The sequence below is a fragment of the Triturus cristatus genome, chromosome 1_1, assembly GCF_964204655.1.
Source record: "Triturus cristatus chromosome 1_1, aTriCri1.1, whole genome shotgun sequence".
NCBI lineage: Eukaryota > Metazoa > Chordata > Amphibia > Caudata > Salamandridae > Triturus > Triturus cristatus.
This window is the reverse complement of record NC_140579.1, coordinates 1,064,095,893-1,064,240,071: the sequence shown is the minus strand read 5'-3', so window position 1 is coordinate 1,064,240,071 and position 144,179 is coordinate 1,064,095,893. Positions and strand designations below refer to the sequence as shown.

Below are 144,179 nucleotides of genomic sequence, written 5' to 3'. Positions count from 1 at the left end.
CGTCTTCAATCTGTGGGGGTGCGACCCCTAGGGGGGCCGTGGAGTGCTGGGAAGGGGGTCACGCATTCCCCAGCCTCACTTTGCCTGGATTCTAAAACATTTGCTTTCGGGTTGGAAAAAAGCCAGCCCTCCTGGAACAGCAAAGTTTGCTTGTTAAATGCTGTATCTGAGTCTCCTGTGCTGTGTAAAGGTTTTGCGCCAGGGTGCCTGATCGTCTAAAAGAAATGCAAATGTGCCCAATTAGTTAATCTGTAAGTGTGAAGGGTGCTTGGGACCCCATGAACCATGAATCACTCATAGCTTTGCGAAGACAAAGAGTTGCTTTTTTGAGTGGTAGAACAAAGAGTTAACAAATGGGCTGTGAAGTGTTTGCTTTTAAAAATAACTGCACTTACACAGCCCTTACTACCACTAAGGAGGTGTTGAAGCGACAGTTATTTAAAATATAAATTGCATTACATAAGCCCTGGTATTCCTAAAATCTACATTTTAGAAGAACCATTTTATTGTAAAACTATTTACACATTTTGTATCAGTCTATATTTCACTGTGTGTAATGCAAGTATAAAATAAAGACTTCCATACTCATAGCACTAAAAATACACTATTCTCCAATGCACCAGCTAAGATTTAATTATGTGTCTCTCTGGTTACACACAGACCTCTGCAGTGCATTAACTAATAGAGGTTTCAAATGTACTACAGTGCTTTTCCCACTGAGTAACGTCTTTTTACATTTATTTTTTATTTACGATGCCCATTATTTTATATGTAGGTACCTGATGGTGAAAGACCTAAAAAACATACAGAATATTTTGGGGCTCATTTATGAGAGGCTTGCGCTGCCAGAGCACCAGTTTTATTGACGCTCTGGAGGCGCAAGCGTCTCAACCATATCTATGAGGCAGCGCAAAGTCACCTTGCATGGCTTTGCATGGGCTCATGGATATGGAGTAAGACAAAGCAGGGCAAGATGCTGCCTTGTCTAATTCTGCATCAAGGAGGTGTTCCCATGCAACACCCATGGATTTTGATGCTGCCCCATACTTACAAAGTCACTTAAACCTGGGGCAGCACCAAAAACATATGCCTCCCCAGTGAAAACATTTCTCCTTGTGTTTTCCTCTTTACATATGTGCTGCATTTTTGCAGCTCACATAGAAAGCGGAAAATATCTCTCTGGATTGTTTATGTGCAGGAAGCTGTCCTTCCTGCACAAAAACAATCCTGCCTATGTTGGTGCTAGGCAGCAATTTGTGCGCCAACGCAAGAGGAAAGGACAGGAGGAATGGATCATATTTCATAAATATGGTGCATTCCTGCCTTTTCATATTGGCGCAGAGCACCGCAGCAAGATTACTTCTGGCACTGCCCAACGCCAATTCCTCATTAATGAGGCCCTTTATTTTTAGCTTGTTAATAATCAAACGGTTGAAAGGGGAATAATGTGGGCTAGTTCACTTCCCCTGATACAATAGGTAAATATCAATGAGAACTAGCTTATTAGTGGAAGCTCGATGTCCATGTCGGGAGGAAAAACCTTTTGTTTTTTATGAAACTTGGGTGTACTTCAACGCCTGACTAAAGCAGAGCTGGTTTTGTGTAGTGAGAGTGCAGTAAAGTGAATGAATGTGAGTTAAAAGCTGTCCAATGGGTCCCGTTTGACTAAAGGATTTTAATAATGGGCCCTTGGCAGTATTTAAAACAACAAGGCGGATATGTGAGGAGTTACAATTATGTCTCCAATATCCTGTAAACAAGAATGAGGTCTACATCTTTCAGCCAGACTGCTGTGTATGCTGGCTTTCATCAGGACCTATGTGTATGGTGAGTTAGTGATGGTCAGTTATGGTTTGTTTGACCAGATATGTGTGGCACGCGCTAAGGTGCGTTTAAATGAGGGAGGATATGTTCCTCTATTTGCTCAAAACCTGTTGGGAAAAGGACAACAAACAGAACAAAAACATAGACATTAAGCAACTGTAGCTTCTCATATTCGCACGCTAGTAATGTGACTAGATGAGCGCTGTGTCCGTAGACTAGGTGGCAAATTAGCGGTAGTGAAATGGATAGTGACGCTTGTGAGAAAGCGGCTGTTATTTAATGCCGATTATTATGCGCTTCAGTGCCTTGATCAATAGTGTCGAGTTATCGGTATGTTCGTGGTTTTAATAACATGAAAAAAGAAAATGATACAATGCTTACAATGAGATTTTCAGAGTGAGCAACATGAATCCCGAACCTGTAGTCACACACTATATGTGTGGCGAGAAAGAGAAACGAAAATCGTTTAAAGGTGGAGTACCCGGTCAGCATGGGGAACTCCGTCCAAAAGCTGGAAACTAGGCCCCAAACACCCCACTTACTTCATCATACCTTTGTTTTTAGCTACACCTCTGACCACGCCCCCACGCTCACTGGCCTTTGGTTGGCTAAACACTGTCTAACATTATTTCCACACTGTAAAAATAATTTTGTGTTGGAATTGGGGGCGTTTATGGTTGTCGATGATGAGGAGTACCAAGTTCTAGAAACTTTTGTCAGGAGGGGGTCCTTACTCCTAAAAAGGTTTGGCAAGGGGGTCTCGGCATCAAAAAGTTTGAAGACCTCTGGCTTAAGGGAACACAAGAAGCCGTAATATGGAGTATGTGATTTATTAGGGCTCTCTTGATGGATGGTAATAGTCAGGATTGCAAATAAAATGTTCCAACTGAAAGGCAACACAAAGGTGAAGGAGATGGCTTCTCTCCGTGATTCCTGGTTCCGGGCTGTCAGGGTCGGGACAGGTCGGGGTTCTCTGGGATTCTCTCGCTCTCTTGGGCACTCTCGATGGGCAGGGGAGGGAAAAGAAAGAACAGGTCGAGTCAATAACTAGGTTTGCGGGTTTATGTCTGGTCAGTCCTACCGTCACCAATTCGTAAGTGTGGGAAGGGTTGTGCAGGATTCGACAACACGAACCACCTTCACCCGAGTGCCCTACCTCCCCATACCTCCCCACCACCCCCACCAGAATGATCCTCGGACGGGTACTCGCCTTAGGCCACGGCCCGCCTCCAGGACCGTGGCATCGGGACCCGGGGCGTTTTCTCCCTCCTGAAGCCCACCGGGTTTGGTTGCTGTATACGATACTCTCTTCTGGCTCCGTCTCCGCTCCTGCTTTCCTCCGCCTCGCTGCTTCTCTCCGTACACTCCGTTCATCTTCCTCCGTACTCGCTCTCTCCTTCCCGACATTCCGTGTCTTTTGAGTCTCTCCCTTCCGCTTTATCCTGAAACTCCTCCCCGCTTGCTTGGGCCAACGCTAGACCGCTGCCTGCTTCTGGTCCGGATTGGGTTGGCTCGGTCTTTCCCCACTTCCGGTCCGCCCCAGTGCTGTCATCCTCACAGATCTCCCTCCCTAAGAATGGACGTTGGGGCCATTCAGTGGAGGGGTTCCTGGACAGGTAGCCTGCACAGACTTGACGGGTGTCTGGGATATGCATGGTCTGGAAGAAAAAAGGTTTCAATGCTAAAAACCACCTGAGGATACGTTGATTTGAGTCTTTGTGCTGCACAAGCCAAGTGAGGGGGGCATGGTCAGTCAGTACAATAAACGGGCGTCCCAACAAATAATATTGAAGTGCTTCAACTACCCATTTAATCGCCAAACACTCTTTCTCTATAGTCGAGTAGTGCACCTCCCGGGGGAACAACTTCCGGCTAATGTAAAGAAGGGGCCTAAGATCACCTATTGAGTCAGGCTGATATAGTACGGCACCCAGTCCAAGACCAGAAGCATCAGTTTGGAGGATGAACTGTCTGCGGAAGTCAGGACAGTGTAGAACGGGCGCTGTACAGATGGCTTTCTTTAGAGCTTGAAAACTGCTTTTGTGTGTGTCAGTCCAGGTGGTTACTCAGGATGGGTAGGTCTTGGTCAAGAGATCGGTCAGGGGGCTGACTAGGGAAGAGAAATTCGGGATGAACCTTCTGTAGTAGCCAATAAACCCAAGGAAGGAACGTATGTCACGTTTCGTTTTGGGAGTAGGGAGTGTTTTGATGGCTTCGACTTTGTTTATCTAAGGTTTAATCAGTCCCCTCTGGATTGTGTACCCGAGATACTGTATGGAATCAGTGACCAACAGTGATTTCTTTGGATTTATTTTGAGACCGGCATCTTGGATGGCTGAAAATACAGCAGTCAGGTGCCTCAAATGGTCCGTCCAGGTTGGGCTGAAGATGACTATGTCGTCTAAGTAGGCGGCGGCATATTTTGTATGGGATCTCAGCAAGCGGTCCATTAACCGCTGAAACATTGCTGGTGCCCCATGGAGGCCGAAAGGGAGCACTCTAAACTGGTAAAGACCCGAGGGGGTTGAAAAGGCAGTCTTTTCTCTATCCCGAGGAGTCAGGGGTATTTGCCAATACCCTTTAGTAAGGTCAAGGTTTGACATGTATTTGACACTTCCTAGTTGTTCGATTAGTTCATCGATTCTAGGCATTGGATATGAATCGAACTTGGTGATGTTGATTACCTGACGGAAGTCAATACAGATACGCAGACTTCCGTCCGATTTTGGCATAATCGCGATCGGGGAGCACCAATTGCTCGTGGACGGTTCTATGATACGTGCCTATAGCATAGCTGTTATTTCTTACTCTACGGCCTCCCTTCTTGCTGCTGGAATTCGGTACGGTTTCTGTTTTATGACGGTCTGATCCAAAGAGATTATATCATGCTGAACCATGGTGCTCAACCCGAGTGTGGAGGAGAAAAGGCAAGGGAACCGTTCCAGCATAGTAAGCAGCTGAGTCTATTGCTCTGGGGACAATATGTCCTCAGTGGGGGCTCTCTCGTTCGTGATTTTCCAAGTGTCGGCTGTGGAGATCTCGAGGGGTCTCTCGGTGCTTGCTAAAAGCGCCGACTGTCTTGTACCAGTAAGCAAAGCGGGTTCTTCCCATTTCTTTAAAAGATTGACCTTACCCCCAGCCCGCAGGGGTTGCACAACGCTATAGGTGACCGGGGTTATTTTCTTCTCAATGACATAGGGGCCTTGCCATTGTGCCAATAACTTATTATCTGTGGAAGGGAGTAAGAGTAGTACCTTCTCTCCTGGGGTGAATTCTCTCAATTGGCTGTTCCGATCGTAATAGCGTTTCTGGATACTTTTGTTTTTTTTCCATGTTCTCATGTACCAACCCCCATATCCTAGTGACTGCCGATTTCAGATCAGCCGCATATTTTGTCAGGGGTTGGCCTTCCTCATCTTCCTCTTCCCACTGCTCTGCCGCCATGTCTAGTAGTGTTCGGGGTTTTCTTCCGAACAACAGTTCAAACGGGGGATAGCCGGTTGATCTTTGCTCATGGGTTCTTATGGCACAGAGGATTAGGGGTAACTTCTGGTCCCAGTCCTTCCCAGTTTCTGAGATGATCTTGCGTAGCATTTGTTTGATAGTCTTATTGTAGCGCTCCGCAAGACCATACGTTTGGGGATGGTAGACAGAAGTCCGAATTTGTTTAATACCTAAGATCTCACAAACCTGTGCCATTAAGCGGGACATAAAAGGGGTCCCTTGGTCGGTGAGTGTTTCAGATGGAAACCCCACCTGGGAGAACAAATTAATCATGGCCCGAGCAATAGCAGGGGTGGTCATTGTTGATAAAGAAAAGGCCTCCGGATACCTGCTTGCATAATCCACAATGACCAGGATATGCTTATGACCCCTGGCTGAGGGAGGGAGTGGGCCTACCAGGTCCACACCGAGTCGTTTGAAGGGGACGTCTATGATAGGTAAGGGAAACAGGGGGGCCCTTCTTATTCCTTCGGGGTTCGTGTATTGACATCTCACAGAGGCCGAAAAGTATTTTGCCACATCCCTATATACCCCTGGCCAGTAGAACCTATTGAGGAGATACTTAAGAGTGTTGTCTTTCCCATAGTGTCCGCCCCCTGTTTGGTTGTGGGCCAGGTTTAAAATGTGCTCACGGAACGAAAGGGGTACAATTAGCTGTGTGTTGGAGTGTTCCCCCCCCCCCCCCTTTACAGACCGGTACAGTAAACCCTTTTTTTCAAAGAAATATGGTCCTACCTGGTCTGGTTCTTGTTCCTGCACCTATTCCCAGGCATGTGTAAGGGTGTTGTCTTCCCTCTGAGCTGAACGGAAGCTAACTGGGGCTGTCTCACCTGGATCTGTAAGGGAGTGAGGAAAAGCATGGTGTGAGGTCTGTGTCTGTATGTATTGCTTCTTTTATTTCCATCTTTCGTTTTTGCTCTTCCTATCCTTTCCTGCTTTTCCTTCCAAGTCACTGTTGCTGAAAGGAGCCTCATGTAACCAAGTCAAGTTCTTCCCTTTAGTCTCGTCCAGATACTGTTCGACTGGGTGGTCGGTGCCAATAATGACCGCCTCAGGCAGGGAAGATATGACCCCCACTTTTCTCAGGTGTGGGTCATTTGATACCTCCAACAGAACCTCAGCTACGGGATACGTTTTAGTATCCCCATGAACGCAGGTAACATGAACTTTTTTGCTGTCTTTTGGTTGTGGTCGGGATACCAGGGCTCTGTCAACTACAGTCATGTGACACCCCGTGTCTAAAAGAGCCTGTTGCTTCTTCCCATTAAAAGAACATCCTTGCTGTACTGATGGGAAGGGAGTTTGTGGTATACCAGCCTTGAACTCTGGGGATCTGTGGAAAGCACATGCTAACTCCACTGCCATTGTAGATGTTAGGTTGGGATGTTGTTTTACCCATGAACGGGTGGTTGTTGGTAGTGTGGCCAGGAATTGTTCCATGAATACCTTTTCTGTGACTTCTTCCATACTAGACACGTGGGGTACCAGCCAACGATTGCCCAGATCCTTGATCCTATAGTAAAGGGCTTGCGGGTTGTCCCCAGCTGTCCATTTTTCCTTCCTAAATTTTTCTCTATAATACTCCTGGTCACACCCCAATCACTCGAGTATGGTTTTCTTCACCTTCTCATAGGCTGTTGTACCGGCGGGGTTGGTGGCCTGGTAGGCTGCTTGGAGTTCTCCGGACAAGAGAGGGGCGATGTATTGGCTCCACCGTTCCTGGGGCCAGGCCACGGTGGTTGCGACGCTTTCGAAATTGGTAAAAAAAGTATTTGGGGTCCTCACCCTCCTGAAACTTTTGGAGAACGGACCCAGGGACATGGGGGTGCACTCTAGCGCTTACTATGGCATCCGTAAGCTGAAGTATTGCAGAGTCCTGAACCTGCTGGTTTGTGGTGAGCAGGGCGGCTTGATCTCTCAAGGCATCTTGCAATGCTTCCCTATCCTTCTGGGCGGTTTGGACCTGCTGTTCGAACACCAATTGTAGGTGTCGTTATCCTTCCGCGAGCTGGTTGATGATACTTTCCACGGGCACGGGTTGTGTCATGGTTCGACACGGCGGTAGGAAATCCCACTTCTGACACCACTTTGTAGGGGATAGGACCGCCGGAAGGGGGTAAGGGAACACAAGCCATAATATGGAGTACTTGATTTATTAGGGCTCTCTTGATGGATGGGATTGTAGTGGAGACGGGGTTCTATGTGCACACATTGCTATGTTAGCATAAGCGCTTTAGATGTAAAACGCCATCTTGCCACTTTTGCTGCTTTTGCACACAACACTGCAGGTAGCTGTAATTACAAGAAAAACTGCTTGCTTTCTTTTTCTTCACATGAGAACGATCTGTTGTTCACATCCCTAGACGTGCACCGCGACCTTAGTCTGAACACTGTGTGCAGAAGCCGTCAAGGTCAAATAACAATGTATACTTTTGAATTCAGGTTGATCGGCCCACGCTCTATAAATAACACGCACGCAGCTGCAAATATCTGAAACTCTGGTGCCTTTAATATTGCATTTGCATGCATGATTCAGACACTTGGAGAAAACCTTTCCAGACACAGAGAGTAGACCTGATCCTGTGATGTGATTCACCTAAGCTGATATTTACGGTATGGGGTTCCCCATTCAAGCCTAGAGACCTTCTATTAGTTTCATAAAACTAGCTTACTAGCGAAGGGAGGGTGGTTGTTTTCCACTATCATTTGTAATACAATTTCTCCCTTCATTTTCTATGGTATTGTAACAATGCTGATGGTTTTGTTTTTAATTATTTGTCTGCTTATGTTGGCCAAAGTACTGCACCTTAGAGTACGTAGTTAAAAATGAACATTTTAAACTTTTCCGTGTCTCTGATTACTCTTGTTGTGGACTGATATGAGAATAATAACGAAAAGGTGTTTCTGATTACCACCATTCCTGAGAGTACTCTAAGTCGCTTGTTCTGGGTTGTCTAATCATTGGTAGCTTCAAGATGATACGGAGAACGAATGAGACACTGATGCTAGTCGGATAGGGGTTCTGGGTACTGAGGTGAGTTTTTTGGTACACCATAATTCACTGAGGTCCTGGTTTCCTGCGCATAGTTATGTGCATGAGCAGAATCCCTGCAATATGGCGCGCCCAACGTGTTTGTTTTATGATTGAGACGCCTTAGTAGTGCTTATATTAGTCCACAATACCCTCACTCTTGTTTCCGGTTGATGAGTGTGATGGTTTAAACCTACCTAAATAGTTAATTTATAGGTTCTCTCAAGCTTGACAATTAAAAAAGGTTTCATTTTAACTTCTACCCTTTTTGTGCTACTGTTTATATAGATTGTTTTTCTTCTCTGTGTCCTTATGGCTGAAGTCGCTATTGCAGCGCATAGTCGCGCACCTCTCCGGCATCATTTGACGCAGTTCGGGGTGCCTGACGATGGGATGTCTATTATCTTTGTCGTGAGTGCCGATGCATCGCATCCCTATGAGCTATTCTACTCTTGGGTTACTTTGCCCGCAGTGAATGCGGATGATGATACTTTTCACACTTACACTCCTACGGCAGTCCCGGCTAATTACACGCCATATAGGACGCAGAAAATTCCAATTTCTGCTTGGCAGCATCGTATTTGGTTCAATGGTGTCCTCCCCCACACGGTTACACCGTTTCATTTGGGTCCCTTGTCCATTCCAGGGGCCACTTGCCAGTCTTGGCCGGGCTTACACCACATCCACGTTATTTGCAAGCCCCAGTGGATGACTTGCGTCAGCTCCATACCGCCTTAATTACGGTACATAGGACTTTAGTGCAATACGTCTCACACAATGTCCAGGTGGGGGCACCTGGGGTTGCGCCGCAACCAGCTGGCCAAGCCGGGATTACTATTAGTCCAGTCATGGTTAATTCAGTAATGGGCAAGCGCCCCCAGAATAAGGACGATATGCCTTATTGGCTTGCTGAGAAATTTGACCAGCTGGAGGCAGTTTTTCCGAATTCTACTCCTGTGGAAAAACACAGGATCTTCACCATTAGTTTGCAGAAAGACTTAGTCCCAGAGGTAGCCGATTGTGATAACTGGGGTAAAGTGTTTGCGGCAGTCTACTCAAAGTGCTTTGGCACCCCGTCTATGGCTGTACTGCCCTCCATGATCAAGCGTGTTTAGGATCAACACGGTCCGGAGGCGGCAGTCGAGTTGGGGATGAGGCTTGTCGGCGTGTTCGATGTAGTGGCCACGCTCATCCTTGCTAACGTCAAGGGAGATGCGGTTAACTTCCAAGTGTCGAATGAGCTGCGCCTCGTCGCCGACGTCAATAAACCAAAGATTATTGCGGAGGCTTATAAGACCATTGGCCGCAATAGTTTAGGGGTTAAGCCTTTTGTTCAAACAATAACTACGCAACCGCAAACTAAGACAGGTACGTCTGCTAAAGACGACCGTCCAGCTTTTCCTAAACAAAATTGTAAAGCTAAAAAACAGGGGAAGCAGCAGCAGAAACGGGGGTCTCTTCCCGCATTGCCAGTTCAAGCGACTACTGCACGCACATATGATTTGCGCGATCGTACTAGGATTAGGTCTCCTGATAGATTTCAGGTTCCAGAACAACGTTATCCTCGTTCTTCACAGGAAACATCGGTCTCACAGTCCGGTGGAGGAGAACGTGGCAAAGGTCGGGGTGCCCAACAAGGACGTGAGCAGCCCCGTCAGGCTGACATTAAAGGCAAGCAGCACCAATTTGTACGACAATGACCCCCGTTTCAAAAGAAGAAAGTTGCTGCACTAACAGCGAGGTACGCCACAGATAGCGAGAACGCAGCTTCGGAACCTGACATGGGCTCTAACGCTGCTAGACAGCGCAGCGGAGGTTACAGTAGTGCAGCAAGCACTTTGTCCATATCTGAAGGTGACAGCAACTGACACATTCATTACTGTAGAAACTGCTGATACTAGAGTGGCTCCCCCTGACAGACTATATGACATAGTATTTTTAATTGAAGGTGACATACAACGTACCATAAAAGGGATTTTTGGGGAAAATCTGACCTCTACATATGACATTCTGTTAGCAGAGGCAGACTGGCCCCCAGCTTTCGTTTTGGCCGCTCCTAGAGGGGAGGAGGTAATCCTCCCATCTTTCGCACACACTGTGCCGAAGGATCCGGCTCAGAACTTTGCAGATGAGTGGGCTCAGGTACTTGCTCCGGCGTTGTACCGTACTAAGGTTGGGTGGGATAAGTTGTCGCCAAGCCATGAGATTCCATTACGGTCTATGCCCCAGCCACAACCCCAATATCCCATGCGCCGCGAAGCTAGATCTCATGTCGCAGAAATCCTTGAACAATTGGAATATCAAGGTGTTATTGAAACATGTATGTCACCCATGAATAATCCTCTATTCACTGTAACCAAACCTGATGGGTCGTACCGCCTAGTTTTGGATTACCGGCATTTGAACTCTCATTGTCGAACGTGCGCGGTACAGAATACTCACAGTTCTGCCCTAGTGGATAGTCTCATGAGAAAAAGGTTTAAGACCACATTTGACATCTCCAATGCCTTTTATAGCCATAATCTGTCCTCTTCTAGTAGTCAATGGACAGCCTTTACTTCTGGCGGCAAGCAAAAACAGTTAAAAAGATTAGCCATGGGCTACAAAAACAGTCCAGGCGTCTTTGCCGCTCATGTTGTCTCTCTGTTAGAGAGCATTGACCCTGATGCATACTCGTATGTTGATGATAGCTAGCTCACAGACGACAAATTATGGCCGCATCTGTGTCGCGTTGACCGCATCATTATCATGTTTGCGGACTTCGGTTACAAATTCAACTTTGCAAAGTCACACATTGCAGAGTACACAGTGTTGTTTTTGGGCTATGAACTCAACAACGAAGGACGAGGTTTAGCACCTCACTTCCTGGAGAAGTGCGCATGTTTGCGTGCACCAACAACACTGAAAAAACTACAATCTTTGCTGGGTTTTTTGAATTTCGGACGTACTTACATTCCCGATTATGCCCAGCGTATCAAGCCACTATATGCCTTGGTACAACCTACTTTTTCCAAATCGAGCTGGCTGCCAGAACATTCGAAAAAGTACCAAAAAAACGAGTAAAGAGGTATCTGGATAGAATCTACCTCCTGTATAACGTTTTATAAACAATGTGATTCTACACTAAATAAAATAAAGACTATTTAGTATTTTTTGTTGTTTTATTTATAGTGATGTGAAAAAAGGCGTGTTTAGTGATCCATGAGATGCCATGGAAAGACACTAAGTGTTTTTAAAATACCCCTCACACACTATGAATCCCATAGTGTCATGCTTCATCATGGGGGTCTTCCCGTCCCTCTACGGGGCGGGGCGTGCTACAACCTGTGAATACAGGGGAGCACTGTTGTTATGAAAGAATAGCCTATGCATGGTGAGGGAGTGAGCGTGGTAGGGTTAGTGAAGATTACAAAAAATAAGTTAAAAATTCCCTGGCTGGTAGAAAAAAACTACTTTATTTATTTCTCCGACTGAGAACGTTAAAAAGGAGATAAGGTGTAGGGGGTGTTTCTTAATGCGATACCCCTACTGGGTCAACATGTTTCGTAAGCAGTCCCCACTGCTTTACTCATCAGGACCGAATGTGATCCCTACTTCACTCAGATTATCAAACTGCTTTTATATGTATGTATGCCTATTATTCAAAAAACCAGACCACAAAAAATGTGTGTTGGTCTGGCTAAAGTTTCCTCTGGGTACATTGATCCCTGTATTCAATAACCAACTTGGTATCTGAAAAGATAAGGAAAGATAATACAGACCACCTTTGGATAGTTTCATTAACACATCACCATACTATGGAATGTTCTGATTGGATTTCGTGATATATTTTTCTAGATATATTTTTCTCTATGGCAGCGTAGGTTTTGTAATACTAAACCCAGTGAACTACTGCCCATTGATTGCGTGGTATAATGGCAGATACCTTTGAATATACAACATTAGACAAGAGACAACAAACACACACTATCATCAAGAGCACTCTGGTTTTGTTGATAAAAGTAATCATGCCTTCATCCGTATTTACAGACATACCGGTATATATGAGATGATTATTGCCCGTTGGTAGTTATAAACAAAGCATCATTACGTGAAATAGTTTTGTACATACACTATTTGGAGTGATACACGGGCTTCATGAGCTTGCACTTGGAGGGAGGGATGCCTCGAATAAACACTGTGGGTAAAGTAGAAAGCACATAGTGTTAGCTTTAAGCGATCACGCCGTTTCTATTCGGTGCGATCGCTAACAATTCAGTGCATGGGGTAAGCGTGTCTGGTTTAGAGACTTGGCATAGTCTTGCTCACATGATTCAGGATTCTTTCCTTTCCTTTATGTACCTCCGTGCTGCTCCGTGGATGGTAATACGAGAGTGAGCACTGAGTATTTAACTCGTTTGAAAACAGGATGCAGCGGGAAAAGGGGCTCCTCTCTGATAGACTAGAGCGTGTAGCTCCTTCAAAATGGCTACCTGTTTCGTGCCAATGTTGTGGGTCTGAAAAACATCACTCCTGATGTAGCGATGACGGTGATGAAACGAAGGAAATGGGTAGGGGGCTTTATGTATCCATATGTTTGAAACCTGAGAAATATTTTCGGTATTACAAAAATATATTTCCCGGTATTTGAAAAAATAAATGGATGATAAATACCCCGGTATTGAGCATGAGATACAGAAGTCTGAAGGCAACGTGTTTCCTTAGCGATGCGGGCGAAACAAAATGCGTAAAAGACGTTAAACAAAAAATGCCGATGACTTGCAGCTTTTTTTATATATATATAAGGCAGAGATGATTGCTGTCCCCGGTGAAAAATTCAAGAATGAAAATGAAAAAAAGCCTTAGATTATTGAGAGATCGTTCTCTCACTGCCAAATATAGGACCGGTGACTTGTCGGTTTCTAATATATTTAAGGGGGAGATGATCGTTGTCCCCCGTGAATTATTCAAAAATGAGATGAATGGAAAAAAGGTCTTGAAAAGAGGTAAAAGGTGGTTTTTACTATTAAAAAATCATATTTTTTTTTAAACATGTGTCTTTTATGAAGCCCCTTTCAAATATTGATCTATTGTTGAGATTATGGATCGTGGCACTTGGCTGTTTGATATGTCCTTCACCGCAGGTTTTTCTGACATTCTGGAGACATACAATCGGTCAGAGGATACATGGTAGTCTCTAAGTGGGAGTAACATAATGTTAAGCATAGAGTGAGAGCATCAAGTAATAGCTGACCCCATGGAATCTCATCGCTTAGGCCTCTGATGTTGGTCTTTAGACAGAACACCCATCTTTGTTCTTTTTCAAAAAGGTATCTTTCATTTGGAACTTGCTCGACCACTGTCAAGGATATCTATTCTGGTGTATGGCCAAGTTCTATGAAGTGTGATGCCATTTTTGTTGTGCTTTTTTTGCATCTGATGTTGCTTTTATGTTCTCCTATACTTGTCTTAACTGATCGTGTTGTCATCCCTATGTATTCCAGTAGGCATGGACAGGTGACAAGGTATACCACATTACTGCTATTACAAGTGGTGAATTTTCTCTGTTCCCATTTGGTGCCATTACGGAAGATGATTTCTTTGCTTTTCTTGGTAAGTGGGCAGACTTTGCATTTCCCACATGGATGATGTCCATGTATGTTGGCCATAGCTGTTGATTGACCTGTGGATTCATTCCTACGAGGTCTCGTGTGGATAATTATGTCACGAATGCTTTTTCCCCTTCTGTGTGAGAAAACTGGTTTAGGGAGATTCAGACCTCCACTATTGAGGATCCGCCAGTGTTTATTAACAATCTTAGTTACTTGGTTAGAGTTGGTGTTGTACGTTGTAATACAAAAGGGCCGTCTCTCATCTGGCTTGGTGTTAGCAGGTTCAAGAAGGCTCTCTCTGCAGTTGTTACATGCCCTTTTGTAAGCCTTTTCTATGACTTGCTTGGGGTATTATCTCTTTTCAAGTTTGGCTTTTAGATCTACTGATTGGATTCTGAAATTGTTGACTTCTGTACAATTTCGTCTTAGATGTAAAAATTGTCCATAGGGGAGGTTATCCCGCAGGTGTTTGGGGTAAAAGCTTTGGTACATTAGGAGGCAGTTCTTGGATGTACTTTTAAAATGTGTTGTGGTCATGAGTCTCCCCTCTTTGGGTGATATATTCAGATCGAGGAAGACCAGTTCTTTATTGGAAATGGTGCTGGTGAAGTTGAGAAATTCATCTTGGTAATTGAGCCAAGTGATGAAACGATTTGCAGTATTTTCATCGCCATCCCAGATGATCAATATATCATCTATATATCGTTTCCAGGTGTTGATGTGACTGTGAAAGGGGTTGTTTGGATGTAGAATTTTCTTTGTCTCCAAGTGATGTACATAGAGTCCAGCTATGCTGGGAGCGAAGGTACTCTCCATGCTTGTCCCGTGTTTTTGGAGATCTAGGGTTTCGTTGAAATCCAATCAGAACATTCCATAGTATGGTGATGTGTTAATGAAACTATCCAAAGGTGGTCTGTAATATCTTTCCTTATCTTTTCAGATACCAAGTCGGTTATTGAATACAGGGATCAATGTACCCGGAGGAAACTTTAGCCAGACCAACACACATTTTTTGTGGTCTGGTTTTTTTAATAATAAGCATACATACATATAAAACCAGTTTGATAATCTGAGTGTAGTAGGTATCACATTCGGTCCTGATGAGTAAAGCAGTGGGGACTGCTTACGAAAATGTTGATCCAGTAGGGGGTATCGCATTAAGAAACACACCCTACACCTTATCCCCTTTTTAACGTTCCCAGTCGGAGAAATAAATAAAGTAGTTTTTTTCTACCAGTCAGGGAATTTTTTATTTATTTTTTGTAATCTTCACTAACCCTACCACGCTCACTCCCTCACCCCACATAGCCTATTCTTTCATAATAACAGTGCTCCCCCGTATTCGCAGGTTGTAGCACGTCCCGCCCCGTAGAGGGACGGGAAGACCCCTATTATGAAGCATGACACTATGGGATTCATAGTGTGTGAGGGGTATTTTAAAAACACTTGGGGCCTCATGTAGGTAAATAAATGTTACCGGTTCTAAAATACCGAGCCGTACCGAATCGGTAAATTAGAATCGGTAAGTTATATGTAGGTAAAAATTCGGTAACAGTTACCGATTCGGTAACATTCGGTAATCACGAATCGGAATTCACCGAATCGGAAAATACCGAGGTGGAAGTTACCGAATCGGAAAATACCGAGGTGGAAGTTACCGAATCGCAAAATACCGAGGTGGTAGTTACCGATTCGGAAAATACCGATTCGGTATGTACGGAGTCGGTAAAGAAAATCACATGACTTGACGAAACAGCTAATCCAGTGCAACGACAGCCCACCCAACCTGGAACTGCCCACACCCAGGCAGGTGTACTCAATTAGCCGAAGTGGCCACACCCAGGCAGGTGGACATAATTAGCCGACCCTGGAGAGGCTTGGAGTGCAGAGGAGAGGCAGGGAGCAGTTGCATGTGCGAGCGGGTAAACGAACAGCATGCCCAGCCAGAGAACACAGAAAGACGGAGGGGAAAGGAGGAGGAAGCTGAAATTTAGCCCCAAGGAACTCCAGGTGCTGGTGGAGGAGGTCGTGAAGCAGCACCAGAAGCTGTTCGGCAGGCAATCCCTGCAAGTGCCTGAGGTGGAAAAGCGCAACATATGGCTGGCCATCCAGGCGCAGGTCAATGCTGTGGGAGTGACCCACAGGGACATTGAGGTCCTCAAAAAGCGCTGGTATGACCTGAGGATTGTAACCAAGAGGAAGATGGGCGACATCCAGAAGGAGGCCAGCCAGACCGGAGGTGGAACCAACAGGGCACCTGCCCTCACCGAACTGGAGGAGCTGGTGGCGGCCACAATCGAGCAAGAGAGCGTCGTGGGTCTTGGGGACGCCGACAGCTCTGCCAGAGCCGCAACACACCAAGGTAAGACGAAAGCACAGCAATGTATCCCCCCCTACCCCATCCCACATCCCCCAAATGTGAAACGAGAATCACACTGCAGTCCACACGTGTCAGTGCAGACAGGCAATGCATTTCGGGAGATGTAGTCAGGGCAACACTAACCATGACGTAAATGTTACAGGGCAACAAGGCATGTCACGCACTCGAGGCACAAGGAGACAGGGGACATGTTGGAATGTGAAATTATTTATTGTGCCGCTTGCAATGCAGCCCTTCGGGGACACTGAGCCAATGTTGTATTTCTGTCCACAGATGTGACATCATGCAGGACAGGGCATGCTGCAGGAGAGACGGCACCACGGCAACATCAAACACCTCCAGCCAGCACAAGTACAGACCGGGGAGCAGGCCCACTGGCAGCCGCACCACCAACACAGCCAGCATCGCCGCACACAGAGCCAGCATCACCTCACCGTGAGCCAGCATCACCACCACCAGAGCCAGCCTCGCCACTCATGTTCGATTCACCGGCCACATCTCCGCTTGCATGCGTGAGACAGAGGAGGCGTCCAGCAGCCAGGCTACGAGCCTTGGACACCTCGTCAGACGACAGCATGGGCCCTGAAGACCGCACCGGGCCCCAGGAAGGGAGCCATGCCACTGTGCCCCACACCTCACAGGCAGCACAGACGGAAACAAGAGGGCGCCGCAGGTCGCGTGTCCAGAGTCCACCAGCACCCACTGACGGCCATGGTGTCTTCTTGGGGCTCGAGGGCCAAATGTTAAAGCAACAGCGCCTGCAATCAAAGGCAGTCATGTCAGTCCAGAGGCACATGCGGGTGATGAAGACAAGCATAGTCAACATGGACACAAACATTGGCGGCATGGCTGCGGGCATTCGGGACATGTCCCAGTCTATCCAGCAGTTGTGCAGCAAATTAGATGCTGACATCGAAGCACGGCGCCGGGAACGCCAGAGAAGGGACACTACCAGCAGGGCACTCAACCGTCTGGCAACTGCCACTTCCCTACTGTGCCGGCGCTCTGTGACGATGCAGGAGGGCCTAACACAGTGCTGCAGCGACCTGTCTCGGGGGATGGTGCAGGTGACAAGTGCACTAGGGGTGCTATTGACGAGTCAGGCGTCGACAACTGCTGCAGGGGATCCTGCGGAGAGCATCGACACCACCAGCAGCATCACACCCCCCGTCCCAGAAACACGCAGGAGCAGCAGGCGGCTTGGGGTTGGCTCTAGTGAGGATGCACAGGCCGTGCAATCCACCACTGCAGCGCGTATGCGCAAACATTGATGTCGCCCTGCCTAGCCACTTCACAATGGGTGACGTAACCCTGGACATACTCCTTATATAGATGATATATTGCCAGATTGGCCTGATCATGTGTTCATGGCGTGGTGCCACATTAAACTACGTCATGACTGCTCACAACTCGCTGTGTCCCCTTACTTACTCAGAAATAGTTGGATGTGATCTCTGCCCGTCTCTCTCTCCCATCGATTGCAGTTGGCACTCTAGCTGCGTTGCCCTCTGGCTGGCCTGACTCATCCTCGTTGTCCTCAAAATATGTTAGTTCCACATCTGTACCTTTTTTCGTGGCAAGGTTGTGCAGCATTGCACAAGTGGCAATGATCTTGCAGCAGGTGATGGGTTTGTACTGGCGTGCGCCTCCGCTCTTGTGCAGGCAGCGGAACCTGCTCTTCAGTAGTCCAAACGTGCGCTCCACCACATTGCGTGTTGTTTTGTGTGCCACGTTGTATCGTCTCTCACTCTGGGTAGCTGGGTGTAGGTAGGGAGTGAGGATGAATGACCGGCATGCATATGCACTGTCGCCTGGATGGGTGAAAGGGAACCATCAGTAACATGCCTCTATACACTATGTTTGCATGTTTCAAGGGGCGTCACTGTTACTTACCTAGCAGGTATCCCTCTCCGAATTCTCCGGCACTCAGTCGTGTGTAAATCCCACTATTCTGGAAGATGTAAGAGTCGTGGGTGCTCCCAGGAAACTTTGCAACAATATCTGTGATGATGTTCCCTGCATCACAGATCACCTGCACGTTGATGGAGTGGGTGGACTTCCTGTTCCTGTAGATGTGCTCTGTATCTGCTGGTGGACAGATTGGGATGTGGGTACCATCAATACAGCCGAGGACATGGGGGAACTGTGCCATGTGATAAAAGTCTGTTTTTGTTTTCTGCAGTGCAGCCTGTGAGTTCGGGAAGCTTATGTAGTGGTGCATTCTCTGCATCATGGCATCCAGGAACTTCCTGAAGAAACGGGACAGGCAACTTTGGGATACCCCACCCACCGCAGCTATCACCACCTGATAACTGCCGGATGCCAACAGATGTAGGCTGCAGAGCACCTGCACATGTGGGGGTATGGCGTGCGCCCTTCTAACTGGCTGGTCCAGGAGTGGGTGTAGGTCCCTGATTAAGTCCATGATGGTTTCGGGGTGTAGCCTGTACCTCTCATGTATCTCTGCATCAGTCAGCTGGAATAGTGTGATGCGCTGTCTGTAGATTTGTTCCTCCCGTCGCCACACCCTCAGTCCTGCTGCCTGTAGACGTAGGCGCCTTGCAATGACGTACATAGCGGCCATGTTGTCCACGCTGTTGAATTTTGGGTTTGTTTTTATCCATTGTTGATGGTTACCACCTGCTTTTAGTCCGTGTTAATTACCGACTCTTAATTACCGATTTTAATGGATTTCTTAATTACCGACTGCTCCTACATGTCATTTTAAATTTTTACCACTTCATATTTACCACTTCATGTTTACCGATTCGTTAATTCTGTATTCGGTAAGTATGAATCGGTATTTTAGAATTCGGTAACTATGAATCGGTATTTACCGCCTCATATTTACCGAAAAGTGGTTTTTGGACTCCTACATCTCACTTGTCTGTATACCGGTCGGTAACGGCATATTTACCGAAAATCGGCCGTTACCGACCGGTATTTCGCTACCTACATGAGGCCCCTTGGTGTCTTTCCATGGCATTTCATGCCTCACTAAACACGCCTTTTTTCACATCACTATAAATAAAACAACAAAAAATACTAAGTAGTCTTTATTTTATTTAGGGTAGAATCACATTGTTTATAAAAAGTTATACAGGAGGTAGATTCTATCCAGATACCTCTTTACTCCTTTTTTTGGTACTTAGTCGGATTATTGACAGCGTGCAGCTGTGGGAGTTTTTTCTGCGACCTAACTACATCTAATCAAGGTGTTTTACCTCTACAAACACCTCCTTTTACGTTCTTTTTTTTCTCTCACTTGAGAAATCAAGCATATACAGTATTAAGTTAGACAAGACAACCCCACACACACACACATACCATGGCGGAGAACACTGATCTGACCTTTACAGATGAAGAAATAGAGAATATCATGTCATCTTTGGGAACTTTTGAAGGACTGAACACAGCTGAACCTTCTGTGAGTAACAATGATTGGGACAAAAAAGAGGAACTTAGACGTCCCCAAATAAAGACTGCCCTACATGGTCTACTCATGTCAGAATACCTCAATGCGAACGCAGCACCACAAGGTCTAATTGTTCGCAACGAACCGTACATTTTACAACATGATATAAGGTTTAAGAAAGACTGGTCACAAATACCATGGCATTGCACAAGAGATTGGATTGTACTTTTAATAAAAACGGCAAGTAGACTGGCACAAGAACTAAAAATAGAAATTCAAACAATAGAGGTACGACTCAGAAGTTACGAATCACCAAGTAGCATGAAAAAACATCTAGAGGAACTTAACAAAACCTTGAATGATTTTGAAGCTACATTGAAACAGAGCAAATACAATAAACTAAAGAAGGATACCAGCAGGTTTAGTCACGAAAAAACATACCTGTACATCAAAGATGACTATAAACCTCATCAACAAGAAACAGATGATGATTCTTCTGACAGGTTCCAACATTTCAGGTTCAAGTTATGGCAAGAGTCCAAGATACCCAGGCTCAAGAAACAAATATAGACGCCCCAACCAACAAGGACCCAGAGGATGGGGGAATTTCCAAGGACCAACCATGTATCCACCACAGTTCTTTGGACCACCTCCTTTCTCACATCCCCAAGGGCCATACCCACCTTGGAGTTATCCTCCTCAAAAATACACCTACTTTGATCAGCCTAATTTTTTAAGACCACGCAAGGAAGAAACAGGGGAAGGAACCGGAGGGGGAACAATGTACACTGGACACCAAGAGAAGAGGAACAAGTGAGAGTATCAACGAGGAGCATGACAAAAGCATCAACAAGCAGGAAATGAACCTGGTAGTGAACCTCACCAATGCACCACTCACAACGGCCCAGATCTCAGTTTTGGAAAAAGGACTAGGCTTTGTGCTGACAGAAAATATGGACAAATTCCTACTATGCAAAGAAATACAGGATTTCATAAGCAGATTGAAATTACAAATCTTCAATGATAAAGAAACAACCAAAACACAAGAAGGTGACACGGGTCTAAAACCTAAATCAAGCTTCACACCATTAGACTCCACTCTCCCCATATAATTACTTACCTTCGAGAAAGCAGTGATGAAGGATTTAGAAAATCTAAACCCCACCACTAACCAAGTATTCTAGAATATAACGAGTGACGAAAGACAAGCAATACGAGAGCTAAGCAACAATCCCAAATTGGTGATAAAACCTGCAGACAAAGGAGGGGCAATTGTTATACAAACAAAGAACCAGTATGACAAAGAATGTAAACGCCTCCTCTAAGATCAAAGAAACTATGGAGTACTAGATCAAGATCCAACGCAAAGGATAAAGATAAAAATAATGAGCATGGTAGAGGAAGCCCTTGCCCATGGATGGATAACGAAAAAAGAGGGAGAATTCCTGATCCAAGATTACCCCAGAACACCTTATCTATATACCAATCCCAAGATACATAAAAACCTACAAAACCCTCCAGGCCGTCCTATCGTATCTGGAATAGGATCTATCTTAGAACCAGTCTCAAAATTTGCAGATGCATACTTGAGACCGATGGTGCAAAAAACGTCAACTTATCTCAAAGACACCAAAGACGTCCTTGTACTACTAGAAGATCTCTCATTTGACCCCCAACACCAACTTCTAATCAGTTGCGATGTCGAGAGCCTATATACTAGTCTCCCCCACACTGAGACTTTAAACATCATTGAAGAAGTCCTCTTTGACACTGAATGAGAATATCAAACCCCCAGAAATGTTATCACGGAATGTTGCAATTTAGCACTAAGAGAGAATTTCTTTGAATACAACGAAACCCTATATCTCCAAAAACACGGGACCAACATGGGGAGCACCTTCGCTCCCAGCATAGCTGGACTCTATGTACATCACTTGGAAACAAAGAAAATTCTACATCCAAACAACCCCTTTCACAGTCACATCAACACCTGGAAACGATATATAGATGATATATTGATCATCTGGGATGGCGATGAAAATACTGCAAATCGTTTCATCACTTGGCTCAATTACCAAGATGAATTTCTCAACTTCACCAGCACCATTTCCAATAAAGAACTGGTCTTCCTCGATCTGAATATATCACCCAAAGAGGGGAGACTCATGACTACAACACATTTTAAAAGTACATCCAAGAACTGCCTCCTAATGTACCAAAGTTTTCACCCCAAACACGTGCGGGATAACCTCCCCTATGGACAATTTTTACATCTAAGACGAAATTGTACAGAAGTCAACAATTTCAGAATCCAATCAGTAGATCTAAAAGCCAAACTTGAAAAGAGACAATACCCCAAGCAAGTCATAGAAAAGGCTTACAAAAGGGCACGTAACAACTGCAGAGAGAGCCTTCTTGAACCTGCTAACCCCAAGCCAGATGAGAGACGGCCCTTTTGTATTACAACATACAACATCAACTCTAACCAAGTAACTAAGATTGTTAATAAACACTGGCGGATCCTCAATAGTGGAGGTCTGAATCTCCCTAAACCAGTTTTCTCACACAGAAGGGGAAAAAGCATTCGCAACATGATTATCCACACGAGATCTCGTAGGAATGAATCCACAGGTCAATCAACAGCTATGGCCAACATACATGGACATCATGTGGGAAATGCAAAGTCTGCCCACTTACCAAGAAAAGCAAAGAAATCATCTTCCTTAATTGCACCAAATGGGAACAGAGAAAATTCACCACTTGTAATAGCAGTAATGTGGTATACCTTGTCACCTGTCCATGTCTACTGGAATACATAGGGATGACAACACGATCAGTGAAGACAAGGATAGGAGAACATAAAAGCAACATCAGATGCAAAAAAAGCACAACAAAAATGGCACTTCATAGAACTTGGCCATACACCAGAAGAGATATCCTGGACAGTGATCGAGCAACTTCCAAATGAAAGATGGTTTTTGAAAAAGAACAAAGATGGGTGTTCCGTCTAAAGACAAACATCACAGGCCTAAACGATGAGATTCCATGGGGTCAGCTATGACTTGATGCTCTCACTCCATGCTTAACATTATGTTACTCCCACTTAGAGACTACCATGTATCCTCTGACCGATTGTATGTCTCCAGAATGTCAGAAAAACCTGCAGTGAAGGACATTTCAAACAGCCACGTGCCACGATCCATAATCTCAACAATAGATCAATATTTGAAAGGGGCTTCATTAAAGACACATGTTTGGAAAAAAAATATGATTTTTTAATAATAAAAACCACCTTTTACCCCTTTTCAAGACCTTTTTTCCATTCATCTAATTTTTTAATAATTCACGGGGGACAACAATCATCTCCCCCTTAAATATATTAAAAACCGACAAGTCACCGGTCCTATATTTGGCAGTGAGAGAACGATCTCTCAATAATCTAAGGCTTTTTTTCATTTTCATTCTTGAATTTTTCACCGGGGACAACTATTATCTCTGCCTTATATATATAAAAAAGCAGCAAGTCATCGGTCCCATATTTGGAAGTCCAACAATCTAAGGCATTTTTTGTTTAACGTCTTTCATGCATTTTGTTTCGCCCGCATCGCTAAAGAAACGCCTTGCCTTCAGACTTCTGTATCTCATGCTCAATACCGGGGGTATTTTTCATACATTTATTTTTTCAAATACCGGGAAATATATTTTTGTAATACCGAAAATATTTCTCAGGTTTCAAACATATGGATACATAACAATGCCCCCTACCCATTTCCTTCGTTTCATCACCGTCATCGCTACATCAGGAAGTGATGTTTTTCAGACCCACAACATTCGCACGAAACAGGTAGCCATTTTGAAGGAGCTACACGCTCTAGTCTATCAGAGAGGAGCCCCTTTTCCCGCTGCATCCTGTTTTCAAACGAGTTAAATACTCAGTGCTCACTCTCGTATTACCATCCACGGAGCAGCACGGAGGTACATAAAGGCAAGGAAAGAATCCTGAATCATGTGAGTAAGACTATGTCAAGTCTCTAAACCAGGCACGCTTACCCCATGCACTGACTTGTTAGCGATCACACCGAATAGACACGGCGTGATCGCTTAAAGCTAACACTATGTGCTTTCCTACTTTACCCACAGTGTTTATTCGAGGCATCCTTCCCTCCAGGTGCAAGCTCATGAAGCCTGTGTATCACTCCAAATAGTGTATGTACAAAACGATTTCACGTAATGATGCTTTGTTTATAACTACCAACGGGCAATACTGATCTCGTATATACCGGTATGTCTGTAAATACGGATGAATGAATGATTACTTCTATCAACAAAACCAGAGTGCTCTTGATGATAGTGTGTGTTTGTTGTTTCTTGTCTAATGTTGTAAATTCAAAGGTATCTGCCATTATACCACGCAATCAATGGGCAGTAGTTCACTGGGTTTAGTATTACAAAACCTACGCTGCCATAGAGAAAAATATATCCAGAAAAATATATCATGAAATCCAAAAAGAACATTCCATAGTATGGTGATGTGTTAATGAAACTATCCAAAGGTGGTCTGTATTATCTTTCCTTATCTTTTCAGATACCAAGTCGGTTATTGAATACAGGGATCAATGTACCCCGAGGAAACTTTAGCCAGACCAACACACATTTTTTGTGGTCTGGTTTTTTGAATAATAGGCATACATACATATAAAACCAGTTTGATAATCTGAGTGTAGTAGGGATCACATTCGGTCCTGATGAGTAAAGCAGTGGGGACTACTTACGAAACATGTTGACCCAGTAGGGGGTATCGCATTAAGAAACACCCCTTGCACCTTATTCCCTTTTTAACGTTCCCAGTCGGAGAAATAAATAAAGTAGTTTTTTTCTACCAGCCAGGGAATTTTTTATTTATTTTTTGTAATCTTCACTAACCCTACCACGTTCACTCCCTCACCACACATAGCCTATTCTTTCATAACAGTGCTCCCCCGTATTCGCAGGTTGTAGCACGCCCGCCCCGTAGAGGGACAGGAAGACCACTATGATGAAGCATGACACTATGGGATTCATAGTGGGTGAGGTGTATTTTAAAAACACTTAGTGTCTTTCCATGGCATCTCATGGATCACTAAACACGCCTTTTTTCACATCACTATAAATAAAACAACAAAAAATACTAAATAGTCTTTATTTTATTTAGGGTAGAATCACATTGCCAGAACATTCAGCTATCCTGCAATCTTTGCAGGCTGATCTTCTTGCTTCGAAATACTTACTGACGCGTGATAACCGCACTAACCTGGTAATAAGAATTGTGCCTGGTGCGGTGGGTTTCACGTACTTGGCGTTCAATGAGGGCGACACAGTCCCCATTGCTGTCCCCATTGCTTACAAATCGCACTTGTACACATCGGCTGAAATGCGCTTTTCCACTGTCTAAAAAGTTTTGACTGCAGTGCAGATGGCGATTCTGAAGGAGAGAGCGCTGTCGCAAGGGAAACGCATGTTGGTTGTTAAACCATATCCTGCCCTAGAGGCAGTGATGAAAGCCAGTGTACCTAATTCTAAAGCTGTGCATCCACGTTGGATACAATGGGACACTTCTTTGACATCGCTGGATGCCACTTACATCTTTGATGCCTCATTGCAGACTCAGGAGTACTTGCAGTATGAATTTGTTCATCCAGCTCCTCTGTCCTTGCGCCCGCTTGAGAATTATCATTGTGTTATCTATACTGACGGTTCGGCACAACCGGCGACGGAATCTAAGCATGCTCATTCAGCAGCCTGCGCAATAGTGGCTGGTACTTTTGTGAATGGTGAATTCAAATCTGATGTCGTGCACACGCAGACATTGGGTGATTGTACCGCCCAGTTGGCAGAGCTACGTGACCTGGTGCTTGCACTGGAGTTTGCTGACCCTCGCGTTACTACTCTTATAGTGAGTGACTCTTTTTACTGTGTTCAGTCTTTCAATGACAATTTGTTCTTTTGGTCTCAAAATGAGTATCGTGATTCCAAAGGTAGCACACTCAAGCATAAAATGCTTTGGGTTCGAGTAGCAGACCTTAAACAACGTTTGCCGCTCGTGAATGTAATTCATACTCTTGGGCACCAGCGAGTTGGTGTCCAAACTATCGGAAACAGCTTAGCTGCCAAAGCAGCGAAAAAAGCAGTGGCAACATACTTAGTAGCAGCAGTTACAAGATCCAAAAGTAAGATTGATGATGACATCTTGGCAGCTATTGCTGTGACAGAGAAGGGTGGTAATTACCCTTGGGGTTTCCCTTCTAAATACTCTTATCGTTTAAGTCCTGATAAAGTTCCCTATGTGTGAGAAGTTGGCCTGGCATATGCTGGTACTAGTTATAGTGGCCACCTTGCACCAGTCAGATTCAACTCTTATGGTAGATAGGTTTAAGACAACCTTTTAAAGAAAGCTATCCTAGTGGTAGCTGTGTAGAACAGCCTTCAGGCTAAGTCTCAGAGGAATGTAAAGCAGCTTGTTTTACCTTATAATCTCTTGAATTACCAAATGAAAGGACACCACACAGGTATATATATTAAATATATATGTATTTATTTCTAGACACACTCTACTAATCTCTTTATGAGATTAGAAGCCAGGAACGCATTCAAATATCAACGTTTCACAATAAGTTAAGCACAAATATGGCTGGGGCCCTAGGGGCGTACCAGACCATATACTAAAAAAGAGGTTTAGGAAAGTCTACTTGCAAGGGGACAAGGCCTAGGGCCTGTAGAATCACTGGGGCTTCACTAATCCACCCAAGGCAGGTAGGTAAAAGACCCACAGGAGACGCGTGCAGTGTGAGAACAAAGCCGCGGGATCCCTATTGATTACAATGGAGCAAGTCGCGGTTGGATTTTTAAAGTTTTAGGGTACTTCGAGGAAGTCTACAAGCAAGCCACTTACAAGGTAAGTAATTCGAGGGCCAACACACACTAGGGCACCGGAGTACACGAGTTACCTCACCCAGGGAAGCCGGGTGCATAGGTGTCTTTTGGTGTCGGGTCGCGTTGCTGTTTTCTATGGAAGCCAAAGAAGATTTGCTGCTTGCGAAGACTGAAGAAGTGTCCGGTGGAATCCAAGGCTGCATTCAAGATGAAGATGACCTGAAAGCAGAAGGGACAGTGTTCACAGTCACTTGCCAGTGACCCGGGGCCAGGAAGATGGATGCCCAAAGAAGTCGGGTGATTTCAGGTGATCAAGGGTATTTTGACTCTTTCACCACGAGGACCAGCGTCGACGACGACCAGGAGCTGGATTCGGAGTGTCCCACGAAGTCTGCAGCTTACTGACATGTCGGCAACCGGATTGGAGCTAACAAGCCTCGGCAACAAGAAGTCTCGTGGAATTCAAGAAAAGTCAGCGGTGCAGACCAGCAAGGTCTGAGGGACTCACCCAGCGAGGGTAAGTCAGGGCAGCCCTGGAGCAACCAGGGGAGCCCTTTGGTTCGATGAAGAAGTCTTCAGGGGACCCACAAGCCGGCCGGCAAGGGATCGCGAAGACGCCTCGTGAGGATTCGCTTCACAGGAGCCCACGGTCACTGGGGACGAGTTAGGCCTCTGATTTTTTAGGGAAATCCTGCTGGAGCCTTGGACCACACGGGGTCCAATGCACAAGTTCATAGAACGTCGTGAAGGGGTTGCACTTTACAATAGTGCACAGTACCGGGGTATTGCTGTTTCTCATCACTCGTGGGGTCCACTCGCCTCAGCTCTGCTGGGGACTCACAATGGCCATCGAGAAGTCAGGAAATCCACTTCCGGGGCTGCAGGGACTTCGGACTCCGGCGGGAGCAGGAAAGTTTGCGACCGTTGATTCAAGTTTTTGGTGCCTGCCAAGCAGGGGAGTCACTCCTTGACTCCAAGGGAGATTCTTCCATTTTCCAAAGGTAGTGGAACGTCGAAGGGCCAGGATTCTTCTTGTAAAGCGTCGTCCAGGGTTATCTAACTTGCAATGGCAAGATGTCCCTATTTTATAGTAAAAGAAAGGGAGAGACTAGCTCTATGACCACTCCTCTAGGAGGGTCAGGGGAGTGGGTGGTTACACCCACTTCCCTTTGCCCAGTTTTGCGCCAGAGCAGGGGCTGGTAGCCCCTGAACCGGTTTGAGCTGGCATATGCACAGAGGAGCCTACTGCTTCCCCAGTGCAGGACTTCAAAGCACTCTAAGAGTGCACCCACCCAGCTCCAATACACTAAATCCTGTCTGGAAGGTGGTGACACCTCCCTGTGACAGGATGCCTATTGTTGGGCCTCCTCCACTCTGAGTTTCAGTCAGCAGCAGGAGGGCAGTCCAGTGTCTTTGCTGGTGGCATCTATTTTGTGATGCCAGGGCTCTTTCAGATTTCTACCGTGTTTCCACAGTGGGTACATGTCGTCCCATCTAGAAGGGTGGGATCATACTCCCACACCAGTTACTGGTGTGGGGGTATGATTCCAAGTTGTTTGACACCAAACACAACATGTTTTGATGCAGTCATTCCAAAGTTAGCATTTACCGAGAGGTTATAATGCACTTAAGATTATATGGTTTAACCGCATCCACAAACAGCCACAGGGAATAGACCTTGCCAGCTGCAGAGGGGCCCTGCTCAGGCAGAGGCACCCCCTCACATTGTAAACCAAGCACCCTGCCCTCAGGATTGATAGGGCCTGCTTTAGGGGTGACTGATAGTTTTATATGTGTGTGTATGGTGAGATATAGGAACCTATACCTCTGTGAGGAGTGCTAACACTACCTCACCCAGGCTGCAGTAGCAGGCCTGAGGTGTCAGATTTAGTCTGCTTCCCAGGGGTGGCATAATACATGCTTCAGCCCCTGGTAGGCCTGTAATGTACCTATGCCCTTGGTACCTAAGGTACCATATACTAGGGGCTCATAAGGCACCACAGTATCCAATCACTAGTGCATCTAATATGCACTCCAAGTCGTTTAGAGAGAACAGAGACTGGGGCCCTGATTAGCAGGGACCCAGCCAGACTATAGCCAGAAACCAGTGTTAACATCAGAATAAAAGTGGGGGCAACATAAGTGTAGATCCTACTCTCCTACACTATGGGTGTGTTTATTTAGATCACTGCGTTCCTTTCTCCTCTGATACTGCGTATAAGTACATCTTAGTTGCAGTGGATTCGTGCACACCTTTTCTTTGGGTCTGGCCACAACGGAGTGCTGATGCTCAAACTGTCATCAGGGATTTCCGTGTCTTTGTGGGAATTTTTGCATGTGGTACCCTTCATTCTGACCAAGGTCCAGCGTTCGCCTCTAAGACATACAAAGATGCCATGAGATCTTTGGGAGTCCAAGTCAAATTTTCGTCTCCATACCGGCCTGAGGGCAATAGTGTTGTGGAGCGAATGAACCGTGACTTAAAGCAATCCCTGACAGCTAGGGTTTTAGGTACTGGCAGGAACTGGTTGGCCCATTTGTATAACGTTCAACGTGCACTTAATAATTTTTCTAGAAGGTCTCTGGGTGGGCGGACCCCATACAAAATGCTCTTTGGCATCAAGATGTTTGTCCCAGACCTTTATGGTCTAGACATGGCGGCGTCGGCCGCACCCTTTGACGTAGATGATCACTCTGCTGTATTACAGAATCTACAAGAGACCAGAGACAGTCTTGCAAAGGAACACTTGCCCTCCACAACTGATGCTGCGCTTCAGATTCCGGTAGTTGGCTGGCTACCTCGAGTTGGTGACCTGGTCTGTGAGAAGGTGGAGAACAAGAAGGAGTTTGGCCCCTCTTATCGTGCTCCAGTACCAGTGCTTGGTGTGCAGGGTACAAAAACAGTCATTTTACCTCCACTTCCTGGCCGCAAGGATAACGGGTACATCTCCATTGACAATGTAAAACTACAATGAGTGGCCGATTCTTCTTAGAATCACTCCAACGGTCTCTTGTCCAGCAATGCTGAGAAATTCTGTTTTGGCTCCGGCAACTACCAACAGGCCTGACATTGCCATCGAGATGCATAAAGTTACTAATCCTTTATTGCCTCCACCGGCTGGTGGACCAGTTGAAGATACTGAGTATACTTATCCCACAGATGTGTCGTTGCCTGGTTTGCATTCAAGTGCAGTTGACCAGTCACGTTTTTCATTTGACACTAACTCTGACTTCCAATGCCCCATTTCTATTTTTGCTGCTTGGTTTAAAAGACATTTTTTAATTCCCCCCCTTGGACTTACATTTGGCTGGTGCTCATAACTATTTTTTTGTTTATGTCCATTGGATTCGTGGTTGTATTTTTCCGTCTAGTAAATGGATACTATCTCACCGAAAGATCTACAATTAGATTAATTGATGGAACTTTGGCTCCCCACTCCTCATCTCACGTCATGAAGTGTGACCAGACTTTTGTGAATATTACTGCCTGGCCTGTGTTAGATGGGATTGTATGGGATGCTGTTAAATTTCAAATTCAGGGTCCCACAGAGGTGATTAATGTCCCCAATGTACTTCGTGTTTCTATGGGGGATGTTGTGAAATAAAATATCCGCTCTGATGATTGGGATGTCCAAGCGGTAGAGGCTCTTTTTTCTGATTTGAAATATTATGCTGCTTTTGATGCTGAAGATTTATATTTAGACACAGCGAACTACGGGGAGTTGTTTTCTTACCAACACTATGGCAATCATTTCCTGTATAAAGCGAATACATTTAGGAATTTTGTCAACTATACACAATGGAAACATTGTCCAGCACCAATTGAAGGCAGCTCTAAAACTCTACTGAGCAAGTTTACATATTTTACTGACTTCAGCGTATCTAAACCTGAAACCTTTTATTTTAAATTGGCTTCTGAGTCAGCTTCCAAAGTTAGACTGACCCACACTAAATTATTGTATTCCAAGTCCTTTATGGATGAATTGGCTATGGGGGCTATGAGCTATGGAAAGATACCATTGATCTTAAATCTGTTTGGGGTTCTAAAGCTTGGCAGGTACAAGGCAACGAGGCACTGCATCGTGCTTGTCTTATCCCAAACCACATGCTGTTTTTTAATTCTACCATTTTGCAAACCACCTGTTTTGGATTGGCTACTTCTAAAAAGATGAATTCCCCTACTATGTCTGATCTAGGCGCTTATCCAAAATGGGATAATCACACGGATCTGTCCCTTGATGCTTTGCAGTCATTTATTACTAATACATCCTTCAACATTTGCAACTTAGATCCTGAAGGATGTTTAATATGGCAGAAAAGTTCAGATTCCTGTCAACATCGTTTTCTGGGTCTGTACCCTAGCTATACGCAGGTTAGGGTGGACCCCCGATTTGAATCTTCCCATTCTGTAACTACCTATTCTGTAGGGAAGTTATGTCAGACCTGGCTGCAACATTCCACCTTGGCATCTGTTAAACTTCATTTATCAAAATTGAATGATAAAGTGGATTTAAATGATTTTGTTAAGGGTCCTGTGGGTGGCAGATCCAAAAGATGGGTGTATGCTGTTTACAACGAAGTTTGGAAATTATCTCAAATTGAAGCTGCTTTCAGACTAAGGGCTATTGATCAAGCCAATTTAGAAAAGGTGCTAGCTGTCATCGATAATAGCATTAACACCCTATCTTACAGAACTTACACATTAGATAATATTGTTTCATCTATTGTGGATATTGTACAGGATGAGATGTCTGTTTTATACCATGGTTAAAAACAATTGCACTCTCTAATGCAGTTTGCATGGACTTTACAAACATTGAAGGCTGTGAAAGTTCCCTGGGACTACATGAACACATAATTTTTATTCCTGCCGTTTAATCTGACTGATAAACAACAGTTCATGTCCATGAAGGATGCAACATACTCATTACTGCATATTGAAAAGTTGGAACCTTTGCCTTTCTCTGTGGCCGAATCTAACTCAGGTGTGTGGCTTATCCACGGTTTAATCACCTTACCATCTCCATTGTTTAATTTCGGTTCATGTATGAAACATTATGCCCTAGGCAGATACGAACCATTGGGTACTGCTTTCCTGCATGAAGTTTGGTCACTCCCATTTACATAAAGGTGCCTGAGAGACAGTAAAGAAGTTGATTTAAAAGGAGAGGAATGTACTTCCACACCTGATCACTCAGTTGTCTGTAAAAACATACAATTGCATGGCGCCTGTAACGTTCAGGCGCCGAATTTAGCTTGCATTCTGAAGGGAAATCCTGTGCTAGCAATTACACCAACTTTTACTTTATTAGCTAACGGTGGTTATTTGCTTTTAAATAATGAGGCATGCTGCGGGATGCTAGTGGGGATTCCGTACATTGTAACTGTCTCACAACGCGTAGTCTGTTGTAAAAATTTCCTTTTCCCGCCCCCGCATGGGAGACTGGATGTATCCATCTGGCCTTCCATCCCAACCTTGAAAGCGGAGTTCAACAAGATGAGCAGAATAAGGGCTCTATTGTCTCAAAAAGAAGTCGCTCTGACTTCCTCCCGTGAAACATTAGTCCTTCACGTGGCAAACACCCGCACCGAGTTGCATGCGCTTTTAAATACTGATCCCCCCCCTTCATTTTGGTGCTCTGATTCATACTATATTCAATACCTTGTCAACCACTGGCTTGGTGCATTTTTTCAAAGTTGTGGGCTCCGGCCTCGTGACCTCCTTCCAAACAATATTTGGTGTGATACCGGCATTTTTTCATTCTATTTTTTCCAGCGTCTTCGGCGGACTACCATTGATTCTCACCCTGACTGCTGGTGTGCTCCTGTTGATTTGCTTGGTTCGCAATGGCTGCACGATCTGTATCACAAGACATCCTGCCCCGGCTGCTTCAAATGCGCAACCGGATGCTTGAATACTATGGAACATTACCACTGGCCACTTTAAGCGTAGCCTATGGATTATCCTTCCGGTTCTCTTACTTTACTTGCGTGCAACCTGTTTTCCATTGCCTAGATTGTCCATTCGAATGGGCTCTGGATTTGTGCCTCTCGAACACGGTGTCTCCTGCCCCGGATTATGATCGACTAATGAGTCCCTTGGTGGCTCATGAGTTGGACTGTTCTGGCATCGGGATTATGGCCTATGGAGCAGCACATGGAGTCCTAGGGAATTGGGATATATATGCTGCAGCATATGACTTCTTGGCGAGAAGTTATCTTGAAGAACACGCAAGTTGTCCTCCGATTGGGCTAGAGGCTCCAGTTATTGAAGAACATGTATGCTCATTTACTTTACTTGACTGGATGGCAGACTCTTTTACTGAACATTATAATGACTTCCTCTTGGAGGCAGTTACTACTTATTGTGCCTACACGTTGATGAATTAACTTGGAAGTTGTCCATCCTCCGCACGTCCAAACCCAGATTTTTAAATTTTTTCTTTTTTTACTCCACATTTGGCTGTGTCACGCCCCTGCGAGATGTTTTCATTTTTTACTTTTTTCCAACAAGTTTTTCGAACTGTCACTACCAATTATATGGATTGGCAATACATGAACTTGGTTCTGTCTCAATCAAACTTGATCAAGGGAGGGTGTAGTGGAGACGGGGTTCTATGTGCACACATTGCTATGTTAGCATAAGCGCTTTAGATGTAAAACGCCATCTTGCCACTTTTGCTGCTTTTACACACAACACTGCAGGTAGCTGTTATTACAAGAAAAACTGCTTGCTTGGTTTTTCTTCACATGAGAACGATCTGTTGTTCACATGCCTAGACTGAACACTGTCTGCAGAAGCCGTCAAGGTCAAATAACAATGTATGCTTTTGAATTCAGGTTGATAGGCCCACGCTCTAGACATAACACGCACGCAGCTGCAAATATCTGAAACTCTGATGCCTTTAATATTGCATTTGCATGCATGATTCGGACACTTGGAGAAAACCTTTCCAGACACAGAGAGCAGATCCTGTGATGTGATTCACCTAAGCTGATATTTACGGTATGGGGTTCCCCATTCAAGCCTAGAGACCTTCTATTAGTTTCATAAAACTAGCTTACAAGCGAAGGGAGGGTGGTTGTTTTCCACTATCATTTGTAATATGATTTCTCCCTTCATTTTCTATGGTATTGTAACAATGCTGATGGTTTTGTTTTTAATCATTTGTCTGCTTATGTTGGCCAAAGTACTGCACCTTAGAGCACGTAGTTAAAAATAAACACTTGTTGTGGACTGATATGAGAATAATAACGAAAAGGTGTTTCTGATTCCCACCATTCCGGAGAGTACTCTAAGTCGCTTGTTCTGGATTGTCTAATCATTGGTAGCTTCGAGATGATACGGAGAACGAATGAGACACTGATGCTAGTCGGATAGGGGTTCTGGGTACTGAGGTGAGTTATTTGGTACACCACAGTTCACTGAGGTCCTGGTTTCCTGCGCATAGTTCTGTGCATGAGCAGAATCCCTGCAACAGGATTAGTCAGGATTGCAAATAAAATGTTCCAACTGAAAGGTAACACAAAGGTGAAGGAGATGGCTTCTCTCCTGGATTCCTGGTTCCGGGCAGTCAGGGTCGGGACAGGTCGGGGTTCTCCGGGATTCTCTTGCTCTCTCGGGCACTCTCGATGGGCAGGGGAGGGAAAAGAAAGAACAGGTCGAGTCAATAACTAGTCTTGCGGGTTTATGTCTGGTCAGTGCTACCGTCACCAATTCTTAAGTGTGGGAAGGGTTGTGCAGGATTCTACAACACGAACCACCTTCACCTGAGTGCCCTACCTCCCCGTACCTCCCCACCACCCCTACCAGAATGATCCTCAGAGGGGTACTCGCCTTAGGCCACGGCTCATCTCCAGGACCGTTGCATCGGGACATGGGGCGTTTTCTCCCTCCTGCAGCCCCCTGGGTTTGGTCGCTGTATACGATACACTCTTCTGGCTCCATCTCCTTTGCTCCTCTCCGCTCCCGCTTTCCTCCGCCTCGCTGCTTCTCTTCGTACACTCCGTCCATCTTCCTCCGTACTCGCTCTCTCCTTCCCAACCTTCCGCGTCTTTTGAGTCTCTCCCTTCCGCTTTGTCCAGAAACTCCTCCCCGCTCGCTAGGGCCAACGCTAGACCGCTGCCTGCTTCCGGTCCGGGTTGGGTCGGCTCAGTCTTTCCCCACTTCCGGTTCGCCCCAGTGCTGTCATCCTCACAGGATGTAGTTTGATCTTTTTTCAACAAAACAAACTGAAGACAAACATTGACTCAAATTGAACATTTATAATGCACACTTCACAAACTAAGGAGCAGATTTACTATTTTTTCAACAACCAGTTTTGCTGTGGTGCTTTGCCCAATGGGGAAAACACAGAGCAGAGCCATGTCTACTAAGATTGGTGTGCTGCTGCTGTTAACCCTGGTGGTGGTGCTCCAACGTGGCTGCTTTGCACTACACACTATTACATTTGGTACTCCACAGTGCAGACGTCTGTGTGTGTGGTCTGGTATTGGATTTGTAACGGAAGTATACCCTTCTGGTACAAATTCCTGTGTCTAGACAAACATCGACGGATCCCACATAAGATATGTTGGCTGTGTACTTTAGCACACATTTAATACAATGTTTTTTTTCCAGAAATTAATACATGTCTTGTTAGCATCTGTTTCAAGGATGCATTTGTTTTTGACGCAAAGCTTAGTCTGGCTAGCTTAGTGGATCAGGCTTTATGTCAAAACCTGATTGTTTACGTTGATCAGCCTAAGCATTATTACCGCAGTAACACCCCCTTGACAAAAAGTGATGCAAAATTCTTTTGGTGCTGAGAAAAGAGCACCTTGTTAATACTAATATGTCATGTTGTGTCACTTTACGATGATGCAAAGCCTTAGTGAATCCGGGCCTAAATGGTGACCAGGAAGAGTGTGCATAGATGCCATGTGCTTATGCTTAACGCTGCATGAATAGCTCTAGTTTTAGGGAGTTCAGGTTTATTTTCAATAGGAGGCCTTGGTGGAAAGTTCAAGTGATTTTCTCAGTGGCAAAGGAGTATGTGATGCATTTGCCTGCAGAACTGACAGCGAGGGTGTCTGGAGCAGTCCTGCAGTTGGCGGGTACATTTGCAGGATTTTAATTGAAAGTAGTAAGTCTAACTCATGATAAATGCCTCAAAGCAGACCAAGTCCCTGTACAAGTTATTTTCTGCATTCTGAATGGGCTTAATCAGCGAGGACAAAGTAGGTTGTATTTACATGCTCATCACTTCTGTCCCAACATAAAAATCACCACACACCCCAATAAGTCCTATGAGGCCTCCGTCTCCATGGCCATGTCTGAACTGGGGTGGCAGAGTGGGCTAAAGAACGGTGATGGAGTAAACCCAGATCAGTTGACTGGGGGTGAGTGCTTGCAATGTTCAACACTCCGTCCATCATTTCCTTTGGTTTTTGCTTTGTTCGCCATAAGTTGGCAGGGTATGCTCAGACGTGAGTCCCTTGCTCACTTTGCCACTGGATTCAAGCATGCCTGGCTGAAGACGGCTGAAATGCCAGAAACCGGTCCTAGGAAGCTTGTTTTTGGTCCAGGGAAGACATGGCTTGGCAGTTCGGGCTGGACTGTTCCCATGAGGCACAGGGTCAGACTGATTTGCATATGGTCATGTCTGAACTGGGGTGGCAGAGTGGGCTAAAGAACGGTGATGGAGTAAACCCAGATCAGTTGACTGGGGGTGAGTGCTTGCAATGTTCAACACTCCGTCCATCATTTCCTTTGGTTTTTGCCCAACATAAAAATCACCACACAACCCAATAAGTCCTATGAGGCCTCCGTCTCCAGCTTCAAATAGCACTGCCAATGCCATGTCCCTTTAAGAAGCCAACCTGCACAGAAGATCTCTTTATTTCTTATGATTTATTCACCTTGATCTTTGACTGAGATGTTCTGCAGCGCCTGATGGATTAAATGTCAGAACTGATGCTTCATCCGCAACAGCTCTGCATGACTGTTTGGCCAGCCAGTGTGCTTTAGGCATTTTGAGGGATATACTTTATATTCACAAGGTTACTGCCTGTAAGCCCTCCTTTTCCACTCCTGTTTTCTTCAACTCTTTGAGAAAACGTTAGGGCTACTTTAAGTACTTTACAATCATATACAACATGGAGCTGAACACAATCGACCCCAAGAAGAAATGATTAACAGTTGTTGCTCCATGGTGCCCCTTGGAGAAAAAAAGAGAAGCGGTGAGCAATCAAAGTTAAAATCCGTCATCAGTGTAGATTTTTATTGTACTTTGACGTGTGAAAGAACGTGTTTTCTTCTCCGTATGGTAGCTCAACAACAGATTTTAATGTACAGACGGGATGTAGAGACAAAGAAAGAAGATGTTGGTCAGTGGTGTCTTCACAGCGATGTCTTTCATTGTATCAGATGGAATAAAAGCCTCCATCTTGCTTCCTGCAGTATCTGCTGTTGGTGGCTGCACTGTGGGGAGAATACAAACTAAGTTTAATAGGCATGTACAAGGTGAGTGCTTGCTATGTTCAACACTCCGTGGGTGAGTGCTTGCAATGTTCAACACTCCGTCCATCATTTCCTTTGGTTTTTGCTTTGTTCGCCATAAGTTGGCAGGGTATGCTCAGACGTGAGTCCCTTGCTCACTTTGCCACTGGATTCAAGCATGCCTGGCTGAAGACGGCTGAAATGCCAGAAACCGGTCCTAGGAAGCTTGTTTTTGGTCCAGGGAAGACATGGCTTGGCAGTTCGGGCTGGACTGTTCCCATGAGGCACAGGGTCAGACTGATTTGCATATGGCCATGTCTGAACTGGGGTGGCAGAGTGGGCTAAAGAACGGTGATGGAGTAAACCCAGATCAGTTGACTGGGGGTGAGTGCTTGCAATGTTCAACACTCCGTCCATCATTTCCTTTGGTTTTTGCTTCGTTCGCCATAAGTTGGCAGGGTATGCTCAGACGTGAGTCCCTTGCTCACTTTGCCACTGGATTCAAGCATGCCTGGCTGAAGACGGCTGAAATGCCAGAAACCGGTCCTAGGAAGCTTGTTTTTGGTCCAGGGAAGACATGGCTTGGCAGTTCGGGCTGGACTGTTCCCATGAGGCACAGGGTCAGACTGATTTGCATATGGTCATGTCTGAACTGGGGTGGCAGAGTGGGCTAAAGAACGGTGATGGAGTAAACCCAGATCAGTTGACTGGGGCTGAGTGCTTGCAATGTTCAACACTCCGTCCATCATTTCCTTTGGTTTTTGCCCAACATAAAAATCACCACACAACCCAATAAGTCCTATGAGGCCTCCGTCTCCAGCTTCAAATAGCACTGCCTATGCCATGTCCCTTTAAGAAGCCAACCTGCACAGAAGATCTCTTTATTTCTTATGATTTATTCACCTTGATCTTTGACTGAGATGTTCTGCAGTGCCTGATGGATTAAATGTCAGAACTGATGCTTCATCCGCAACAGCTCTGCATGACTGTTTGGCCAGCCAGTGTGCTTTAGGCATTTTGAGGGATATACTTTATATTCACAAGGTTACTGCCTGTAAGCCCTCCTTTTCCACTCCTGTTTTCTTCAACTCTTGGAGAAAACGTTGGGGCTACTTTAAGTACTTTACAATCATATACAACATGGAGCTGAACACAATCGACCCCAAGAAGAAATGATTAACAGTTGTTGCTCCATGGTGCCCCTTGGAGAAAAAAAGAGAAGCGGTGAGCAATCAAAGTTAAAATCCATCATCAGTGTAGATTTTTATTGTACTTCGACGTGTGAAAACACGTGTTTACTTCTCCGTATGGTAGCTCAACAACAGATTTTAATGTACAGACGGGATGTAGAGACAAAGAAAGAAGATGTTGGTCAGTGGTGTCTTCACAGCGATGTCTTTCATTGTATCAAATGGAATAAAAGCCTCCATCTTGCTTCCTGCAGTATCTGCTGTTGGTGGCTGCACTGTGGTGGCTCACTGTGGGGAGAATACAAACTAAGTTTAATAGGCATGTACAAGGCACATCAACAGCTTTTATTCAACAGCTATGCTGTATTCGGCAGGAATACTCACACAGTGAAGCAGCATCAACACTAAGGACCAGATCTACAAAGGTTTTGCGATGGGTTTGGTATTTACAAAGCAACAGAAAAATCTCTGTGTTGCTTTGTAAACCAAAAGAAATGCAGCGTATTGTGCTGCCTTGCGTTACTTTGTGTCAGGGAGTTGTTTGATGGGTGGTGCATGGGGGTTTCTATGCATCCACCAATAACTTTTTACGCAAGCCCATACCTACAGACACTTGTAATGATTGATTTGCTCCAATATCCTGCACCTTCCCGATGCTGGGGGGACAGAGGATTTGCTTTATTTCTCCCATTCTAACTGACTTAGGTCATCCAATTACAATATCTGAACAAGTATGAATCTTTGTGATTAGGCCATAAGTATCCTACAGACTGATCGCAAGCTGCTCGTAGTATCTGTTGCAGTAGCTTGCTGCCGCCGATGATTTTAACAGTAGGTGTCTCCCAGCTGCATTTTTGAGCTTTTGCCCTGTGACGCAGAGGAAGGTGACTGGAGAAGCACACTGCCCATTCTGCTCTTAAATAAACAACCCTGTGCTGCTGTCTGGGAAGATGCCTGATCATAAATAATTGTCACAGCACACTGTTTATAAACATTCATGCTGATGAATATTGCCTCTATGAAGGTTTATTTAATTAAACCCATCAAACTTAATTTAAAATATTCTGAGGCTTATTATGCTGTATTAAGGGTGAATTTATCAAAGTTGCACTACACTGACTTTTTTCGTTTATGTTGCTTTCTTCCTTTTATTCTTTCTTCATTTATGCCTTTATATCTTTCTCTCTTCCTATTTATTTATTTATTTATTTATTTTAGTGTTTTATAGAGTGTGAACTTGACCCGGGAGGGTATCAGAGCGCTTTACAAGGTTTACAGGAGTGAACAAAAATGGCTTAGAAATACAGAAGTATACACAATGCTGGACACATAGGGGAATAGAGGGACACGTGTATAGCTACAATTACAGTTAATCAGTATACAACCCCACAGTTTCTTGGTGGAATGAGTAGGTGATCTGAGGCAAAGGCGATAGTCTTAGATTAGTTAGGCACACTGTGGTGGTTGAAGGCAGAGATTAGGTGAGGAATTTACCCATGAGGAAAGTTTTGGCCTCCTTTTTGAAGCGTGCCAGAGAAGGGATTCTTCTGATGGCAGGTGGGAGAGAGTTCTAAATTCTTGGTGCGGCCCCGGAGAAAGCGCGATTGTAGGTTTTTTTTTCCGAAAACAGGCAGGTGGGAGCAAGAGGTCTCTGGCGGACCTGGAGTTCCTGCTTCCTCCAGACATCACTAGTTTCTGTGCAAGATAAGCAGGGGAGTTTGCGTATAGAGCCTAGTGTGTAATGCATGCCAGTTTCAGCTGTATTCTGGCCTTGAGTGGGAGCCAGTTCAAAGCTTTCAGATGTGCAGAGATGTGGTAGATTTTCCTAGTGCCGGTAAGTAGTCTGGCGGCCGCGTTGTTGCAGGCTTTTAAAGGTGCCAGGGAGATCTTGGGTAAACCCGAGAGGGTGGAACAGCCATATTCAAGTCTAGAGATGACTAGTGCTTGGACTGCCATTTTTAGGTCGGGAGTATCGATGAAGGGTTTCAGCTTCCTTAGGTAGCTCAGGTGGAACCTGGCGATTTAGCCATCGAGTTGGTGTGGTCCCACATGTTCAGGTTGCAGTCGAGGATTATTCCCAGAGATATGGCTGAGTCCACGATGGTTGGTGGGCACTTTAAGGCTGTGATGGCCTTGATCCACATTTGAATCTCCGGGTTGACTTTTGTAGGGGAGATTAGGAGAAATTCGGTTTTCTTTGCATTGACTTTGAGTTGGTTAGAGGCGAGCCATTGGACGGTCAGTTTCAGGGTCTCATTCAGGGAGAGGATCTCCTCGAGCAATGAAATTTTAAGGTATATTTGTGTGTCGTCCGCGTACATATGGTAGGAGATGTTAGCGGTGCGAAGTACTTCGGTAAGCGACTCTAAGGAAAGATTAAAGAGGGTGGGGGACAGGGTTGATCCTTGAGGGACTCCAACTGTGATCGGGGTGGGAGCTGATAGGTTGCCGTTAATTAGGAATCTCTGTCATCGGTTGTGGAGGAAGGACCTAAACCATTCTAAAACAGAGCCATCCAAACCCATCCTGAGTTTGAAGAGTTCGAGTAGATTTTCATGGTTGACCGTGTCGAAGGCCGAGGATAGATCTAGGAGGATTAGAAGGCAGGTTTTGCCTTGGTCTAGGGCTTGGAGGGCATCGTCCACGATGTGGAGCATGGTAGTTTCAGTGTTGTGCCCCGGTCTGAATCCAAATTGGAAGTCATCGAGTAGGTGAAAGTTGTTGATGTGTTGACTTGGCCGGCTTTCAGAGAGTCAGGAATCGATCCCTGCTGGAGAGAGGCGTTGATTATTGCAGTCCAGATAGGGACAATGAATTGGGTGGCAGCAGCGAGGCAGTTGGATGGTAGCTGGTCATTAAAGTGTTTATTCGGGTTTAAGGTAGAGAGGATTTTAGAGATAGAGTCTTCGTCATTGTGCTTGAAGTCGGTCCAGAGTGCTTGATTTTTCAGTGAGGCCAGTGGGGGTAGCGCGAAAAGAGTGGGCAAGTCAGAAAGGGGTTGAGAATATGTAGCGGCGCTGAGTTCATTTCCTAGGGCTGTGATTTTATCAGTGAAGAAAGAGGAGAATTCCTCAGATGATATTAGAGACTTAGGAGTTTCTTTCGGTGTTTTAGTCAGTTTATTTGATTGGTGTTTGACCAGTTCAAAGAGCTTGCGGGGTCTATTCTTGGCATTCCCCAGTTCCGATCTGAAGTATTCTTTTTTTGAATTGTGGATGTTCTTGTTCTAGGCGTTTCTCGCCTGGCAGAGAAGTTTTAGATACACAGCAGAAGGGTGCTGTCTCCAAATTCTTTCAGATTGCCGGAAGGATCTCCTCTCCATGTTGAGGGATCCAGTGAACCAGGGGTTTCTGTCTTTGATTTGTGTTCTTTTTAGTTTTAGTGGGGCAAGGTCATCCAGAATGTTCGATATAGTTGCTGAGTAATGATCAATGAGGTCACTGACCGTAGTTATATGCGAGGGGGGGAGGTCAGAGTTACAGCGAGCCTCCAGTTTCCTGTGGTCAAGGTTCTTGTTGTGTCTGATCCAGCGTTTGGGAATCACCGGTTGCGGTGCCTTTGTCTTCTGGGTCCCAGGTAAAAGGAAGGCAATGGCGTGGTGGTCAGACCAGTCACATGGGTCTATGGAGATAAGCTTGACTGATGATTCCTTAGAGATGATCCAGTCCTGGGTGGCCCCTTTTGAGTGAGTTGGCAGTGAGCAAGCTTGAGTCAGGGCTTGATCGGTTAGGAGGTCTTTGATGACGTGAGGATCCTTAGGATCGTTCCAGTGCAGGTTGAAATCACCAAGGAAAATCTCTTTAGCATTGGAGGAAATCTTAGTTGTGATGATTTCCAAGAGGTGATCGGTGAAAGAGTCGTTCAAGCCTGGAGGGTGGTAAAAGATGTGCAAATTGCACAGTTGTATTGAGTTGCTGCAAATGGAGAGGGCGAGGTGTTCGCAGGAGTCAGTGGTGTCCGCCGTGAGTTCTGTGACAAGGAGGTTAGATCGGTAGATGCAGGCGATGCCTCCTCCTTTCCTGCTGGATTGTCTGTCCAGTCTAGCAGTATTGTAGTTGGGAGGGACTAATAGATCCAGGCAAGGAGAAGAGTATTCGTTGAGCCATGATTCAGTTAGTATTGCTAGGTCTAAATTTTTGTTCAGGATGAGATCAGCAATATCGGCGGCGTGCTTAACTGCCGATCGGCAGTTGATTAAGAGACCAGATGGGGGGGTCGGGGGGAGTGTCAGGGGTCTGGGCGGACAGGAGTATAGGCGCAAGGTTGCTTTTAACCACACTTCTGTTACGGTGGGTAGCTGACCTGTTGGGGTTGATGGTGACCGTGCTGATGGTATGTTCGTAACTCGCATCTAGTGGACAAGGGATGACTTGGACAGAGTTGTGGTCTTGGAGGATGGCTAGAATTTCGTTTTCGGGGAGGTCTAGTGAAATTGAGGTGGCAGTGGGAGAGTTGTAAGAGAGGGCGAGAGCTCGGGATTCCTCCTCTGAAAGGTGGCAAGGTTACTTGCGCGGGCGAAGGTATCTCAAGGGTAGCGGTAGTGGGTGCTTGGGAGGCTCTGTGACATGGGGGGGTGGATATCAGCGGGGGCTTGAGGTTAGCAAGGGAGAGTTCGGCAAGGTGAAGGAGGTTCATTAGGTCCAGAATGAAGATATGGATGCTCTGAGTTAGTTTGGCCGCTCTGGAGTGCAGGGTTTCGAGATCAATATAAGGGGGAGGTGCTGGAGGTGCTAGAGGGCAGGGGGGCATCGATTCAGGAGCAGTACAAGCGGCATGCATAGGTGGAAGGGGAGAAGGGTTGGCTCGAGCTGAATTGAGGGTCTTTGGAGGCGTACAAAACTCACGGTTCGTGTGGATGGCTGGTGGGGAGTTGGCCAGAGGTCTAGGAGCGACTATATTTGTGGTGCGGGGGACATGCTATAAAGGTTAGCGTGATCAGTGTTGAGAAACATTAGAGGGCCAGCTCGATCTGAATCAGGGGTCTTTGGGAACGTACCAGTCTCCCAGTCAGTGGGAGGCGCTAGGTGGGAGGAGGTCAAAGGTGTAGGGGAGATTCTGTAGTCCGGGTCAGAAGACACGCTGGGGAGGGTAGGATGAACTGTGTTGGAAGTCCTAGGAGGGGGCGTATGTGGTTGGCTAGGCACGTTAGGCTGGCAGGATGGCGGGTCATTGGTGCGGATGTTAGTTACCCTGTCGGTGTTGTGCACATGGTTTCTGAGGAGGGTGAAAAGGTCTGCAAATTTATTGAGGTTATTGGTTGAGGCTTGGATCAGAACAATGCCGTTTTTGTAGAAGGTGATGGTGAGGTCAGCTCGCAGGGTTGAGGAGGGTGCTATTGTGAGCTTGGTGCCGTATGGAATGTAACTGGTTGAGCGAACATTAAGAAGGTGCGCAAAGGTTTTGCGCCAGGAGGCGGTTCTTCTGGAGTAGAAGATAAGGTCATTAATGCCTATGCCGATGTCCACGCTGTAGCGCAGGTCGGATATCAGCATCTCAGGGTGGCTTTTTAGGGTGGCGTGCTTGAATGATTTAGCAGCGGTTTTGGAGAGTTTGGGGGGGGGGGTAGACCAGAGTATAAGAGTTTTCCCCCGTCACAGTCAGGCCAGGACCTGACATGTTGGTTAGGGTAGGGCACTATATGATTAAAAAGGGACAAATAGGCAGCAGAGGGGATGGGATGGGTACGAAGGCGTGATGGAACTATAGTGACTGAGACTGGTCTCTCCGGAGTGTTACTCATCAATCACCAGGGCGGGGCGGCATCTCGGGCACGATTCTGCGTTTCAAGTGTACAAGTAATGTAGAAGTCTTCACTGAACCCATTATTAAAGAGGGTCTTAAAGTGGGCAACAAAAGTCAGGAATGCCACTCTCCACATACCAGAAAAAGAGAGTTAAGTTGTAAACAATATATTGTAGCACCGCAAATTAAGAGTCAGGCGGATCTTCAATGAGCAACAATTATACTGTGATGCCGCTCTTAACATATCAGGAGTGGCTAAACAAGGTGTAATCAATAAAGTTTTGTAGCACCGCCATCTTAAGGTCAGGCACTGAGGGGTGATCGAGAATGTCTTAACATGTCGCCATTTTGGAGTCATGCATTGATCGGCAATAGATACATAAAGGAGCTGTACGCAGACCTAGATGACAAACACACTCTCCAGGACTGCAATGCTATTCGTTTAAAGACGCTTGCAAGAACACCTAATTTGCGGTATGGTAAAGTACCAGGAGCAGTGAGAAATGCCCCGTATTATTTTTAAAGCGCCGCCATTTTAGGTGCTGGGGAACTTTGACCGACGAGCCTCTAAAAGGTTCAAATTGCTCAGAGACGATAGAAATACCTGGCGCGCCTTGAAACGTGCATAGGCGGAAGGGCCGCACAATCGGCGTTTGTTCTGCCTGCCGTGTGACAAAGGATCCCAGGCGACGCGGCAGAGACAGGCCATCAGGCGGGATCGCAACAGAGGGCGACGTCTGCCAGGAAGACACAGTGTGGGGTCCTGGCATCAAGGGTCATCCACTTACAGCCAGAGACACCAACCCTCCGGGAAAAGCGGGTCCCCACTTGCAAGCCCCCATCGGTCAGTCGAGCACTGGGCAGAGCCGTGAAGAAACGGCGGCAGCGGCATCAGAAGCCTGGCGCCAGGGGCTGCAACGCGCAGGTGAACAGCGCTAGGCAACCCGGGCTCCAGTCAGGGATGAAAGGGCAGCCAAAGGGGCCAGCGTCGGCGGTCGGATGGTGTCGGTGCCCACCGTCGGGCAACAGGTCTCCGAACAGGTCCGCGGGTTGGCAGCACTCGCGGCCTCAGCATGGGGACAGAAAGCCAATGTGCCCGGTCACCGCAGCCCCCCAGCAATCAACAGGGCAAACTGGCGACATTGAGGCAAAAGCACGAGGTGTTGGGGGGGGGGGGGGCAGCAGCTGCAGACGCCGGGGGCTCGCTCCGGAATGACCAAGCTCCACAGCGGCAGACCGATCCAGGAACAAGAGATGCGATGAGCAGCGACGGAGTCAGTGTCGGGAATCGATCCAGGACAACCGCATCGGCCGATCCAGCAGGTAAGATAAATGCCTGATTCTGCTTTCACGGTCAGTTTCTGTAGAAGAGCGCATTAAGGCCTAGGGGCAAGTGGGGGGATGGCCAGTGAGCAGGTTTAAACGGGGATATTAACCAACTTGGAATTCCCAAACCGGGAGCTCCTCGGCGAAGCTCCTACTCCGCGGCCATCTTGCCCAGTCAAGTGACTTTATTTCTTGTCCCCTCCTGTTCTTCCTTTTCTCTCCCCCTCCTTTCTTCCTCTCTTTCTTGCTGTTAATTTCCTTCCCTCCTTCTCTTCAATATTTCCTTTCTTCGCTCTTTTCTTTTCTCACTCTACTTACTTACTCTTTTTGTTGCCTCTCATTTCCTTTATAACTTCTGCCCATTATTCTTTTCTTGCTTTCAAAACATTTTTTCCCCTCTTATGTTCATTCTTTGCTTCCTTTCTCTCGTGCTCCCCTTTTCTTGTGTCTCCATCTCACATTCTTTACTGTGCTTTTTCAGTCCTTCTTTTTTTTTCATCCTTCTGCTTTATTTTTCATTTCCTTTCCATCTTTCCTTCCTTAGTTCCTTTTCTCCTCCAATTTGTTCTTTCTTCCTTTCACTCTATTCTTCATTTATGTTTGTTCCTTCTCTCTTCGATTCCTTTGCCCCTTCTTTCTTTTTCTCCTACATCCTTGCCATTCTTTCTCTCCTTCCTTCCTCTTCATCTTTTCCTTTCCTACTGCCTTCCTCCATTCCTTCCTCCTTGCTCCTTTTTAGGTCTTGCCTAGCGTTGCTGCGCACATGCGCAGCGCGCTCGGCGAGATTTAATGTTTTTGAGGACTTTCAGTAAAGGGCTTTAAGCCCCGCCCCTCTTTTCCATTGGCCGGCGTCACCGTTTATGCTAAACGGTAGCCAGCCATTGGAAAAGAGCTTTGTGTGTTACCTCCCATTGGCTTTGTCTGCCGTCCCACTTGGACGGGCTCGCCTGCTTTCCGTTCAAGTCGCAAAGGATTTCTTATCTTTATGGGGCCATGTGTTTCAAACATATGGCCCCATAAAGACAAGAGATCCGGCTGCAGCGTGGTCCTCTTTCGCTTTTGGGACCATGCTTGTTTTCTCATGCAGCAGCCTACATAGAGAAAATGGCCCGGGTGAGGCGCGCTCCAATGCGCCTCACCACTTGTGATTGGTGGAGCCTGGAGGGAGGCTGCCTTTGCTGGTGACGTGAGCTGCAGGCAGTGAAAACGCAGGACGGCGGGAGCCGGGACCCATCCAGAAGCCGGACTGTACGTTTTTGTAATTTTTTTTTTAATTAAACGAACGCCTCCCCCAATCCCCCATGACGACCCCATTTCCGCCTCCCCACCCACCCGTTATGCCGGCTGCGACTGGCAGCAAGCATTTAACGTGTTGTACCTCTAGCAATGAAAGGGCAAGCCCAGCTTTCAGTGTTGTCGAGAGGCCTCACGCAGTGCGTAGTAGGCAAAAAAAGATGTGTATAGGATGCACCGCACTTACGAGTCATCAGGAGAGGGCGGGGAGAAGACAGGGCACCTCTACATGCAGCTTTTGTTACTGGCGAGATCACAGTGCTTAGATGTGCCGGCAGATAGTACCGGTCAGCCCTACACAATGTCAGGTAGGTCACAACTAGGCCGCAGGCATGACCAGAAGCCAACATGATCCGCCGGGTGCCCCCCGGCGGCCCCAGGTCCGAACCCAGGGGGCCCTGGCCCAACTCCGTGCAGCACACCTCCCGGGTGATCAAGGGTATGCAGCGACACCACACCTTAGGTGCCGGGAGTCTCAGGCAGAGGCTGCCGGCACAGACCCGGTTCGGGTGGTCTTCGTCCAGTGCTCTCTCACTAGGCACCGCGGCATGCCCTGGCCTCATCCACTGGGTACAGGATTGCTCATAAGCTGCTCACATCCAGATGCCACCAAAAAACGAGCGGTGGAGCAGGATTATCGGGCGTATGTTTGCTCCGACCCACAGAGCGAAATCAAAACGCTACTTTCTTGATGCAGTGCGAAGCCACGCCATCAACCGCATGTACATTATTTTACACTTTAGGTGTCATCGCCAAGTCTTTCATTAGTGAAATGATTAATTTCAAAGAGCAACTCCCGTTGTTGTTGCGTTAGCGGTAAAATTATGAATTCTCAAAGTAGAACTAAATTGGAACGCTAAGTTGGCCCCTCGTACAATACCTTGTTTTTATTATAAGAATGCTTAAATACCAGTGCTTACTATCACCTGCAACTGATTATTTACCTACCTCAGTCTAAACTCCGCTGGTTTGCTTTACTGTTCCACAGCATCCTGCACCGTAGTGCACAGGGTAGGAGCTGTGCTCTTCCGATCAGTACCTGGAAAACGGTTGAGGTTTAGATATAGGTAAGCAGGTGTCACAGAATTTTATTGCAAGTGTGTTCTACTTCGGGTGTTGCTTTTTTGGTGGTAGAAATATGGACCTAATGTGCCATGATCTTAAGAATGAATACATGTTAGCATTGTTTTTGTCTCATTCTCCTTCAGGATAGCAATGATTATAACAAACACGAGGTTGTAAGGTGGGATCCTTAGCTACTACCACCAAAGAGGTGTGGCCTAAATAGAGTAGCTATTGGAAGGCCACCAGGTAGGTCCTGATTAAAGCGTGCAGATGTCCGAGTTCAACGGACGGGCTAAAAATGTTGCCCAATCAGGAGTAAGAGTAATAGTGTTAACATCCTTATACACAGTTTTTGCTTTTAATCTTGTGCAACATAGCTTTTTATTTATTACTTCAAGAAGCGTACACACTGGCAATCCATAATCTGACATAATTTTAATGCCATCCGTTCTGGGCTCTAGTTATCCCAGTCAATACCTAACAGCAGGAAACAACAAAAAAGATCTCTAAGAGATCACACAGAGCCTGTGGAGCATCAGGATTGGTACTCACGATAGAGCAACCCTAGAGGAAGCATGTCATATGATATGAAGTATAAAACCAAATTGCAAATTCAGCAAAGACAGTTTCTGTTAATAAGTATTTATACACACCAAAGCACTCACCGTAAGTCTCCAAACGGGGCTAGTAAGAGGCAGCAGTGCATTGCGAGGCCCTGAAGCCAAGAAATAGTTTCAAAATAGCGTCTGTTTGAGGGAGTGTTGCCATTTAAAATCACGGTTTCACTTGCAACAGGAGTCCTGGTTATGAAAGTGGTCAATCAATAAAGGACCAGGTCGCTGGGGCAGTAACTTGTTCTCTGGTACTCCACAAGTTCCAAAACATCCAGGGAATGTTCCTTGGAAATCAGACGACAAGCGTTCAGATAAGAAACGTGCTTCTCCCCACTGATCCTGCTGTTTTTTCTTCTCTGTTCCTACGATCTTACATACATTTCTGCCTCAGTGAAGAAGTTCCAAACAGCATGCATGCTTCTTCTGGTCGGGTCCTAGTTCCTTTCACCCTCAGAGCCAGAGCAGCGTTCCAGTTCATTGGATTCAGAATGAAGCAGGAGCTGCCTCTTCTAAGGCCTACATTGTGCAGATGGGAATTCCTCCAGCATACATCTGGCCGTCTTCAATCTTCTCCTGTACCAGTCTGCGCCATGCCTTTTGAATTGTTGCAGTTGGTTTTATATTGTAAACCCAGCTGCGCTTGGCAAATATTCAAAAGCAAATCAAGTTGGCAATCCTGTGCATTCTCATCCCTTCCATTTTTCAACACTGTGGCAGAATTCCTCCTTCACTTGAGCACTTTTTTTGCAAAAAGTGTCCCAGGCTGTGTGTGCTACAAAAATTAACAAGCATTAAAAATGCAATAGGTCTCGCCTTTCATTAAGTTAAAGCCATTTGCTTTGCTATACAACACCATTAGCAAAGCAAACTGCTTTAACTTAATTAAAGGCGAGACCTATTGCATTTTCAATGCTTGTTATCTTTCTGCGTGTTCTTTCTGTATTTTATCACTTTCTCATTTTCTTTCTTTCTTTCCTTCTTTTTCTAATTTCTTTCTTTCTCTCAATTTCCCTTTTCTTTTATTCTTCCTCTTGTTCTTTTTTTATCCTTCTCTAAATTCTTCCTTTGTACAAGAGGTCTTAACTTCCTAAATTAATCTCTACAATAATTGTTTTGTTTATCTTTGCCTCAGATGTATCCCCAGTGGGCTTCAGGTTGGCTGCAGAGATAGGTTTACTTGCAGGCCACTGGAAAGTATGCATCAGTGGCTACGTTGCTAGTGAAAATCCCCAGATTTCATTAGGCCTCTCAAGCTCTGGTGAGCCTACACTGGCTCCCTGTTCAAACGAGAATAGTGTTTAAAGCCCTCTGTATCACTCACAAAGCGCTTCAGGGATCGGGCCCTACCTTTTTAAGAGAGAAACTCAGAAGATATGTCCCTGAGAGCACTCTTCGTTCCACCAGAGCCAGAAGTCTGGTGGTGCCCCCTTATAAACTTTTTTTTGGGGGAGGAACTGGAACTTCTGGAAATAAAAGCTGCACCCTCCCTTTTGAGTTTTCAGAAGTCTTCAAAAACATGGCGTTTTGGGAGCCAAGAATCACTGGCTTCTCTCTCTACCTTGTTACCTTTGCGCCAGGACACCTCCAGGTATATGTTTGCGCTATATAAAAACCTAAATGAAATCAAATCTATATATTGATAGGTGGTATAAGTTAAAGCTGAAATGTATGTGTTAAAAACGTTATGATTGAATTTATGACTGTGCACCTCGGAGTATTCTGGTGTATTGATCTAAAGCAGCAAACTTTCTGGCTGGCCTTGCTTACAATTTGTGTACCGTTCTATTCACCAGCAAAGGTTATTATTAAACTTGAATCAATAAGGCAGGACCAGTTTCTGGTCATCAAGCAACACATTTTAGGGCAATTAGCAGGATAATAAAAGTCTTCCAGACCCGAGCTCTCATAATGAGAGCTGTCATACCATGAACTTCATGACAAAGAGACCACAAACTCCAGACAGACACTCGCCTCTCACGTTGTCATGTCTTGTGGTCACAGATACTACGACACAGACTCTTCTTTAATGGACAGCTTTATTATTTGCTTCATGCCCGGTCCCCGTCCCTACTCTAACTGCCCTTTCCTCGTGTCTCTCCTCCTCTTCCTGTTCCCCCCTGACTCCACCCACAGAACAACTACACCGCTCATATTCTACATCTTCCCCGTTTTTAACAAAATGAAATGACTGACTTGTTTATAGTTCTTCAATTAGTCTTTTCGGTCTGTGGAGATCCCGTCGAGGTCGGAGCGACATGGTCTCTGCTCCAGACTCCGATTCTCCCAGAGTATCAGGATGTTGACCCTCGCTCGCCACTGCCTGTTGTCCTCTCCCTTCACTTCCAGGTTGCCCCAACATCTTCTGGAGCGACTCTCTCATGACTGGAGTGCACTTTTGAAAATGTGATATGTTCCTGGTGACCCTCCGGCTGTCGGACTCAGCAGTCACCATGGTACCCTTTTTCTGAGTAATTGTCAAAGGCTCCGCTCTAAAATTACAGTCCGTTTTCCTGTGCTGTTCCTGCTTGACTATTACGCAGTCCCCTTCATGAATGGATGGTGATCTTGCTCTCCTTCGGGCGTCTGCATATGACTTCATTTTGTCCTTCCCACTACGGTCTGCTGACATGACTTCTTGATGAATACGAGCAGGTGAGACCGCTCTCAGAGCGCCTTCCCAGGTGGTTATCCGGGTCCTGATTGGCCGACCTAGCATCAACGTGGCAGGGCACTTTCCTGTGGTGGCATGTGGTGTTGTTCTATAGGCCCTCAGATCTTCGTTAAGAGCCACTTGAAGATCCTTCCTTTCAACTGTCGCCTGTTGAAAAGTCTTTTTAAGAGTGGCCATGAACCTTTCAATTGTCCCATTAGCCTGCGGCCATAAGGGCGTGACTTTCCGATGCTTGAAATTCAGATGCTTCGCGAATTCACCAAACTCATGTCCATTAAAAGGAGGGCCATTGTCTGTCTTAAGTTCTTTGGGGATGCCCCACGCCGCAAACACTTTATCTAACACCGCGATGGTGCTCGAGGTACTGGTGGATGATACAAATTGGGCGAGTGGAAACCTTGAATATTCATCCATAATTGCCAGGACATACTTTCCTGATGAGAGAGGTCCATAAAAGTCCATGGCCAGTTCTTGCCACACGCCACTGGGCAATCTTGTCATTTGCAGAGGAGCTGGGGAGGCTCCGTGACTAACCAGTTGGCATTGGGGACAGTCTTTGAGAGTGAGTTCCACCATCTGATCCAACAGCGGGAACCACACCCGCTCCCTAAGAGCTCTCTTAGTTGCAACCACTCCTCGATGACCTTCATGAGCGAGGTTGATGATGCCCTGTCGTAGTTGCGCTCGGAATGACAATCCTTTGGTCCCTCAGCAACAGACCTTCCGAGGTGGCAGAGAGCTCTTCACTTACATGCCTGAAGGCTTGCATTTCTTGTCTTACTGCAGGATCATTTCCTTCTTCCTCACTGTCGTGCCTCCACCTATTGGTCTGCAGTCGGCGGAGTACTTTTTGCAGAACGGCATCTTGCGCAGTAGCCTCTTGAATGGCTTCCAGGGGAACCGCTGGTGGTTGAGCATGACCCACCACAAAGTGGATGTATTCTTCGGCCATCGACGATCCTGCTGCCATCGATGCTTGAGGGTGTCGGGACATATAGTCAGCCGGATTTGCTGATTTTCCCGGCTTGCGCAGTATTGTGTATGTATACTCCTGTAGACGCAAACCCCATCGCTCAATCCGAGGCGGCATCTTCGATCTGGGATTACCGAAGATGGTAACAAGCGCTTGATGATCAGTCACCATCGTAAAATGTTTGCCATAAATGAAAACATGGAAGTGCTCGCAGGCCCACACAACCGCCAGACTTTCTTTCTCTGGTTGAGAATAGGCCTTCTCCGTGTCCGACAGGCTGCGACTCGCATAAGCTACGATATGGCGCTGATCCCCGTCATTGTCATACTGAGCCAAAATCGCACCCAGGCCCACCGGGCTAGCATCCACAGTTATTTCCGTCTTCCTCTTGGGGTTGAAATATGCTAAATTGTCGTCCGACTCAACGGCACGTTTGATGTCTTAAAACGCTCGTTCACATTGAGGGGTCCAGTTAAACGGTTGTCCTTGCTTCGTGAGCGTTCTGAGGGGATGATTAAGTGTGGCATAGTCTTTGATGTATCTGGCGCAATAACTGGCCATGCCCAGAAATGATCGAATGTCACTAACATCTTGGGGACTCTTGGTGTCATTTAGGGCCACCACTTTTTCAGGGTCAGGTTTCATTCCCGCTCCAGAGAACACATGGCCAAAGAATTTGAGAGTGGATTGATGGAATTCACACTTGTCCTTGTTTAGGGTCAAATTAGCTTCCAGGAGGGCGTGGCACACCCGATCTAGGGCCGTATCATGTTCCTGCACACTCGACCCATACACAAGAATATCGTCGCTATAATTCAGGGTGTTGGGTATGTGATGTATGGTCTGACGGATGGCCTCTTGAAAAATCTCCGCCGCTGAGGAAATACCAAAACTTAGTCGTTTGTATCGAAACAAACCTAGGTGAGTTGCAAACGTTGTTATGCACCTTGATTTTTCATGCAACTCCAGCTGATGGTATCCCTTGTTTAGGTCAAGTTTCGAAAATACCCTGGCACCATTTAACGCAGAGATCATATCGCTCAAGTGAGGCCCAGGATGACGTTCTCTTTCAATCGCCGTGTTGGGAAGTCGCATGTCAACACATAAACGCACCTTCCCAGAAGTGCCTCTCTTGGGTACAATGACCACTGGCGACACCCATGGAGTGGGGCCGTCGGTCCGCTCAATAATGTCAGCTGCTAGGAGTTCTTGGAGTTCATCCTCCACCGCTTGTTGAAGGTGGAAAGGCACTCGCCTGGGATGTTTTGCTACAGGCCTTATTCGGTCATTGATGTGGAGCAGAACTTGACGTTTGTTCATCTTTCCCAGCCCGGTGAACAGCTTGGGGAATTTGTGAAGGATGTCCGGGTCATCACTAACCCTGTATAGAATCTCGACCAAACGAAGGCGCTCCGCTGTTGGTAAGCTGAGAAGGCAATCAGCTTCCGGGCCATCAATCACATGTATGACTGCCGCCACAGACATGTTCCGGTGTCGAAGAGTTGCTGAGAATTTTCCTAGACAGGGAAGTGGCTTCTTGGACATCCACGTAAATACCTTGACGTACGCTGGACCCAAAGACGGCTGGGGCTTCATTTTTTTGTACTCGGATACCGGGATGTTATTCAGTGACGCTCCACTGTCCAGAACAAACTTCGTGGCGTGATTTCCTACACTTATGTTCAGTCTCGGGTACTTTTTAAGTTGGTCCGGATCTGCGACCATACTTGCATATTCAATAGAGTATGCCGATCCACTTGACTCGGATCGAGAGTCCCGGGATGGCGACCTCCTCGACCATTGAGACCTCCTTGACTCTCTGCTAGAGTGTGAGGAACTAGATGATGAGTGTGGTCGATCTTGTATAGCTTTCACGTGATGTCGTCTAGTGTCAGAGCGAGTTGCCCTTGTTCCTTCATTCCTTCTCTCCTTGCGATAGTCTCCACACATTGCTTCAAAATGATTTGTTCGTCCACATTTGCGACATTGTTGGCCCATGGCTGGACAGGCCTCTCTGTGTGGGAAATCATACCCGCACAGATAACATTTCCGTCCGCTGTCTTGTCTCTTATCTCTCCTGGCTGACTCATGTCTTCTATGCTCTGTGCGTTGCGGGCGAGAGGACGGTCGGAATGGGTGCCGTCGGTCCTTCGAATATCTGCGACTGGTTTGCACTCGGCTTACCTGCTCCCGTCGCTCAGGGCGCCCAGTCTCCATGCTCTTAGCTTGCTCCTCCGCCTGATCATAAACTCGAGTCATTTCCTCAATCTCCTCCAAGTTGTGACTCTTCCTTAATAGTCTCCTTCTCAGTGTCTCGGACTGACAGCCATCGATTATTTGTGACCTGATGGCATCATCCGTTGAGAACGCGTCGAATTCACAATACCGGGACAGTCGACGTAGTCGCGTGATGAATGTGCTCATTACTTCGTCTTTCCCTTGACGGGCTTGATGAAAAGCATATCGTTCATAATCCACATTCCTTTTAGGTAGAAACTTCTTGTTTAGAGCTTCTCTTACTTTATCATATGTCCCTGTGTCTGCCGTTGGCAATTCTTTAATCAACTTGCTAATTTCTTTGCCCACCAGATTACGCAGTGCGATTACTTTGTCTTCATCCTCTGTCACCTTTGATCCCTTGATGTAATCCTCAAAGTCCTCGAGCCATTCCTGCCATCTGGGGCCCATGCTCCCTCCAGTCGTCAGCGTTAACGGTTCCGGTGGGCGCAGATGCGATACACCTGTCATAATTGGTTTGACTTCATTTCTCTGCGGAGAATTATGGTTCGACATTTTGGCAGCACACTCCTATTCCTTCTTGTCTTGGCACGTGCTTGTTTGTTTATTATTTGTCTGAACTGGTGTTTGTTTATTGTTTTAAGTCTTTTCACCCTGTCTTTCTTTCCCACTTTTTTTTTTCTTTCAATGCTTGTTTGCTGGGCCTCGCCTGACTTTAAGATGGCCGTCCCAGTACCTTCACGTGGATGTCCTCCAAAACCTGCCTGACTTGAAAATGGCCGCTCCACAGGCACTCTCACTCCCATGAGGTCGTGGCTGCAGTCCTTACCAGGCTCTCCACACGTCACGCAGCACTCCCGCAGTCACTTCGACGGGTATCAGCACGTTAGCAGTGCCTCACGCCCACTTCTGGGTACTTCTTCTGGGTATTTCCTCTGACCAGACCAGCTCCGAGCAAGCTCCCGGCTTCTCCTTCGCGTGCGTGCCGTTTCCCACGCATCGGGGGTGAGCTTTTCGTTCGAGTTTTCGTTTTGAGCGCGCACCAGCGCTCTTCCTTTCAAGCACTTCAGCGAGGCTTCACTCCAACCTCAGACGCCTTCCAAACACCAGCACAGCCAGTAGAGTCGGGGTGGGCTCCCGATCTCTCCTCATCACTCGCGAGTCAATGCTCACACATCCGGGGTGACTCACGATTCGGCGCGAACCAGCGCTCTCATTCAAACGCGCATGGTTTCCTTGACACCGGAGCGGGACACGGACACTACTCCTGATAATTCAAGTTGCTGGGCTGCAGCATCCCACCCTCGTCGCCAGTTGTCGTGTCTTGTGGTCACAGATACTACGACACAGACTCTTCTTTAATGGACAGCTTTATTATTTGCTTCATGCCCGGTCCCCGTCCCTACTCTAACTGCCCTACACCGCTCATATTCTACACACATAAACCAGAGTAAAGGAATAAAGCGGGTCTTGGGATAGCTTCTATGCCGTTAGTGATGTCTGCTCAATGCAGCAGGGCTCGGTGCTCGAGAGGAAGGGTTTCAGTTGCTTGGCCTTCATGGACCGTGATCTAATCCATATATGAGACAGTATTTCAGGAAGGATTTCATTCATCAGACGAATGAACTGCAGCTGGAGCAGAACTCACTCTTTTGTAGCGGTGCATTCGCCGGACAGGCAATTGTGAATTTGGAGAAGAGATCTCGCTACCACAAGCAAAACACTTCTCTTGATGCATCTACCCTAAAATCTTAGTCATATGTGCTATAAATGAACAACCTGCTGGAGTACAGGGGGCTACATCTGCACCTCTCCGACAATTCTGGCTGTCACAGTGTAACATAGTACCGGTGTAAAAAGGATTGGTAAGGAGAATACAAACGAAGAGGATGGATATTCTACACTTGAGAAAAAGGAGAGTGGCAGGGGCTATAAGCGATCAAAAGAGATCATCAAGGAACCCGGCAGGCGTACCACTATTTACAGAACGACTTTGTTTCACATGAAAATCCTTATGAAATGTTATTAACAAAAATTAACTGTCACTGTTCAAGCACTGATAAATAAATATCGACAGCAGATAAGAGGCATGAGGCCCTCTCTGCCTCACATATGCTCCTCAATATCCATTTATGCTCAACCTATGATTAATCTCTTATGACTACCTCTGTATATAAGCATTTATTTTTACTATAGATATGTACCTATCTTTGTGTATTGCTTTGTATAAACATGTAGAATCATTATTTTGTTAAAAAATAAATACTTTTTTTAAAAAGTACAATAACACTCAACTTGTGTATTTGTAAAGCGCACGTTCACCCGTAGGTATCTTGGCGCTGAAAAACAGATGTTTATTGTTTACCCAACTCAATGGTACTCATTTTATCAACCTCAGATGGATGAAAGGCTGAGTGGACCCGCCGGGATATGAACCTGTCACCATGAGGTCGAGCTCAGGCCCCTGCAGTGGACACATTAGTCAACTGAGCCACCAGACCCAGCCTTGAAAACCAGAGTTTATCTAACGCATCTTTAATATACATCTACTTACTTCCTTTATGCATCTATATACCTTCCATGTACTTGGATCTATATATTTATTACTTTTCTCCTAAAAAAGAATATCCAATGCACTACCCTATTTCTCATCCTATACTTTTATCAATATCTTTAATCAAATCAAATCGCTTTATTCGATTCTATATCATAAAATCATAAAAGCACAATAATAAAAGAAAATACAATTCTCCAGGTTCAAATACAATTGACTAAATAATAAAAAATACAGTCACTATAAAAACAACAGCGATACATAATATGTTCTATATATATACACAAGAGAATACAGGGACACCCATTATTCACAATTTCTTCACATAGTGTTCTGAAACCTTATGACAGCTTTTAAGAAGGAAGAGGTGGCCACGATGATGAATTCATTTTCTAGCATTTGTAATCTTAAAAAAGCTATTCTACATTGTTTTAGATTCCATCTTCTAAGAATGGGCAGTAAAAAAATATTCCTCGGTGCAACATAATATTTACAGAATAAAGTGCAGTGCATTGTGGTCAATTTAGAAATATAATCGCATGGACATATAGGATGGTGTTTAGACCAGTCATTGATGTCAGGAAATGTGACCATCCTAAAGAAAGACCCACTACGAAAACGGGCCAGAAGCATGCGAGAAAAACTGCTCTGTACCACTGTTAAGTAGGGTTGTAAACCTATACAAGTGGACATCAAGTGATTTGCCATGCCCGATTTCTTTTCTCGCTCGATGAGCCAACGTTTGTTCTCTAAGTAATTCAAACAGTGTTTCTAGAAGGATTTTCTGGAAACAGATTCCAAACTGCTGGGATTATGAAAATATTCAGGGTGGCCTATATCATATGTCATGCCCTTTATGTAACTAATCCAAGGCAGATATGCCACCCCATCCAGATTAAGACAGTCCATAATTACATCCCTGTTGAAGCCCGTCTCTACCGATACCCATACCTTGTGCCATAGAAGGAGAGGGGTAATCTTTTTAATATCAGAGATATGTACTAGACCAAGTTCCCTGTGACAACAATAAGTGGCGGTCGAACTAGGGACCACCAATAGATAGCGCAAGAAAGTATTTTCACAGCGTTGTATTTGGTCCGGACATTCAATACACCATATGCCTGCCCCATATATGCCTGTTGAGGTGCATTTAGATTTATAGATGGGACAGGTCTTCCGCCTACTTTATTAGAGAAGTTACTAACAGCTCCTATGGCTCTCGACAGGGTCAGCTTTCTACTGTTCATGGCTGCTGTCCAAAGACCCTTCCTATCAACGGTTATACCTAGATATGAAAATGTATCCGTGCTTGCAATTTTTTTGTTATCAATAAAAATGTCACATGTCTTTCTCAATCTTGTCCCACAGCTCATGGTAAATGTCTTGGCGATATTTACCTTTAAATCCCGCTCCGACATATAGGCGACAAAATTTGAGACAGACCTTTGCAAGCCCAGCTGTGTCCGCGACATTATAACAGCATCGTCTGTGTATAATAAAATGGGAACAGGGGTACCCTTGATGGTTGGATAATCATGATGGAACTCGCTCAAGTACTGCCACCAAGTTGTTTATATAGAGGGAGAAAAGCAAGGGGGCAAGAATTCACCCCTGCCTTACCCCTCTTTTTATGGGGAACCTAGTTGAGCATTCTCCCTGTTTCCCATACCGTACCCTCGCCCCTGCCCCCTGTACAATTCCTTTATGAACAGTAGCAATGGAGGGTCCAACTCTAGATCTTTAAGATTATCCCACAGCATGACGTGTTTGACACAATCAAAAGCAGAGCTTAAGTCCACAAAGGTGAGGAAAAGTTTGCCCTTCTTAGCTTTTGTATATTTGTTAATTATCAGAGACAAATTAAGTCCCTGTTCGATGGTGCCTAGACCTGGTCGGAAACCATATTGGAAGACTGATAACACACCTGTCTCTTGGACCCAGGTCTCAAGCTTGTTTAAGATGACCCTTCCCGCTATTTTCATAAAGGCATCCAGTAATGATATCGGACGATAACACTTAGGCTCATTTCTATTCCCTTTCTTGAATATAGGTATCACAATAGCATCTGCCCAGGTAGGGATTAGCCCATGATGAGTACAACTAATTAATACATTAGTTAAAAGAGGGGCCCATAAACCTATATTCGATTTATAGGCAACCACCGGGATGCCATCCGGCCCTGGCGCTTTCCTTGAGGCACTATCATTGATTGCCTTAGTGGCTTCCTCGAGGGTAATATTGATATTTAGGGGGAACGGTCCACGATCAATATTATCATCCACTCTCAGTGCGACTGTTTCTGTCACATTTCCGTCCATAGTCTCATCCCTATAGAGCCCTGAGGAAAAGTCTACCCACATATCGCCACTAATAGCCATATCTATGATATCTATCTCTCTGTTATTAAAAAAGGGGCATTAACCGCTCTCCAGAAGCCAGTGTTATCTTTGTTTATGCAAGCCTCGTGTAAGGCAGCCCACGCTTCCTTTTTTAATGTTGCCCTGCGTTTTTTTTGCGACAACTAGTACAAAGATCTTGCCTGCCTTATTTTATCCCTGCACCTCGGTATGTTATGCAAAGCCTTTTTTAAATGGGTATGGGCCTTCGTGCATTCTTTGTCAAACCAGCCCTGGCCCTGTTGTTTTTGTCTTTTTAATAGCTTCCTGGCCTCAGCTGAAATCTTAAGGAAGGCATTAATTATATCTTTATCCTCCCTATCCTGTGAGAGGCATATCACTATATCCTCTATGCTATTATTAATCAGGCCTAGGAGGAATGCCCCAGGATCCAATTTTGCCCAGTTTAGCATATACCCGTTTATACTGGCAAGATAAATATAGCTATTATATTGCGAATTCCTATCAAGTTTTTTCTCCTGTCCTCTAGAACGAGATCTAAGCAGATGGGGTAATGATCACTCATTAGGATGTCAGAAGTCTTGCAAGAAAGTACATTACGGGAGTATCTATTGGATATTAGGACAAAATCAATGGTAGAATTACATCCCCTTCCATTATAAGTTGATTGAAACGGAGTGGGAGGCAAACATAATTCATTCGCATAACCAAGATCAAATTGGAAAGCTATGTCATTCAACAGATCTCCCAAAGATGTGTGTGAGAAGTGTGAAGGTGTGTCTTCATTTTCATTTCCCAACCCACAGATACCTTGTTCGCTGAATTGACACAACGAGCAGTTGAAATCACCCATCCAGATAGTAAACTTGTCTCCCTTCAATTTTCCTTCCAGATTTTTTAAGGATGTACCTGGGTTAGATAAAACATTCATTTGCTGGGCTTTAGGAATGTTATTTTATAGATTTAACAAAACTGCATCCCTTTGCCCACATAAATTCATAGTCAGGATCTGATAGTAATCACTAACCTCTCTAACTTTCACGTGAGAAACCCCTGACGAGTTGGAGACATAAACACATACTCCTCCTTTATTACGGCCCTGTTTACTAATGCACGCTGCGATGTTAAATGTTTGAAAGCCAATTATGTGCATCTCCTCTATTGCTCATGTCTCTTGGAGACAAACTATGGTGTGGTCATTAATGTAAATTAGCCACTGAGGGTCTTTTACTTTGGCCACTAAACCAGCGACATTCCAGGTTAAAATTTTACAGGATTTGCTAGGTTTTCGGCTAATTACTTCTTCTTCATTTATCCATTGGGTGTCTGTTATGGTATGATCAATTTGACCATTTTTACCTTGGCATTTTGCAGGAACTATACTTCTATCCTCACCCACATAGCTTGCATTTTTGGGCAAGGATTGCTCCAATGCATTTGTGTATTTAGTTTTGAGTCCCTTATTTACTACGTGTCTCCCCCTTTTCAGAGATATACCCATTTTCCCTTGGTTCTCCTCCCTCTCTACCATAGCAATAGGTCAATCCAATTCTTCCATTCCCATTAAGGGTTCAAAACGATTGTAGAGTGGGATATTCACACCTCCAAGGTATCACTTATGGGGATCCCCTGTGGGTTTTCTAACATCAGAGCCCAAGAAAGGGTATTTACCATTGAGCCTATATAGGCCTGGGAGTGGTGGGTAGAAAGCTCCTAGTGACAGTACATTGATTGCATTATTGTTAAGAGAAGCATTTCCTAACCTGTTTAAGATTGTATTCACTAGTCTCGGATCACTAAACGTCAGGACCACACAATCACCCTGTAGCTCTTTTCTTTCTTTGCCCACCCACGCAACCCGTCTTGCCATTTTAAAATACTTAAATAACACATCCGTGAGGCCAGTGTGCCTTCCCAACCAGTGGAGAGACTTATTGCGAAGTTCTATCCACGTTTCTAGTTCAGGTGACCTTAATGCTGGGGCAGTAGCCAAGATTACCACATATGGTGTAGCTTCCAGTGGCAAATCAAGGCGAGTATGTGTTTGGGGCTCCTGAATTTGCCTCAAATCCCTACCATTATGCCCAAGTCTATTTTTATATCTATTCTCCTCCCCCGCCAACTTATTTGTCTCAGTAATGGCGTTTTGATCACTTCTGTCAGCGTTGTATCCAAGGATGGGGGGTCCAGAGATAATGCTCCTGATCACTGGGTTAGGGATAGCTATATTGGTTGTACTTATCGGCCCACTTGTAGAAGGCTTTTCCTGGACATGTGTAGAATTCCCCTGGTTTTTGGTGCAAAATTTGCCCATTATATTCCCCTCCAAATTTACCACTCTCGCAATTAATTTCCCCAGTGCGTTCTCTAAGTGCCTGTGCAGTTCATCTATACTTTTTGATATTTTTTCTAGTGCCAGGGATTGGCTCGCTAACTGGGCATGCGTGTTAGGTTTTCTTAAGCCCCCTATGTTATTGCGTGCAGGTAGAGGTTGAGATGGCAGTTTACTCTGAGTTACCCTTTTCTTGCCTTGGGAGCTCTTTTTACACCTCCATGGACCTCACCCTTGGGGTTTTTGTGTGAGTATACTCCCTCCTCCCTTACTGGGCCCCTCCTTCCCTTCGATAACGATTCCTCGACTGTACTAATTTGCTCCTTAATAGCCCCCATAGCCCCTGTGAGATATGACAATAATGATGTCTGGCACGCTGCCTTGACCTCTACATTTGCAGTAGTTGCTCCATGATTCATCTTCCTTTTTGGCATGATTTCACAATAACAGGTCAGTAGTACAAATAAAACGAGCACTTTTAACAAGCTTACTTCTATGAGTAAGAATCCTTAGTCCAACGTCCAATCACCACAGCATCTAGCGAAGCGCTCGTATTGTGGAAGTTAGGGGGGTGGCCCAGCCCGGCCCCTGTTGGACCCTGACGGGCACAGACGGGCCCGCCCTTTGCCCGGGCTTCGCACGGCTCGCGCGTCCCACGGAGTGGGAGCCGCGCTATGATTTATGCACCTCCGGGCGTGGTGGAATTGCGGCAGCACCTCCTGGCACAAACGTCAGCACAGGGCAGCAGGGCAGGGCGATATGGGAGCGGTAGTCCCCTCCACACGGCAGCAAATGACAGCGGTTCCCGCGAAGCGGGAGCCGTGCTAAGATTTATACGCCTTCGGGCGTGGTGGAATGGCGGCAGCGCCTCTTGGCGTGAACGTCAGCACAGGGCAGCAGGGCAGGGCGATATGGGAGCGGTAGTCCCCTCCACACGGCAGCAAATGACAGCGGTTCTTTAATCTACATATACCTACCTCCCATATGCATTCATATACTTTCCATGTGCTTATGGATCAGTATATTTATCACTTTCTTCCAATTCATCATATCCAATGCACTACCCTATTTCTCACCCTATACTTCTCTCAATATATCTTCTACCCCAACTTTCTGACTCATCTCAAACTTCTTTCTACTACTCTTTACAATGCACTACCCTATTTCTCACCCTATACCTCTATCAATATATCCTCTACACCCACACTCTCATTTATCCCAAACCCCAAACAGTACTATGATCCCCAAAATAACCCTTTCTAGACTCTCCCCTACTCTACCCCTCCTTGCATCATCTGACACCTCTTTTACTATACCGATACCCCAAACCAAGCCTTTCTAAACTCTTCCCTCTGACTCTTCCCCTCCACGTCCCCAAGCCTCCTCCTACTGCTATGACCTCCAAAAAAAAAAGTCTAAATCCTTCACTCTTCTATCCCTCCACTATCCTTTTCAATCAAAATAACAGACCAACATGTTGACTTCTCAAATTCATATTTCACTATACTAATTCACCACTAATCCTTTATGGGTTCCAGAGTAGCGTGCTACTCGCCAAAAAAGCGCTTCAACACCTCATCAGAGATAGCAAGCACCATATAAATGCAAACCTTTTTCCCTCTTCTATCCCTCTGCTACCCTTTTCTATCCAAATAACTGAATAACACATCCACCACTCAAATTACATTCATATTTCACTATACTAATTCTCAACACTAATCCTTTATGGGTTCCGGAGTAGCATGCTACTCGCCAAAAAAGCGCTTCAACACCCCATCAGGGGTAACAAGCGCTATATAAATGCAAACCTTTTCTCCCTCTTCTATCCCTCCGCTCTCCTTCTCACTCCAAATAACTGAATAATATACACCACTCAAATTACTTTCATATTTCACTATACTAATTCACCACTAATCCTTTATGGGTTTTCGGAGAAGCATGCTACTCGCCAAAAAAGCGCTTCAACACCCCATCAGGGGTAACAAGCGCTATATATATATACAAACCTTTTTTCCCTCTTCTATCCTTCCGCTATCCTTCTGAATCCAAATAATTGACTAACCTATCCACCACTTAAATTACTTTCATATTTCACTATACTAATTCAACACTAATCCTTTATGGGTTCTGGAATAGCGTGCTACTCGCAGAAAAAGCGCTTCAACGCCTCGTCAGGACCAGTAAGCGCTATATAAATGCAATTACAATACAATAAAATGCCCATGCCTTTTGGAATTGTTTCTGATTTTGAGCAAGACGTCCAGTGAAAGGCATTTCCATACATGCAGAGCCTTCTTTTCCTGTTTCTCCCCAAACACTCTTCTCTGGGAAATTCTAGGAAGGAAGGAAGGGCCAAGACCTGTACAGTTGCGGCTGCTACAGAATGGGGGTGGTGGGGGCGTGGGGGGAGAATAAAAAATAAAATAAAAGTACTCACCTGAATACCTGGATGCCTTACAGCAGTGTTGTGATTGGTCTGAGTGTCGTGGTTCGGTGCTCAGAGAGGAACTGGGAGGCTGTGCATGTTCTGCAGACAGACTGTACAATACAGCCTGTGGAGAACATGCGAAGTGAACATGATGGTTTTGCCGGCCCGAGACGGCCGACCAAACCGTCATGAGCACTTAAGGTGCAGCCACCACTTCTCCTCCCTCGATGCCACGAGAGCCTAGCCCCGCCCTAACCTAACCTGGCTTCAACTGCTAGCTCAGTACAAAAAATAAAATGTCAATAACGGAACGTTATTATGATTTTCTTTTTTGTATTGAGCTTGCAGTTGAAGCAGTAGGGCGATGATCCTCCACCTTATTGGAGGAACCCGCCGCTGGACCTGTGTATGACAATCTCTGCCACAATTTACACACTGATCTCATGCAATCTTTTATGTTTCATGTTGTATGTTTCTCTACTTTTTTGGTCACACAGAGCTTGCCTGCAGAGTCTCACCGATGGCTCTGTCCACAGAGTCAATGGTCTCCTTTCGAGGGCTCACCCACTGCACCAGTGCTGACAGTTTGCGCTCCCCAGGAGGGGGTCCTTCCTTCACTCGATTCTTTAAGATTTTCCTGAAGAGGAAGAAGTAATAAAACCTTGATTATCAGTGCCAGGTTCGTGTCTAGCTATTCAGCAGAGCAACCATGGTGTTAGATATGTTTTTTGTAGGCAAGAATTGTTTTGTAAACAAAAAGGGACTTTAAGGCACAAACCAATATACAAGAATGGATAGTGGGTTGTTCGAGTCAGCATAGCTCAGATGTCGGCATACACTGGTACATGTCTTGCACAGCTGCAAGCCTGCAGGCCTTGGGGGAAGTGCTTACTGAGGCTTCTGTGCTGGCTTTCTGTATTAGACATATCATTACCAGGCTTCCAGTGTGTCTGTCTGTGCAGCTAAGCTACATGCCTAACCCAAGCTTCAGATGGATATGGATAGTCTGGCCACAGGAGGCCTGTCTCCCCCGAGTCCCAAGTGAAGCTTGTTCCCCAGGCTCCTAGTTTCCCTGGCCTGAGGACCATGCATAACGTGTTCACTCAAAGCATCTTTACTCTACCTGTGCACAGAGTATCACGCACAAAGGACTCTCCAGCAGCAGTGCAGCTAAAGTGCAGACATTTAGTCCAGATCCATGCTCAATTAACAAATGCCCATTTTATGGCCTCAGGCTAGTTTTGGGAACATTAATGCAGTCTCTCCTCTAAGCTACATTTGTGTTATTGCTTGACATATTAATGGGTATGAATATATTCACTTAACCACACTGTTGAGTTTTGTTTGTAAGCATAGAAATGTTCTCCAGCAGCCCTGAATTGGGGAATCGTGGCACATCAGAAAAGATAAACAACCAACATACGAACTCAATAAGCAGCCAAATTGTCACCGCAACATCATCTCATGTGACACTTTCAGAGATTATATGGATTTGCAGAGTAAAAACAAAATACCTACTTGTTTACCCAATTAAATTGTATCTATATAAGGATCTCAGAATAGTTTAAATACCAGTTCCAACTCTCGGGCTCTCCAAGTTCATGAAGGTCTGGTAAAAAGGCCAACATGTTTAGGTTTCTCAAGAGACATGCGCATCCAGCCTGAAGAATCTATTCAATCTTAGTTCTAGAAGTTGATATTGTACTGACTATGAGACTTGGTGTGGTAAATTCAGGAGCATTGGAAAATACTTTTTACTTAATCAGTGGTGGGTTCGTAAAACAAAGAATCTTCCAGCAGAGATCCTGAGAGGAAGCAGACAAACAAACGGACTGTCACAGGGGACGACTAGTACTGAAAATGCCAAAATAAAACCAAAGGCATTAAAACAGTGTGGGTGGGGGGCGGAACTAGCAGCCCAGGAAGAGGCGGTCTACCTATAGAGGTCTGCCGAAACCTGCATCCCCTGGATAACAACGCACTACTGGGAGCGGAGGGAGGGCAGTAAAGCAGCTGAGAGCAGGTAGAATGGAAAAGAGCACCGGCGAGGCAGGAGCAGAAAACTGCATGATGTGAGTACCATTTGTAATACTGTGGTCTCTTAGCCTTCATGCTGCAATAAAAAACGACACAGACACTAGTTACATGATGCATAAATGTTCAAGGGCAAGTGCACCCAGCCCCTTTTATTTGCAGGGTGACCTGACCGGTGATGCTTCTGTTGGATGGGTGAGAGGTGGGTGTTAGCACACCTCCTAGGGAAGGGCTGCTGCATGACGTGGCCTGCAAGACACTACAGTCTTTCCAAAATCCAAAAGAAAAGCAACAAGTGCAACCTGTGGAAACAAAACCATAATAAACTGGATACCACGCAGTCCATCAGTCTCTAGAGTCAATCAGCAGGACAGCAGTGGACGTATGGACTGATGAAGCGAGCTGTGACAGGACATCTCCGCTCGCATTCATAATTTAACCTGAGTGGTTCAAGACACAAACACTGGTTCAGAGACATTAGGGACCTTCCAGCTGCATGCTAATTCGAGTCGTGTCCATTGTGTGGAGCTGGCCCACTCTACTGATGCTCCAATTTGTGTTTAGTGTCAACAGTTCAAAACAGGGTCCTTCGTGAGCGATGTTGGAGTCCACCGCGAACTATCCTTCATGAAGCATGCTTTGGTGATGTTGCTTGGATCGTTGAACACGTCTGAAACCAGTTGAGTGTCACTAGTGCTGCTTGTTTGTAGTTCTGATAGTGGTGTTGGACTCCACTCAGGATTTTCGATGCTCCATGGATGGTAGGGATGACACAGAAAGATGGGGCTGGCGTGCTGAGGTTGCCAGGCATGTGGTGAGCCTGTACGATCTGGGGCAATAACTTGCCTTGATGGTTGAAAAGCATTCTTTCTTGGGTCATCGAGCAGCTTGGATTGATGGTGGACAAGTGCTTAAAGGTATTTCTTTATGGAGGCATCTGCATCCTTTTTCCTGGATGTTTTGGGTTGCTGAGCCATTGGTGGCTGTGTGTGGATGGATACACTGGGAAGCGTGGGGCAGAGACTGTTTGCATGGGCTTGCCTCTTACTCTCGGTTCTCCCTTTGTGCTGTCTCCAGGTCGCCCTCATTTCACCTCGGAGGCTTGCTGCTTGTGTGTCTAGATGCGCTCCGTCAGCAGCTCGAGTCTTCTTGAGCGCAACTTCCATGCCTGGCCATTTTTTATATTCCCTCTTTCTGGGCTTGGCCGGCCATCAGGTTGTTTCCCAGTGTGAGCCGGCAGGTCACACTTCCTTCTCCTCTTTCTCCTTGGTGCTTCTGCATGACTTCTCATTGCCTGTGTTTCTTCTTCTGGATGCATTAGCATGCACCATTTTTTAACTAAGGTGAGACTTCTGGTCACTTGAGTCTATTCTCCTTCTGGGGTAAGCGGCATGCACCTTCTTCTGGGTTGGGAAGCAGGACCAATGACAGGTTGACTGTCTCTGTAGTATGGCCACCGGCCTTGGGTGTTGGGCTGATGGTCGGTGTAGTCGATGATACGGTTTTCCGCTCTTTTTTTAGCGCAGTGTGGCGTCCAGTCACTTGTTGGATGTCCCCTCTTCAGGTACCTCCATGGAGCTCCCACTTTGAGGATGGATGTTTGTGGCTGGTCCTCTGCCTCGAGGGTCTTCTAGCTGTTTGACACTCTTTTCCTCTGTGTCAATATGACTTCATGCCATGTGTCGCCCATTCCTTCCTCAGGAGCTTCTGGGAGCTCCTACTCCATGGTGTTTCCTTGTCTGGGACCGTCTTTCATTAGTAGCAGGAAGCTGTGATTTTATCCCCTTTCTATGGGTGGCACAGGACTTGTGCCTTGGGGTGGCGCTGCCATCAGGCTGGGCTGGTGGGGTGTGGCACGGTGTGCTTTGAGGGTGTAGGAAGATGTGGAACTAGTGTTTGGAACACAGTTGTGTCGTTTTGTGCTTCTGTCCACCTACTTTATTCAGATCTGTCTGGGGCTGTGTCCATCAGACAGGTTTGGTCAATGGTGTAGGGTCTTTGGGATTCCCATTCTCTTGAATGGGTAGCAATGGTGAATTGCGCCTCGTGGTCCGGGTTCCTTCTCAGGAGCCGGCTGTCTGTTGGCGCCCACAGTGCAGTAGCGGCTTCCCCTTTGGGCTTGTCAGACAGAACGTGGGTGTCTCTGAGGCCAATCACTCCTGTTGGCTGGGATTGCTCTTTAGGCTTTGCCACTTTAATTCACTTGTGCTTCCTCTCTTTGGCGGTGTCCCTACTTTTATTACTACTTTTGGGCAGGTGATGAACTGGTGCAGTACCACTGCTCCGTAATAGGGGTACAACTTGATACTGCAGTCCTTCACCTTGAGGGATTGAGTAATACAGTCCGTTTGCAGGCCCTAGGGTGTTGGCAGTCTTCTGGGTGTCATCTATCAAAGTTATGGTATGTGGGTACCGTGCATGCATGCTCTTCAGGCTACTGAGATGGCTTGCCATGTTTGAATAGTGCTGCCTCTTCTGTGTGGGCTCTAGTGCACCTTGTGGTGATAAGGTCTCTTCTGTGTCTGTGCAGGGCCTCTAGGGCATGCCCGGAGTGGGGGTATGGTGTTGTAGGGTACATTCCATTAGGGTTCCTCTATCACCAATGTGGTGCAGTGCCCTGAGTTTTTGTTTTCTGATCACTTGTCGTTCTCCCCTGAGTTTGTGTTCTCGGTCTCTCTTTTCCTTAGCCAGGTGTGCCTGGTGAGCTGGTGCCCATTCCAGCAGTGGTGGGGCTGCTCACCTCTCCAGTCCTTCAAACCAGCTTCCTTCTGCCACTGGCGTCCTCTTGTGGCTGGCTTGTGCCTCAATTGCACTGCTGGGGTTGTCTTGTCCCCAGATGCAGCAGTGCCGACAACACTGTAGGTTTATGCTTGGAGGCAGCAGACAGCCACAAGGGGCCTATCCCGGCTTCAGTAGCTCAACTACGCTGGTCTCACCTTCTGCCCTGCTGTTCCTCAGTATGGTGCTTTTGTGCTCCATGCATGTCTTCTCATCTCGTGCTTGGGGCGGAGGAGGCACTGCTGGCACTGCTGCATTACTGTGAGAGGCCAAAACGGTCTTCTCATCGGTGATGGTGGTCGCTCTGGGATGGGTTGGTGAGCCCGGCCCCGGTCATTGTGAGAGAGCTGCAGGGTCCTTTATTGCCGGATCTCCAGCCCTGTTCAGGGGTGGCAGGGCCAACCAGCTGCTTTCTTCTTGTATGGCCTCCTGTACTCAGGCCAATGCACGCCAAACTCTCTCAGGGAAAAAGTCGGTCTGTTTACCCTTTTGTGTCGCACTGACAGATGGCTATCTTGGCATGAAGTGTTGGTAGATGGCCTCCAAGTGGCACGCAGCACTCCTCAGGCCCATCCTTGCTTCCTTTCCCCACCGCAGACTTCAGTGCAGCGCCAGAGGTTGGGAGTTGACCTTCTGGTGCATGTTGTTCCCTCCTCCGGTCACGGCCTCAGTGCCTCCATGCTGCAACCCGGGGCAGGAGGAGGGAGACTACCCCAACTACTGCAGGCAATGAAGTGAGGTATGTGGAAGCGTGTGGCTGTCTTATGTTCTGCTCAAGCAGCCGCCTCTCTGTGATAGAGCATGAGCGTAGGCTTCCTGTCCGGCTCAATGCCGTATGCTCCTCTCATGCTATAGGCGCTCGGGTCAAGTGGGGAGAGCAGTGTTGCTGTCTCTTGGCAGGCCCCTCAGCACGGGCACAGCGGGGTCTTTCTTTTCTTCTCGGGTAGGTATGGTGCCTTACCTCCCCGAAAGCTGGAGCGTTGGCCCTAGTATTCTACTGGAGGGGCGTGGGGAGTGAGAGGGGGGCACATCTCTCACACTCACCTTCCTCTTATGGCGCTGTCCTTACCGCTGCAATGGGCATCCGCAGGGCGATCATGGCCTGGAGGTGGGAAGCCAGAATGTATGGGTGATGTCAGGGCATGGTGGGATCAACCACCTTCATCGCAATTGTAATATTGTGGGCCCAAGGTCCGCATGCTGCAATAAAGGACGACACGGGCAATAATTACATGATGCATAACTGGTCCAGGGCAGGTGCGCCAGGCCTCTTTTATTTTCAAAGTCACATGACCAGTGATAGTGATGCCTGTGTTGGATGGGTGAACGGTGGGTGTTAGCAGGGCCCCTAGGGAGAGGCTGCTGCATGACGTGTACTGCAGGACACTACACCACTGGTGCTGAGGTGAATAGAGTGAGGTGGCCTATTACAACGACAGACGGCGAGTGAATACTGCCAACACACAAGAGCGACACCTGACAAACTCACCATAAATATTGCAGGTCAGACTCCTAAAACATGCTAGAAACAGTAGCGAATGCCGGACCGGATAGAAGGGGAATGACACACTGCCATGGCTATTCGACCAAAATTAGTACAGCAGCCATAGAAAAAGGAATATGGCACTGCAATTGTTGGAATCAGGTGCGCGTGAGATGCCATTGACTTTCCACAGGCTACATTAAAAGACCAAACGGTAACTCTCGACAACTGAAGTACTGCAAACACCCCCCCCCCCCCCCCATCCTGGGAGAAAAAGATGGGATGATAAAACTGAAGGCCTGAGTGGGACCTATAGAAAGTTGATCCTTATTACTCCATGGGATTGTGCTAAAGCACCCAACAGGGGGCAAGGGGACTAGATACAAGCATAGAATTCAGATTTTCCACAGCCAGGGTGGGTAGAAAATCATGATTTTATTATAGACAAGGAGGCAGATATTATGCATACTTCTTTTATTTGCCACTCACAGCAGCAACAGCAAACAATGTAAAAGAACTTAGAACATAACATACAACATTCCAATATCCATATAATCCAGAGAGCGGCAGCCATCTTACTTCTTTATGCTGCGAACATGCTCAGAAGTTCGAACCGATACAATAAAACTGAAACCAAAAGATTAAATCCAAATACCCAAAACAGCCTTCTTCCTCCAACATTACTTCTTGTTGTCTCCTCCTGAAAGAATCAAACACAATCATTACTGGGTGTTTAAAAAACACAGGGAGGGATAATATCAGCCTCCGTGTCTTTATTAAAATCATGATTTTCTACCCACCCTGGCTGTGGAAAATCTGAATTTTATGGCAAGGCACGGAGGCCAATATTATGCATGTTCAAACATAACATTCGCTACTGGACAATCCACAGGCTTAAAGTAAAATTTGTTAAAAACAGATTCTGAAGACCAATCAGCCGCAGCTAAAATGCTTGATAAACCCAAACCCAGGATGAAAGCCTTAGAAACCAATGCCCTCCTAGCGGAGTGTAGGAGAGTAGGATCTGCACTTATTTTGCCCCCACTTTTTTTCTGATGTTAACACTGGTTTCTGGCTATAGTCTGGCTGGGTCCCTGCTAATCAGGGCCCCAGTCTCTCTGTTCTCTCTAAACAACTTGGAGTGCATATTAGATGCACTAGTGATTGGATACTGTGGTACCTTATGAGCCCCTAGTATATGGTACCTTAGGTACCAAGGGCATTGGTACTTCACAGGCCTACCAGGGCCTGAAGCATGTATTATGCCACCCCTGGGAAGCAGACTAAATCTGACACCACAGGCCTGCTACTGCAGCCTGGGTGAGGTAGTGTTAGCACTCCTCACTGAGGTATAGGTTTCCTATATCTCACCATACACACACATATAAACCTATCAGTCACCCCTAAGGCAGGCCCTATCAATCCTGAGGGCAGGGTGCTTGGTTTACAATGTGAGGGGGTGCCTCTGCATGAGCAGGGCCCCTCTGCAGTCTATTCTCTGTGGCTGTTTGTGGATGCGGTTAAACCGTATACTCTTAAGTGCATTATAACCTACCGGTAAATGCTAACTTTGGAATGACTGCATCAAAACATGTCGTGTTTGGTGTCAAACAACTTGGAATCATACCCCCACACCAGTAACTGGTGTAGGGGTATGATCCCACCCTTCTAGAGGGGAAGACATGTACCTACTGTGGAAACACGGTAGAAATCTGAAAGAGCCCTGTCATCACAAAATGGATGCCACCAGCACAGACACTGGGCTGCCCTCCTGCTGCTGACTGAAACTCGCAGTGGAGGAGGCCCAACAATAGGCATCCTGTCACAGGGAGGTGTCACCATCTTCCAGACAGGATTTAGTGTATTGGGGCTGGGTGGGTGCACTCCTGGAGTGCTTTGAAGTCCTGCACTGGGGGAGCAGTAGGCTCCTCTGTGCATATGCCAGCTCAAACCGGTTCAGGGGCTACCTGCCCCTGCTCTGGAGCGAAACGGGACAAGAGGAAGTGGGTGTAACCACCCACTCCCCTGACCCTCCCATAGTAGTGGTCATAGAGCTAGTCCCTCCCTTTCCTTTAGTATAAGATAGGGAAACCATGCCATTGCAAATCAGACAGCCCTGGACAACGCTCTACAAGATGAATCCTGGCCCTTCGACGTTCCACTACCTTTGGAAGACTGAAGAATCTCCCTTGGAGTCAAGGAGTGACTCCCTTGCTTGGCAGGCACCAAAAACTTGAATCAACGGTCGCAAACTTTCCCACTCCCGCTGGAGTCTGAAGTCCCTGCAGCCCCGGAAGTGGATTTCCTGACTTCTCGATGGCCATTGTGAGTCCCCAGCAAAGCTGAGGCGAGTGGACCCCACGAGTGACGAGGAACAGCAATACCCGGGTACTGTGCACTGTTGTCGAGTGCAACCCCTTCACGACGTTCTATGAACTTGTGCATTGGACCACGTGTGGTCCAAGTCTCCAGCAGGATTTCCCTCGAAAATCAGAGGCCTACCTTGTCCCGAGTGACCGTGGGCTCCTGTGAAGCTGGCTTGTGGGTCCCCTGAAGACTTTCTCATCGAACGAAAGGGCTCCCCTGGTTGCTCCAGGCCTGCCCTGACTTACCCTCGCTGGGTGAGTCCCTCAGACCTTGCTGGTCTGCACCGCTGACTTTCTTCACTTTCCACGAGACTTGCTGTTGCCAAGGCTTGTTGGCTCCAATCCGGTTGCCGACACCTCAGTAAGCTGCAGACTTCGTGGGACACTCCGAATCCAGCTCCTGGTCATCGTCGACGCCCCCTGGACCTCGTGGCTGAAGAGTCAAAACACCCTTGATCACCTGAAATCACCCAACTTCCGTGGGCATCCATCTTCCTGGCCCCGGGTCACTGGCAAGTGACTGTGAACACTGTCCCTTCTGCTTTCAGGTCTTCTTCATCCTGAATCCAGCCTTGGATTCCACCGGACACTTCTCCAGTCTTCACAAGCAGCAAAACTTCTTCGGCTTCCATTGAAAACAACGATGCGACCCGACACCAAAAGACACCTATGCACCCGGCTTCCCTGGGTGAGGTAACTTGTGCACTCCGGTGCTCCTGTGGGTGTTGGCCCTCGAACTACTTACCTTGTAAGTGGCTTGCTTGTAGACTCTCTAGAAGTACCCTAAAACTTTAAAATTCCAACTGCGACTTGCTCCATTGAAATCAATAGGGAACCCGCGGCTGTGTTCTCACACTGCACCCGTCTCCCATGGGTCCTTTACTTACCTGCCTTGGGTGGATTAGTGATGCCCCAGCAATTCTACAGGCCCTAAGCCTTGTCCCCTTGCAAGTCGATATTCCTAAACCTCTTTTTTAGTATATGGTCTGGTACGCCCCTAGGGCCCCAGCCATATTTGTGCTTAACTTATTGTGAAACGTTGATATTTGCATATGTTCCTGACTTCTAATCTCATAAATAGATTAGTAGAGTGTGTCTAGTAATAAATACATATATATTTGATATATATACCTGTGTGGTGTCCTTTCATTTGGTAATTCAAGAGATTATAAGGTAAAAAATGCTGCTTTACATTCCTCTGAGACTTAGCCTGAAGGCTGCTCTCCACAGCTACCACTAGGATAGCTTTACTTTAAAAGGTTGTCTTAAAACTATCTACCATAAGAGTTGAATTGTACTGGTGCAAGGTGGCCACTATAACTAGTGACCAGCATATGCCAGACCAACTTCTCACACGGAGTGAGTGCCAAATCTAGTTAAATCAATTTCTGCTTTACTCATGACCTCCTTGACCCAACGAGCCAAGGTAGGAGCGGAGACAGCCCTGTGTGGAGGTCTATAAGAAATTAACAATTGAGGATCAGCACTATGTCTTAGACATTCAGTCCTCCTCTTGTACTCACATATACACCTTACCACGCAAAGTTTCCTACATTCATCAAATCTAGGGTAGATAATTGTTTTTGACATTGTTTTGGTTCTTTTAGAGATAAAGAAACAAACATCTTCTGGAACAAACCTACATCCAACAATCTCCAAAGCCTTAACGTCCGAAACCCTCCTGAAAGAAATCAGACATAACAACATAACCAATTTCAAAGAAAGATCTCTACGGTTCAGAAACTAGTTTTCGTTGCATTTCAACAACTCTCTTAAAACAACATCCATATCCCATAGGGAAGTGTATCTTGCTCCCGGAGGAGCCTTAATTTTCACATTCCTCAAGAGTCTCCTTATCACATCATGTTGACCAATAGGGATGCTATCCACTAATTCATGACCTGACGAAATAGCCGACCTTCCAATATTAACCGTATTATAGGACTTACCATCATTAAAAACCTCTGACAAATAGTTAACTACCTTGACTACAGGAGCTGATACTAGATCCAGATTCCTCGTAGCACACCAACGAACCCATCTCCCCCAAGCCAACCTGTAGGCCTTTGAGGTACCTGGAGCCCATGACTTCTTAATGAGCTTTGAAACCTCTGAAGATAAACCCGACATTTGCCAGGCTCTCCAGAACTCGACCAAGCCATTAGCCTTAAATGACCCTGAAGAACCAACTCGTGGAAATCTCCTGAAGCGTTGGTTAGCAAATTCGGCACATCTAGAAGAAGTACCGGGTCGGCAATCAACATCTCCATAACAACTGGGTACCAAACCTGAGACGTCCAAAAAGGGGTTATTAAGACAACGTCTTCCCTTTCCTGTTTCACCTTTAAAATACCCCTCTGAATCAGAGCAAACGAGGGAAACGCGTAACAACGATACTTGACCCAAATCTGCAGAAAAGCGTCCACCGCTTCTGCAGCTGGGTCCGGCCTCTAACTGAAAAAACTCGGAGTCTGAGCATTCACTCTGTTTGCAAAAAGCTCCAAATTGAAAGGGCCCCATCTTTGCTCAACGCTAAGAAAATTCCCCTGTTTAATCTCCAAATCGCTGAAGTCCTTCAGTTGCCTTGAATTCCAATCCGCAATGGAATTGCTCACCCCCGGCAAGTATTGAGCTAGAACCATGATGTTTTTGCTCAGGCAAAAATGCCAAAACTCCTTTGCCAAGTCTGCTAAAGGCTTTGAACGAGGACTGGGGTGGCGTAGTGGGCAAAAGAACGATGGATTTAACCCAGATCTTTTGACTGGGGGAGAATGTTTGCATTGTCAGCATTCCGTCCATCATTTGTTTGCTGTAACACTTTTTGCCCTAAGTGGGATGGGTATGCCCAGACGTGGGTCCCTTGCTCACTGTGCCACTGGATTCAAGCTAGCCTGGCTGAAGAAGGGTGACATACCCTGAAACCGGTCCCAGGATGCTTGTTTCCGGTCCAGGGAGGACCTGGCCTGGCAGTTCGGTCTGGACTGTTCCCATGAGGCACAGGGTCACGACTGATTTGCATATGGCTAGGTCCAAACTGGGGTGGCGTAGTGGGCAAAAGAACGATGGATTTATCCCAGATCTTTTGACTGGGGGAGAATGTTTGCATTGTCAGCATTCCGTCTATCATTTGTTTGCTGTAGCACTTTCCTCCAGTAGTCAATGAGCCACACCTGGCTCCCCAACCCAGAAGGCTGGCATCCGATTCTATAATCATGTCTGGGCTCGCACCAAAGATTGCCCTCCCATTCCATGCCTCAAGATTTTCTAACCACCATGCCAGCTCCTCCTGAGTCTCTGCATCCATCTGAACTCTCTGAGAATAGCTCACCCCTCTGTTGAGATACAAAGTCCTCAACCTCTGAAGGGCTCGATAGTGTAAAGGAGCCGGAAGAACTGCTTGAATCGAGGCTGTAAGAAGTCCTATAACTCTTGCTACCTGCCTCAATGAAGCCCACTCGCTCGAAAGAACCTTTCGCACCTCCCTGCGAATTTTCCTGACCTTCTCCATCGGTAATTTCAAGACACAATCCAAGATCCAAATCTGAAAACCCAGGAAAACAGACTCCTGACTGGGTTCTAAGCATGACTTCCTCCTGTTTACTATGAAGCCCAAATCCTCTATCACTCTGACTGCTAAAGACGTTTTTTTCCTGAGCTTGCTCCTTGTTCTCCGACATTATAAGAATGTAGTCCAAATAAATGATCAACCATTATTCCCCTTGAACGTAACCATGCAGCAATGGGACACATCACCTTCGTGAAACACCAAGGTGCAGATGTAAACCGAAAGGGAGGCTCATGAATCTCCACATGGTTCCTTGTCATTTGAACTTTTAGAGGTCCCTTTGTTCTACACAAACTGGAATAGTTAAATAAGCATCTTTGAGATCCAGGCGAGTTAACCAATCTCCCTTCCTCAAGATGTCTCTTAGCATATGAATACCTTCCATTTTGAAATGGTTGTATTCCAGCCATTCGTTCAGCTTCTTTAGATTTATCATGGCCTCATAGTCTTGTCTTTCTTTTTTACTAGAAAAAGATGGCTTATGAAACCATTGCAAGAATTCTCTGCTTTCTCTATGGCACCCTTCTTTTCTAACTCTAGTACCACTTGACTTACCAAATCCTCCTGTTCTTTTCCGAACATTAGAAGGGAAGGACTCCTTACCTGAATTGGATTTGCTACTAATTCTATACGGTAACCAGACACAGTCAGTAAGACCCAGGGGTCTGAGGTAATTTCTTTCCATCTGTCTAAAAAGAGAGCGAGCCTGCCACCCACCTTTACCTGAATAGACAAAGGGTCTTTTCCAAAAGATACCTTGGAACCTTGTTCTTCTCTCGCCTCTAAATCGACCTCTTCCTCCTCTTTGCCTTTGTGGGTAAAATCCAGGGGTATTGGAGCTTGTTTAAAATCCTCCTGATCTGAAACCACCTCTTGAAAAGGAGCCTCTTGAAATCCCAATTCTGCGGCCGGGGAACCGCCCGCATCCTCCCAGCAGTTCCAGAAAACTTTCTAATGTCTTTTTGGACTTTCTGTATAGAATTGAATGCCCCTGCATATTCTGCCATTTCCATTACAAACTCCTCACCAAAGAGGAAACCATTAGCTAGATGACCCGACTCTTTACAAGCAAGTTCTGCCAACTTCGGATCTATTTTCATAAGGAAGCTTTTCCTTCTCTCAGTACATATAGATGCGTTGGCATTTCCCAGTGAACAAATGGCTCTTTGGACTCATTGCGCAGTTCCTCTGTATTTAAAACACTTTCTTGTAAAAATGCTTCTTCGCATAAGTCAAAAATCTTGGTCAAAGGACCAAACACATCCAGGAGGCGATCCTGACATCCCTTGAGCCCTTTATCAAGACCCCTTCTAGGGTCCCTCCCCAACTTATTTAGAAAGGCTAGCATCTTAGTGTCCACTTCAGGGATAAAAGCCAGTTTATTAGACAATGACGGTCTAGGGCACTCTGACCTCAGCCTTGTCCTAACCTCTTTTGGCATCTCTTTCCTGATCCAGTATTCAACATATTGAGCAACATGTTTTGCCGGCAACCATTGTGGAGAAAGCGGATGCTGAATTGTATTAGGGTCGAACATGACCTCCCCTAAAGGATCCAAAACCGGAACCAATAAACCATCATCCTTCTTCTTTTTAATTTTCTTTCTCTTACTTTCCTCTTCATCAGAGGATTCAAAATCAGAGGAACATGAAATTATAATGTCCCCGCTGCTTGAGGACTCATCGCAGACAATGGCCCTGCGATCCCTTTTCTTGGCCTTTATAGCCTGTTCCTTTAACTCTTTACGAGTCTCATTTCCTTTGCCTTTCATCATAAAGGCCCCTTTTTCATTTCTATCCTTTTCTTTTGCCAAAAGCTTTCTCTTCTGGGTTGCCTTGAAACCACTTCCACTGGCACCATCCATAACCTCCTCTTCTACAGACCAAAACTGTTTGTCACTATTCTTATTTCTATTAAATCTTACTTCTAATTTGTCAATACAGTCATCTAACTTTTTTCCAAGTTGAGATGCCAATTCAGAAACCGCCTTATCAACACACTCCTTAACTTTAAGATCAAGAGCGTCACCATTTCCACATGAATTCTCCATCACTAATACACTCTCAAAATCAAACTCTCAAAAACTTTAAAAGTGAAGTAAAACACCACCACAATAAAAATCACCTATCTCAAGTAGCCACTGAAATCCAGATGACAGTTGCCCTGCTTAGCTCAGACTGACTAGAAAAAACGGACTCTGCCTCTTTTGTTTGTCCAAAAGATGGCTGCCTTAATCCCAATGTCAGAAATGCCTTTATTCCCAAATCAAAATGCCCGCCGCATCACGTGATGCAAATACGGTGGCCTCATTGTTCCAACTTTGTTGCCTCATTAAACCAGGACTGTGAATTAAGTAATCTGAAATCTTCTTTAAAGGCAGTGAATCACAAGTAATTAATTGCTTTATCTTCATGTTAAACAGTGCGCGATTAAAATAATTAGAATCGCCTGTTTAATATTTGTTTTCGTGTAAGTTGAAAAATTCACGTTCCGAATCAACATAAAATAATGAATAAAAAATACTTGTGCGATGCGAAGGAAAGAGTTTATTTCCCTCGCGTGCACGCACTTCACCTCTTAAAATTAGTTAATCTAATTAAGTTTTGTGCTCAACATGCAGAGCGCTCGAGACACAGCTAATATCGCCGAGGGAGCGTGAGCGCAGAACAACGGTCGCGCACCCGTCCCGAGGCATAAATCAGCCCAATTAAATACCGTCTGAAGGGTTTCAGATCCCTAATATCTTATTTAAAAAATCTCTGAGGCAGTGATATCCTAATCTTCTAGAAACTTTATCCGCTCGAAACCTACTAATCATCTAGAGGAGGCACGAGTGCAGAGCAACGGTCACGCTCGGGACCCGAGGCATTAGACTGCCCAAATTTCAAGATTCAGACACATAAAACCGGTTTAATAAAGCAGGTTAAAAGGAACATTACAGACTCAATAAAGTAAATCAGATACACGTGATGTCTAAATATGGTATAATTTCTTAAAATATCCTAAAAGATTTAATCACAAATACATTTCATTTTATTTTCAACCTTTTCACTCTCAAACACATTAAAAAAGAGAATCCTATCACATTCACAAGATATTCCAATCATCAATAGAAATATAAAGTAAGCGCAAAAAAGGGCAAAATTATCTCAGTTGTGAGCAGCAACAAAGAAGGAAGATGGCTGCCACTCACTGGATTATATAGACATCGGAATGTTATGTTCTAAGTTCTTTTACATTGTTTGCTGTTGCTGCTGTGAGTGGCAAATAAAAGAAGTATGCATAATATTGGCCTCCGTGCCATGCCATAAAATCAGCCTTCAATAGGGGCTGCTGTGAAGAAACTCAAGAGGTTCGTTAGCAAACAATAGCCCTCTGATATTTTCACAGGACAGAGCAGGCGAACTGGGATAAGCACCAGGACTATATTCGTCCCATATACAGGCATAACATTTATGACTGCTTTAAACTAATGCATGACCTATAACAGTGTGGCATACACAGATATAAGAACTATTCATGAGTACCAATAGCTGACTTTCTGATCTCTGATAATATGAAGAAAGGGCACCTGCCACACCTTGGCCCCCCACAAAGGTGTTTCAGCCCTATGTTGCCATGGCACACCAAAAGACCTAATGCTCAGAAAGGGACATCTACCTCCAGTTACAACAGCGAACACCGCACATCACTATATTCAAACAGGGAAACCACCCATGATGACGTCTAAACAAACCACAGCATCAGCGGAAGCCACCCTTAAAGAACTTACCACTTTAAGACTTTCCATGGCTTTGTTCTAAGACACCAGAACAAATTTTTCAGCAGATATCCTTTCCAACTGCTCCAACATTGCCTCTTTCAAGGCATGTATGCAGCAAACAGAGGACAGACTTCAGCAAGTGGAACAGAAAATAGAGGCCTTAAAGTGATTGGTAACCAGACCGCTGGTTCTTGTAAATGAAAGCCACTGAATTAGAGGACAGAAGCTGCAGAGATAACCTCAATTTTTCTGAAATACCAGGAAAAAAAAAATGGAAGGCATGGATGTATCTGCTTTTCTAATAGAATCATTCCATAACTCACCAAGCTCACAATTACACCTCCCCAAGAAATACTAAGAGCAAACAGTAAGCAAACAAGAAAGCAAATAGTCAAAGGAGGCCCATACCAGATCATTGCCTGCTTCATGTTTCATCACCAAGTCTGACAAATCATTCATGTAGCAAATAAACACAGGAATATACAGGTCACAGTCATGCAAGATTTTTCCCAGGATGCCATCCAACACAGGAATAGATTCCTGCCACTCAGGCCGAGACTTTAAAAGTTGGGTATCAGATATAGCCTTTTGGATCCAACTACTATCCTGATCACATAAGATAACAAAACATTGGACTTTGACAACCCGGGTCAATTGGAAGGTCTACTAGACGCTATTGATGAAAAGAACATGGACATAAGTCAAATTAGAGACTGGATGGACTGGATGGACCACTAAAGACCCAGCCAGAAGATGAATGAGAGTTCGCACAGGCGACTGAAAGAAGCAGATTGGAGGAAGAACTCCGCAGCCAGCAATGGGTCTGAAACACAAACAAGCGACGAAACAACAACTCAAGAGGGACAAATCCAGATTGACTCTTGGAGGCAGTGGCACCCCACAGAACAGGAATGACTGGTTACTTACCGGTAATATTCATTACTCCCGAGTCGTAGACCTCCCTGTCACAGTCATTAATGCATGAGCAATAGCTCCTCCCACAGAACTTCCAGGCAAAAACTACCTTTGCCCCATCTCTACCCTCCAGGCCACTCCCACATCCTGTGGCTCATAACCCCTGACCCACTGCAGCACATCCTGTACCACCAAGCACAAGAAGCCAAACAGGGAGGGAGGGATGGGAACCAGGACTGTGACGGCGAGGTCTACGACTCGGAATAATGAATATTACCGATGAGGAACCGGTCACTACATCCTCGTCAGACCTCCCCGTCACAGTCATTACCGCATGAGCAGATACCAAAGCAAGAATTGGCTTCACCATAGAGCAGTAAACAGACTTTATTAGCACATGCAGAAAGTCACATCACCTGGCTAGAACGCAACACAGCATCCCCAAAACCACCAGACCCTGTCCCACCCACCACCAAATGATAATGGGACATAAAGGTGTGCAGGGTACTCCAAGTAGCGGCTTTGCAGATCCCAGCCATAGACGCCCCCTGAAAACAAGCTCAGGAAACAGCCACACCCCAAGTCGATCTTCCTTGCACCGACCCAGGCACCAGCACCCCACTAGCCTCATACGCCGCCCCCACAGCCCACCACAGCCACTGACCGAGAGTCGCACCAGAAGGCTTCAGACCCTGGCCCGCCAGGCCAAAGGTCAAAAAAGAGAATACACCTTACGAAAAGGTTTAGTACAAACCAAGTACACCCCAAGAGCCCCTTCTGCCACTGGCGCCCTCTTGTGGCTGGCTTTTGCCTCAATCGCAGCCGCACCTCATCCTCCAAACGAGGATCAGGACAGAACACGGGCAGAACCAGATCCTCCGAGCAGTGAAATGAGGAAGGGATCTTGGGAATAAAGGAAAGATCAGGAAAAAAACTCAAAAAGGGCTCAGAACAAAGCAAGGAACCCAACTCCCCAACCTTCCGGACCGAGGTAATAGCGACAAGGAAAACCACCTTGATCGTCAGAAAACGCAGAGACACCTCCCCCAGAAGCTCAAAGGGAGCAGACTGTAAAGCCCTCAGCACCAACAGAATATTCCAACCTGGCGTAAAGAACTTAACCACTGGCTTTTTGAGGAAACAGCTCCTCAACAACCGGGACACCAAAGGTACAACAGGCTCACATGCCGGACCTCGAAAGGCCTGCACCGCCATCCACAGAGCCCACAAGGAGGATACAGCCAGACCCAAGTCGAAGCTATCCTTCAGGAAATCCAAGGCATGCACAGGATCCACCTCCATAGCAGACCAGCCCCGATCCGTACTCCAACCCTGAAAAGAAACCCAGTGCTGAGCATAGGACTTAAGAGTCGAAGGGCGCCGGGACAGCACGATAAACGGAGCCACCTCAGGAGACCACCCCATAGCCACTAGGGTCATCCTCTCAACAGCCAGCCCGCCAGATGCAAGCGGATGAGACAATCCTGGGACAGAGGAAGAAACAACAGGGGACAAGGAACCACTGGCAACTGCCAGCAAGGGCCCACCGCCAACCTCAGTAACAGAGGGAACCAAGGTCTCCGGCTCCAGGCAGGTGCCACCAGGATTACAGAAGCCCTGTCCAATTTTACCTTCAGCAAGACCCTCGGAATCAAGGCAATCGGAAAAAAGGCATACATCAAGCCCTCCTCCCACCGAAAGGACAGCGCATCCACCCTTCAAACCGAGTCCGACTGATCCAGAGAGCAAAACCTCCCTCTCAAGATGTTTCCCGGGGCATCAAACAGGTCCACCAATGGGACACCGAACTTCGCCATCAGCCCCCCAAACACCTCCGGCGTCGAGCACATGTCCAACAGGGAGGGAAACAAACTGCTCTATCGATCCGCCTCGGAGTTCAAAACCCCCGGCGGATGCAACGCCCTCAGAGACGACAAGTTCAACTCTGCCCACAGGCAAATCTGCTGTGCTAACAAGTTGAGGGAAGCCACCTTCGCACTCCCCTGGTGGTTGACATAACATCCTACCACCGTGTTGTTCGTCCTCACCAGCACATCTCGTTGTAGGACCTAAGGAAGAAAATGGGCCAAGGACAACAGAATTCCCTCTGATTTGAAGACATCCCAGCTTCATTGACCAACCAAATTCCTTGAACAGACTCCTGGGCCAACACAGCCCCCAACCCAGCAAGCTGGCATCCGTAGTCCACACCAACTGCTCCTGGGACACAAAGGGAGAGCCCTGTGAGAGGTTTTGATCCTCCAGCCACCAGGACAATTCCTGGGAAATTTCCACACCTCCTGGAATTAACTGTTCGTAATCCTGAGACACCGAATTCCAATGCCCCAGAACATGATTTACCACAGGGACAAGTGCAACCAGGCCCAAGGAACAATCACCACTGTAGCAGACATCAACACCTAAACCCTTAACCACTGCCGAGTCATGGAAGAAGGGGAGAGCAACACCTTCCTCAGCTCTCGTACCATGGTCAGTCTGCGAGGCTCCAACAGGAAAACCTTTCCCAGCCTTGTGTTGAAGACCCTCCACCCAATGAACAGCAGTTCCCGAGTGGGGCACAGATGGGTCTTCTCCAAGTTCAGAATCCCACTCAAACTTCTGCAGGAGTCGTCAGACATCCTGGGTATGTGATTGAGCCTTAAGGAAAGAAGAGATCAACCAGTCATCCACGTAAGGAAACACCTGGAACCCCAAAGCATGCAATAACCCAAGCAAGGGCGCTAACACCCTTGTAAACACCCTAGGAGAGGCAGAGTGACAAAGGGCAATACCCCTTGGATGCCACGTGCACCGGCACATGAAAATAGTCGTTCAGAGAAGCCAGGTAATCCCCCACGGACAGGAAGGGCAGAATCATCTGTAGAGACACCATTTTGAAAGACCAATGAGGGTTACACAGATTCACAGCCTTCAGATTCAGCACAGGACGGAAGTCCCCATTGGGTTTTTGGATCAGAAACAGGATTTCGAGTAAACCACCCTATCCTGCCGACTCAGAGGCACCCTCACCACAGCCCCTTTGGAAACCAGGTCCTGAACCCCCTCCAAAAGAGCCCGACACTTGACTGGAGATCTGGGAACAGAAGTAGCCCGGAACACGTCCCCCGGCGGCTCCCCAAATTCGATCTGATAGCCCAGTCTGACAATCCATAGGACCCATTGATCGATGATGAACTCCTCCCATACTGGAAAAAAAGACCTGAGGCGACCCCCAACTGGAGCCCCCTCTGAACCCTTCCCATGGTCATGATTTGGAAGGACATGCAGCACCGGAGGCACCCTGCTGACCCCTGGACTTGTGGAAGGAAGGAACACCACGGCCACGTCCCCTACCACGAAAGGGCTGGGCGGCCACCTTCGATTGAAAAGCTTGCCCAAAAGCCCATTTATAACCAGCAAACCTCCCCTTCTGCGACGAGCGGACCAGAGCAACTTTTTGTCCTCCTCTGTATTTTTTATCAAAGCCTCCAACAGTTCCCCAAATAGTTTGGAGCCCGTGAAAGGAATCTTCATGAGTGCAGCCTTCTATGCTGCCTCTGCTTTCCAAGTCTTAAGTCACAAATGTCTCCTAGCTGCCACCGAGGCACCAGCTGCCGCCACCGCAACAGTAAGGGAATCAAAGGACAAGTCAGCCAGGAAACACAACTGCTGCTCCAACATTGTCAAAGACTCAGAGGGATCCTCCTTCTGTAACAGCTGCTCCAAAATACCCTGACAGTCCTTTAGAAAAGACTGCACCAGATAGCTAGTGTAAGCTGCAGAACAAACTGCAAGGTTGGAAGCTGCAAAGGACCTTTTCAAAGCCCCTTCAACTCGCTTGTCCCCAGGATCAGAAAGAACCGCATCCTTGGAAACCACCAGGCTCTAAGACGCCAGTACCGCCAGCAGTGAATCCACCTTCACCACAGAAGGAAATTCCTCTGAGAACACCTGTAATGGATATCTCTTGGCCAGAAACCGGGAGAAGGTATGTTTGTCAATATCCTTCCATTCCCCTTCCAGCACATTCTGTACCGACTTATGAACAGGAAGGCACTCAGGCTCCCTCCTTTGATAACTGGGTAAATAGTCCTCCGACTCATCACCCTCCGAGGGATCAGGGAACCCCAAACTGTCCCGCACATGTTGCAGGATACTGTGAAGGTAAAACCCTTGGACAAATCAACCCTTTACCTCCTCATCCGACTCTTCATCAGGATAAGGGACAGCCGGGGCATCCAACTTCTGCCTTTTAGGCCCCTTGAACTTCCTAGTCAGAAATGCTGCAGCCACTGCGGCTTCAATTATCTTCTGCACCTCCGATAAGGAAGGAGCAGAGGGGGGCCCAGCAACCAGCACCTCCTCCTCCTTACTTTTCTCTGACTGTTTGTCATCCATGACGAGCTACGGTCCGAGGAACACTCACAACCCATATAGGCCAACCAATCAACATCAGACCCCACAGTGTCCAATCAGAGAACACCCATAGATAAACCAGCCAATCCCAACAGGACAGGAGTCCAACCCCAAAGGCAGCTAATCAGAGAGACCCAAACTAAAAACCAACGACAGAACCCGGCCCTATGCGCCCGAGACAGAGCACCAGACGAACCACTCATGCTGGCCAACCACCAACACCGGGAGCCATATGTAAATAAAAATGCCCTAGATAAGAGACTCTGTTAAAAAACCCGGCCCTGTGGAATCTATCAACCAGGCGTAGCAGAAAACGCAGTCTGCAGCCCTCCCGCAAGCCCGTGTGAGCCCCAGCAGACCGGCCCTGAGAGACCGGACGCGTTTATCAGAGGCCAGGCATACATGCCCCCAAATGAGGTAACACGATCCCACTCTGAACGGACACGCGCCCCCAACGGCAAGAATGCCAATGCCCCCCCTTGCCAGGCGTGCCGGTAAAGCGCAGCCACAGACCAACAAACAAACCCCAAGGTGGTCCAGCTGAAGCAGAACTGTACCTGGAAGGGGAAACCCCAAAAAGCACAGGTAGGCAAATATTGTGGGTGAACATGCAGCACGACATTGAAAGCATAGTCCCGGTACAGCAGGGACTTGAGGCATAACCCTACACAACGGTCGCTACAGCATACCGCCGCACACTCACCTGAACAAGAACTGAAGGCAGCAGTCACCTCCAGTAGAGAGCCTCGCTCGATCATGTCTGCAGAAAAAACACAAAAGGATGTGCTGCAGTGGGTCAGGAGTTGTGAGCCACAGGATGTGGGAGTGGCCTGGGGGGTAGGGATGGGGCTAAGGGAGTTTTTGCTTGCAAGTTCTGTGGGAGCAGCTATTGCTCATGCGTTAATGACTGTGATGGGGAGGTCTGACTCGGAGGTGATACACATTATTGCTGCGTCTACACCTAGAGGAAAAAAAGCATACAGTAATGTCCTCTCAGGCAATTTAGCAGCAGAAAAGGCATGTGTGAGAGGGGAAATAATGAGACTTAGACCGCCACAAGAGGGAGGCCCAGAAAAACACACTCCGCTTACAATCACATGTCTTCAAAAACATGCACTAAATCCGCTGTTTACATCCAAGGCTGCAAAAGGTCAGTTTAAGCTAAGACAACACCACTACGAGAGGAGAAAAGGCAGGGAGACTCCTCGCCATGCTGGTTAGACAATAGAAACCCAACTTGCCACACCCACACTAAGAGACAAATAGGGCACCATAGTAACTCACCCGCTAGATAGCCTCAACACATTTTAAAAGTACTATAACACATTCTATACGGCAGAATGCTCCCAATCTAAACCATCAGGGGACATCCGCATTTCACCTACCACGACGGCATGGACCAAACAGGCATGCTAAACCAAGACGTTACTGAAGAAGGGATAGCACAAGTCATCAATGAACTCCCATATTACAAGGTGTCTGGACTGTGTGTTCTGGCAGAATATTATCGACTCAATAAACATGCCCTGGCACAAATACTATGCATATTGTTTCAAGAAATAAAAGATGATAAATCCCCTTTAAGGGAAATGATTTGACCTAAAATTACATAATTACTGAAACCTGGGAAATGTATGCTAGCCTGCACCATTAATATGCAGATCAGCCTCATAAATGTGATCATGAACGTTTTTGCAAAAGTACTGGCCAATCACCTTAAACAAGTCATACCCATGCCAATACACCAGGGTCAGATGGACTTTTTCCACATATCTCCTCCGCGTCCAATTTGAAATTGCTCTTCCAGTTACTTTAGCTTGTGAAAGCTAACACAGATTAAAAGGTGGTGCTCTCAAGGGACGCTGAGAAAGCGTTTAATAGGGTAGAGTGGCCTTACCTGTTACACATGCTGGAATGCTTTAACCTAGGGGAACAATTCCTGAAAATGTCAAATAGCTGTTCACTAATACATTGGCAGTGGTTGGCTGAAACAGACACGTATCAATGGACCTTAAGATACAAAAAGGAACAAGACAAGGATGCCTTCTTTCTCCACTGCTATTTGTCTTAGCATTAGAACCTTTAGCAGTGGCCATAAGGAAAAATAAAGACATTGAAGGCATCAGGGTAAAGTTGGGGAACACAAGGTACTTCTGTTCGCAGACGACATACCAGTCACACTTTCCAACCTCCAACTCTCCATGGCATACCTCTTACACAAAATCTTTAGATTATCTTTATTCTCCGGGTACAAAATAAGCTGGGGAAAATGCAAGACTTATCTTTAACACAATACACAACAGTAACTGTGACAACAGAGCATCAAATCATGTGCAAACGGAACAATCTGGAATATTTAGGGATCATTGAAACACAAAATTAATTCAGATAGTTTAAAATAATCTAGATCTACTAATCACAAAAGTAAAGTTAGATTTACAAAGATGGTCCTCACTTAACAGTTCTATGCAGAGCAGGATACAAGTGTATGAAACTAACATGATGGCCCGCATTAACTACATATTCCAATGCTCCCACTACGTATACCTGCACGCATGATCTGTGAGCTCACCAAGTTACTGAAGGCATTCATCTGGGCAGGGAGAAGATCACGGCTAAAAATAGGTAAACTGCATGCAGCAACATAGTGCGGCAGGCTATGACTACCGCTTGCTGATCATTACTGGCTTGCTTTTCAGCTAGCATCTATACGATACGTGTTACACACAAGCCTTGATAAACTCAATGGGTTCTCACAGAAAGGTCAATCAAGGAAGAATTTGGTAGTCTTTATCTATTTTACACCGGAAACAAACTACCTTCACTGACATTTAACCTGATCCTACAAGTGACAATCTGTGTATGGTGGCGTGGCTACGAGACACTAGGGGAAGATAATGCCCTCCATACAGGGGCATCTCTATGGGGCTACTGGAAAATATGCATGGGAGTGGATGAACCAACATGGAAGCACTTCATATACAGAGGTTTCAAAACAATTGACCACCTTCTTAAAGATGGTAGACTAAAACCTTTTGCTGAGGTCCAAGCGGAGTTTAAGATACCAAGAAGCTTATCCTGGGACTTTCAAAGACTACACCCTACATGGCAAACCACACACTCTCCTTATTACTTACGTACCTTTGTAAATGGAGAATGCTCAAAGGAGTGGTGTCAGGCTTATATACAATTATTACAGATAGTATGTTCTCTTGCGCTACATCAAGAAACTTGAAGGCCTGGTGGCAAATCAGCTACAACTAGACTACACAGATAATGACTGGACGGTGCTATTAGCAGAGCATGATAACGCTCTGAGAGAAGCCCGTTTAAAATTCAGCTACTTCAAGATAATTCACTGCCGGCACTGGTCTCCAAAAAGACTATATGATACTGGGGTATTACCAGGAGCAGCCCGTTGGAGTTGCAAACTCCCTAGTGATACTGCACATATCCTTTGGGAGTGCCCGACCCTCGACCAATACTGGAAAGATGTATGCGAACTATTTGACAAACATCTTGGGACACATAGGTCCATTAACCTACCAGGATTCTCTTTTGCATGACAGCACAGACTACTCCACAATCACATGCCAGACGACTAGGTGGTTTCAATGGTCCTAGCAATCGCCAAACTCTGTATACTCAGACAATGGAAAAACCCACATAGCGCCGACCTACAGATGTGACTACAAAAAATATTTTTAAAACGGCTGCATACGAACTGGTCATCTACCATATAAGTGACCAAATGGAAAAATTTGATAGAAGCTGGCTGGATTCATGTTCAACCCCATAGATTACGTCGAGGTGCCCTGTGCCACATCATGACTTACTTAGACTACTACGTCAACGATAGTTGCGAATCTGAAGGGTCAGTGCGGATTGATACAAAATCTATCAGTAAATTAGTATCACAGCAAGGGAAAGGATGAACACCAAAAAAATACAGCCAGCGCTCTGGCCTTGAACAAATAAGCGCAATTTTGTAGACAAGGGATTGATTCAGGTTCCCAATACCCTAGTACACAACACCAAGAGTAGGTCACCGCATCATAGGGGCCAACATCAACACTAACACCTTGAATAAGATTGGAAAGGAGGCACGTAATAAATCACATAGGCAAATTAGCTGTTTCGAGGGGCCTGGAATCGAAAAAAACTGACAGGACATAATACATGCTCGCTAAGAACTCCACAAATTAGTGTTACATGGTCTTTCGAGACAGTGATACACGAACAGCACAGTCATCAGATGGTACAAACAAAGGGACACATTCATGAATGAGGACATAAAGATAGAGGTACAGAACGCCTTGAAATTGAGCGTGTAATGACACTGATAGATTAGTGACGATGCTTTGTTATGTTGTTTTATTTTATAATTATTGTTGGAACTGCAGAGCTCACATTGCTGGCTCTAACTATACTTGAATATATTCAAAATCTCAATAAAAAAAATGTTAAGTATCAAAAAGAAACAGTATGGGCAGAGTTATGCTAGAAGAGGGCTGGGTTCTAATTGTCAAATGCTATAGAGTGAGAGTGCTGCAGCTTCGCTGAGGTGTTTGGGCAAACGCCAAGCATGTGGACCCCATCGCTGAAGTTAAAGGCGCGATGAAGGTCAGGAATCAACTTTGCTAGCCTGGCCATGTTGAAGTCGATGCCAGAATGGCAGGAGATGCCACAGGTAGCTACAGGCCAAGAGTATGACTGAAAGACAAGTCTCAATACAGGAAGAGGATAGCTGCTGTATGTGAGGGCTTTAATACTCTGGCACATAGAGGTAACATGGAACAGAGATGAGTGGGTGCACTAGACAAGGTGCCGGGCTAGAAAAGGTGCCAGGGCACTAGAATACCAATGAGCTGTACCATGCTAGATTGAGGTAAACATTAGGGGTGGGCGGAATTTGCGGAATTAACCTTCGCAAATTATCGCGAAAATGTTTAAAATTATCGCAAACAAGCAGAAATATCGCGAAGATGCGGAAGTTTTTTTCCGGCATGTTCGCGAGATTTTCTGCATGGTTGCGGGTCGCCAACTTACCCATGTGGTTGCTTGCGGGCGCGGCCATCTTGTTTTGAGTTGTTCTCGCGGTGCATGATCGCGAGAAGAAAGACGTGATCGCGCGACGCATGACGTCACTGCGGGCGCGAACTGTCGCGAGACAGCGCAAATGGCTAAAAACAATACAACATCTCATGGAGAACGCGACCGGATCAAGAAAACTTGTCGGCGAACGCAGGGATTCAGGTAAGGCGATCGCGCGCGCGGGAGAATGTATTATTTTACAGCGCGAGCAAGAAACAAATTATCGCCAAGCTGCGGAAACCGGAATTTTTGACATTTTCGCGCTCTCCGCGGAACGCGAAAATGTCAAATTATCGCAATTTCCGCGAACGGAACGAAATTTTCGCCCAGGCCTAGTAAACATACAAAACTGTGTGCAACAGGTGGAGTATCCGGAGGGCACCGTACATCGAAACTATAATGAACTGACATAGGTGTAATCATGGTGGTGGTATGGAAGTAGACATCCTGTACTAAAAACACAAGAGGTGTTTCTTTCCAGCAGGGCTCTGCTTTGGCAGAGAAAGATGAACATTTACTCAAGTCACAATGTAAAACATTAAAGACCGCTTGTGGACCTTTTGCATCAGCAAAGCATGCTGCGGAGCCTGGTAGAGGTGCAGTGGCAGAGCTTTGAGTCTAAAGAGAGGATAGCGCAGCAGCATGTCTCACCCGTGATCCTCTGTGAAGGTCTCTCTTTGGAAGACAGTCTCATTCTTGGGAAGAAGCAAATCAATCTGGTGATATTACATTGACTTTAAATTGAGATCCAAGCTGTCATGTGGTGCCTATTATAGAAGAAAGTAAGAAAAAGAGGCTGTAAACAACATTATTATTATTAATTACCTGCTCATGCAATTCTGGTTTCAGAAAGACACAGGCCACGTGCTCTTGTTGCTGGCAAGACGTGAGGTGTGTTTGGGGGATTTCTGTGTGCAGTGCTGCCAAACAGGTGTTTCTGCAACAACTGGGAATACAGCTCATGGTAGGCAATTTTCATTTCGCAATCTCTTCTTGTGTGTCGATTTAGATACCGTATATAGGTTTCCTGATTTATGTCGTTATATAGGCATAATTCGCCTTGCCCATATTTAGGCATAGAAATCCTACCCTTATTTAGGCATTATCCATGCTAACCAAATACAGGCATGGCCACCTACATCCGTTCATCTATGTCACAATGAGTTATTGGAAAACCAGACTCTAAAGCCTTTAGGACTTCCCCTTGCTTGGATATTGATTTCTCCAAGAACTCATTTATTATGCATGAACATCTATTCCTTAGGGGTTCATTCATGACGTTCTTCTGCCCGACTTTTACGTCAATACTGGCATTCCTAAACACCTTCAAGGTATAAATATACCTTCATTTACCATGGCAAACCACGGTTCGGCTGCCTACTTGCACGACGCGGCTCGCCATGGCAAGTTCCGAAGGAAGTCAAGTCCCCGCCTGAAGCACTGACCAGACACTGTCATCCTCCTCGCAGAGAATACAGCTCCAGTGTTTCTGACTCCCCTTGCGGGGTATTAGAGATCGAGACTCCTCGGAAAGAGATTCCAACCTCACTCATTCTAAGGTATGGAGCGGACTAGAACCTAGAGGGACTTTTGGCAAATCTTGGCAACGATAGCTAAACTAGACTACAGACAAACAGCACCTACTTTTTACCTCGTACTACACTTAGGTTAGGTACGCTGGGGTAGAACTAGCTAGAAGCATCAGATGAGTATTAACATTTTAGCCTGTGTTATGTATGTATGTATCTTTATGAATATCTGTCATAGCTACAAACCATGCTATTGAAGTATTATTTTATCTTACTGCTAACGCTGTACATATTATACTTCGCATTCTGTCTTATGATTGTAGCTGTTCATATCTCTTGCACGAGAAATAAGACTGTTCAATAAACCCTTTTTATTGAAACGCCCGTCTCTCTATTTCTGTGCAACTCTGTAGAAATGAAGCATGCACGATTGACTGAGTGAAACTGTTATCTATTGTTTACACGATTCTGAGATTGTTCCGATTCTAAGGAAAACAAAGTTGTCATGTTTATGCGGTTGTCAGAAACTAATCCTTTCTTGTTTTTTCGAGAAGTTTTCTAGTGACCTCTGAGTTAACTGGCACACACAAGTAATTAAGTTTAATGTACTCGATAGAGACATACTGACCTCAGTCCTATGTCAAAACTATAGTGTATATTATTCCAATGCGCAGAGCCTATCATGGATATAGGAACTACTCTACACTCTGTCCTCTCTTCGACTTTACATGATGCTTCTTTTAATTAAGTGTTGTGAATTCATAGATATTTCCACTAGTTGCAATACTCTTTAGGTCAACAAGCTCAAGAACACTCCTTTGCCTCATGTTGTACTTGTTTTAAGGTGAGTTAAATAACACATCCTATCTACTCGGAGCACAAATGAGCTGGTCATTTGTAAAGGGAGTGGGACAGCATGTATGTGTGAAAAGTATCATTATTCAACCTATTCAAGGTCCGATGGTCAGTTCTATGGGCCACTGGTAACCAAACTAGTCATTAACGTTTGCGATTAATAGGGTCATTCTTCTTGAAGACTCAACGGCATAAGAACTGCCAGAAGCTGAACAGGCTGGCGGCGTTATTGAAATGTTCAAGCTCAACAGCCAGTGGTGAGTCGTGTTGACTCTTCAGCTATCTCACCTTTAACAGAGGATTTGGGGTTCTTGCATGTTGTATGTGACATGAAGACACACTGGAAATAAGGGCCAAGTACTCACTTCTGAATTTGCCACATTCAGATACAGACGGATCCATCTCATTCTGTTCTGAAATGTTGGAAGACAGCTCTTGGCAGGACCTGGTCTCCAGGCAGTGCCGGGGTACAATGCTGTAAGAACTATGTTTACTTTATGTCCTTTCCACTCCTCAGCAATCGCTAATCCACTCCTTAGCAATCACAGATCCCCTCAGCAGCATGTAGGAGTCTGCTGAGGGGCTCAAGGTGGGACAGGAGGCCAACCCTTCAATATTGTCCATGGTCAAAGAGTGCAGGATCTCACTGGCTATCCACAGCAGTTTGGTGAGTTTACATCTACAGAAGGAAGTCATGTCCCGCCATGTGAAAGCCGCCACATTCAAAGGAACAGCTGAGCCTCAATAGCTCACTGAGATGCACTCATGTTTCAAAACCGGAAGAAAATGCATTTCCTGTAACCTAGTACTGTCTGTCCTATACTTTCTCGCCATACCACTGAGTATTCTTCTTCTAGAGTTGCTCTTTTGCTTAATTGTATTTCTTAGACATTTTTCTTGCTAGTTAAATGTTTCTCTGTAAAGCACACATATCCTCCAACTCCCTCCCTAAAGTCGAGGTAGTGTATATAAGCAACCATGAATAAATAAATGTTTGGATCAAGATGACTGGAAATGTACCAAGAATTTGGACGGAGCTAATTTACCATTCAGTACTACTTAAATGGGACACACCCTTGAGGATTCTATAAAAAGTGAACCACATTTCTGGTATGTCTCATTCTGAAACAGCTGGCAAATTGTTACCACATCTAAGGACATCCTAGTCATGATGGTCATAGAATGTAAATGTTAAGATAATGTGCGGAACATACAGTCTGTCAGTCTAGTCAATATTATGATCGTGCTAGCAAGAGCCCAATATTTAAGAAATCTTTGTTCTATAAATGGGCGCAGATTTGGGTTGGACTGGTCCAGAAAACCAACCTTTGAGCATGCAGAGTAGTTTGTCGCTGGTACAAAATGTATTTTGCTTAGAATGCTCTTCTGCCACAACTGCAAGTCACCAAAGTCACCATGTACTTTAGCCCAGGAAATATGGTTTTGTAGCAAGCTCGTGGTGGTGTGAGATGTACACCCACCATGTCATTCCTACAAGTAGTATTAACAAATTGTGGTAAGATAGGCTTCCTTGCCCTCTATTGAGTTTTCGAAATACTTTGATTAGCCATTTCCAGGGACATGAAGGCTGTGCAGGGGATGTAACTGTTGAGGCATTAAGCAAGCAAGGCTAACTAAGATCATTACGCGAATAGGAGATAGATAAAGCAATGTAAAGAATCAAGGAATAAACTTGGACCAGCTTTAGAAGAGTCACAGAGCAAAATGCATAGCGTTTGAATAGCATATCTGATCAAAGAAGAGAGAAAAGACCTTGCCCACCAAGAGCTGCCACTGGTAATTATCTGCTAGAATATATGTTGGCAGAAGATTAGGGCTTTTGGGCACCCAGCAGTGCAGGTGACCCCATGAAGCACAGGTTGCATGCATCCTACAACGTAATCCTTACTTTATTAAGCTCTTATATTACACTGTAAGACTCTCGAGATCATTAGACATACCTTTCAGGTGGGGTCAGCTGCAGGTAGCATGTAAAAGAGTTGCAGATTGAAAAGGGAATAATAAGAAAATATTTATTTGCATGTTATAAATAAATAACAAATGTATCAGACAACTTACCTTGGGGTCGAAATAACAAACATCTTTTCTTGCACTGGAGAGTGTGGCGGTGGCGTTGAGCCGGATCCAGTGATCCTCATTCTGAGCTAGGTGTGTTGGTTTGGAATAAGACCTCTACAAAATGTACAAAATTATCATGTGCATGGGTTTATATAAAAATAAAAAAAGTTTTACCTTCTGAATAGAAACATCTTCTGCAAAACTCTCAATGTAAACTTAGTAGCAGCTGGTGAAGCGGCAGTGGGAGAAAGGGGACAGGCAAGAAATGTAGACTATGGGCAAGGCCACTTGAATTATGCGGTAGAATTAACTAAATTATGCAGCAAGAAAAAGCTAATTATGCGGTCCGATCAGGCAGGTTCTGTGATACTGTTATTCAATTATTTTGGCGTTTTTACGCTTAACGCTGTCTGGGCAAAGGTTTCAACTCATTAGCACCAGTGTAACTCCAAAATACAGCAGTACGCGACTGGAAGAGTAAGACGACAATTGCAAAGTGCACTCCATGGAGCGGCAGTAAAAAAACAGTGGGCAGGCAGAGAATAAAGGTGGGCTGCAGCGGAAGCAGGCTGAACAAGCATTGGCATAGCCAATAGGTCTCGCCTTTGGGACCTTATAAGTGTTTAGCCATGCAACAGTTGCATAGCTAAATACTTATAAGGTCCCCAAAGCGAGACCTATTGGCTATGCAAAGCGGCCGCGAAAGTGATCGCGATCATACATCAAAGCGGCCGCGCCCGCGCACATGCACTGTAGGTCTAGGCCTGCCTGGTAGCACTTTTTGGAGCCCTCTCAAAAAGTCTCGCCAGACCAGCGCATGCGCTGGGTCAGGCGAGACCTAAAAAGGGGGCGGCAAGTTGACGATGGGGCATTACAATGTAATCTTACAGCTAAATAGAGGATTTCGAGGGAAGACCGAGTCTTACAAGGGGTGGTAAAGGCAGAGGTGATATTCTATGATTTAAGATTAACGATTTTACTTGTGTTTCTTTGTGGAGCTGTTCGTTGCCATACAGTTATATACTTCTGCACACGGTGAATGCGATTCTAGGGAGCGTAGGAGGAGATTACAGAGAGGCAGCAGCGAAGTGGGTTGAGTTTAGGGTAGGCGGAATTCTAAAGGGGTACAGACAACACTCAGTAAGGATCCACATTAAAAGACGGCACTTTGGGTGATGACTGAAGTGAGTAAAACAATGCAGAGAGAGTTCGCACAGAAAAGCAAAGATGACGGATAGATCAGAAACTTATTTTTATAGAGGAATAGCATTGCACAAGGTCAAGGTGGGATGAGAGGGGGGTGGCACTGCGCCAAGGAGGCTTTTAATGCACAATACCTGTTCTACTGGGCCAAAGCTGCAGTAAGTGCCGTCGTTCTCGTACTTGGGGTACGGGAGGGGTTCTCGGATGGTCGGCATAGCTGGATCCAAACACTACTCCCAGTCCCTATTCCGGGTGACCAGTGCTCAGACCAGTCTCTCTTGCACTCGGAGGCGACTCGGAGCCCGCGGGTGGTTGCTAGGAAACGGTACACTATGACGTATGAAAGCTCGTTCTAGCGAGGACCGTAAATGAGACAAAGAGAAAGGACAAGCATAATTGTCTGACTAAGCGTGGTGCTATCACGGATCTGGGAGCGCTTTCCTCAGGAGTATAAAACAAAAAAGAACTATCTACATCCAGAAATGAAGTCACCTTCGAGATCTGAGTACCGTAGCTTGTTTGAGGAAAATTGTAGGCGTGAAAAATTTCAGCACAGTAGTTGCGGCGAGGGCTTTAAGTGGAATGAAAAAACTAGGGGGTCTCACAAAGGGGCACGTCCGATATAATTAAGGGAACGGCTTAAAAATGGGCAAGGTAAAAAATTAATTATGTGCTTAGCATAGTGTTGTCCCACCGACTGGTATTTTGCTGCTTCTGTCATTGCATCCAGATATATAATACAACCAGTAACAAAACACATCCAACAAGTCAGAGCAATTGGCTTTACCAGTGGCTGTTAGATAAATAAGCAACAAATATGGCTTCGTAGTAGATAATATTAACAATGCTTCAGTTTTGAAATGATGAGACTGTAAAATAAATATACAGAGTCTCTTTGAAATAACATCTAAGGCAGTGAAGGATGGCACTGCTGCAGAGGAAAGATGTATTTTTTCACCCTGAAGGTGAGGGCAAAAATGGAGAGCCCGATAGAGACCCGTCTCAGCACCTGCTTTTTAGGTCTCGCTGAGCCATCGCATGCGCTGCTCCGAGACATTTAGCATCAGGGTTTTCAAAGTGCTGCCACAGCAGGCTTTTGGTGGCCTAGCGCTTGCGTTCACGCGAGCGTGCACGCGCGCAGCCGCCATCTGCCTCCCTTCTAGCGCTTCCCGGCTGACCGAGCTTAGCCGTGTATGATTTCATTACAGGAACGGAGGCTACATTATGCATCATCCTTTAATGCAGTCTCCAAGCAGCCGCATTACATCACAATAACAAGTATTCCAGAATAGAATATAGCAAATACATAAAGGGCATGAGCCAAGTACAATCTGCCTCTTTTAAATGCGGCTCTGAGCAGATAAGTGGTCTACTTTTCTCCTACTTTAACCTTTATTTAATGTATTATACATACTTACTTTTATCATGGGTCAATTCCCCACCCTCCCCCTATTTCTTGCCTCCACACCGATTTCCAATTTATGGAAATTTCCCCCCCCCCTCGTTATTAATGTCTTATTCTGCATATTGCTCGCTAACCTCTCTTTTTTTTCAGGTCCGGTAAGTTTTTTTTCCTCGATTCATCGTATATTTTACACATTTTTCTCTTGCTCTATCCTTTCTTTTCTTTCACAGTTTACCCCCTCTCACCTCACTAAGCGAGATATTTTTTACAAATTGTTTACCTTACTCTTAATTCACTTTCATTTCAAATATCGCCCCGTAATAATGCTCGCTCCGTCTCCCCTCAAGCCGACGAGCACTGTTTAACTTTAGAGGAGCGATCCTTGGCAACAGCGATGTCGCGCACTCGCGTTGCCAAGGTACCTTCCTCAATTACTCTGCTGACAATGCGAGCACTCTCTCGGGCTTGAAGCGCGTGTTTCAGTTCCATGGCAACGCGGGACAGCAGCTGATCAGGAGTTTTTAACATCAGTTACTCGATCAACTCCCGATCAGCTGCTTCTGCTTCCACTTCTGTTAGGCAAGTCATGGTCTACTTAAGGATATATTTTCCAAGCCTTCAATACCAAAAAAAAAAAAAAAGAGAAGAGAAGGGCTACGTTTATTCTTAGGGTATTAATTACCTATAGTTCGAATTTGAGGCTATTTAATTCCTAACTTTCTTTTCAATACTAGCCTCTTTCTACCCATCTTCATCATGTCTGATTCAGATTCAGACGATGGATCTGCCCCTACAGCCAATATTGAGCATGAAGCTTTAAAAAAACTCCTACATCTATAGATGAAAAGCTGTATGATTGACACTATTAATAAAGTCATGTCCGCTAAGAGTTCTCTCCCTTCAGAGGCTGAAACGATACACGAGATCCTTAGTGATGATATTAATACTTCCAGGGGTAAAAGATTGAAAAAAAACAATAACATAGAAAAGTTAACCCCTAAGAGCACCTCGGGAGGTCCTTGCACCTCAAGTAATTTTGGAGGTCCTAGCACCTCATCTTTTAACGGAGGTCAACGCACCTCATTCTCCCTAGGTGTCCCTCGCTGCACAACATATTCAGGTGTCCCTAGCGGCATAAAATATCCGGGTGTCCTCAGTGGCACAAAACATTTGAGTGCTCATGACTCAATGGGAGACAATGAATTTATTAATCTGAATGATGACAATGCCTCTGATACCCCTGATGAATACATTCTGGACTTAGATGAGGACGATGACCAAGACCTTTTTAATATTGAAGATGCTACATCATCTTCCAAGGATATTATTATCAATCCTCTGGGTGAAGAAATGTTCTCACCTGTAAATCTTAAACACCCTAGAAGTTCAGAATGGTACCCTCAAGAACACGTGGCCAAATTTATTAATAAATGGCTCAGATACCCATTAGAACCTCATACTCGCAACATCCTTAGAGCAGAATGCTCTAGACCTTCTATTGAAAACAAAACATGCCAAACTCCAAACCTGGATCCAGAACTGATAACATTTCTCTTTAAGCTCGGTCGAGATCCTAGAAAAGGAATGGAGAGATCGCTTAAAGGCTGCCAAGACCGTCTCCTTGACGTTCTGGGTCCGCTATCCAGGATTATTGATGCAGCAGAGGACAGTCATGTAAATGGAACGCCACTCGACCTAAACCTGATCAGAGGCTGGAGCCAAAGGGCTCTAATTCTTCTCGGCAATGCTAATGCCAGCCTCAATGCTGAAAGACGGAGAGTTGTCATAACCAAAATCAATCCTAAACTCTCCGATATGGCTGACAAAGAAACTTCAGAAAACCCTAAAGGTCTCCTCTTCGGCAAATACCTTATTAAATCTTTAGGTAATTACGTTTCTACCTTCACTGCCCTAGACAAGGCACAACAAAACATGCGAAGGGTCTTCAACCCGAACCTTTTTGGGAGGGCCAGAAGAAGGGGCCTCTCTTCCGGCCGTTTCAATCAAAGGCCCTTTACAAGATCACGCGGTGGCTTCGGAAGAGGCTTTCAACAAGCCAACAATCCTCAGTTCTACCCCCAAAGAGGGAGAGGTATGCGTTCCAGAGGTTATAGATCATGTGGAAACTCCTTTAACAACAGCAACAACCCAAGTAAGTGCTCTTCACTTTCCTCTGCCCCTTTCTTTCCCACCAAAGGTAGGAGGGAGACTCAGATTCTTTTTAAAAAAATGGAAACTAATTACTCAAGATCCTTGGGTTTTAAATACTGTCAGGGGTTTTACAATAGACTTCTCAGAAATACCCTCACAAAGTTCTCTCCCTTCAGTCATTCCAGTTTCTCTAGAACAACAAAAGATAATAGAAGAGGAAATCTCCTCCATGCTCCAGAAAGGAGCAATAATAGAAGTTTCCCTGGAAGATCTCAGGTTCATAAGCACCCTCTTCCTCGTAAAGAAAAAGGACAAAGGGTGGAGACCCGTTATAAATCTAAGACAACTGAACACATTTCTGATTTACAGACACTTCAAAATGGAAGGAATCCATCTTCTCAGAGACCTTCTCTTAGAAGGAGACTGGTTGGTAAAATTAGACCTAAAGGATGCCTATTTCACAATTCCTATGGCCAAGATCCATCAACCCTTCCTTCAGTTCCTCTGGAAAAATCGTCTATATCAATTCCAAGCTCTTCCTTTCGTCGGTCCCTTGGTGTTTTACAAAGGTTATGAGGGCTATCCAATTTCAAAAACTTTATTTCGACAATTAAGTCATAAAAAGTAGCAAACATCACCTATTTACATCAACATTAAAAACTGTGCCAATACTTATCATATAGCAAGTCATGAGTTACACTACTTATTCATTTACATTAAAAAACATTAAAACCTATACCTACAATCAGTTAAGAACATTTCATATTTAAATTACAGTTTTCAATACTCAACGATATAGGCCCCATAAGACAGCAGGATAACCTAATTAGACAAATTCTATTTACCCGAAGGTAAATGAATGGGTTAGCAAATGAATATAAAGGAGAATGACTATAATTAGATATCTATCTATCGGAAGCTTCTAAGAAGATTTGCCTGGACCGTATGATCCATGCCCACTTCATGAATTTAGCCATTGCAATTGCAATTATCGGGCTTGGGTCTGTACACAGGATTCTTAGTGCCACCTCGTGTTTTCTGGTGCCTAAGAGCCGGCAAACGGGTAATACCCATTTCTTGCGAGGGAGCACGTAAAGGGGGCAAAAGAACAAAAAATGACTCAAAGATTCAGTCAGATCGCTACAATTGGGGCATTTATCCACATTTCCCTTAGTCCATTTAGAAGTGAATGTACAGATGGGAAGGGTGCCAATCCTGAATTGAAAATAGAGTTTGCGATCGACTGGTATTTCTATCAGACCCCAAAATGGTTCCTGTCTAGGATAGGCCTTGAATTCTAGGAATCTAGCTGTCAATTGCGATGTGCTTCCCTTGGAAGCTGATTCCATACTGATCATTTCCCAATACATTTTCTTCAGAATTTCTTTTGAGGGAAAGACCGCTTTTTGGGGATCATGCCATAAATTTCTCAATCCTAATCTATAGAGCAATGATTTAGTAGACCTCAACCAATCAATTTTACATGAAGTGTCCCTCTCCATTATTTCTTTTAGACCCAAGGCATAGTGTTTGAGCTCCTCTGTTGACCAAACCCTACGTCAATACAACAAGGGTCGCAGGTTGGCTGTATCTTTTAGAGTTTTCAAGCCTAAGTCCCAAAAAAGAGGTAACAGAGGAGTGCTTTGGGGTACACCGACCACTTTTCGAATGAACTCACTCTCCATAGCGTTCAAGCGTTTTGTATTGTTACCATACCCCCATAGCTCTGAGCCATAGAGAGTTGAGCTGCGTATCTTCATCGAATAGATTTCCAGAAGTGGGCCTATATGTTGTGTTTTCGAGGATTTAAATCTCTTTAGAAGAACGCCTGCCTGTTGCTGGAACTTCAGGATAGATAAATCCAGGTGGCTGTTCCAATACATATTCTTCTGCAGCGTAACTCCTAGATAAGTGAACGCGTCGACCTGTTCCAAGGGCGTGCCATTGAGACAGATAGTGCCATTGAAGGGTTTGTAAGATCTACTCGGGTTTGGGCCGTTGAGAACCATAAACTTGGTCTTGGAAACATTTATTTCCAGACCACGCAACAAGCAAAACTCTTCGAAACGCCGGAGGGTAAGCTGCAGGCCTCTAGGGGTTTTAGAAATCAGCAAAGTGTCGTCCGCGAACATGAGGACTGGAATTCGGATGCCAGTCAAAGCCGGTGCATCCGACGGGACCCGGGCGAGGAACTCAGCCACCCCGTTCACGAAGAGCGAGAACAGGGTTGGTGCCAAAACACAGCCCTGTCTGACTCCCCGCTCCACGGGGAAGCACTCCGTTACCTCCCCCTGCCTGCCCCATCGGACCCGGGCAAAATTGTCCTCATGCAAGCGAACGACCAATGCCAATAACTCCGGTGCCATCCCCAACCCCTCCAGTACCCTCCATAGCTTGCTGCGCGGGACCAGATCGAAGGCCGCACGCAGATCTACAAACACAGCATACAAAACCCCTCTTTCCAAGACCACCGTCCTCCAGTAGAGTACAATAAACCTAAAAATCTGATCAATGGTACTGGTTTTTGGGCGAAACCCAGCCTGTAATGGGCTTAAAACATTACTAGCCTCCATCCAGGTCTGGATCCTGCCCAAAACCAGACGTCCCAAGATTTTTTGCATGGCATCGATCAGACTAATTGGTCTGTAATTGCAGGCCAATGATTTGTCCCCTTTCTTATATATCGGGACAATCTCTGCACCTTTCCAGGAGTATGGGATAACCATTCCTTGTGCTATGGCGTTAGCTAAGTGGGTGATATATAAGCACCATCTTTGTCTGTTGTGCAGGAATACATCAGCCAGAATACAGTCCATGCCCGGAGCACGCCCCTGTGTAACCAAATCGAGCGCAATGTCAACCTCCTTAGTACTGAACACGGGACCATTGTAAAACAACCTCACCTTGGGACCAATGCTAACGTCCTCAACACCTTTAGAGTATTGTGGCTTAAAGTATTTGACCCAGGAGTCCTGAGAAACATGGTTATGAGGGCTGTCAATTACTTCGCCCTTCTTCCATTTGAAAATGTTCCAGAACTTTTTTTGGTTTTTATCAGTGCATGCAGCTTTTAATTCTTGCCATTCAGACTCTTCCCATTCCTTTTTTGCCTTCCATTGGGCCTTTCTATAGTTACTACGAGCTATTTTGATCTTACTTGATTCTTTTGTTTTTAAAGCAAGTCCCAAATTTCTGCGGGCTTGTTTACAGGAGGCATTATACCAGTCTTCCTGTTTGCTTTTCATAACTTGTTTACCAAAGGAAGGCCTACAAAAGCAGGATTTGAGTTTAGTAAATAGGCTATCATGAATATTCTCAAATTCAGCTAAAGGCTGGCTATTAGAACCCGCTGTCGCTATTAGTGTCAATGCCTCTTCAACATAAGACTCAATACTATTTAGGAGATCAGGGTGCTTTACCACATTATTCCATTTAAGATGACGTTCGTCATTTGTTAAAATGACATCTGGACATGTCAGCTCAGTAGCTCGGTCCCTCCTATCTCCTGGGCCAAAATTAAAAGTGGCAACTAGTGGATTATGATCACTTTCAATTCTTGTTTTAACTTCCATATCCACAAGGGTATGCCACATCTTCAGATGGACCAAGATATAGTCTATATTGCTTGCCCTGATACCATTATCGAACGTCTTGATGCATGTCCTGTCTGAAACGGTTCTTCCATTGGCCGCCCTCAATTGGTTGCCCAGGTAGAACCCTTTCAAATACAGGGCAGCCTCAGTCCATTTGTATGCTGTCTTTGTTTCAAGCTGTGGGACACCCCATCTTAGGTCCTCTTCCTCCGTTAAAAGCATTTCCTGAGGGCCTAATGGCTCGAAGGTCATATTAAAATCTCCGGCAATTAGTGGGAGAGCGTCATTGGAACTAGATTCCACGAGAGTGCTCAATGCTGACACAACCTCAGAGTTTTTCCCACCTGGTAAGCCCCTAGCATATACATTATATAGGTCAATCTTAAAGTTTGGTTGCCAAGTTAACCTAATGCCCAAAATATCTTCGTTCCGAGTTGAAATAGGTTGAATTTTGCACTCCAAACTTTGTTTAATCCAGATGACCAAACCTCCCACCGATCGGCCCTTTGGCCTTCTCCCCGCTGGGACAAAAAAATTCAAATAGCCCAGCATATAGACAGGCTCGTACGACCATGTCTCCTGGAAAAGGCAAATATCGTGCTTAGAGATGAAATCCGCCCAGACAGGAGACAATAGCTTAGATCCCACACCCGCCACATTCCAAGATAAGAACATAACATGCCCTGCTAAATTAGTTCCCTCCTCGGTGCTCCCAAGGTTTGCTACTGGGGAAAGAGCTATAACCAGCAAAGGACATGGTAGACCCCTATTACTTGGAATTTCTTTTTGATGCACAGCTTGCTGATCTTGTACCCTCACCCCAGGAGCAATTGCTTGTGCATAGGGTGCATAGATCACACCATTGCCCACAGGTTTGAGCTGTTCTTGTTTCCTTAGACCATCATCAATCTCTAGAAGTGCATAAGGCTCTTCTTGTTGATCCTCTGCCAATAGGTCAGAATGTGACGTTTCACAGTTGGAGTGTCCACTACCAACAAACAGTCAGTCACAATCCGCTAACCCAGATAGTACCTCAAATCTATTGATGGATCTAATATCCTCAAGAGTGCTACCCTTTGATAAATGACCTCCAAGTGTAATCCCGCCAGGGGGCAGAGACAGGGGTGCGTAAAAGTGAGACAGTGGCATTGTGCTTATTAAAGATGAACAATCATTCTGTGACCAAGAGCAAATATATTCCACACAGCGTCTGTCTCTAAAATTAATAACAACGCAATCCCCTTTAGTTGATTTGAAACTCTTGCCCACCCAATTAACTCTTCTGGCAAATAGAATTTCAGCACACATGTGAGGCGGCAATGGTCGCTTAACATTTAACCAAAAAGTACATTTGTTTTTTAGGTCCCAATAAGACTCCCTTACTCCTTTTTCCAACGGTGGGACCCCTGTTAGGATCACCACGTAAGGGGCTGCTGCGGGGGGAAGATGTAAGTCAATTAGGCCAGACGCTGTCTGCGCTAAAGGTTCGGCAGCTGGCGGCTGCTTGTGTTTGCTGGCCATATTTGTCTCTGTGCTAATGATGCCAGCTTGTGTAGGAGGAGACTTATCTTTTGTCCGGCTTGTATCAGTTAATGCTACTTGGGGTTCCTGATACGAAGAAAGGATATTTTCTGCTGCCCTAGGAGTTATTTTACTTGTGGTGATGTTGGTCTCAGTACAGGAGCCTGATATACTTGCACACACTTTTTGTAAACCATGGCCCTGTCTTCCTCCACGTGAATGGGCCGAGGCAAGTGATAGTTCCATGCATACGAGCCTACTTTCAATAGCACCCAGTCTTTCATAGATCGGCTCACAAAGTTTTTTAACAGTGCTTTCCAATTTACTCCAAAATGATGATACATCCGTAAATTCCGTAAGTAGTGGGCCCCCAGATGATGTTTGATTAATCCTTGTCTCAGAGGTTTTTAAGCAGGGGGCTATATCCTTCCTTACATCAGTAACGGGGGCAAGACCCGGCCGTGCATTCTTGCTAGCGGCTAGCTTCTGATTTGTCCTACAATTTTTTTTCGAAGTAGGAGGTACTGGTCGCTGAGCAGAAGCCAATTTTGAGTTTGTAGCTGAACGGGTCTTGATACTTGATACAGATTTCGTCATGGTGCTCACATTATCAGTATTTGTAATATCTACCACTTCATCTGGTGTGCCATTCAAAGAAGGGGAGCAAATCATTATTTCACCACTTAGCTCCTCTACCAAAGGGGGTGTAGGGCTCGAGGACTCCAATCTAGCGGGTTGACAACAAGGTGGGGATCTTATGTTGGCCATATTTCCTAGGGAGGACCTCTTGTCGCATAGGATATCTAGAGATAATCTTTTTTCGGTTAATTCGATATCTTTAGCGAGTGCTGACTGTACACGCACCAGAAAATTGTCTAGGGTTCCCATTAATGCTCCCCCTGTTGATTGATGATTGGTGCCGTCCCTTTTGGCCATATCTAAAAATATGTACTGGCAGTCACAGTCAACAAGATTCCCCCTTACGTGTAATCAACGAACTGCAGCCTATCCTCTAATCGACAGCGAATACCTTTAGTATGATGATGTTAGAGAAGGGCCCCGTGCCGTTCTCAGCCCTTCTCGGACGTGCTCAGACGGGCCCGCCCTTGGCCCGGGCTTCGCCCCGGACTACGCCCCGCACGCATCCCGCTAGCGCGGTTGTGAGCTGGGTTCAAATAATAGGAGTAGGAGGAGCCGGGAAGAGTGTCCAGGTGCGCTGTGTTAACTTTGTGGCTACGCACCCTGGACCTCGCAGTCCCAGCAAGTAAAAACGGGCTCCAAGTAAAATAGAATGGTTAGCGCTGGTTAAAAGGTCCCGTTGATTTCCACGATGCACAGAAAATAAAGCAATTCAGGAACCAATGTCCGCGCCTGTGACCTTCCGGAGCCCCCTTATTGCAGGAAACTCAATGAGATAAAGTCCAGAAATCCTGAACAAAAGCTTGTGCTAGTGCGTTTACCCTTGCCTTTGCCTTCGCCTTTGCCTTTGTTTTTAACTTGCTTTTGTAGCTTTGCTTCGGCGGCTAGGATGCCCTGCTGTTATGGGGAGAGTCGTGGATATTCGCCGTGGATACTCGCTGGGGAGTTTCATGCGGCTCCTGTCACTGTTGCCGCTTCCATTCCCTCTCAATTTTCTCCGTAGGGTCTAAGTTGCAGTGGTGACGGGGCGGCAAGATCCACAAGCACGAGCACCACAGGCGCCACCACCACCGCCACCACTACCACAACTGTGGGTGCTGCGAGAGGTTGATAGTCCTGATAACCTATAGCCCAGTGGCCACCTGTCCTCGCCTATCCTCGCCACCTACCACCCCCCCGGCAGCTGGCAGTCGGGAAGACAGGCAGGGGCCGCTAAGTTCGTCCGGGCATGGGCACAGGTACAGGGATGCAGTCACAAGAGACTCCGGGATCCAGAATCCAGAGAACTAAATCCAGAAGCCAGGGAGGTTCCTGACGGTAATGCGACCGCTCCCTCTGCACGAGCACCGCTTAATCCGCTGAAACGCTCCTCCAGCGGGCGGCTCGGCGCTTCCACTCCACTGCTTGCTGCCTTACCTTGTGGAGCCTTGCGGTGCTGCCGCTCACCGGCCTGCCCGCCTCATAAAAGCCTCACACGAGCCGCTTCTGCCGATTTGGCCGTTTCACCTCACCCCACCTAGCCGGCGGTCAGGGAGGCGGTCAGGGAGGTGGGGAGGCAGGCAGCAGGTAGCAGTTAGCAGCGGACGTCAACCAGCACTCCAACGGACTCACCAACGGACCTCGGGACCGGAACAGGAAGTTTCTGGGAAAGGCGTCCACCCTCACTTATGAGGGCTATCACTTCTTATCTAAGAGAAAGAGGCATCCGTCTGATTATTTACCTAGACGACATCCTCTTAATGTCTCAAGAGCTTTCTCAAATCTATTAGGATCTCAAGACGGTAATGGACCTAGTAGAAAGTCTAGGCTTCATCATCAACAAAGAAAAATCGGTATTGACTCCTTCCAGGTCGCTGGAGTTTCTAGGTTTCACCGTAGATACTTCCAAATGTCTTCTCCTACTTCCTTCCAAAAAGATTGCCAAAATCAGAAAATAAATTTGTCACGTTCTGAAACAAAAGGACCTTCCCCTAAGAGAGCTAGCCAGATTACTCGGTCTCCTCTCTTTCTCGATCCAGGCTATTTTTCCGGGGCCTCTAAATTACCGAGCCCTACAGAGGGTAAAAACAAGAGCCCTAAGATCCGGCCTATGGTATGAGGTTCGGATTTTCTTTGGATCATTGGATCAAAACCAGAATTTATTTTAGAATCGGACGTGAGTCTCCATGGCTGGGGAACTTGCCTCCTCAGTCAGAACACAGGGGGTCTCCGGTCTCAAGAAGAATCTTATCATCACATAAACTACTTGGAATCGACTGCAGGCCTTTACGCCCTGATGAGTTTCAGACACTCCCTCCAGGGAAGCTCTGTCATCTTAAAGATGGACAACATTTCCGCAGTAGCCTACATAAACCAACTGGGTGGTACCAAATCTGCGGATCTATCAAATTTAGCCAAGAAACTTTGGATGTTTTGTCTCTCCCTGAAAGCAGAATACCTCCCTGGGAAGTCAAACATCTCCGCGGACTGGAACTCAAGGTTTCTCTTAGACCGAAGTGATTGGAAACTCAATCTTTCAATCTTCAGTTCCCTGAACAGAATTTGGGGACCCTTCAAAATAGAACTTTTTGCGAGCAGACTAACCTTTCAACTCCCCAAGTATTTCAGCTGGATGCCCGATCCCAGTGCTCTAGCAGTGAATGCCTTCCTACAATCTTGGAAAGGACTCAAAGCCTACGCCTTTCCTCCCTTCACAATGATCCAAAGGGTTTTACAGAAAGTGAGACAAGACCAATGCTCCATCGTCCTGTTAACTCCCTTTTGGCCATCTCAAGCATGGTTCCCCACTGCTTTAGAACTAACCTACAGGATCCCTTTCCTAATTCCTTCCCAAGAATATCTCCTAACAGACATAGACGGCGGAAGTCACCCCCTAATCCAGACAGGGAATTTGAACCTTCTTGCTTGGAAAGTGTCAGGAGATCTAACAAAATCTCAGGCCTTTCGTCATCAGCTGCAACTCTCCTTAGAGAGTCCTGGGCCCCAAGGACTCACTACAGATACAACAACATCTGGAGAAGCTGGGTTCGTTGGTGCCTGGAAAGGAACCTGGATTCCTTGGAGGCACCTCTTGTAGACATAGTAAATTTTCTTGTTGAACAATTTGATAGAGGTCTCAGCTATAGAACCATCAATTGTTATAGATCAGCTATCTCAGCTGGCCACACCTTAGTCAATGGTAAAACGGTAGGTAAAAATGTCATCATTTGCAGGGTTATGAAAAGCATTAGTCTAAGAAGACACCCCAGACCCAAATACGAGTCTCTATGGGACGTCAATTTAATCCTAGATCTTTTTACTAACTGGCCGGATAATTCTCTCCTAAATAGAAAAAACCTCTCTATCAAACTTGCGACCCTCTTATGCCTAATTTCCTGTCGAAGAGTTTCTGATGTTGAAGCTTTAGATATTTCAAATAGATCTTATAACAAGTTTGATGTTAATTTTCTGATTTATAGAAGAACTAAAACCATGTCTGATTCTGTAATTGATTGTATGAGAGAATATGATTGCAGAATGTCTACGCTTCGTGCACCTAATGTTAAGCAATTACTCATTTCCTTTGTTAAACCACACAAACCTATAACCTCAACCTCCATCGCTAGATGGGTTAAAACCGTCATGAGTCTAGCTGGTATTGATCTAAGAAAATATCAAGCTGACTCACTTAGAGGTGCTATGGCGAGTAAATCTCTTTGGTTTGGAGGTAAGTTAGATGATATCCTCAAAGCAGCAGACTGGTCTAACGCTAGCACTTTTGCTCGACACTACTGTAAGCCTATCGAGCATATGTCTGTCGCAGTCCTAGAAAGCTACCAACATGCATAATGTAGCCTCCGTTCTTGTAATGAAATTGCGATTCTCATATTACCATGACTAGAGAATCTGGATTTCATTAAAGACATGGAGGCTGACATTATCCCTCCCATCCCTCCCTGGGATGAGTAATCTGATTTGTTTTGATACATTAAATGTTTATTTATCGCATAAGGTTTTAAAGTGCTAGTTTATAATTCACAATGTAAGTTGTTTCTTCTCACTTGTATTTGCTATTTCTTGCAATAGTCTTTTCAACTCTCTTTCTCTTTTCAGGTAATTCTTCATAACTCAGAAACATTTGGATTCTTCATCTTCTTCAATTCGTCTCTTCTCGTGATGTACACCTGAAGATCATTCTTAAGCTGTTTGGACATTTCAATTTATGTTGATTTCTTGTTCCTTTATCTTTTATCCGCTTTTATAGAGGCAGATTGTACTTGGCTCATGCCCTTTATGTATTTGCTATATTCTGTTCTGGAATACTTGTTATTGTGATGTAATGCGGCTGCTTGGAGACTGCATTAAAGGATAATGCATAATGTCAGCCTCCGTGTCTTTAATGAAATCCAGATTCTCTAGTCATGCTAATATGAGAATCGCAATTCCCAATGAAGCTCCCGCAGGTGCATATCACCGTCATATTTCTTCAATTGTAATATAAGTTTTTCTGTTGTGATGTCATGAATTGATGGGTCTTTCATGGTTTATGATGTCACTTAGCACATATTACCGAAAGACATACAATCTTTAATTATTTATGCAACTTCAGTGATTGTTTTTGAGTGATTACTTGGTGGTTTTTGCTAATTGAGTTCTCAATAGCAATCTTGAGCGCGACCTGCTTTTGGGCATTGTCATATTGCACTCAGGCTTTCCATCTATTACTGTTAATTAAATCCTGACCCTACTTGCCACTAAAGAGCCTCTCACTCTCACAGACTCTCACAGACACTCTCTCACAGACACTGTCTCACAGACTCACTCTCACACTCTCTCACAGACACTCTCACAGAGAGTCTCTCACAGACACTCACACAAACTCTCTCACAGACTCTCTCTCACAGACTCTCTCACAGACTCTCTCTCACAGACACTCTCACAGACTCTCACAGACTCTCTCTCACAGACACTCTCTCACAGACTCTCACAATCTCACAGACACTCTCTCACAGACACTCTCTCACACTCTCAAAATCTCTCACAGACACTCTCACATACTCTTTCTCACAGACACTCTCACAGACTCTCACAGACACTCTCTCACAGACACTCTCTCACAGACACTCTCTCACAGACTCTCACACTCTCACAGACACTCTCTCACACTCTCATACTCTCTCACAGACTCTCTCTCACAGACACTCTCTCACAGACTCTCTCTCACAGACTCTCTCTCACTGACACTCTCTCACAGACTTACTCTCACAGGCACTCTCACAGACACTCTCATAGACACAGGCACTCTCATAGACACTCTCATAGACACACTCTCTCAAAGACTCTCACAGACTCTCACAGACACTCACAGACTCTCTCTCACAGACACTCACAGACAGACTCTCACAGACTCTCACAGACACTCTCTCACAGACTCTCACAGACACTCACAGACTCTCACTGACTCTCTCTCACTGACTCTCTCTCACCAACTCTCTCTCACCGACTCTCTCTCACAGACACTCTCAGACTCACTCTCTCAGACGCTCTCTCACAGACACTTTCACAGACTATCATAGACACTCTCTCACAGCGTCACTCTTGCAGACACTCTCTCACAGACTCTCTCTCACAGACACTCTCTCACAGACCCTCCTTCACAGACACTCACAGACACTCTCACTGACTCTCACAGACACTCTTAGAGACTCTCTCTCACAAACTCTCTCTCACAGACTCTCTCTCACAGACACTCTCAAAGACTAGCACAGACACTCTCTCACAGACACTCTTTCACAGACACTCTCTCATAGACTCACTCTCATACTCTCTCACAGACACTCTCTCACAGACACACTCTCACAGACACTGTCAGACACTCGCTCACAGACTCTCACAGATACTCTCCCACAGACTCTCACAGACTCTCTATCACAGACTCTCTATCACAGACACTCTCTCACAGACACTCTCTCACAGACTCTCTCTCACAGACACTCTCACAGAAACTCTCTCACAGACCATTTCACAAACTATCACAGTCACTCTCTCACAGACTCACTCGCAGAGACTCTCTCTCACAGACACTCTCTCACAGACACTCTCTCACACATACTTTCACAGACACTCTCTCACAGACTCTCTCTCACAGATTCTCTCACAGACTCTCAGACTCTCTCACACAGATACTCTCACAGACACTCTCACAGACACTCTCTCACAGACTCTCTCCCAGACACTCTCTCACAAACACTCTCTCACAGACTCTCACAGACACTCTCTCACAGACAGACTCTCACAGACTCTCCTTCACAGACTCTCTCTCACAGGCACTCTCACAGACTCTCTCTCAGACTCTCTCTCACAGACACTCTCACAGACACTCTCACAGACTCTCTCTCACAGACTATCATAGACACTCTCTCACACACTCTCTCACACACTCTCCCACACACTCTCTCACACACTCACACACTCTCATGAACACTCTCTCACAGACTCTCAGATTCTCTCACAGACTCTCAGATTCTCTCACAGACTCTCACATAGACACTCTCACACAGACACTCTCACAGACACTCTTACAGACTCTCTCACAGACTCTTTCTCACAGACACTCTCTCACAGACTCTCTCTCATAGACAATTCCTCACAGGCACTCTCTCACAGACACTCTCTCACAGATACTCTCTCACAGACTCTCTCACAGACACTCACAGACTCTCACTGACTCTCTCTCACTGACTCTCTCTCACCAACTCTCTCTCACCGACTCTCTCTCACAGACACTCTCAGACTCACTCTCTCAGACGCTCTCACAGACTCTTTCTCACAGACACTCTCTCACAGACTCTCTCTCATAGACAATTCCTCACAGGCACTCTCTCACAGACACTCTCTCACAGATACTCTCTCACAGACTCCCACAGACACTCACAGACTCTCACTGACTCTCTCTCACTGACTCTCTCTCACCAACACTCTCTCACCGACTCTCTCTCACAGACACTCTCAGACTCACTCTCTCAGACGCTCTCTCACAGACACTTTCACAGACTATCATAGACACTCTCTCACAGCGTCACTCTCGCAGACACTCTCTCACAGACTCTCTCTCACAGACACTCTCTCACAGACCCTCCTTCACAGACACTCACAGACAGACTCTCACTGACTCTCACAGACACTCTTAGAGACTCTCTCTCACAAACTCTCTCTCACAGACTCTCTCTCACAGACACTCTCAAAGACTAGCACAGACACTCTCTCACAGACTCTCTCTCATAGACAATTCCTCACAGGCACTCTCTCACAGACACTCTCTCACAGATACTCTCTCACAGATACTCTCTCACAGACACTCTCTCACAGACTCTCTCACAGACACTCACAGACACTCTCACAGACTCTCTCACAGACTCTTTCTCACAGACACTCTCTCACAGACTCTCTCTCATAGACAATTCCTCATAGGCACTCTCTCACAGACACTCTCTCACAGATACTCTCTCACAGACTCCCACAGACACTCACAGACTCTCACTGACTCTCTCTCACTGACTCTCTCTCACCAACTCTCTCTCACCGACTCTCTCTCACAGACACTCTCAGACTCACTCTCTCAGACGCTCTCTCACAGACACTTTCACAGACTATCATAGACACTCTCTCACAGCGTCACTCTCGCAGACACTCTCTCACAGACTCTCTCTCACAGACACTCTCTCACATACCCTCCTTCACAGACACAGACAGACTCTCACTGACTCTCACAGACACTCTTAGAGACTCTCTCTCACAAACTCTCTCTCACAGACTCTCTCTCACAGACACTCTCAAAGACTAGCACAGACACTCTCTCACAGAAACTCTTTCACAGACACTCTCTCATAGACTCACTCTCATACTCTCTCACAGACACTCTCTCACAGACACTCTCTCACAGACACACTCTCACAGACACTGTCAGACACTCGCTCACAGACTCTCACAGATACTCTCCCACAGACTCTCACAGACTCTCTATCACAGACTCTCTCTCACAGACACTCTCTCACAGACACTCTCTCACAGACTCTCTCTCACAGACACTCTCACAGAAACTCTCTCTCACAGACCATTTCACAAACTATCACAGACACTCTCTCACAGACTCACTCGCAGAGACTCTCTCCCACAGACACTCTCTCACAGACACTCTCTCACACATACTTTCACAGACACTCTCTCACAGACTCTCTCTCACAGATTCTCTCACAGACTCTCAGACTCTCTCACACAGATACTCTCACAGACACTCTCACAGACACTCTCTCACAGACTCTCTCTCCCAGACACTCTCTCACAAACACTCTCTCACAGACTCTCACAGACACTCTCTCACAGACAGACTCTCACAGACTCTCCTTCACAGACTCTCTCTCACAGGCACTCTCACAGACTCTCTCTCAGACTCTCTCTCACAGACACTCTCACAGACACTCTCACAGACTCTCTCTCACAGACTATCATAGACCCTCTCTCACACACTCTCTCCCACACTCTCCCACACACTCTCTCACACTCACACACTCTCATGAACACTCTCTCACAGACTCTCAGATTCTCTCACAGACTCTCACATAGACACTCTCACACAGACACTCTCACAGACACTCTCACAGACTCTCTCACAGACTCTTTCTCACAGACACTCTCTCACAGACTCTCTCTCATAGACAATTCCTCACAGGCACTCTCTCACAGACACTCTCTCACAGATACTCTCTCACAGACTCTCTCACAGACTCTCACAGACACTCTCTCACAGACACAGACAGACTCTCACATACTCTCACAGACACTCTCACAGACTCTCACAGACTCTTTCACAGACTCTTTCATAGACTGTCTCTCACATACTATCTCACAAACAATTCCTCACAGGCACTCTCCCACAGACACTCTCACAGACACTATCTCATAGATACTCTCTCACAGACACTCTCTCACAGACTCTCTCACAGACTCTCTCTCACAGACACAGACAGACTCTCACAGACACTCTCACAGACTCTCACAGACACTCTCTCACAGACTCTCTCACAGACTCTCTCTCACAGACTCTCTCTCACAGACTCTCTCTCACAGACAGACTCTCACAGACTCTCACATACACTCTCTCACAGACACTCTCTCACAGACACTCTCACAGATACTCTCTCACAGACACTCTCTCAAAGATTCTCACAGACTCTCTCACAGATACTCTCTCAAAGACTATCACAGACTCTCTCTCACACACACGCTCTCATAGACACTCTCACAGACTCTCACAGATCCTCTTTCACAGACTCTCTCACAGACACTCTCACAGACTCTCTCTCACAGACACTCTCACAGACACTCTCACAGACTCTCTCTCACAGACTATCACAGACACTCTCTCACACTCTCTCACACACTGTCCCACATACTCTCTCACATACTCTCTCATAGACACTCTCACACAGACTCTCAGATTCTCTCACAGACTCTCTCTCACAGACTCTCTCATAGACAATTCCTTATAGGCACTCTCTCACAGACACTCTCTCACAGACATTCTCTCAGAGACACTCTCTCACAGACTCTCACAGACACTCTCTCACAGACACAGACAGACTCTCACAGACACTCTCACAGACACTCTCACACTCACTCTCACAGACTCTCTCACAGACTCTCTCACAGACTCTTTCTCACAGACACTCTCTCACAGACTCTCTCTCACAGACAATTCCTTACAGGCACTCTCTCACAGACACTCTCTAACAGACACTCTCTCACAGACTCTCACAGACAGACTCACAGACACTCTCACAGACACTCTCAAAACTCTCTCACAGACAGACTCTCACAGACTATCACAGACACTCTCTCACAGACACTCTCTCATAGACTCTCTCACAGATTCTCTCTCACAGACTCTCAGACTCTCTCACACAGACACTCTCATAGACACTCTCACATACACTCTCTCGCAGACTCTCTCACAGACACTCTCTCACAGACTCTCACAGACACTCTCACAGACACAGACAGACTCTCACAGACTCTCACAGACACTCTCACAGACTCTCACAGACTCTCTTTCACAGACTCTCACAGACACTCTCACAGACTCTCTCTCACAGACTCTCTCTCACAGACACTCTCACAGACTCTCTCTCACAGACTATCACAGACACTCTCTCACACACTCTCTCACAGACACTCTCACAGACTCTCTCTCGCAGACTCTCTCTCACAGACACTCTCACAGATACTCTCACAGGCTCTCTCGCACAGACTATCACAGACACTCTCTCACACTCTCTCACACACACTCCCACATACTCTCTCACATACTCTCTCATAGACACTCTCTCACAGACTCTCATATTCTCTCACAGACTCTCTCTCACAGACTCTCTCTCACAGACTCTCTCACACAGACACTCTCACACAGACACTCTCACAGACTCTCTCTCACACACTCTCTCTCACAGACACTCTTTCACAGACTCTCTCTCACAGACTCTCTCTCATAGACAACTCCTTATAGGCACTCTCTCACAGACACTCTCTCACAGACACTCTCTCACAGACTCTCACAGACACTCTCACAGACTCTCACAGACTCTTTCTCACAGACTCTTTCTCACAGACACTCTCTCACAGACTCTCTCACAGACACAGACAGACTCTCACAGACACTCTCACAGACTCTCACAGACACTCTCTCACAGACACTCTCTCACAGACTCTCTCTCACAGACTCTCTCTCACAGACTCTCTCTCACAGACTCTCTCTCACAGACAGACTCTCACAGACTCTCACATACACTCTCTCACAGACACTCTCTCACAGACACTCTCACAGATACTCTCTCACAGACACTCTCTCACAGACTCTCTCACAGACACCCTCTCAAAGACTATCACAGACTCTCTCTCACACACACGCTCTCATAGACACTCTCACAGACTCTCACAGATCCTCTCTCACAGACTCTCTCACAGACACTCTCACAGACACTCTCACAGACACTCTCACAGACACTCTCACAGACTCTCTCTCACAGACTATCACAGACACTCTCTCACACTCTCACACACTGTCCCACATACTCTCTCACATACTCTCTCATAGACACTCTCACACAGACTCTCAGATTCTCTCACAGACTCTCTCTCACAGACTCTCTCTCACAGACTCTCTCACACAGACACGCTCACACAGACACTCTCACAGACTCTCTCTCACACACTCTCTCTCACAGACACTCTTTCACAGACTCTCTCTCACGGACTCTCTCATAGACAATTCCTTATAGGCACTCTCTCACAGACACTCTCTCACAGACATTCTCTCAGAGACACTCTCTCACAGACTCTCACAGACACTCTCTCACAGACACAGACAGACTCTCACAGACACTCTCACAGACACTCTCACACTCACTCTCACAGACTCTCTCACAGACTCTCTCACAGACTCTTTCTCACAGACACTCTCTCATAGACTCTCTCTCACAGACAATTCCTTACAGGCACTCTCTCACAGACACTCTCTCACAGACACTCTCACAGACTCTCTCACAGACTCTCACAGACACAGACAGACTCTCACAGACACTCTCACAGACACTCAAAACTCTCTCACAGACAGACTCACAGACTATCACAGACACTCTCTCACAGACACTCTCTCATAGACTCTCTCACAGATTCTCTCTCACAGACTCTCAGACTCTCTCACACAGACACTCTCACAGACACTCTCACATACACTCTCTCACAGACTCTCTCACAGACACTCTCTCACAGACTCTCACAGACACTCTCTCACAGACACAGACAGACTCTCACAGACTCTCACAGACACTCTCACAGACTCTCACAGACTCTCTTTCACAGACTCTCACAGACACTCTCACAGACTCTCTCACAGACTCTCACAGACACTCTCACAGACTCTCTCACAGACTATCACAGACACTCTCTCACACACTCTCTCACAGACACTCTCACAGACTCTCTCGCAGACTCTCTCTCACAGACACTCTCACAGATACTCTCACAGGCTCTCTCGCACAGACTATCACAGACACTCTCTCACACTCTCTCACACACTCTCCCACATACTCTCTCACATACTCTCTCATAGACACTCTCTCACAGACTCTCAGATTCTCTCACAGACTCTCTCTCACAGACTCTCTCACACAGACACTCTCACACAGACACTCTCACAGACTCTCTCTCACACACTCTCTCTCACAGACACTCTTTCACAGACTCTCTCTCACAGACTCTCTCATAGACAACTCCTTATAGGCACTCTCTCACAGACACTCTCTCACAGACACTCTCTCACAGACTCTCACAGACACTCTCACAGACTCTCACAGACTCTTTCTCACAGACTCTTTCTCACAGACACTCTCTCACAGACTCTCTCTCACAGACTCTCTCTCACAGACAATTCCTTACAGGCACTCTCTCACAGACACTCTCTCACAGACACTCTCACAGACACTCTCACAGACTCTCTCTCACAGACTATCATAGACCCTCTCTCACACACTCTCTCCCACACTCTCCCACACACTCTCTCACACTCACACACTCTCATGAACACTCTCTCACAGACTCTCAGATTCTCTCACAGACTCTCACATAGACACTCTCACACAGACACTCTCACAGACACTCTCACAGACTCTCTCACAGACTCTTTCTCACAGACACTCTCTCACAGACTCTCTCTCATAGACAATTCCTCACAGGCACTCTCTCACAGACACTCTCTCACAGATACTCTCTCACAGACTCTCTCACAGACTCTCACAGACACTCTCTCACAGACACAGACAGACTCTCACATACTCTCACAGACACTCTCACAGACTCTCACAGACTCTTTCACAGACTCTTTCATAGACTGTCTCTCACATACTATCTCACAAACAATTCCTCACAGGCACTCTCCCACAGACACTCTCACAGACACTATCTCATAGATACTCTCTCACAGACACTCTCTCACAGACTCTCTCACAGACTCTCTCTCACAGACACAGACAGACTCTCACAGACACTCTCACAGACTCTCACAGACACTCTCTCACAGACTCTCTCACAGACTCTCTCTCACAGACTCTCTCTCACAGACTCTCTCTCACAGACAGACTCTCACAGACTCTCACATACACTCTCTCACAGACACTCTCTCACAGACACTCTCACAGATACTCTCTCACAGACACTCTCTCAAAGATTCTCACAGACTCTCACAGATACTCTCTCAAAGACTATCACAGACTCTCTCTCACACACACGCTCTCATAGACACTCTCACAGACTCTCACAGATCCTCTTTCACAGACTCTCTCACAGACACTCTCACAGACTCTCTCTCACAGACACTCTCACAGACACTCTCACAGACACTCTCACAGACTCTCTCTCACAGACTATCACAGACACTCTCTCACACTCTCTCACACACTGTCCCACATACTCTCTCACATACTCTCTCATAGACACTCTCACACAGACTCTCAGATTCTCTCACAGACTCTCTCTCACAGACTCTCTCATAGACAATTCCTTATAGGCACTCTCTCACAGACACTCTCTCACAGACATTCTCTCAGAGACACTCTCTCACAGACTCTCACAGACACTCTCTCACAGACACAGACAGACTCTCACAGACACTCTCACAGACACTCTCACACTCACTCTCACAGACTCTCTCACAGACTCTCTCACAGACTCTTTCTCACAGACACTCTCTCACAGACTCTCTCTCACAGACAATTCCTTACAGGCACTCTCTCACTGACACTCTCTAACAGACACTCTCTCACAGACTCTCACAGACACAGACAGACTCTCACAGACACTCTCACAGACACTCTCAAAACTCTCTCACAGACAGACTCTCACAGACTATCACAGACACTCTCTCACAGACACTCTCTCATAGACTCTCTCACAGATTCTCTCTCACAGACTCTCAGACTCTCTCACACAGACACTCTCATAGACACTCTCACATACACTCTCTCACAGACTCTCTCACAGACACTCTCTCACAGACTCTCACAGACACTCTCACAGACTCTCACAGACTCTCTTTCACAGACTCTCACAGACACTCTCACAGACTCTCTCTCACAGACTCTCTCTCACAGACACTCTCACAGACTCTCTCTCACAGACTATCACAGACACTCTCTCACACACTCTCTCACAGACACTCTCACAGACTCTCTCTCGCAGACTCTCTCTCACAGACACTCTCACAGATACTCTCACAGGCTCTCTCGCACAGACTATCACAGACACTCTCTCACACTCTCTCACACACACTCCCACATACTCTCTCACATACTCTCTCATAGACACTCTCTCACAGACTCTCATATTCTCTCACAGACTCTCTCTCACAGACTCTCTCACACAGACACTCTCACACAGACACTCTCACAGACTCTCTCTCACACACTCTCTCTCACAGACACTCTTTCACAGACTCTCTCTCACAGACTCTCTCTCATAGACAACTCCTTATAGGCACTCTCTCACAGACACTCTCTCACAGACACTCTCTCACAGACACTCTCTCACAGACTCTCACAGACACTCTCACAGACTCTCACAGACTCTTTCTCACAGACTCTTTCTCACAGACACTCTCTCACAGACTCTCTCACAGACTCTCTCTGACAGACACAGACAGACTCTCACAGACACTCTCACAGACTCTCACAGACACTCTCTCACAGACACTCTCTCACAGACTCTCTCTCACAGACTCTCTCTCACAGACTCTCTCTCACAGACAGACTCTCACAGACTCTCACATACACTCTCTCACAGACACTCTCTCACAGACACTCTCACAGATACTCTCTCACAGACACTCTCTCACAGACACTCTCTCAAAGATTCTCACAGACTCTCTCACAGACACCCTCTCAAAGACTATCACAGACTCTCTCTCACACACACGCTCTCATAGACACTCTCACAGATCCTCTCTCACAGACTCTCTCACAGACACTCTCACAGACTCTCTCTCACAGACACTCTCACAGACACTCTCACAGACTCTCTCTCACAGACTATCACAGACACTCTCTCACACTCTCACACACTGTCCCACATACTCTCTCACATACTCTCTCATAGACACTCTCACACAGACTCTCAGATTCTCTCACAGACTCTCTCTCACAGACTCTCTCACACAGACACGCTCACACAGACACTCTCACAGACTCTCTCTCACACACTCTCTCTCACAGACACTCTTTCACAGACTCTCTCTCACGGACTCTCTCATAGACAATTCCTTATAGGCACTCTCTCACAGACACTCTCTCACAGACATTCTCTCAGAGACACTCTCTCACAGACTCTCACAGACACTCTCTCACAGACACAGACAGACTCTCACAGACACTCTCACAGACACTCTCACACTCACTCTCACAGACTCTCTCACAGACTCTCTCACAGACTCTTTCTCACAGACACTCTCTCATAGACTCTCTCTCACAGACAATTCCTTACAGGCACTCTCTCACAGACACTCTCTCACAGACACTCTCACAGACTCTCTCACAGACTCTCACAGACACAGACAGACTCTCACAGACACTCTCACAGACACTCAAAACTCTCTCACAGACAGACTCACAGACTATCACAGACACTCTCTCACAGACACTCTCTCATAGACTCTCTCACAGATTCTCTCTCACAGACTCTCAGACTCTCTCACACAGACACTCTCACAGACACTCTCACATACACTCTCTCACAGACTCTCTCACAGACACTCTCTCACAGACTCTCACAGACACTCTCTCACAGACACAGACAGACTCTCACAGACTCTCACAGACACTCTCACAGACTCTCACAGACTCTCTCTCACAGACACTCTCACAGACACTCTCACAGACTCTCTCACAGACTCTCTCTCACAGACACTCTCACAGACTCTCTCACAGACTATCACAGACACTCTCTCACACACTCTCTCACAGACACTCTCACAGACTCTCTCTCACAGACACTCTCACAGATACTCTCACAGGCTCTCTCGCACAGACTATCACAGACACTCTCTCACACTCTCTCACACACTCTCCCACATACTCTCTCACATACTCTCTCATAGACACTCTCTCACAGACTCTCAGATTCTCTCACAGACTCTCTCTCACAGACTCTCTCACACACACTCTCACACAGACACTCTCACAGACTCTCTCTCACACACTCTCTCTCACAGACACTCTTTCACAGACTCTCTCTCACAGACTCTCTCATAGACAACTCCTTATAGGCACTCTCTCACAGACACTCTCTCACAGACACTCTCTCACAGACTCTCACAGACACTCTCACAGACTCTCACAGACTCTTTCTCACAGACTCTTTCTCACAGACACTCTCTCACAGACTCTCTCTCACAGACTCTCTCTCACAGACAATTCCTTACAGGCACTCTCTCACAGACACTCTCTCACAGACACTCTCTCACAGACACTCTCTCACAGACTCTCACAGACTCTCACAGACACAGACAGACTCTCACAGACACTCTCACAGACACTCTCACAGACTCTCTCTCACAGACAGACTCTCACAGACTATCACAGACACTCTCTCACAGACACTCTCTCATAGACTCTCTCGCACAGATTCTCTCTCACAGACTCTAAGACTCTCACACAGACACTCTCACAGACACTCTCACAGACACTTTCTCACAGACTCTCTCTCACAGACTCTCTCTCACAGACAGACTCTCACAGACTATCACAGACACTCTCTCACAGACACTCTCTCATAGACTCTCTCTCACAGATTCTCTCTCACAGACTCTCAGACTCTCTCACATAGACACTCTCACAGACACTCTCACAGACACAGACAGACTCTCACAGACTCTCACAGACTCTCACAGACATTCTCACAGACACTCTCACAGACTCTCTCTCACAGACTCTCTGTAACAGACAGACTCTCACAGACTATCATATACACTCTCTCACAGACACTCTCTCACAGACACTCTCTCATAGACACTCTCACACACTCTCTCACGGACACTCACAGACACTCTCTCACAGACACTCTCTCACACTCTCACAGACATTCTCTCACAGACTCTCACAAATACTCTCTCACAGACTCTCTCTCACAGATACTCTTTCACAGACTCTCTCTCACAGACACTCTCACAGACTCTCTCTCACAGACACTCTCACAGACTCTCTCACAGACTCTCTCTCACAGACACTCTCACAGACTCTCTCTCACAGACTATCACAGACACTCTCTCACACACTCTCTCACACACTCTCCCACAGACTCCCAGATTCTCTCACAGACTCTCTCACAGACTCTCTCACACAGACACTCTCACACAGACTCTCTCACAGACTCTCTCTTACAGACACTCTCTCACAGACTCTCTCTCACAGAGAATTCCTCACAGGCACTCTCTCACAGACACTCTCACAGACACTCTCTCCTAGACTCTCTCACAGACTCTCACAGACACTCTCTCACAGACACAGACAGACTCTCACAGACTCATTCACAGACTCTCTTTCACAGACACTCTCACATACTCTCTCCAACAGACTCTCTCTCACAGACAATTCCTCACAGGCACTCTCTCACAGACACTCTCACAAACACTCTCTCACAGACTATCTCATAGACACTCTCTCAAAGACTCTCTCACAGACTCTCTCTCACAGTCACAGACTGACTCTCACCGATACTCTCACAGACTCTCACAGACACTCTCTTAGACTCTCTCACAGACTCTCTCTCACAGACACTCTCACAGACTGTCTCTCACAGACTATCACAGACACTCTCTCACACACTCTCTCACACACTCTCCCACAGACTCCCAGATTCTCTCACAGACTCTCTCACAGACTCTCTCTCACAGACTCTCTCATACAGACTCTCTGTAACAGACAGACTCTCACAGACTATCATATACACTCTCTCACAGACACTCTCTCACATACACTCTCTCATAGACACTCTCACACACTCTCTCACGGACACTCACAGACACTCTCTCACAGATACTCTCTCAAAGATTCTCACAGACTTTCTCACAGACACTCTCTCACAGACACTCTCACAGCCACTCTCACAGACTCTCACACACTCTTTCACAGACTTTTTCTCACAGACACTCTCACAGACTCTCTCACAGACTCTCTCACAGACTCTCTCACAGACTCTCTCTCACAGACACTCTCACAGACACTCTCTCACAGACACTCTCTCACACTCTCACAGACATTCTCCCACAGACTCTCACAAATACTCTCTCACAGACTCTCTCTCACAGACACTCTTTCACAGACTCTCTCTCACAGACACTCTCACAGACTCTCTCACAGACTCTCTCTCACAGACACTCTCACAGACTCTCTCTCACAGACTATCACAGACACTCTCTCACACACTCTCTCACACACTCTCCCACAGACTCCCAGATTCTCTCACAGACTCTCTCACAGACTCTCTCACACAGACACTCTCACACAGACACTCTCACAGACACTCTCACAGACTCTCTCACAGACTCTCTCTTACAGACACTCTCTCACAGACTCTCTCACAGAGAATTCCTCACAGGCACTCTCTCACAGACACTCTCACAGACACTCTCTCATAGACTCTCTCACAGACTCTCACAGACACTCTCTCACAGACACAGACAGACTCTCACAGACACTCACAGATACTCTCACAGACTCTCACAGACTCGTTCACAGACTCTCTCTCACAGACACTCTCACATACTCTCTTCAACAGACTCTCTCTCACAGACAATTCCTCACAGGCACTCTCTCACAGACACTCTCACAAACACTCTCTCACAGACTATCTCATAGACACTCTCTCAAAGACTCTCTCACAGACTCTCTCTCACAGTCACAGACTGACTCTCACCGATACTCTCACAGACTCTCACAGACACTCTCTTAGACTCTCTCACAGACTCTCTCTCACAGACACTCTCACAAACACTCTCTCACAGACTATCTCATAGACACTCTCTCAAAGACTCTCTCACAGACTCTCTCTCACAGTCACAGACTGACTCTCACCGATACTCTCACAGACTCTCACAGACACTCTCTTAGACTCTCTCACAGACACTCTCTCACACACTCTCTCACACACTCTCCTACAGACTCCCAGATTCTCTCACAGACTCTCTCACAGACTCTCTCTCACAGACTCTCTCTCACAGACTCTCTCTCACAGACACTCTCACAGTCTCTCTCCCACAGACACTCTCTCATAGACACTCTCTCACAGACTCACAATCTCACAGACACTCTCTCAGAGACACTCTCTCACACTATCATACTCTCTCACATACACTCTCTCACATACTCTCTCTCACAGACACTCACAGACACTCTCACAGACTCTCACAGACTATCTCTCACAGACTCTCTCTCACAGACACTCTCTCACAGACTCTCATACTTTTACAGACACTCTCTCACAGACACTTTCTCACAGTCTCATACTCTCTCACAGACTCTCTCTCACAGACACTCTCTCACAGACTCTCTCTCACAGACTCTCTCTCACTGACACTCTCTCACAGACTTACTCTCACAGGCACTGTCACAGACACTCTCAAAGACACTCTCATAGACACAGGCACTCTCATAGACACTCTCATAGACACACTCTCACAGACACTCTCTCTCAAAGACTCTCACAGACACTCACAGACTCTCTCACAGACTCTCACAGACACTCTCTCACAGACTCTCACAGACACTCACAGACTCTCACTGACTCTCTCTCACCGAGTCTCTCTCACAGACACTCTGACTCACTCTCTCAGACTCTCTGTCACAGACACTTTCACAGACTATCACAGACACTCTCTCACAGAGTCACTGTCACAGACTCTCTCACAGACACTCTCTCACAGACACTCTCTAAAAGACACTCTGTCACATACTCACTCTCACAGACTCACTCTCACAGACACTCTCAGACACTCTCACAGACACTCTCTCACAGACTCTCTCTCATAGACACTCTCTCACAGCCCCTTCTTCACAGATACTCACAGAGTCTCACTGACTCTCACAGACACTCTCACAGACTCCCTCTCACAAACTCTCTCTCACAGACTCTCTCTCACAGACAGACTCTCACAGACTATCACAGACACTCTCTCTCAGACACTCTCTCACAGACTCTCACACAGACACTCTCTCACAGACACTCTCTCACAGACACTCTCACAGACCCTCTCTCACAGACCCTCTCTCACAGACTCTCTCTCACAAACTCTCTCTCACAGACAATTCCTCACAGGCACTCTCTCACAGATACTCTCACAGACACTCTCACAAACACTCTCTCACAGACTATCTCACAGACACTCTCTCACAGACTCTCTCTCAGACTCTCTCTCACAGACAGAGACAGACTCTCACAGACACTCTCTCACAGACTCTCACAGACTCTCACAGACTCTCTCACAGAATCTCTCTCAAAGACTCACAGACAATCACAGACACTCTCTCACAGACACTCTCTCACAGACACTCTCTCATAGACACTCTCACACACTCTCTCACAGATACTCTCACAGACACTCTCTCACAGACACTCTCTCACACACTCTCCCACAGACTCCCAGATTCTCTCACAGACTCTCTCACAGACTCTCTCACACAGACACTCTCACATAGACACTCTCACAGACACTCTCACAGACTCTCTCACAGACTCTCTCTTACAGACACTCTCTCACAGACACAGACAGACTCTCACAGACTCTCACAGACTCTCACACTCGTTCACAGACTCTCTTTCACAGACACTCTCACATACTCTCTCCAACAGACTCTCTCTCACAGACAATTCCTCACAGGCACTCTCTCACAGACACTCTCACAAACACTCTCTCACAGACTATCTCATAGACACTCTCTCAAAGACTCTCTCACAGACTCTCTCTCACAGTCACAGACTGACTCTCACCGATACTCTCACAGACTCTCGCAGACACTCTCTTAGACTCTCTCACAGACTCTCTCTCACAGACACTCTCACAGACTGTCTCTCACAGACTATCACAGACACTCTCTCACACACTCTCTCACACACTCTCCCACAGACTCCCAGATTCTCTCACAGACTCTCTCACAGACTCTCTCTCACAGACTCTCTCACACAGACTCTCTGTAACAGACAGACTCTCACAGACTATCATATACACTCTCTCACAGACACTCTCTCACAGACACTCTCTCACAGACACTCTCTCATAGACACTCTCACACACTCTCTCACGGACACTCACAGACACTCTCTCACAGACACTCTCTCAAAGATTCTCACAGACTTTCTCACAGACACTCTCCCACAGACACTCTCACAGACACTCTCACAGACTCTCACACACTCTCTTTCACAGACTTTTTCTCACAGACACTCTCACAGACTCTCTCACAGACTCTCTCTCACAGACTCTCTCTCACAGACACTCTCTCACAGACACTCTCTCACAGACACTCTCTCACACTCTCACAGACATTCTCTCACAGACTCTCACAAATACTCTCTCACAGACTCTCTCTCACAGACACTCTTTCACAGACTCTCTCTCACAGACACTCTCACAGACTCTCTCACAGACTCTCTCTCACAGACACTCTCACAGACTCTCTCTCACAGACTATCACAGACACTCTCTCACACACTCTCTCACACACTCTCCCACAGACTCCCAGATTCTCTCACAGACTCTCTCTCACAGACTCTCTCTCACAGACTCTCTCACACAGACTCTCTGTAACAGACAGACTCTCACAGACTATCATATACACTCTCTCACAGACACTCTCTCACAGACACTCTCTCACAGACACTCTCTCATAGACACTCTCACACACTCTCTCACGGACACTCACAGACACTCTCTCACAGACACTCTCTCAAAGATTCTCACAGACTTTCTCACAGACACTCTCACATAGACACTCTCACAGACACTCTCACAGACTCTCTCACAGACTCTCTCTTACAGACACTCTCTCACAGACACAGACAGACTCTCACAGACTCTCACAGACTCTCACACTCGTTCACAGACTCTCTTTCACAGACACTCTCACATACTCTCTCCAACAGACTCTCTCTCACAGACAATTCCTCACAGGCACTCTCTCACAGACACTCTCACAAACACTCTCTCACAGACTATCTCATAGACACTCTCTCAAAGACTCTCTCACAGACTCTCTCTCACAGTCACAGACTGACTCTCACCGATACTCTCACAGACTCTCGCAGACACTCTCTTAGACTCTCTCACAGACTCTCTCTCACAGACACTCTCACAGACTGTCTCTCACAGACTATCACAGACACTCTCTCACACACTCTCTCACACACTCTCCCACAGACTCCCAGATTCTCTCACAGACTCTCTCACAGACTCTCTCTCACAGACTCTCTCACACAGACTCTCTGTAACAGACAGACTCTCACAGACTATCATATACACTCTCTCACAGACACTCTCTCACAGACACTCTCTCACAGACACTCTCTCATAGACACTCTCACACACTCTCTCACGGACACTCACAGACACTCTCTCACAGACACTCTCTCAAAGATTCTCACAGACTTTCTCACAGACACTCTCCCACAGACACTCTCACAGACACTCTCACAGACTCTCACACACTCTCTTTCACAGACTTTTTCTCACAGACACTCTCACAGACTCTCTCACAGACTCTCTCACAGACTCTCTCTCACAGACACTCTCTCACAGACACTCTCTCACAGACACTCTCTCACACTCTCACAGACATTCTCTCACAGACTCTCACAAATACTCTCTCACAGACTCTCTCTCACAGACACTCTCACAGACTCTCTCATAGACTCTCTCTCACAGACACTCTCACAGACTCTCTCTCACAGACTATCACAGACACTCTCTCACACACACTCTCACACACTCTCCCACAGACTCCCAGATTCTCTCACAGACTCTCTCACAGACTCTCTCACACAGACACTCTCACACAGACACTCTCACAGACACTCTCACAGACTCTCTCACAGACTCTCTCTTACAGACACTCTCTCACAGACTCTCTCTCACAGAGAATTCCTCACAGGCAATCTCTCACAGACACTCTCACAGACACTCTCTCATAGACTCTCTCACAGACTCTCACAGACACTCTCTCACAGACACAGACAGACTCGCACAGACTCTCACAGATACTCTCACAGACTCTCACAGACTCGTTCACAGACTCTCTTTCACAGACACTCTCACATACTCTCTTCAACAGACTCTCTCTCACAGACAATTCCTCACAGGCACTCTCTCACAGACACTCTCACAAACACTCTCTCACAGACTATCTCATAGACACTCTCTCAAAGACTCTCTCACAGACTCTCTCTCACAGTCACAGACTGACTCTCACCGATACTCTCACAGACTCTCACAGACACTCTCTTAGACTCTCTCACAGACTCTCTCTCACAGACACTCTCACAGACTGTCTCTCACAGACTATCACAGAGACTCTCTCACACACTCTCTCACACACTCTCCCACAGACTCCCAGATTCTCTCACAGACTCTCTCATAGACTCTCTCTCACAGACACTCTCACAGACTGTCTCTCACAGACTATCACAGAGACTCTCTCACACACTCTCTCACACACTCTCCCACAGACTCCCAGATTCTCTCACAGACACTCTCAAAGACTCTCTCTCACAGACTATCACAGACACTCTCTCACAGACACTCTCTCACACAATCTCCCACATACTCTTTCACATACTCTCTCATAGACACTCTCACAGACTCTCAGATTCTCTCACAGACTCTCTCTCACAGACACTCTCTCACAGACACAGACAGACTCACAGACTCTCACAGACTCTCACAGACATTCTCACAGACACTCTCACAGACTCTCTCTCACAAACACTCTCTCACAGACACAGGCAGACTCTCACAGACTCTCACAGACTCTCACAGACATTTTCACAGACACTCTCACAGACTCTCTCTCACAGACTCTTTCTCACAGACACTCTCTCACAGACTCTCTCTCACAGATTCTCTCACAGACGATTCCTTACAGGCACTCTCTCACAGACACTCTCTCACAAACACTCTTTCACAGACTCTCTCACATACTCTCTCTCACAGACTTTCTCTCACAGTCAGACTCTCACAGGCTATCACAGACACTCTCTCTCAGACACTTTCTCACAGACACTCTCACACAGACTCTCACACAGACACTCTCTCACAGACACTCTCACAGACACGCTCTAACAGACACTCTCACAGACTCTCTCTCACAGACTCTCTCTCACAGAACATTCCTCACAGGCACTCTCTCACGGATACTCTCACAGACACTCTCACAGACACTCTCTCACAGACTATCTCACAGACACTCTCTCACAGACTCTCTCACAGACAGTGACAGACTCTCACAGACTCTCACAGACACTCTATCACAGACTCTCACAGATTCTCTCACAGACTCTCTCTCACAGAATCTCTCTCACAGACTCAGACCATCACAGACACTCTCTCACAGACACTCTCTCACAGACACTCTCTCACAGACTCTCACACAGACACTCTCTCACAGACACTCTCTCACAGACTCTCTCTCATAGACACTCTCTCACAGCCCCTTCTTCACAGATACTCACAGAGTCTCACTGACTCTCACAGACACTCTCACAGACTCCCTCTCACAAACTCTCTCTCACAGACTCTCTCTCACAGACAGACTCTCACAGACTATCACAGACACTCTCTCTCAGACACTCTCTCACAGACTCTCACACAGACACTCTCTCACAGACACTCTCTCACAGACACTCTCACAGATTCTCTCTCACAGACCCTCTCTCACAGACTCTCTCTCACAGACTCTCTCTCACAGACAATTCCTCACAGGCACTCTCTCACAGATACTCTCACAGACACTCTCACAAACACTCTCTCACAGACTATCTCACAGACACTCTCTCACAGACTCTCTCTCAGACTCTCTCTCACAGACAGAGACAGACTCTCACAGACACTCTCTCACAGACTCTCACAGACACTCTCTCACAGACTCTCACAGACTCTATCACAGACTCTCTCTCACAGACACTCTCTCACAGACACAGACAGACTCTCACAGACTCTCACAGACTCTCACAGACATTCTCACAGACACTCTCACAGACTCTCTCTCACAAACACTCTCTCACAGACACAGGCAGACTCTCACAGACTCTCACAGACTCTCACAGACATTTTCACAGACACTCTTACAGACTCTCTCTCACAGACTCTTTCTCACAGACACTCTCTCACAGACTCTCTCTCACAGATTCTCTCACAGACAATTCCTTACAGGCACTCTCTCACAGACACTCTCTCACAAACACTCTTTCACAGACTCTCTCACATACTCTCTCTCACAGACTTTCTCTCACAGTCAGACTCTCACAGGCTATCACAGACACTCTCTCTCAGACACTTTCTCACAGACACTCTCTCACAGACTCTCACACAGACACTCTCTCACAGACACTCTCACAGACACGCTCTAACAGACACTCTCACAGACTCTCTCTCACAGACTCTCTCTCACAGAACATTCCTCACAGGCACTCTCTCACGGATACTCTCACAGACACTCTCACAGACACTCTCTCACAGACTATCTCACAGACACTCTCTCACAGACTCTCTCACAGACAGTGACAGACTCTCACAGACTCTCACAGACACTCTATCACAGACTCTCACAGATTCTCTCACAGACTCTCTCTCACAGAATCTCTCTCACAGACTCAGACCATCACAGACACTCTCTCACAGACACTCTCTCACAGACACTCTCTCACAGACTCTCACACAGACACTCTCTCACAGACACTCTCTCACAGACTCTCTCTCATAGACACTCTCTCACAGCCCCTTCTTCACAGATACTCACAGAGTCTCACTGACTCTCACAGACACTCTCACAGACTCCCTCTCACAAACTCTCTCTCACAGACTCTCTCTCACAGACAGACTATCACAGACTATCACAGACACTCTCTCTCAGACACTCTCTCACAGACTCTCACACAGACACTCTCTCACAGACACTCTCTCACAGACACTCTCACAGACTCTCTCTCACAGACCCTCTCTCACAGACTCTCTCTCACAGACTCTCTCTCACAGACAATTCCTCACAGGCACTCTCTCACAGATACTCTCACAGACACTCTCACAAACACTCTCTCACAGACTATCTCACAGACACTCTCTCACAGACTCTCTCTCAGACTCTCTCTCACAGACAGAGACAGACTCTCACAGACACTCTCTCACAGACTCTCACAGACTCTATCACAGACTCTCTCTCACAGAATCTCTCTCAAAGACTCACAGACAATCACAGACACTCTCTCACAGACACTCTCTCACAGACACTCTGTCATAGACACTCTCACACACTCTCTCACAGATACTCTCACAGACACTCTCTCACAGACACACTCTCACAGACATTCTCTCACAGACTCTCACAAATACTCTCTCACAGACTCTCTCTCACAGACACTCTCACAGACTCTCTCACAGACTCTCTCTCACAGACACTCTCACAGACTCTCTCTCACAGACTATCACAGACACTCTCTCACACACTCTCTCACACACTCTCCCATAGACTCCCAGATTCTGTCACAGACTCTCTCACAGACTCTCTCACACAGACACTCTCACACAGACACTCTCACAGACACTCTCACAGACTCTCTCACAGACTCTCTCTTACAGACACTCTCTCACAGACTCTCTCTCACAGAGAATTCCTCACAGGCACTCTCTCACAGACACTCTCACAGACACTCTCTCATAGACTCTCTCACAGACTCTCACAGACACTCTCTCACAGACACAGACAGACTCTCACAGACTCTCACAGACTCGTTCACAGACTCGTTCACAGACTCTCTTTCACAGACACTCTCACTGTTGTAAATTGAAACAACGATGTGATTAAGCATTTACTAAAGACATTAATTCCCCTCTTATAGAGCATGTTTTCTCCGTTATGTTGACCGAAGTTCGGACTCCATCTTGTATTGTCATGCTTCCACGTGTTCCCCATGAGAAGAGTCCAACCTCTGTGTTAGTTGCTCTTGTAATCTGCCTAGTAACAGTCTATAAATAGCTTCTTTGTCCATCTGGCACATGCCCAGACTTGACCACATCTGTTATCAGTTAGCCTTGCTTGACCATGTTTTCGCGGGCTCAAGGAGTGTGTCAGCTCCGCCCACATATTGATCTTGTATCGAAAATGTCCATAAAAGGTAACATTCCTTGCCTCATGTTGTATCCGCCCACTTATGAGCCCCTCTGTTGTGTATAAAAGGGGACCGTGTACGCAAGTTCTTTGTGCTACTCTATGCAATACTGAAGAGTGTTGTGTGGATTGTAGGACCACCCTTAAGGGTTAATAAATGCTGTCTTTGTACTTTGCAGTTTCCGTGCCAACTTCCTTATAGATTCCATTACAGGAGAGCGAACCCTTGTGTCCTGGGGGCCTAGCTGGGGCCTGTATTCATCAATTGGCGCCCAACGTGGGGCTCATCGGCGACTCGGATGCTCGAAGGACTGGTCGCGACGAAGGTGAGGAATTGGGCCGGGGACGTGATCACTGCCAGCGGCGCCTTAGCCCTGGCATCCCAAGGTTTTTTTCTTCCTTCCCTTCCGAGCTGACCGTCTGGGTGGCGCCGGTCCTCGACTGAGACCTCTTCTGTCGGTCTTGCCGTGAAAGCCGTTTGGGCGATTGTGGAGCTTGGCAGTTGGAATCTGGACTCTTGATTGGTAAGAACCGGTGTACGGTACTTGCTCCGAGTTTTTTGCAGCCTGATCTGGCTATTTGAGTTTGATTTGTGATGACTAGTCATATTTTGTATTTGTCTTTGTGAATATATATGCGTTGCAACACATATAGGCAGGTAATGTGGAGAGATTTCTCCGGAGCTGTGTAACTTTGAACGGCGCAACGATTAAGTGCCATTTTTCTATAATATTGCATATTTTGCATTATTTCTGAGCATGCCTGCTTTCAGCGCACTCCGTAAGTGGTGTTGCTGTTTTGGGAACCGGTTGAACCTCGAGGAATCTGCTCCAGCTCCCCCAGAGGGGACTCCTAATAGGGATATGTATGTGAAGCATGGTCTTTCTTCCATAATGTACAGCACAGTATGGAGGAAATATACAAAAAAAGATCCTGAGTTGCGATGGCCTTTGTATGGATCGTTTGATATACGTAAGATTGAGTATGTGGAACAGTGTATGTGTAAGCGGCGTGCTCGTCAGGATATGTTTGAGTGTGTGCGGTTGTGGGTGAAGGAGGTGCGTGAGCGAGAGAAGCGTGAGAAAGCGCTGTTTGATAAAGAACAACGGAAGAATGATCATGTGCGAGCACAGGAAGCGAAGCGTCGGGAGGACAGAGAGCAGACGGACAGGCAAGAGAAGGAGCGTAGGCTACAAGTTTCGGGACAATACGCTGTTCGGCAGCCACTTTATCCTGTCCTTAATAATCTTGATGATGATTTTTATTTACTAGATCGCTCTCCGCCCCCTTATGTCAGCGCATCTGCTCCAAGGCCGCAAGATTCTGTCCCGGGTACGGGTAAGGTAGATACGCGGTCTATGTTATCAGCCGAGCAAATGGCTGAGCTTCGGCAAATTTCCTTCCGTGCACTCAACGGCAAGATATCCATAGAGGAATTATTCCATATTTGGGGGCCGTGGCAGGAGAGAGATAAATTGTATTTTCTGGGTCATTTTGCGGAGGAAGTGATTGATGCTTTCCGGAAACGTTCTGGTGTTTTTGAGCCCGACGAAGTGTCATCGGATGCTAAAGCATTGCGTAATGGTGTTTTCTCTTTTTCTAAGGCTCCAGATACGGCTCGGCGGCTGTTCACCTTGCGGGACGAGGTGCTGGTCTTTAAAGAGAAAGCGCGCCAGCGAGCAGGGGAGGAGAAGCAGTCGGATTCGTGCACAACAGAGGGCCACTCATCCACCTCCCAGTCAGATAAGGATGACATAGTGCATGTTAAACCAATGCGAGAGGCGGCGCCTTTGTATGTTCCTCCTAAAGGAGCGGGGACTAGCTCGGACATTACCTCCGCCGATGCTAAGGGATATTTTGTGTATAATTGGGTTTACACTCCATGGCATAGGGCTGATGTTATGGCATTGAAGAATGCGCTGCCCGACCCCCGCAAGAATCCAGCGGCCTTCTATGAAGAAGTCGAGGGGGCCTTGAATTCTTGCGTTATGACTTTAGCAGATATAGATTTGTTCTTTGGGCTTATTCTACCACCAGATATGTGACGATCTGTGCGAAAGGTAGATGATGTTGCCACTTTTAAGGCTCGATGGTCTGAACTGGAAGATGAGGATAGGGAGAGGAAGCCTGCGCAGAAACCGCCCCAGAATATTTTAGATCTCCCTGCTGCTATTGTGGCTAAGTTGAAGACAATTATCCCCCCTAAAAAGATTGACTGGAATATGTTAGCTGCATGTAAACAGAAAGTTGACGAGTCAGTTGCGGACTTCTTTACGCGCTTTGAGGAGACGTTTCACGATTTTAGTGGACAGTCGCTTACCGACGATACGGGACGCCACCTTTTCGCGGATAAATATGTGGCTAATCTGCTGCCGGCAGTTGCGGCCCGTCTAAAAGCGAGTGAAAGTTCTTGGTCTTCCGCTACACCGACAGCCCTCCTGACTATCGCTCAGTATTATGAGCGTCAGGAGCAAGAAGCGAAGGGCCAGGAGGAAAAGAAATCGAAAGATTTGAAAACAAAGGTGATGTTGGCACAAGTCTATGGCCCGCCTCGACGGGGTAGTAATAGAGGTAGGGGAGGATCTTATGGTCCTCCCTCGGGCCGGTCTGATTTGAATAGGAATCAATGTGCGTATTGTAAGCAATCGGGTCACTGGGCTAGGGACTGCCCGGTGTTGCATGCGTCGCGTCAGGGGCATACCCCCGGTGGCCCGCGAGGTAGAGGGGGTTTCTCAAACTTCCGAGGGAATTCTAACGAACAGGCTCGTTTTGACTCTGCTGGGCAGCACCGAGATAGATCAAATGTTTTCGATCGCCAGCATCAGTATCAAGCGTCAGGGATTGACCGGTCGGGGTACCATGACTCTCAGCATGCATAGGAATGCGTTGGATGGGGGTTAGAATCAGTTGAGGTGCCAGTCGATCAGAAGGGCCCTTATGTATCGGCTGAGGTCTTGGGCTCTACTGATCAGTTCCTAGTGGATACTGGAGCGACACGTAGTGCGCTATCTAAGCAATTGGTTCCGGGGGCTCCCCCATCCGGCTTAATGGTCACATCGGTAGGGTTTGACGGTACACTCTCCCGAAGCCCTCTTTCACAGCCCCTCATGTTTAAGGTTGATTCTTTTTCTGCACCTTGTCCGTTTCTGCTTGCCCCGTACACACCGGACAACATTATGGGTCTTGATATGTTAAAGCATTTTAGGGCTACGATCCGCTGCTCCCCTGCTGGTGTGCGGGTAATATTGAATGACAATTACCCCCGATCTGAACGGATGTGTACGATGTCAGAGGATGCGCTGTTATCTACCCTCCCTCGTGCTTTGTGGGCGACTTCGGATACTGATGTGGGCCAAATGGTGATTCCACCGGTCCACATTAACGTCCAGGAGGGGGCGGTGTTACCACGCCTCCCGCAGTACCGTATTTCCCAGGAGGGGGAGGAGGCTCTCACACAGATAGTGCAGGATTTGATAGCGGTAGGGGTAGTGGAGGAAGTCCCCTATAACATTTGTAACAGTCCGATTCTTCCCATACTGAAAAAGGATACGGATGCCAGAGTTTATCGATTCATAATTGATTTGAGAGAAGTGAACAAGATCGTGATACCTCAATACCCAGTGGTTTCTGATATCACGACATTGCTTACCTTGGTCCCGCCTACGGCGACCATGTTCTCAGTGATTGATTTGAAAAATGCCTTCTTTTCCATTCCCATTCACCCTGATAGCCGATATCTTTTTGGGTTTACATTAAATAATAGATCTTATCGTTTCTGTAGGATTCCCCAGGGCTATACAGAAAGCCCTAGCATTTATAGTCAGGCTTTGAAACGACAATTGGATTCCTTTATTCTGCTCGAGGGGGTCGCCCTCATTCAATATGTTGATGACATCTTGCTGGCGGGTGACACTCTGGAGTTGTGTGAAAAAAGTACGTTATCCTTACTTTCTTTTTTAGCGTCCCACAATCATAAGGTATCTAGGAAGAAATTGCAATTCTGTAGACCAAAGGTGACTTATTTGGGTCACCTTTTGTCTAAGGAGGGACGTGCACTCACACCGGATCGTATCCAAGTAATTTTGGATACACCGAGACCGTCCACACAGAAGGATGTGCGTGCATTTTTGGGCCTTGTTTCTTTTTGTAGACAGTGGATATTGGGGTTTTCGCACATAGCTAAGCCATTGTTAGCCCTTTTGACAAAGGACACGCCTATCCCAATCCCTTGGTCAGATGAGTGTGATACTGCTTTTCAGCAACTACGACAGGCCCTTTGTTCAGCACCAGTGTTAGGGACCCCTGATTATGCAAAACCCTTTTCGTTGTATGTGCATGAGAAAGATGGATGTGCATTGTCAGTTTTAGTGCAGATGCACGGCGATAAGCAGCGCCCTTGTGCATATTTTTCGGCTGTACTTGATCCTGTCGCCCGAGCATTACCAGGGTGTTTTCGCTCGGTTGCGGCGACAGCTGTGTCAATACGCCAAAGCGAGGGAATTGTGTTATCTCATAAGCTGTTGGTATTAGTCCCCCATGCTGTTGATGCCCTGCTTAATCAAACAAAGACGCAGCATTTGACCAGTGCCCGTTTAACGGGATATGAGTTGACACTTTTGGCTCCTCATATTACGTTGAAAAGGTGCGTAACGTTAAACCCGGCAACATTGTTGCCATACCCCGAAACCCAGCCTGAGGCGCGGAAAGCGCATGATTGTATTCTCGTGACTGAGGAACAAACAAAGGGTCGTATTGATCTCCAGGATACGCCCTTTCCAGATGTAGATGGAGAACTGTGGGTGGATGGATCCTGTCTGAAGCTACCAGATGGTACGACTTCAGCAGCATATGCAATTACCACATTACAAACGATAGTGGAGACAGCACGCATTCCTCAGAAATCAGCTCAAGCAGCGGAACTGATAGCATTAACACGAGCATGTGAGCTCAGTACAGGACTATGTGTGAATGTTTATACAGATAGCCGCTATGCCTTCGGAGTAGCGCATGACTTCGGCCTACTCTGGAAGGAGAGAGGGTTTTTAACGTCACATGGAGTACAGATAATGCATGGAGAGTTAGTTCATAACCTTTTAACTGCATTGACATACCCAAAGAAAATTGCCGTCGTTAAGTGTAGCGCCCATAGGAAAGTGGTTGATAAAGTTGGAAAAGGAAATGCGTTAGCGGATCGAGTAGCACGGGAGACTGCGATGCAGCCCGGTACTACTGCCATGTATGTAGTGAAGTCACAGGTGGAGAGATGGCATGATGCGAAGGAGGAAGTGCGAGAAATGCAAAGGACCGCTTCTGACAAAGAGCGGGAACAATGGGCTAGCGAGGGAGAACTGGATGACGAGGGTTGCTGGAGAAATAAGCAGATGGATAGATGGAAATTACCCACGGCCTTTGTACAACCTATGGTTCAGATGGCACATGGGCTAGCACATGTTGGAGCTTCCGCAATTGTGAAATTGCTTACCCAAGTCTGGGAGCATCCAGAGATTGCTAGTACAGCGAAGAGGGTGGTGCAGACCTGTATGATTTGCCTGAGGTATAACCCAGGAAAGGGTACTCGAACTCCAGCAGGAGGGTTTGTGACACCCACTGCACCTTTTGAGGTTCTGCAGATGGATTATATCCAATTGGAGCGCTGTAATAATCTGAAGTATGTTCTAGTAGTGGTCTGCGCTTTCAGCAAATGGGTTGAAGCGTACCCTACGAGAGACAATACTGCGATGACTACTGCGAAGATGCTGCTGAAAGAGTTCTTCCCTCGGTATGGCGTCTGCAGACTTCTGTGGAGTGATAATGGCCCTCACTTTGTAGCGGATGTTATAAAGTACGTCTTGAAGGGCCTAGGCATCACCCAGAAGTTCCACGCCGTGTTTCACCCTCAGTCTGCAGGCCTAGTTGAGTAGTATAATGGTACACTGAAGCTTAAGATCGCCAAAATTCAAGCTTCGACGTCTTTGACTTGGCCAGACGCTCTGCCACTGGCGTTATTGTCAATTAGATCAGTACCGCACTCTCGAACTGGCCTTACGCCATATGAGATTGTTTTTGGACGCCCAATGAATATTTGGGGTCCACCCAGACCTAAGGCTGTGTATGATGTACCTTGTGTAATGATGAGCGATTATCTGGCACAGTTAACGGATAACTTGGTTTCTATCCATCAACAGGTCCGAGAGGCGCTCCCTGATCGGTCTACCGGCGAAGGACATGGTCTCCGGCCCGGTGACCATGTCATGGTGAAAGTCTTCGACAGAACGAACAGTTTGGAGCCGAGATGGGTGGGCCCTGAGCAGGTCCTCCTCGCAACGAGGACGGCTGTGCGAGTCTCCAACCGAAAGAATTGGATCCACTCTCTGCACTGTAGGAAGGTGCCGCCCGGATTGGTGGAACCTGCCGTGCTGACCGATCAACGAGAAATTTTGGCTGCAGAGACAGGCCGTGCTGCGGAGCCAAATGCCACTGAGGAGCTCTTTCTTGACCACGCGACTCCTGGAGGAAGGCGATATCATCTTCGACCAAGGAAGTGAGTTCTCCAGTACCGGGACATACTGTCAGAACGGCCCTTGGGTTAGTGAAACGGAGAGCCGATGAGGCAAGGGGGGGGGATCAGCCCTGCATTAGTGTAGCGACACCCGTCTTGGCCCGCTGGTGAAGAAATCAACCGCTGCCCAAGGGGAAGAGTTCTGACAGACTTTTAGTTTCAGGAAGATATTGGGTTTTATTTTTGTTTTGATATGGAGAAAAAGAAAATCCTTTGTGCATTAGGGTTCATGTTGACAGTAGCCATTGTTGGGATAACCACATGGTTCGTGGAGGATGTAACTCCCGCTCGGAAGATTCTTGTGTTGACAACTCCGGTGCCTGAGGAGCACTACTTTTATACGTTACCGTATCAAGAGTTGAAGCATCGACAGTCTTACTTGAATAACACTTTCATCCAGATGCTGCATCATACCCACGTTGCTACGAATGCTACGAACTGTTGGATATGTGGGATGATGCCAGCTCATCAGAAGAAAGGAGGAACGCCATTTATACCACTTCCTTTCTCTCATAATGGCTCTTGTAGAGCATGGTATACTTTGCTTTTTGCCACTCGGAAACCGACAGTGGGACGATTGCTTTTTAGACTTAATAAAGAATGCCATCAAGACAAAAATGGGTATCCACAAGCGAATGGGACAATTTGGGAGTGGGAAGAGTACCGACCAGACAATGAATCCATTCCCTACATCTTCACGAACACAAGAGACACTGTGGGAAAAGACAAATTTGTGATCCAAGTAGCACAAGCTCAAGCGGACCTGTGTGTCCAGAGTGTGGGTTCCATCCCTGTTGGTGTTAGTGATTGCATTACTGTTTTGAATATTGATGGGTTGAATAATAGTACCTTCTTGGCCTCCCATAATACGTATTTTGTGTGTGGAAATAAAGGTTATTACCGTCTGCCGGCTGGGTGGTCTGGGGTATGCTATGTATCATTTCTATTACCTCCTGTATTCCTAGCACCCGCATCTTATCATAAGGATCTGAAATTATTGAATAATGTGACTGTAAATAGGTATAAACGTACTTTATCAATTGATGATGTAGATCAGACTGATACCAGTCTGCAACAGTATATTGATTTTAACTTAGGACTGTTTTTCTTTGTTGGAGCTGCCCTGAACAGTAGGAAGATCCGAAGGTTAACGAGAGTGGTAGAAGCTGTGACAAATCAGACTGCTGCTGCTCTTGGGAATCTTACGGAGGAATTGCAGATTACTAGAATTGTTGCATTGCAGAATCGTATGGTATTAGACGTTATGCTAGCTGACAGAGGAGGAGCATGTAAAATTATTGGAAGTAGCTGTTGTGTGTTTATCCCTGATCATACGCCATCAGTTTATAATGCCATCAATAAACTGCACAAAATTGCAGCTGAGATCCATACAGAAAACGGCACTTGGTCCTTTTCTGGATGGTTTTGGGCGTTAATTACTGCCTGGGGATGGAAGGTTCTAACTGGTCTCTGCATTATTGTAGCGGTTCTGTTTTCATGCTGTATCTGCATTCAGTGTGGTCCTAAACTCTGCTCATTATGTGTATCATTTTGTATCCCCGATAAGAAAACTATTGCCAATGCTGCTCACCAGAAACGTTTAGCTAAAGAAGTTGAAGAAATGATGACAATTGACATATATGATGATTATCCTAACAGACCGGATGTCTTCAGTAAATGCTGAAAGGGTCGTCTGTTGTAAATTGAAACAACGATGTGATTAAGCATTTACTAAAGACATTAATTCCCCTCTTATAGAGCATGTTTTCTCCGTTATGTTGACCGAAGTTCGGACTCCATCTTGTATTGTCATGCTTCCACGTGTTCCCCACGAGAAGAGTCCAACCTCTGTGTTAGTTGCTCTTGTAATCTGCCTAGTAACAGTCTATAAATAGCTTCTTTGTCCATCTGGCACATGCCCAGACTTGACCACATCTGTTATCAGTTAGCCTTGCTTGACCATGTTTTCGCGGGCTCAAGGAGTGTGTCAGCTCCGCCCACATATTGATCTTGTATCGAAAATGTCCATAAAAGGTAACATTCCTTGCCTCATGTTGTATCCGCCCACTTATGAGCCCCTCTGTTGTGTATAAAAGGGGACCGTGTACGCAAGTTCTTTGTGCTACTCTATGCAATACTGAAGAGTGTTGTGTGGATTGTAGGACCACCCTTAAGGGTTAATAAATGCTGTCTTTGTACTTTGCAGTTTCCGTGCCAACTTCCTTATAGATTCCATTACAGGAGAGCGAACCCTTGTGTCCTGCGGGCCTAGCTGGGGCCTGTATTCATCATCACATACTCTCTTCAACAGACTCTCTCTCACAGACAATTCCTCACAGGCACTCTCTCACAGACACTCTCACAAACACTCTCTCACAGACTATCTCATAGACACTCTCTCAAAGACTCTCTCACAGACTCTCTCTCACAGTCAGAGACTGACTCTCACCGATACTCTCACAGACTCTCACAGACACTCTCTTAGACTCTCTCACAGGCTCTCTCTCACAGACACTCTCACAGACTATCCCAGACACTCTCTCACACACTCTCTCACACACTCTCCCACAGACTCCCAGATTCTCTCACAGACTCTCTCACAGACTCTCACAGACTCTCTCACACAGACTCTCTGTAACAGACAGACTCTCACAGACTATCATATACACTCTCTCACAGACACTCTCTCACAGACACTCTCTCACAGACACTCTCTCATAGACACTCTCACACACTCTCTCACAGACACTCACAGACACTCTCTCATAGACACTCTCTCAAAGATTCTCACAGACTTTCTCACAGACACTCTCTCACAGACACTCTCACAGACACTCTCACAGACACTCTCACAGACTCTCACACACTCTCTTTCACAGACTTTTTCTCACAGACACTCTCACAGACTCTCTCTCACAGACTCTCTCTCACAGACACTCTCTCACAGACACTCTCTCACACTCTCACAGACATTCTCTCACAGACTCTCACAAATACTCTCTCACAGACTCTCTCTCACAGACACTCTTTCACAGACTCTCTCTCACAGACACTCTCACAGACTCTCTCACAGACTCTCTCTCACAGACACTCTCACAGACTCTCTCTCACAGACTATCACAGACACTCTCTCACACACTCTCCCACAGACTCCCAGATTCTCTCACAGACTCTCTCACAGACTCTCTCACACAGACACTCTCACACAGACACTCTCACAGACACTCTCACAGACTCTCTCACAGACTCTCTCTTACAGACACTCTCTCACAGACTCTCTCTCACAGAGAATTCCTCACAGGCACTCTCTCACAGACACTCTCACAGACTCTCTCTCACAGACACTCTCACAGACTCTCACAGTCTCTCTCTCACAGACACTCTCTCATAGACACTCTCTCACAGACTCTCACAATCTCACAGACACTCTCTCAGAGACACTCTCTCACACTCTCATACTCTCTCACATACACTCTCTCACATACTCTCTCTCACAGACACTCTCACAGACACTCTCACAGACTCTCACAGACTATCTCTCACAGACTCTCTCTCACAGACACTCTCTCACAGACTCTCATACTCTCACAGACACTCTCTCATAGACACTTTCTCACAGTCTCATACTCTCTCACAGACTCTCTCACAGACACTCTCACAGCCTCTCTCTCACAGACTCTCTCTCACTGACACTCTCTCACAGACTTACTCTCACAGGCACTCTCACAGACACTCTCAAAGACACTCTCATAGACACAGGCACTCTCATAGACACTCTCATAGACACACTCTCACAGACACTCTCTCTCAAAGACTCTCACAGACACTCACAGACTCTCTCACAGACACTGACAGACAGACTCTCACAGACTCTCACAGACACTCTCTCACAGACTCTCACAGACACTCACAGACTCTCACTGACTCTTTCTCACTGAGTCGCTCTCACAGACACTCTCAGACTCACTCTCTCAGACTCTCTGTCACAGACACTTTCACAGACTATCACAGACACTCTCTCACAGAGTCACTGTCACAGACTCTCTCACAGACACTCTCTCACAGACACTCTCTAAAAGACACTCTGTCACATACTCACTCTCACAGACTCACTCTCACAGACACTCTCAGACACTCTCACAGACACTCTCTCACAGACTCTCTCTCATAGACACTCTCACAGCCCCTTCTTCACAGATACTCACAGACAGAGTCTCACTGACTCTCACAGACACTCTCACAGACTCCCTCTCACAAACTCTCTCACAGACTCTCTCTCATAGACAGACTCTCACAGACTATCACAGACACTCTCTCTCAGACACTCTCTCACAGACTCTCACACAGACACTCTCTCACAGACACTCTCTCACAGACACTCTCACAGACTCTCTCTCACAGACCCTCTCTCACAGACTCTCTCTCACAGACTCTCTCTCACAGACAATTCCTCACAGGCACTCTCTCACAGATACTCTCACAGACACTCTCACAAACACTCTCTCACAGACTATCTCACAGACACTCTCTCACAGACTCTCTCTCGGACTCTCTCTCACAGACAGAGACAGACTCTCACAGACACTCTCTCACAGACTCTCACAGACTCTATCACAGACTCTCTCACAGAATCTCTCTCAAAGACTCACAGACAATCACAGACACTCTCTCACAGACACTCTCTCACAGACACTCTCTCATAGACACTCTCACACACTCTCTCACAGATACTCTCACAGACACTCTCTCACAGACACTCTCTCACAGACACTCTCTCACACTCTCACAGACATTCTCTCACAGACTCTCACAAATACTCTCTCACAGACTCTCTCTCACAGACACTCTTTCACAGACTCTCTCTCACA

At 46.3% G+C, this 144,179-nt stretch overlaps 1 protein-coding gene across 1 annotated transcript; it reads right to left on the bottom strand.

Annotated features, from left to right (window-relative positions):
* Nucleotides 1-38,372: 38,372 nt before the first annotated feature.
* On the bottom strand, nt 38,373-96,294 carry CFAP276 (cilia and flagella associated protein 276). The gene is given in 5 exon segments (XM_085651139.1): nt 38,373-38,612; nt 64,436-64,554; nt 90,983-91,098; nt 94,795-94,908; nt 96,132-96,294. Coding segments are annotated over 5 exon segments (501 nt in total). The 5' UTR covers nt 96,213-96,294; the 3' UTR covers nt 38,373-38,541.
* Nucleotides 96,295-144,179: the final 47,885 nt, after the last annotated feature.